The 137,824-nt window shown below is 35.2% G+C and overlaps 15 protein-coding genes, 3 long non-coding RNA genes and 1 other non-coding gene across 23 annotated transcripts; 6 read left to right on the top strand and 13 right to left on the bottom strand.

Annotated features, from left to right (window-relative positions):
* Positions 1-2,373: 2,373 nt before the first annotated feature.
* LOC108195640 (telomere repeat-binding factor 2) lies at positions 2,374-3,894 on the bottom strand. The gene is made up of 3 exons (XM_064082116.1): positions 3,814-3,894; positions 3,367-3,628; positions 2,374-2,408 (listed from the first exon to the last, which is right to left on the bottom strand). The coding sequence occupies exons 1-3, from the start codon at positions 3,892-3,894 to the stop codon at positions 2,374-2,376; spliced, it is 378 nt and encodes a 125-aa protein (XP_063938186.1).
* A 21,079-nt stretch (positions 3,895-24,973) lies between these two features.
* LOC108193749 (NADH dehydrogenase [ubiquinone] iron-sulfur protein 4, mitochondrial) lies at positions 24,974-28,350 on the top strand. Its single transcript, XM_017360559.2, has 5 exons — positions 24,974-25,225; positions 26,156-26,244; positions 27,216-27,345; positions 27,894-27,923; positions 28,048-28,350. Exons 1-5 carry the CDS (start codon positions 25,058-25,060, stop codon positions 28,099-28,101), a joined length of 471 nt encoding a protein of 156 aa, XP_017216048.1. The 5' UTR covers positions 24,974-25,057; the 3' UTR covers positions 28,102-28,350.
* A 775-nt stretch (positions 28,351-29,125) lies between these two features.
* On the bottom strand, positions 29,126-33,966 carry LOC108196800 (probable amino-acid acetyltransferase NAGS1, chloroplastic). Its single transcript, XM_017364236.2, has 10 exons — positions 33,446-33,966; positions 33,113-33,200; positions 32,810-33,015; positions 32,548-32,699; positions 31,342-31,738; positions 30,724-30,821; positions 30,486-30,597; positions 30,247-30,406; positions 29,831-29,903; positions 29,126-29,532 (listed from the first exon to the last, which is right to left on the bottom strand). The coding sequence occupies exons 1-10, from the start codon at positions 33,797-33,799 to the stop codon at positions 29,382-29,384; spliced, it is 1,791 nt and encodes a 596-aa protein (XP_017219725.1). The 5' UTR covers positions 33,800-33,966; the 3' UTR covers positions 29,126-29,381.
* A 389-nt stretch (positions 33,967-34,355) lies between these two features.
* Positions 34,356-40,231, bottom strand: LOC108193315 (uncharacterized). 2 transcript variants are annotated; one of them, XM_017359919.2, is made up of 10 exons: positions 40,009-40,231; positions 39,410-39,626; positions 38,793-38,950; positions 38,558-38,703; positions 38,251-38,313; positions 38,070-38,162; positions 35,704-35,865; positions 35,243-35,478; positions 35,048-35,124; positions 34,356-34,854 (listed from the first exon to the last, which is right to left on the bottom strand). In XM_017359919.2, the coding sequence occupies exons 1-10, from the start codon at positions 40,094-40,096 to the stop codon at positions 34,604-34,606; spliced, it is 1,491 nt and encodes a 496-aa protein (XP_017215408.1). In that variant the 5' UTR covers positions 40,097-40,231; the 3' UTR covers positions 34,356-34,603. The 2 variants fall into 2 exon arrangements, 1 of the variants encoding a protein (XP_017215408.1); XR_010285769.1 differs by having other exon boundaries at positions 34,713-34,854; positions 35,048-35,158.
* Positions 40,232-43,578: 3,347 nt separating this feature from the next.
* LOC108195581 (uncharacterized) lies at positions 43,579-46,010 on the bottom strand. The gene is made up of 3 exons (XM_017362558.2): positions 45,421-46,010; positions 44,964-45,088; positions 43,579-43,964 (listed from the first exon to the last, which is right to left on the bottom strand). The coding sequence occupies exons 1-3, from the start codon at positions 45,668-45,670 to the stop codon at positions 43,827-43,829; spliced, it is 513 nt and encodes a 170-aa protein (XP_017218047.1). The 5' UTR covers positions 45,671-46,010; the 3' UTR covers positions 43,579-43,826.
* An 888-nt stretch (positions 46,011-46,898) lies between these two features.
* Positions 46,899-50,640, bottom strand: LOC108193182 (uncharacterized). Its single transcript, XM_017359733.2, has 2 exons — positions 49,796-50,640; positions 46,899-47,684 (listed from the first exon to the last, which is right to left on the bottom strand). The coding sequence occupies exons 1-2, from the start codon at positions 50,542-50,544 to the stop codon at positions 47,030-47,032; spliced, it is 1,404 nt and encodes a 467-aa protein (XP_017215222.1). The 5' UTR covers positions 50,545-50,640; the 3' UTR covers positions 46,899-47,029.
* A 12,638-nt stretch (positions 50,641-63,278) lies between these two features.
* LOC135148172 (small nucleolar RNA R71) lies at positions 63,279-63,385 on the top strand. Its single transcript, XR_010286064.1, has one exon. It is a non-coding gene; the product is annotated as a small nucleolar RNA R71 (small nucleolar RNA).
* Positions 63,386-67,881: 4,496 nt separating this feature from the next.
* Positions 67,882-69,680, bottom strand: LOC108195580 (uncharacterized). The gene has a single exon (XM_017362557.2). The coding sequence runs from the start codon at positions 69,430-69,432 to the stop codon at positions 68,227-68,229; it is 1,206 nt and encodes a 401-aa protein (XP_017218046.1). The 5' UTR covers positions 69,433-69,680; the 3' UTR covers positions 67,882-68,226.
* Positions 69,681-71,121: 1,441 nt separating this feature from the next.
* LOC108194116 (uncharacterized) lies at positions 71,122-74,851 on the bottom strand. Of its 3 annotated transcripts, none has more exons than XM_017361014.2 (3): positions 74,403-74,851; positions 73,846-74,080; positions 71,122-71,761 (listed from the first exon to the last, which is right to left on the bottom strand). In XM_017361014.2, the coding sequence occupies exons 1-2, from the start codon at positions 74,782-74,784 to the stop codon at positions 73,971-73,973; spliced, it is 492 nt and encodes a 163-aa protein (XP_017216503.1). In that variant the 5' UTR covers positions 74,785-74,851; the 3' UTR covers positions 71,122-71,761; positions 73,846-73,970. The 3 variants fall into 3 exon arrangements, with proteins under 3 accessions (XP_017216503.1, XP_063938429.1, XP_017216504.1); XM_064082359.1 differs by having other exon boundaries at positions 71,122-72,383; XM_017361015.2 differs by having other exon boundaries at positions 73,611-74,080.
* Positions 74,852-78,031: 3,180 nt separating this feature from the next.
* Positions 78,032-80,737, top strand: LOC108193130 (U-box domain-containing protein 30). The gene is made up of 2 exons (XM_017359647.2): positions 78,032-78,254; positions 78,653-80,737. The coding sequence occupies exon 2, from the start codon at positions 78,740-78,742 to the stop codon at positions 80,087-80,089; it is 1,350 nt and encodes a 449-aa protein (XP_017215136.1). The 5' UTR covers positions 78,032-78,254; positions 78,653-78,739; the 3' UTR covers positions 80,090-80,737.
* Positions 80,738-82,112: 1,375 nt separating this feature from the next.
* Positions 82,113-87,505, bottom strand: LOC108196478 (GTP-binding protein At2g22870). Its single transcript, XM_017363776.2, has 5 exons — positions 87,023-87,505; positions 86,861-86,930; positions 85,622-85,784; positions 85,272-85,511; positions 82,113-82,517 (listed from the first exon to the last, which is right to left on the bottom strand). The coding sequence occupies exons 1-4, from the start codon at positions 87,450-87,452 to the stop codon at positions 85,302-85,304; spliced, it is 873 nt and encodes a 290-aa protein (XP_017219265.1). The 5' UTR covers positions 87,453-87,505; the 3' UTR covers positions 82,113-82,517; positions 85,272-85,301.
* Positions 87,506-88,245: 740 nt separating this feature from the next.
* Positions 88,246-92,219, top strand: LOC108196477 (uncharacterized). The gene is made up of 3 exons (XM_017363775.2): positions 88,246-88,938; positions 90,620-90,807; positions 91,387-92,219. The coding sequence occupies exons 1-3, from the start codon at positions 88,395-88,397 to the stop codon at positions 91,888-91,890; spliced, it is 1,236 nt and encodes a 411-aa protein (XP_017219264.1). The 5' UTR covers positions 88,246-88,394; the 3' UTR covers positions 91,891-92,219.
* Positions 92,220-92,741: 522 nt separating this feature from the next.
* Positions 92,742-94,667, bottom strand: LOC108194989 (ACT domain-containing protein ACR1). Its single transcript, XM_017361923.2, has 5 exons — positions 94,566-94,667; positions 94,341-94,408; positions 93,598-94,242; positions 93,400-93,504; positions 92,742-93,313 (listed from the first exon to the last, which is right to left on the bottom strand). Exons 1-5 carry the CDS (start codon positions 94,642-94,644, stop codon positions 92,921-92,923), a joined length of 1,290 nt encoding a protein of 429 aa, XP_017217412.1. The 5' UTR covers positions 94,645-94,667; the 3' UTR covers positions 92,742-92,920.
* A 177-nt stretch (positions 94,668-94,844) lies between these two features.
* Positions 94,845-95,682, bottom strand: LOC135147767 (uncharacterized). Its single transcript, XR_010285568.1, has 3 exons — positions 95,283-95,682; positions 94,998-95,122; positions 94,845-94,893 (listed from the first exon to the last, which is right to left on the bottom strand). It is a non-coding gene; the product is annotated as an uncharacterized LOC135147767 (long non-coding RNA).
* A 1,152-nt stretch (positions 95,683-96,834) lies between these two features.
* On the bottom strand, positions 96,835-98,110 carry LOC135147673 (uncharacterized). Its single transcript, XR_010285396.1, has 3 exons — positions 97,865-98,110; positions 97,683-97,766; positions 96,835-97,187 (listed from the first exon to the last, which is right to left on the bottom strand). It is a non-coding gene; the product is annotated as an uncharacterized LOC135147673 (long non-coding RNA).
* Positions 98,111-106,134: 8,024 nt separating this feature from the next.
* Positions 106,135-107,577, top strand: LOC135147627 (uncharacterized). Its single transcript, XR_010285284.1, has 2 exons — positions 106,135-106,795; positions 107,054-107,577. It is a non-coding gene; the product is annotated as an uncharacterized LOC135147627 (long non-coding RNA).
* Positions 107,578-113,947: 6,370 nt separating this feature from the next.
* On the bottom strand, positions 113,948-116,532 carry LOC108195245 (large ribosomal subunit protein uL23). The gene is made up of 2 exons (XM_017362201.2): positions 116,214-116,532; positions 113,948-114,757 (listed from the first exon to the last, which is right to left on the bottom strand). The coding sequence occupies exons 1-2, from the start codon at positions 116,418-116,420 to the stop codon at positions 114,212-114,214; spliced, it is 753 nt and encodes a 250-aa protein (XP_017217690.1). The 5' UTR covers positions 116,421-116,532; the 3' UTR covers positions 113,948-114,211.
* A 3,076-nt stretch (positions 116,533-119,608) lies between these two features.
* On the bottom strand, positions 119,609-123,260 carry LOC108193664 (growth-regulating factor 2). The gene is made up of 4 exons (XM_017360418.2): positions 122,812-123,260; positions 122,023-122,247; positions 121,170-121,521; positions 119,609-120,687 (listed from the first exon to the last, which is right to left on the bottom strand). Exons 1-4 carry the CDS (start codon positions 122,996-122,998, stop codon positions 119,913-119,915), a joined length of 1,539 nt encoding a protein of 512 aa, XP_017215907.1. The 5' UTR covers positions 122,999-123,260; the 3' UTR covers positions 119,609-119,912.
* A 9,044-nt stretch (positions 123,261-132,304) lies between these two features.
* On the top strand, positions 132,305-135,427 carry LOC108196924 (receptor-like protein 44). Of its 2 annotated transcripts, none has more exons than XM_017364416.2 (2): positions 132,305-133,359; positions 134,722-135,427. In XM_017364416.2, the coding sequence occupies exon 1, from the start codon at positions 132,520-132,522 to the stop codon at positions 133,339-133,341; it is 822 nt and encodes a 273-aa protein (XP_017219905.1). In that variant the 5' UTR covers positions 132,305-132,519; the 3' UTR covers positions 133,342-133,359; positions 134,722-135,427. The 2 variants fall into 2 exon arrangements, with proteins under 2 accessions (XP_017219905.1, XP_017219906.1); XM_017364417.2 differs by having other exon boundaries at positions 134,753-135,427.
* Positions 135,428-137,824: the final 2,397 nt, after the last annotated feature.

A 137,824-nucleotide genomic window follows, 5' to 3' on the forward strand; every position in this document is an offset into this window, starting at 1 on the left:
TTCTTATCTGTAAGAAATTTCTGAGTTGTTCTACCAATGTGTGTCCAAGTTCCGATCTTTTCCTTGTACTTTTTATTTTTTGTTCTAAATATGTAGGATTTATTTCAAGTTGTATATTTCTATGATTAGTCTATCACATTCCTTTCGTAATTCATGCACAAACATTAACTTGGCTTCTAGATTATCATGCATTTATCTTAGCTAAACATTCTTTCTTCCTTAATCTTGGAATTTTAAAAAGTAAGATTCTTAAAGTTCATGTGCATGTCTTCGGTATCGGAGTCATAAAACATCATATGACAAAAAAAAAGTCATAAAACATCGATGTACACTCATCAAAAGATGGAGAAGTTTCAGTGCTAAAATTTGCCATTAAAGCGCATATTTGACATCCACATCAGAGTTAGAGGAGCTCATCTAATCCTTGCTTTCTGTGTCGAGTGCTTTGTCTTCACGGCTTAAATTCTGCCTCCTTACTTGCACTCGGTACCAAAATGTTCCATGCCATTAAAATCGTATTACTTAATCTCTTGGTCTCGTCAATTTTTCTTGCTTTTGCATCCTTCTCATCCTTTATTTAATTTGTACTTGTCATTTCGTGTCAAATTATGCTTTCGTAAAAGAGATACCAGTCTTCTTGAATCTTTTATACTTATTAGAGACTGGCGGGTTCATATCAAAGTTTGAATCATAGTTTGCATTAGCCTCTATATTAGAGTTGACTCGTAAGAGTTTATCTTGCAATTTTGTCTTTCCTTGAAGATCTGGAGTAGCTCTTCACTTGACTAATGTTCTTCAATTGAATATTTAAATCAAAAGACTTCATCTTAAAATAGGTCTTCCATTTTTCTTAATTTCTTTATTCTTTTGACATTGTATACTTCCAAGGCATCTTAAATCCCTTTTACAATATTGCAAGCAATAATCCCGTTAGACATGAAATCATTCGAACTGTTGTGGAGATTTTTCCTACCTTTCCATCCTTGAGAACACATTAGCCTGCCTTCTCTTCTGTGGTCCAATCAGCCTTGCCATTGAAGACATATAGGGCACAAGCGCATTCTTTTCATCAAAATTGTTTCTGATGAACAAAAAGACGGTCATGAAATTTTTCCAAAAATAGTCGTCATGAGTGGCTATCAAAAACATCAATATCTTTACCTTTCAAGTTGGACACATTTGTTCTTGGAGAATTGGAATGTTAATGCTTTTGTATATGTTTCGAGACATCTTTTGGTTTCTCTGAGTCGACAGTTTAATCGGATAGCCATATGTCAATTGTTTTCCAATGTTTTCCAATAAATAAACAGTTGTACGTAGAAGGGGTTAAAAAAATTACATATCTCTCTCACTTTCAAAATTACAAAATATAGATATGAAAGAATAACCACAAGTTTTATTAATTAATAACAAAACATGTTACAAACTTTTTTTCCAAATAAATACTTGCTCTTGAGATTGCTAGATATCGAACCATTCAAAATGAAATCAAAGTGTCTCGATTAAAATCATTTCCAGATTTTCTGAGTTCATTACAAGGGATCATGTTTCCTTGCACTACAACAAAATCGAATTTTCTATTATGATGGATTTCTTTTCTTACAACTAGAACTGTGCGCGAAACCATCATTTTTTCGGGCCATTTTTTACGACGGAATAACTTTTCTCTCGTATCTACTTTTTTTTTTGCCACAGTATCTACTATTTTTTAGTACTAGAATTATTGCGCAAACAAATAAACAAAATAAAAAAATCACGAAACAAACTATCATATATTATTCCGTAGGACGTGTGCATAATTCAATTTAATTTCTGTCAAAACAAAAAAATATCCATAATAAATTGCTTGAGAACTCTTCCGTCGTAAGTTCAAAATTATTGATATTGAAATTGGACGAAAACCAAAAATATTTCCTTTTGTTACGAAAGTCAAAAAAATATATGATATGCATGTCTGAAAGTAAAAATTCTTATGTGTTTCAAATTGAAGATGTTGAATTTCTCCATATTTATATAGAACCCGGCATAACGAAACATTGTAAAATATATGTACGGCACACAGTGGCAAAGAAAATTATTTCCTTCTTCTGAAACTCGAATAAGCTTAGTTAGTCAGTTCCTTATATTATGATAACTTGACCTTTAAAATTCAAACATTAGCTAGTCAGTTGCTTAAAATTAATTATGAACCTGAATGTTTAAAAAACCCTATTAACCCTACTGATCATAGGTTATAAAGAGTTTTACAAAACCCACTGATTTCAATCAAGAGTACACAAAAACATATTTAAAATTTAAGTAATTATTAGAGGTCATACAAAACAAACTAAACTGGTGACAACGAATCAGACAAAAACAAAGACAACAGACCATTTATATATTATCAGCTGGGGCTTGGTTAAAATCATCTGAAACAGGCAAGATCAAAGAGACCATTTACAGTAACAGCTTTTCCTCAAATACCAAGTTGACAGCAAAAGACAGCAGCAACCTGCAACCTGATGACTGATGGACGCTTCACTGCTTCAGCACTTACTGCTGGCGGCCATGTTTTTTGTGTTTTGCTGCTGCATGTATTTAGCAAATAATAAGTTTCTATGCATAGTTCAACATCCAAATTTAGTAATATAAAGTTGATATTTCTTCTGCAGTCTTATGCAGTAACTAGTTAGAAATTAAAGATAGAACACAATGTTAGCTATACAGGCCAATTACAGCAGTTAAGCTCTATACCCCTTTGAAGATTATGTTTACTTGACACTTTGGTCAAAAACATGAAAACGTACTTTAACAAGGAGATAAACTCGGCAAAGAACATAATAATATTTAAAAGAATACCTGATTTACATGTTCTTCACTCAACATATTCTAGAAAAACATATTTACTAACATGGAAATAACATTTACCATTTCCTCATCTACACAGCATATATAGCTAACTGCCACTCTACCATATCAATCACTTTCAATCGAATCAGCAGGCAATTTCTTAGATTGTCGTAAATCGTCTAGTTTCAATGATATAATAGCTCAAACCTCTAGAGACAACTACTATTTTTTAAGAGAGTCCAAAAATACCATAAAAGCATTGTGTAAGCAAAGCCTTGCCGTTTGCTCTTGCTAAAAAAGCAAGGGAAACCCCCTTTATGATGGATACAGAGTTTGTATACTCTATATTAGTTCTGGTTCTTATAGAACTGTGTTTAGAGAAAATCATAATTAACACATGAAAAGAAGAAAAAGAGATAAATATAAATGAAGGTGGATTGAGAAAGCAAATCTAATCATGTGTTCTTAATAGCTGAGAATGACTTATATATTTGGAAAAAAAACTTATTAGAAAGCAACAAATTGAATGAGATTTACCAGCTCTAGCCTTCTTTTCCATTAATTTTCTTTCTAATTCATCAGCAATAGATTGTTTTTCTTCTGCAAGACGTTCAGCCTCTACCGCCTCTTTTTCTGCTTCTTCAGCCTCTGCCATAGCAGCTTCAGCCATTTTAACCGCTTCAGCTGCAGCTGCAACAGCATCCTCAGGACTCATATGCCTAATCCTCCACACTTCCTCATCAACTGTGGCCTTAACTCTATCTGAGGCTGCTGAAACATACTCCCTTTCTTGCTGCACCTGCGAGTTTTACATATTATTCAGGGATGAGGAAGAGTCTCTTTCTCAAGAGTAAAAAGCCTCAATATCAGTTCTTTATTAATGATTACCTGTTTCCAGTACACGTTTGTATATATGAGTCAATTAGGCCTAAAAGATAACCCATAAACTCTCTACTCCATTATGCTATTGTGTCTGAATCAAACTGAAATTGAATTCATAGACTGTGGATCATGTAATTTACGATTTGCTGGATCTGGACCTATTTGGTCACGGTATGTTTCCATTTGACAATCAAAATTGACATATATAAATGGAACTGCTATACAAATGCTTCGGTCATTTTTACTGCTTCAGATTCTATAAAATTTATCACTTGTTTATGTAATGACTCCCACATATATAGGCTTGTTACTGGAAACCTAATGCTGGAATGATTGTAAATGATAACACAAAATAGTAGTGGTAAGTCCTTAGAATTAAGAACACACGTTGTATAAACAAAAGAAGCTCAAATCAGATCAAATAATTTTTGTAATTATATATCATATTCACAATTCACAATTAAATTAATAAGTATTCACAACGGCTAGTTGACTGTTGTCACAATGAAACGTTACACAACATTGCGTTAAAAACCATTGTCTTAATTAACTATATTCACAACGGCTAGTTGACCATTTTGTGAACAATGTCACACAATACCCCTAAGAATAAAGGTTGTATGTCATGTTTTGAAGATTACCACATACACAATATATAGTTTACAATCCTATAACACATGTCTGTTCCGCTCTCAGACAACAACGGTATATTAAGGAAAAATATTTTGTCGTTGTATGTTGATTTGGAACAACGGATTTTTTCAAAACCGCTGTGTAATGGGCGTTATCAGAGGCTTGTTGCAGTGTACATATACATAGATGGAGAGAAAGTGTACTGTTTAGTATTTTCCAGGGCCCGGGTATACGTATGAAAAAGAAATTTTCTAATTTGCGTTAAATTGGGAAGAAGCATGAAAAACTCTCATATATAGCAGTTATAACAACAGTATCATGATATGAAAACCTGTTCGAGCATATTACTGGATTCCAGCTTCACATCAGCTAAATCGTCCAGTTTGCGAAACCTGCATCAATTAAAAAAAATGTAAATATAATGACCAAATTAAGTATTATGCATAAAGATGTTAAGGCTGGTAAATTAGCTACCCAAGATAGTTATTGTTTCCTCTTCACCCAAACATATTCTTTTCTGGATTATTGGAGTTTTTTTTTTCGGTTACCAGTTACAACACTAGTGTTGTAAACATTTTAGCATTGATGAGTATCATGCATTTTTTTTTCAGCACCAATTTTTAGCAATAATGATACCACAACTAGTTCAGTAACAATTGGTGTGAAACAAATAACTTGAACAAATACTAGAATATACTGTATTGTAATCAAGATTTTTTAGTAATGGTAAAAAAGTTACGAACGATCTAGAGCATGTTAAGTGTTAAAGTATGAGAGCTGAGGATTATAAATTCTTAGTTGGTGTAACCTTGATGTTAGTTTCTCATTTTCATCTTCTGATGATTCATAAGCTATGGCCAGTGTGCTAGGTTGAGCAATTCCATCTTTACCACTGCCCTCCTCAATAAAAGCCACAGATTCATTATAGTGTCCGATATTGGCGTTTGGAGAATCAATCCTTGCTAGATTCAGAGTTCTCCACTTGTCCTGAGAGTGAGGAAAGAAAACATAATATATAGCACCAAGATAAGAATGCGACTACCAGTACTGTTCAAATTCAAACTGAGATATTTTTGTATAGAATGAAAGCGTGCACAAGGTTCTTTCTACCTTGATGCTCACATTGGTTCGGTGAACCAACGCGGCGCTGAACGCAGGATCACTGAGAATTTTGCGCCATTTCCCAGTACCATGTTTACTTACACCTTTTCTTAGGGCAGCTTCCTCTTCGGATGTCCACTTATTACCCATAACCTGTACAAAAGGAGAACACTTACATGAAATCAGGCATAGCTGCCTATTATTGAATATAAGTAAAAGGTTTGGGGAAACAAATTTAACACAAGCCACTTCTTTTAAAATGCAATTTTTGCATTTCAATTCGGAACGCCCAAAGCCATGCTATTATTCATTAGACAATTACTGTATCATAATCTCACGAGATTCCAAACATTATATTTAAAAGAGCAGGTTAACTTTTGATATTTAGAAGAAGAAATTTCATAAAAACTAATAAACATAATAAAATCTTGTTTTAAGAAAAATTTATACTAAATCAACAATAATAAAAATGATATTTACGAAAAAAACATGAAAATATCAATCAGACACTCTACAAATTAATCAATAAATTATTGTAAAAAGACTATAATCGATCAATGTGTATTTATATATAATTCATATATACTTACTATTTAACACATAAATCCGCCTCGTATAAAATGTTAAATGACTTTCACAAATGACCCAAATCAATCCCTCCTACTAAATGATCAACTAAAAATACTATCTAATTAGAATCACACAAACACAAAAGAGTGTATAAAACTCAAGATCATAAAACAAGATAAAACAATCCAAGTTATCTAGATATAATCAAAACTTAAAAAGAATCATATATAATCTAGATATGATCTCATAGTTTTTCTAGAAGAAACTTGATAGTAACAGAACATACAAAATTCAGAAGCTTGGATCATGGACACAGAACTACTTTTTTCAAGATTTATATGGATTTGCAGCTCTGTAATTCACCTTAGCATGGTAAATGTTACATAAGCAATCGGAATTGAAATCACTAGAATGAATTACTCTTATCGAATCAATAATTGGAAAGCAAAACACACACAGACACATATACAAGATTTCAAGATCATAAAACAATAAAACAAAGTACATATACGATTCTAGATGCATATGATCAACAACTTACACAATTAAGAACAAGTAAGAGGTGATATTTTCGGTTTTCTTGTCAAAGAGACTTTCAACATCAATCGGTTCGGACCTCCACTTAGTTTCACCCAAGTTTCATCCTGGTCATGATCTAAACAAAAGATACAAAATTCTTAGATAACCCCTGAATTTTTAAGAAGTCAAGGATAGACGGAATATGAGCTCAGACGACTCCAAAAAGCACTTAAAATTTGGTACACGTGTCCTCAATATTTGTAAGTATATAAGAGGGTAGTTGGCGTTATTTGGAATCTTATGTTCAAATTTAGAATTTTATGTTCAGAAAAAAAAAACTATCATTTTCTGCCAGGCCTTTAAAAAAATTCAATTTTTTTTAATTATATTGGAAAGCAAACCACACACAGACACATATACAATATTTCAAGATCATAAAACAATAAAACAAAGTACATATACGATTCTAGTTGCATATGATCAACAACTTACACAATTAAGAACAGGTAAGAGGTGATATTTTCGGTTTTCTTGTCAAATAGACTTTCAACATCAGTCGGTTCGGACCTCCACTTAGTTTCACCCAAGTTTCATCCTGGTCATGATCTAAACAAAAGATACAAAATTCTTAGATAACCCCTGAATTTTTAAGAAGTCAAGGATAGACGGAATATGAGCTCAGACGGCTCCAAAAAGCACTTAAAATTTGGTACAGGTGTCCTCAATATTTGTAAGTATATAAGAGGGTAGTTGACGTTATTTGGAATCTTATGTTCAAATTCAGAATTTTATGTTCATAAAAAAAAACTATCATTTTCTTCCAGGCCTTTAAAAAAATTTAATTTTTTTTAACTATATTGGAAAGCGAAACACACACAGACACATATACAATATTTCAAGATCATAAAACAATAAAACAAAGTACATATACGATTCTAGATGCATATGATCAACAACTTACACAATTAAGAACAAGTAAGAGGTGATATTTTCGGTTTTCTTGTCAAAGAGACTTTCAACATCAGTCGATTCGGACCTCCACTTAGTTTCACCCAAGTTTCATCCTGGTCAGGATCTAAACAAAAGATACAAAATTCTTAGATAACCCCTGAATTTTTAAGAAGTCAAGGATAGACGGAATATGAGCTCAGACCGCTCCAAAAAGCACTTAAAATTTGGTACAGGTGTCCTCAATATTTGTAAGTATATAAGAGGGTAGTTGACGTTATTTGGAATCTTATGTTCAAATTTAGAATTTTATGTTCAGAAAAAAAAAAATCATTTTCTGCCAGGCCTTTAAAAAAATTCAATTTTTTTAAACTATATGCTTTTCTGTATAACGGTATGTCACCTATGTGTGTTCAATAGTAATTTTTCCTTGTAGTTTAATAGAGATTAAGATATAATTATATTTTTGTTCATTTTTTTTATAATATGAGCTATAATAAAATAACTTAAAATTTCCCCATTTTCTTATCCTTTATCATTTGTTATTAAATAAATTCTAATTGTTCTTCATCTTGGTCTCTTTTTTATGTATTGCTTTTTTTTTTACTTTCTCCACTTTATTATTTATTTATTCATCCATTTGTTCATTTATTATTACGAATTTTTTTACACATATCTTAATATACTAAACTATAAGGTGTTGTAATTTTAAAACATGCTGGCCTAAAGCCCACACAAAGAATATTGGGTTTATCTAAAACATTTTAATATGTTTTAGATTATTATATTTATAAACTTATTAATAATACAAAGTATAATATTATATAATTGTTACTCCCTCCGTCCCATTTTAACTGCTTTTGACTTTTTTACATGTATTTTAAAACGTTAAAAAAAATCACATCTAAACATGATCATTCTTTATAAAATTTATATCAAATAAAAGTTTAGAATTTAAACTTTTATTTGATATAAGAATTGAATTTTTTTATTGAGTGTTAATATTGTTTTTTTACACCTCAATATACGTGTTAAAAAATCAAACATCACTTAAAATGGGACAAAAGGAGTATAATTTTACATATATTTATATAAATCAATATTGAAAAAGAAAAAAATATGTTGTTAGTAGAAATCAATTTTAAACATTGGCATAAGATGAATTTCTTTTAGTATTATATTTAAATATTAACGGTTCACATCAATCTTAATTGCAATTATAAGCACCAGTTAAATTACAAATAAAAATAGTACTACCTAACCCAAACTATGTTCCCAATTTTTTTGATTGATGTGCATATATCCCATGTTCTGCAAATAAATTATAGTCCAATACATTTTACGAGTAGAACATTATAATATGTATTATTTTAAAATATATATTTAGTTTGCAAAACATACATATTCATGTTGTATAACATACATATAATACTTGTAAATGATACTCTCAGTGTTTTGATGATCACACTGCCAGCAAGCTAATAGCATAAAACTAGTGCTTGTTAGCGAGCTATCAATGATATATATGCATATGCTAACAGCTTGATAAGTTTCAGTGTTATGTTCAACTGTCAGCAAGCTTACATGTTATTATTCAGGCTTATCAGCAAGCTCACAGCGTTAACAGAAAAGCAAATTGATAAGGATCAAAGTCGAAAAGCAAGGAGATTTATTAGGAATCGATTTGTAAGGACTTTAATATTTTTATATGACTTATATAAATATTAGAGCTCAGTTTTAAATCAGAATTTCAAACAAAAACGATTTCCTAACTTATAGGAGTTTTTATCTCTTATTCGATCTTATCTCTAACTACTCCTATCCTATTTCAAATTATGGTTTTATACATAAACGTTTTACTGAGATATTTACAACGTCTCTACACATTTTACTCAGTAAAATATACATTGTTCAAACGTTCATTATTCAAGCAAATTAAACGTGAGGTTGTTAAGCCAAGAACGTTGGAAAATTTGTTGGATTATGACCGTTGGAATGGTTGTATAAATACTTGAGTGTGGTTTCCGTTTTCAAGAACAAGAACACACTTCAAACTTCTGAAATACAACACACTTACATTGCAAAATCTTTACTTGAGCTCTAGTGCTTATATTTGATTATATATCTATATTGAGTTCATAGTTTCGGTTGTATTACACTCATACATTGTATTGTTCAAAGTGTAAAGGTTTGTTGCTGTGTATCCAGCTTGTGAAACAAGGGAACAAGGGGACTAGTTAGCTAGAAGAGTATACTTGGGAAGTATATGTTAGGTCCAATCAGACGTAGAAGGGGGGGGTTGAATACGTCGTACCAATTTCTTCGATTTAATTTAATTGCGGATAATCTTTGTTTCAGTCCATGTTAAATCAATCGTAAATAAATAACTCCAGCAAGTCGGGGAATATTCTTGTATTAGAAATAATCCTCGGGTGCTACAAATTCCAACACAAGTGTCGGCTGCAGAGACTACAATCACTCTATTACAAACTCTCGATAAAAACGATCTTCTAATTTAACTCTCGAGAATGTGTATAGTGTGTGCACTTACAAAGTGTGTAGTTGTTTTCAAATGAAAACACAAAGCCCTATTTATAGACTTTCCAACAACTAACCATGGTTAACGAGTTCGTCCAGGACGACTTTGATTCAACAAAATAATTCTAACTCCAATGTGAATGAAGTGGCGCCAGTTATGTATACACATATATATATATCACAAAGTTGCGCCTTGAATATATATACATGTGTATATAGAAAGTCAAACCTTGCGCCTCTTTGTTCCACTGAGATGACTTAGATGAATTTTACTGGAATTGCGCCTTTGGACATGGTTGGAGAGTTGTGGCGCAAACTTTGACCTTGAGTCAAAGGTTGCGCCTCAACTGAGCACACTGTATCACTGTGGTTGCCTTAGACAAATCTAGGAGTGATTGACTCAAGTCAAAGTTGGCGCTTTGACTTGAGGTCAATCCTTGCGCCTCTTTCACAGTATGTACACCTGAGTCACTTAGAAATATTTCTAAGTGTTTTAAGGAAGGATGAGGCGCAAACTTTGACTTAGTCAAAGTTTGCGCTTCATCAGTGATGAAGCTTCCCTGTATTGAAACACTTAGTCAAATTCATAAGCCTTCCAGTTTTGCATAATAATTAAATATACATACATATATTTATAATTAATTGTGTTTAATTAATTACTTGAATTTAATTAAATTCAAATAATTCACAATTAATATATATATATATATATGTATATCTAATTAATAAGATCTTTTATCAATGTATTCTGGAGCAGCTTTATTGACTTGATCAATTAATTCGTTGATCGAATCCATTGAATACTTTCGTATGTCCTGACGTCCTGTGCACTGGTCTGGTTCACGAACGACTCGAACTGAAATAATTCTTTGAATCCTTTGCTTGATAATATACTTGATCAGTCATTCCGGGTTAGATGTTGCTTCGATAAATTTGATTGTAAATAATCAAATTAAATATACTGGAATCTTCTGGTCTTTGATACTTGATCTTCAGGCAATCTTGATAGCAGAAACATATTGAACTTTATTCTTCACTGAGGCTTGAACATGTTAATGAACTTCTTCCAGTGGACGGATGCTCGTCTCAGATATCTTGATTGTCTTTGTCTGTTCGTATCGAATCTCCAACCTGTAGATTCCTGTATAATACTTACGTATTGTTTCCTGTCTTTTGTTGTGTTGAGTTATCGTAATTACAGTTACGTTACATTATGCTTTACAATCTCCCCCTATTTGATTGTTAGAGTTCGACAAGCAAATCCTTTAAGAGGATAACTCAACTGACACAATGAAAAAGCATACTATTTTAAACAGGAAATAATACTAAGTACAGTCTGGATTATATCTTACATTTTCCAGAAATCAAAAGTAAATACAAGCAGCCATTGTTCCTCTAGCCTGAACTAATCTTTCCTTGGTTTCTTGGCTCTTGCATTAATCAGCTTCTGCTCAGCTTTCCTCTTTGCAGCTTCCTCTACTCTCTTCTGAGTAAGCTTGTTTTCAATCTCTTCAATCCTTGCTGTAATGGTACTCAGTGCCACTTGCTCCAGTGTATTCTCAGGTGGAGGTTGCTCTAGATTTTTCTTCATCTTCTCTAAAGTCTGCAGGTGAACCATCTTCTTCAACTTCTTAAAAGTGACATTCATCTCCATTCCTTCAATTTTCATAATGATCCTTGATGGATGAGCACGAACTCTAGAAGTGTTGTGGACAGTCTCTACAGCTTTTCTTATCTCCAGAAGATCAACCAAATCTTTGAGCACACTCTTGTCTTCTTTTACCACTGACCACTTAACAGCTGCAACTGCACGAGTGATTCTTTTGGAATTGAGTTTTCCAATCTCTGTGAGTGGTATAGCAGTGACTTCAGAGTCTTTCTTCTTCTTGAATAGTACAGATGTAGGATTGTAAGTAACAACAGGTGCATTTGGATTTTCAGGAATTTCAGGGTTGAGTGGAGGCAGTGGATATGGTGGTTGACGATTGATGGCTGATAAGTCTAAGTCTCTCAGAGCAGCAAAGTTCAGACGATAGGCATATAGCAGTTCAGCAGTTAGTCTTCCCTTGCTAGTCCTTGAGCACTTCTCCCTGACTTGAGCTTCCAGATATTTCAGTATACGAGGATTGTATGTTGATAATGCTTCATCAGTGAGTCCAATACTCTGAATCATACCATCCTTGAAATACTTGATAACTGAAGGCTTGTCATGAATTTCAACTCCAATATCAGATATCCAACCTTCCACCATATCTCTGAATATTTCATTATGCTTTCTGCCGGTTGAGATGATCTTGTTTCTTACCACAAACAGCTCAGTTAAAGAAAGATCTCTGAGAAACTGAATTGACACATGCTTGAGTCCATGGCCTTCTCTCTGTAGCTCAAATGATATGTTCACCATCCATCCTCTCCTGGGAAGAACAGCAACAGACACAGTAGAAATGATATCATTTAACACCTCGTGATAATCATGTAAATCCTTGTAGTTGTTCCTGAAGGAGTCAAAGATATCTTTTACTTCGTCATCATCATTATCTTGAGTGACCTCTGGAAAATCAAACACAGATCTAGCAGCATCCCATTCAGCTCCTTCTTTATGTAAGTTGGCAAGTCTCCTTTCCCTTCGAATCCGTCTTTGGTTTTCTAACTTCTCCCTTGCTCTCCTTTGCTCAGCATAATCCCTAGCAACATTAGCAATGTCTTGTGGATTTGCAATTTCAAACTCTTCAGCAGGAAAGATGTCATTGTGATATGCAAGTTCATCAGCAAAGACTTCAGCGTCTGGGATTTCTCCTTCTTCAAGATCTTCATTCTCAGCACCAACCATCCTAATCACCCTGTCATCCACAAACTCAGGGATGTATTCATCATGACTGTAACTGAATTGATGCCTAAGAGCAGAATCAATCAGTTCTTCAGACACCCCTGTTATCACCCTCTTTCCCTTTGCTTTTTCTGCTGCTCTCTCCCCCTCAGTTGAGTAATCCTCTCTGGAAGGTTGAGATGCCAGCAACTTAGCCTCCAGGGCAGCTAACCTTTGTTCCATTGTTGATTTGATTTCTACTAACTCCTCCCGTAGAACAAGATTTTCAGCTTCTAGATGTTGAACTTTGAACTTTAGAGCTTCAAATTCTGTCACAGATACAGTTGGAATAGCAGATTCAATTGTAGGTTGGGATGTGGGGTTCTCACTTGTTCGTTCTGTAGGTGTTTCTCTCGTTTCACTCAAAGCCAGAACACTCAGTGGGTCAGAGGGTTTCTGTATATCAAGTTCTGTTGGTGTTTCCCTCTCACTCAAAGACATTCCAGCATCCTTAGATGTACCTGTAGAAGAAATCTTCTTAGCCTCTTCTAGAGAGGTCACAGAAGGTGCAATGAAGGTTCGTAAGCCTTCGTCCTCGGTTTCCTCGTCAGATGAATCTGAGTCATAAGAAACAAGTTGCCGACCACTTGAAAGTGGTGAGTCCTTTGAAGGATCCTGAGTTGGAATCTCAGGGTGGGTAGACACAGGGCTCGAAGGATGTGATCCTTGAATTGGCGAAGCACCCTGGTTTCCCACAACTGCCTTTGACGGCGAAAGACTTTGTGACAAGTCCTCTATAACTGGCACACTTCCTGATACGAAGGGCTCAGAAACAGATTGTCGTTCACCTTCGAGAGGTGAAGAGTCCTTTGAAGGATCTGGGAATGTTCCTCCCAGGGGGGTAGACAAGGATGTAGAAAGTGGCATTTCATCCAAGTTTCCCCCAGAAGCCTGTGAAGGCACTTGACCCTGAAAAGGATCAGAAACAACAGTGTCTATCCCTGACATGGACGACAAAGTGTTCGCAACCGTCAATTCTTCAACTGTGTGTGCAACCTCAGTGTGCATTGGAATAGTATTTGGCTGAGGTGGTGAAGAAATAGACATATCTGCAGTTGTCTCAGGTTCTATTCTCCTTTCATGACTAGGAGACAGAGCTGCAGTTTCAGAAACAATCTCCTTATGTGGTGCACTTAAGGCACTTTCTCCCTCTCTCTCAGAAATAATAAGTGGTTGGCTGAGGGGTAGAGTAGTTTCTGCTTCAGGTGTTTGTGAAGTGGTGCCTTGGTTATGAATTTGGGGGATTTCAAATTCATTGGCACTTGTGAGAGGTGGTGAAAGCTGATTGGAATCCAAAAGATTCTGAACCCAATCAGGTGCATCAAAGGACAAGTTGTCAGAGTCAGAAGGAATACCTGACTGTAGCAGTGGATTGTAAGTGTTAGAGAAAAGTTCATCAACATCCACCATTACATCAGCTGCAGTGGTTTGAACAGGAGTATCCACTTCATCTTCAGAATCAGTGGAGTTGTCTTGCAGTGAATCCTCTCCTTCAGATTGAGCATTGTCATCTGAGGATGTCTGTGCATCTTCCACTATCACCTCTTCTTCCATTAGTGAAGTTTGAGTCTCAGGGACATCAGCTTGATGAGATGACTCAGGAACTTCAGTACTTTGAGTTGCAGGGGCCTCCTCTTCCTGAACCACAGGATCAGCAACATTTTGAATGTGTGGTGGAGGCAAGTTCTGGTTGTTTAAGAATTCTTGCATTGCCTCCGGAAGAACCACATCCTCATTGTTAGTGTAGTTCTGGTGACTCTCCAGCATAGATATCACCCTTGTGGTCATGAAGGAGCATATGACATTGTCTATATTTGGATAGACAGCTCTCTCAGCAGGAGTCAGCATTTGATTCAGAACAATCTGAAAGAACCGAGGGTAGAGAAGTACATTCCTGTTCTTTCTTAGAGAATCCTGAAAAGCTCCCATGATTAAGTGTCCCAGATTTATCCTTGTGTTCTGTGCTATTGCAATTCCTATTTCCTGGTTGAAGATAGTAATTCCATGGAACCCTCCAGTCTTTGGTGCAAATACATGAGAAATGGAATTAAAGAAGAAATTCCATTCTCTGGGTAAATGCTTGACGTACATCTTTCCTGGAAGATCACCATTCTCCCTCTGGCAGTGAATAGCAAAGAAAAAGTTTGTTCTTTCAGCCCTATCTGGAACAGCTTCAAAGTCCTCTGTTGGAAGTTGCAGAGCAGTGTTCAGGGTATTTTCAGTAATTGATAGTGTTCGTCCCTGAATTTGACAAGTAATACCAAGTACCTGTCCTGCATTCACAACAGAAATGGAAGACAAGAAATCTCGTAGGAGAGATTTGTTAAGATATACTGATTCTGTCATAGCAAATCTAGCAAATGAATATTCTGACATATATCTTACCCAACGTCGATAATTTGCTTGCGTAATTAAATTATTATTCTCAACAATTGTGAAATTTGTTTTCGGAATCTCAAAATTTGCAGCCATTTTTAATTAAAATTAAAAATGATTATAAATTTTGTTTCACGAAAAAAAATACGAACAAATAATCACTTTGTCACGAAAATAATTAATTAATAACGCTCCGAAAAACCCTAATTCCAAGAATTTTAGAATTCGATGAAATTCAAGTATGTTGTACTTCTTGAAATTCTAAGAATAATGGTATCGGTTTCGCAAATTATTGATGCTAAAATCACGTTAAAATCTGTCCTAGAAGTTGAAAAGCTTCGAAACACCCTTTCGAAAAACCGTAACGGATCGTGAAAAGGCACGGTTCAAATGAAAGCTCTCGTAAAGGGGGTTCTAAAACTGGTCTCGTAAAGAAAAATGGACAAGATTTGTGGTGATGGAGTTCGATCAAAGAACTCGACTTCGAGTAATTTGAAACAGTGGGGAGAGGGTTTATGCGTGTATGTATATGTCTGTGTATAGTGAAGATGAAAAAGAAAAAGAAAATCACCAAGTGTAGCATATATATGTGTACAGGAGTGGGGAGGCGCAACATGTGAAAAGACATAACTGCCCCCTATTCTAGACACAGACAACAGAAGGAGGCGCAACATTTGGATTTACCAAATTGCCCTCTATACACAGCACAGTGTATAGAGGCGCAACTTCCTGACTTGGAAGAAAAAGGCTAAGTCACAACTCAGTAGATACAGAGAGATGACCCTAGCGCAACATTTGACTTAGTCAAATGTTGCGCCAGGCACAGTGGCGCCCAGATGATTAGAGAGGTGTTAGAGTAATTTGCATGTGTATATATATATGTTACTCAGGGGCGCAACATTTGACTTGGTCAAATGTTGCGCCTAAAAGGAGTTAATATCAGTGTATATATATACATACTTAGGCAAATATCAAACGAACTCTCAAAATCATATCAATTGATTAAACGTATTTGATTAAAATCAAATGTTCTAATAAATTGATATCACAACTAAATTAAACAATATGTAACTAAATTAAAATTTAGTTAACAAATACTTAATAAGTTATGCTGCAAGTATTTTAATTAAAATCTAATTAATGGATAACTTAATATAATTTGAATTGCTCCAAATCCATTAATCAAATATAATTAAAATATGAATTAAATAAACACTAATATTCATTAATTGAATATAAGCACTTAAATACTTCAAGAAAATTAATTCTAAATATCTACCATTTAGCAATTAATCACATAATCACATAAAATCATGCAAATCATATAAATCATGGCAAATAATTAAAACTAATTATCAGATAAATGTATAAAATACTGGATGCTCTTTGTAAATGCACAAGTCCTGAAAATATGTACATTTTAAAACTTGTGAACTTACGAACAAATTGCAGTTATTTCTTGTCTAATTAATTAGACATATTTAACATCCCAAGTTCACCAACCAGTCTAGAGAAAGTGGATTCGTCTAGTGGTTTAGTGAAGATGTCTGCAATTTGTTGATCAGTAGGTACGAAGTGTAACTCTACTGTTCCATTCATGACATGCTCGCGAAGGAAATGATACCTGATATCAATATGCTTTGTCCTGGAGTGTTGAACAGGATTGTTGGCAATGGCAATGGCACTCGTGTTATCACACAGAATCGGAATTTTATCCAACATGAGTCCATAATCTTGTAGTTGATTCCTCATCCACAAGATTTGAGCACAGCAACTTCCAGCAGCTATGTATTCAGCTTCCGCTGTAGACGTGGACACGGAGTGTTGCTTCTTGCTATACCATGACACCAACCTTCGTCCAAGAAACTGACAGCTTCCTGAAGTACTTTTCCTATCAATCTTACATCCTGCAAAGTCAGAATCTGTATAGCCAATCAGATTAAAACCTGTATCTTTAGGGTACCAAATCCCTAGATTGGGGGTTCCCTTAAGATACCTAAAAATACGCTTAACAGCTATAAGATGTGACTCTTTAGGATCAGCCTGGAATCTAGCACATAAACAAGTTGCGAACATGATATCTGGTCTACTAGCAGTTAAGTATAAGAGAGAGCCAATCATACCTCGATACTTCGTGATGTCAACTGACTTACCAGATTTGTCCTGATCAAGTTTGACAGCAGTTGGCATAGGGGTTTTGGCAGGAGATGCTTCTTCCATTCCATATTTCTTCAGAAGATCCTTGATGTATTTAGATTGGCAGATAAAAATACCGTCAGGCTTCTGAATAACTTGAAGTCCTAGGAAGAAGGACAATTCTCCCATCATGCTCATCTCATACTTACTCTGCATTAACTTAGCAAATCTCTCGCACAAAAGATCATTAGTAGAACCAAATATAATGTCATCGACATATACTTGTACAAGAATTATATCATCCTTATGCTTTTTATGGAAAAGAGTTTTATCGATGATACCTCTGGTGAAACCATTTTCAAGTAAGAACTTGGAAAGAGTGTCATACCAGGTTCGAGGGGCTTGCTTCAGGCCATAGAGTGCTTTGAAGAGAAAGTATACGAAGTCTTCAAATTCTTTGTCTTCAAACCCAGGGGGTTGTTCAACAAAGACTTCCTCTTCCAGATCACCATTCAGGAATGCACTTTTCACATCCATCTGATATACTTTGAAGTTGGAGTGTGCAGCAAATGCTAAGAACATCCTGATTGCTTCAAGCCTAGCAACTGGAGCATAGGTTTCATCATAATCAATTCCTTCTTCTTGTGAATAACCCTTTGCAACCAGTCTTGCCTTATTCCTCGTAACAATACCATCTTCATCCAGTTTGTTTCTAAAAACCCATCTAGTGCCAACTATAGATTTTCCTTTAGGTCTTGGCACCAGCTTCCAAACTTTCTGCCTTTCGAATTGATTGAGTTCTTCCTGCATTGCAGATACCCAATCTGGATCATTTAGAGCCTCTTCAACTTTCTTTGGTTCTGTCTGAGACAAGAATCCAGCAAAGTTGCATTCATTCTGAGTTGCTCTTCTAGTCTGCACTCCTGTGTCTGGATCACCAATGATTTGTTCAACAGGATGGTCTCTACTCCATACTCTTTGTCTTGGCAGATTCAATCTTGATGATTCACCAAAATCATAGTTGTGTTGAGTGTGATGACTAGTAGATCCACTTTGACTTACTCCCCCTGAGCTGATGTAGATTCTATTTGTTGATCCTCCACTTTGACCACTGTGATCATGATGATCATTTGTATTGTTACCAATACTTCCTCCAGATGGTTCAGGATCAGCATTTCCTTCATTTGTATTAGGTTCCCTTATATCAGCTTCAGGTTGATCTTCTCCTAAATAAATGTCTTCTAAATTCTCAAACTCCAGAGAATCAGATTCATTTTCTTTTTGGATACTTGGGAGTTTGGTATCATCAAATCTTACATTGATGCTTTCAATCAGTTTGTCGTCATTGATCAGATAAACCCTGTAGGCCTTAGACTCCAAAGAATAACCCAGAAATATGCCTTCTTCAGCTTTGGCATCAAACTTTCCCAAATGCTCTTCTTTTAACACAAAGCATTTTGCACCAAACACATGAAAGTAACTCAGTGATGGTTTTCTGTTGGCCATTACTTCATAAGGAGTCTTATCCAAATCCTTGTTAATCAGGGTACGATTTTGAGTGTAGCAAGCAGTGCTTACAGCTTCAGCCCAGAAATAGATTGGAAGTCTTGATTGACTAATCATAGTCCTTGCTGCTTCAATCAAGGTTCTGTTCTTCCTTTCTACGACACCATTTTGTTGTGGAGTCCTTGGAGCTGAATACTGACGAGAGATGCCCTTATCAGTACAGAAGTCATTAAGAACAGCATTACGAAATTCTGTTCCATTATCTGATCTGATTGCCCTTACTGGCAGATCTGCTTCCTTTTCAATCTTCTTGATATGATCAATGATGACGAGTGCTGCTTCATCCTTTGAATGTAAGAATAATACCCATGTGTATTTTGAGTAGTCATCGACGATCACAAGAGCATATCTTTTCCTTGATATAGAAGGAATGTTGACTGGTCCAAACAGATCCATATGAATCAGTTGAAGGGGTGAACCAATGTCAGTCATGCCTTTGCTCCTGTGTGATGCTTTCTTTGACTTCCCTTTTTCACATGCATCACAGAGTCCTTCTTGACAGAATTCTTTCTGTGGTAATCCTCTCACAAGTTCCCTTTTGACTAAAGAGTTCATAGTCTTAAAGTTCAAGTGTGAGAGCTTCCGATGCCATAACCAACTATCATCAGCAGAGGCCTTGGTGTAGAAACACTTGACCTCCCCCTTACTTGCTGAGTCTATGTCGGCTATAAACAAACTTGATTTTCTTACACCACGGAGTGTAAGATCCTTGTTCTTCCGGTTCTGGATTAAGCAAACTTCCTTCTGAAAGATTACATCGTATCCTTTGTCACAGAACTGACTGATACTCAGTAAGTTGTGCTTGAGTCCTTCCACCAGAGAGATATCTTCAATGATGACATTTCCAACTTTCAGCTTACCATATCCCGTTGTAAATCCTTTGCTGTCATCTCCAAAGATTACAATTGGGCCGGTTCTCATCACCACATCTGTGAGCAGGGACTTTTCTCCAGTCATGTGTCTTGAACAACCACTATCAAGAACCCACACAACTTTACTTTTCCTTCCTGTGCCCTGCATTCACAAATGGATTAAACTTTCTTTGGTACCCAGACGTTCTTGGGTCCAGGTGATTTAGTAGAAACAGGATTATCAACAGAAACTGGTTTAACATGTGCTTGTTCAGGGGTGACTGGACTCTTCTCCTTTTTAGTCTTAGCAGAAGTGCTTTTAGACTTGGAGTTGGGAGTTTCCTTCTTCTTAGAAGGACTAGCAGTCTTTGCCACAGGGGCAACAGAAGGTGCAGGCATATTCATATTCATGGTAGATGGTGCAGAAAAAGATGCATTCAACATGGTAAAACATGCAGACATCATATTCATAGCACATAGCATGCAACCTACTCTACCACATGGCAAATGAACAGCATTCATGTTAACAGTATTAGGCACGCTAGAAACAGAATTATCTACTTTAATCACTTTACATGCATGAGTAAGATGATTAGTAGAATTGCAATTATTACAAACCTTTCTAGCATTAGAATTCCTAGAATTGGTGTTCTTAGAATCTAACTTGCCATTCCTGTTGTTCTTCTTTTTGTTGGAACTAGTACTTCCTAATCCAGTTTTATCTGAGTCATCTCTGACATGGGAATTAGAAGGTACATCTTGTGATTCCTGTTTTACTTGAGGCTTAACAACTTCCTCATTTTTCAACTCTTCCTTGATGACAAGGTCTTCTTCTATCAGAGGTTCTGTTTGTGCCATTCTAAAGATAGGGGTCTTGGTGTTCTTCAGAATTTTAGGTATATTTGTTCCTTCAGGAGCATTCTCAGTTCCTGCTGAAACAAATATGCCTTCATTCTCTTTTCTCTTCTTTCTTTTAGCTCTTTCCAAAGAACTATAGTCAAGGCCAATAGCAACCTTCTTATCAACCCTTTGACTATCCAAGATCTCTTTCTGTAGAAAAGCAGAATTCTGATAGGCCCTAAGCTTAGTTTCTAGGTCAGCAATCTGAGACCTAAGGGACTCCTCAATTTCTGCACTACACTTCTCCTTATTCTCTAGATATTCAATTCTATCTTTAAGGTTAGTGTTTATGAGTTTCTCTAAAGCTAATTCATCTACTCTTTCTTCAAGTTTAGCTATCTTTAGAGAAAGACTACTGTTATCTGATTCTGAAGCTAATAAACTAGTGTGCAAGTTATACATCTCTTGACTTAGTTCATTTATAGTCTTTTTATAATCAGCAGTAGTCATGTCATCAACAGAAATTTCAGGAGATACCTGAGATGGAGATTCCTCGACAGTGTCAGCCATTAATGCAAAAGCATAATTGCTCTGGACAGGTTCATCATCAGAATCTGTGTCATCCCAGCTTTTTCCCTCAGCAATATAAGCCCTTCCTTTGTGCTTGGCCACCATTGCTTCCAACTTAGCTTTTAGCTTCTCATTTTCTTTCTTCAGATCCTCATAAGAATTCTTCTTATCATATGAGTTGCTTCTGACAGGAGCTGCTTTGGGTTTCCTGCACTCTGTAGCAAAGTGCCCCAAGTCATTGCAGTTGTAGCATCTGACCTTGCTCTTGTCATACATGTTTGGTTTGAAACTGCCAGTACTCTTTGACCCTGAGCCTGAGTATCCTCCTTTACCCTGAAACTTGTTCCCTGAAGCTTTCTTGTACCGGGGGTTCTTTCTGAACTTGATATGCTTAAACCTTGCAGCCATATAAGCCATTGACTTATCTTCCAGCTGCTCCAGCTCTTCTTGAGTGTAGAACTCATCCTCCGGTTCTTCAGAAACTTCATCAACTTCAGCTTCTACAATCTCAGTAATGGTAGAAGGATAGTCAGCTTTGATGGATGAACAATCACTCTGAGCAACAGTGTGATCATTGATACCATATTCAACTAATTGTTGATAACCAAAGTATGGTTGATCAGCAATCAGTGCAGTGGTCTTCTGTAAGGCCATACTCTTGGATTCTGTTGATCCACCACCATATATGATCTTTCTCTGTTCAAGTTCCATCTCAAACGTCTTCAGTTTTCCAAACAGCTTTTCCAAAGTCATAGTCCTGAAGTCGCTTCTTTCCCGGATGGTCTCTGTCTTAACAACTAGATGGGGTGGCATCACAAATGAGAACTTTCTGTTTATCTCTTTCTGTGGATAGGTCTTTCCATGCAGGGTGAGTTCATTCAGTAACAACATGAACCTCTCGTAGATTTGAGAAATGTTCTCTCCAGGTATTGCCTGAAATGCTTCATATCTGGCAATTAGCATATCGTATCTGTTTTCCCTGACTTCTTCAGATCCCTCCATCAATGCCTCAATAGTGTCCCACATCTGCTTTGAAGTTTTCAGACTTAGTATCAGATGTGTCATTGTCTTGGTCATTGATTCAACAATTATGAGTTGCAGATTATGATCCTGTGCAACATATTCCTTATCAGTGTCAGTGTATTCACTTTTCTCTTTGGGAACAGACTTCTGTGGAATACGAACACCATTTTCAACAGATTCAGGAATAATCTTCATAGGCACAAATGGACCATTTTCCAGAATCCCAATGAACATGGGATTAGCAACTCTGATGTACAGCAACATCTTCATCTTCCAGTTGTTGTAGTCATCCTTGTCAAATGGAGGTACTTTGATTCCTAACTTATGTGTCGACATTGTTATCAGATAAAATTACGATTGTACGGACAGCTAGCTTTTCAGATTGGTTACGGATCTCAGATCTGTATATCGATCAGCTAAGCTCTGATACCAATTGTTAGGTCCAATCAGACGTAGAAGGGGGGGGTTGAATACGTCGTACCAATTTCTTCGATTTAATTTAATTGCGGATAATCTTTGTTTCAGTCCATGTTAAATCAATCGTAAATAAATAACTCCAGCAAGTCGGGGAATATTCTTGTATTAGAAATAATCCTCGGGTGCTACAAATTCCAACACAAGTGTCGGCTGCAGAGACTACAATCACTCTATTACAAACTCTCGATAAATACGATCTTCTAATTTAACTCTCGAGAATGTGTATAGTGTGTGCACTTACAAAGTGTGTAGTTGTTTTCAAATGAAAACACAAAGCCCTATTTATAGACTTTCCAACAACTAACCATGGTTAACGAGTTCGTCCAGGACGACTTTGATTCAACAAAATAATTCTAACTCCAATGTGAATGAAGTGGCGCCAGTTATGTATACACATATATATATATCACAAAGTTGCGCCTTGAATATATATACATGTGTATATAGAAAGTCAAACCTTGCGCCTCTTTGTTCCACTGAGATGACTTAGATGAATTTTACTGGAATTGCGCCTTTGGACATGGTTGGAGAGTTGTGGCGCAAACTTTGACCTTGAGTCAAAGGTTGCGCCTCAACTGAGCACACTGTATCACTGTGGTTGCCTTAGACAAATCTAGGAGTGATTGACTCAAGTCAAAGTTGGCGCTTTGACTTGAGGTCAATCCTTGCGCCTCTTTCACAGTATGTACACCTGAGTCACTTAGAAATATTTCTAAGTGTTTTAAGGAAGGATGAGGCGCAAACTTTGACTTAGTCAAAGTTTGCGCTTCATCAGTGATGAAGCTTCCCTGTATTGAAACACTTAGTCAAATTCATAAGCCTTCCAGTTTTGCATAATAATTAAATATACATACATATATTTATAATTAATTGTGTTTAATTAATTACTTGAATTTAATTAAATTCAAATAATTCACAATTAATATATATATATATATATGTATATCTAATTAATAAGATCTTTTATCAATGTATTCTGGAGCAGCTTTATTGACTTGATCAATTAATTCGTTGATCGAATCCATTGAATACTTTCGTATGTCCTGACGTCCTGTGCACTGGTCTGGTTCACGAACGACTCGAACTGAAATAATTCTTTGAATCCTTTGCTTGATAATATACTTGATCAGTCATTCCGGGTTAGATGTTGCTTCGATAAATTTGATTGTAAATAATCAAATTAAATATACTGGAATCTTCTGGTCTTTGATACTTGATCTTCAGGCAATCTTGATAGCAGAAACATATTGAACTTTATTCTTCACTGAGGCTTGAACATGTTAATGAACTTCTTCCAGTGGACGGATGCTCGTCTCAGATATCTTGATTGTCTTTGTCTGTTCGTATCGAATCTCCAACCTGTAGATTCCTGTATAATACTTACGTATTGTTTCCTGTCTTTTGTTGTGTTGAGTTATCGTAATTACAGTTACGTTACATTATGCTTTACAGTATAGGTCTTGGAGAGCTTTTGGTTCGTGGTTCAGGGGTTTCAGCAAGCTGATAACAGGAACAAGGGATAAAGGGAGTTATATTATTGAATCATTGTAATTGTTAACATTATTGATTAATAATATAATCTCTTACCAGTTGGTAGGGGACCAGGACGTAGACCATTAGGGTTAGGGGTCGAACCTGGCTAAAATTCTCTGTGTTGCTAGCTTACTGATTATATCTGTTTTGCATTGCATCTGCATTGTTAGCTAGCTGACTGTTTACTCTGAAATTAACAGCAAGCTGTCTGTGACAGTTTAACTATTCGGTAACAATTAAAAATCGGTCATATTAGCCATAACACCTATTCACCCCCCTCTAGGTGTGTAATTTCAGTAAATTTATGAACTTGCAAGATAACACATTTTACAAGATTTGTTAAGCTATGTTTTGCAAGATAACACATTTTACAAGATTTGTTAAGCTATGTTTTGCAAGATAACACATTTTACAAGATATATTAAGCTATATTTTAGTTGCAGAACGTGTGTGGACTTCGAGACTCCAATGAAATGAATCGGGACATCATATATGTTAACATCCTCCCACAAACTGACATTAAATGATCAAAATGATGTGTGCTAATTTTTAATTGTTGAATTATTAACTTGATTTTAAAATGATTATAATTATTTTAGCAAAAAATATTATAAAATTAAATTCTTATAACTACTTTAATTTTTAAATATAATAAAATCATATCTAAAATTTTAAATATATATTATTTGTACATTTAATGACCTTCTTAGAATTGCGGTTGGACAAATAAGAATAAGGAAAGAAGCAAGGGGCCAGATATAAAACAGAGGAAAAGATTTGAGCGTTGTTGTTGATAATAATGGCGAGCTCTATACATCGGATTGTGAGCCACACTCGCCGTGCCCATCAGACCAGTGTGTTGCAGCAGTTATCGAGACACTACTCTACATCTGAATCTTTAGTCGAGTACAAGGCTGGTGAGATTGGTACTGTTTCTGGCATCCCAGATGAGCATCTTGTGAGAAAGGTATCATCTTTTTGCCCATTTCTCTCTAATTTTGCATCAGATTGTTTCTTTAGGGTGCTCTGTTTAGTGGGTATGTTATGGATTTTGGTGTATTGTCAGGGAGTTGACTGATTTTGTTAGTCACTGATTTGTTAGATTTTAGGGTTTTTTGTATGAGCAATTATGCCCAAATTTTGTATTGTTGATATTATTATGATGGGATTGTTGGTTGGGGGAGGGGCAAGATGATTTCTTTGTTGAGTGAAATGTGGATTGCATAAGAGCTGTGTTGGTTACGGGTTGTTTTGTAGTGGCATTATAACTCTTTGGGTTCTTTTTGGTTTATTATGTTTGATACTTGGAACATTAGGTTTACCATACCATGTCTTCTGATGGAGTATCCTAGGTAACTATGGTTGTATGAATATTATTGAACTTGAAAGCATTGGTTCTGCTTCTGCAGTTGAACAATTATTGCAGCAACTATGCTTACACGTAACATAATTGACTTGTAAATCATTAAAGTTATGCCCATACCCATAAATAATTACCCGTGGAACAGGCTTCTTTCCGCAGGATTCTTTTTAAGTTGTTTGTACCCTGATTGAACTTTTATATGTAAAAGTGGATGTTTACCAATGTATTTTGGTGTAATGCACTCTGATGGAATTCCCAAGTAGTTTTCACTAAAAAATTTAGATATAAAGTTTCAAATATAGTGACTCTTAATGTGGAATGAAGTGTATCGTGTGTAGAGACTATTCTACTTGGGGGCCCAGCAATCTTTTTGGTGTGATTAAAAATTTGCAAGACCAATTAATGTTGGGAAATTTGTTTTAACTCAATTTATTTCTTGTGTCAAATTTTTTGTTCTCTTTGATAATTGTGGTGCGCAGGTACATGTTACATATGAATGAAAATCTCTGATATTGTTATTTTATATGCTTCAAGGTTGTAATATATTCACCTGCTAGAACTGCTTCTCAACAAGGATCAGGAAAAACTGGAAAGTGGAAGATCAATTTTGTCTCAACCCAAAAGTATGCTTATTTCCTACTATTGTTATTTTCATTCAAGACAGAAAATTTGAATTTGCTAAGTCCACCTTTGAATGTTACAACTCCATTTAGATTTTAGAACTTAGGGGTCTGTTTGATCTGGAAAATTAAAATATGTATCTAGCAATGTGATGCATTTTCCTTTGTTTATAATTGTGCTTAAACTCCTTGATTGACTTTGAATAACTTGCAATGGCAAAATTTGATAGGGTTCAATACTGTGTTCTTCTAGCTAGCAAGTGTAATTGTGTTGTAAAGCTCCAAATATAGTAGAACTCGGTCTAGTAATCCTCTGAGGAATTTGAATTATTACTTGCACAAAACAGGCAGACTTCTCCTGCTGGAAATTAGACGATCAATGTGATATAAATCAAAGTAAATGAGATTTATATGGACTCCAGAACCTGCCTTGGAGCTTTTATGGGCAAAGGGTCCTAAAACTTGTCTATGTGTTATGCTTATCGCATACTTGTACAGGCAGGAATATATGTATTGTGAATAACCAAACAAGGTAAAAGGATCAGCATGTTATGTAAGTTTCGTCCTGCTTGGGTCTGCTCCCATATATAATTTACCATGGTCACTGTTAGCCTATCGTCTTATACTAGCGCCAATTGTCACTGAAGAATTAAATTGTTCACCAGAGTTTATTTAGCACACAGTAAAGTAACCTCATGTTGCATTTGTTTGTGTATAAGCAAGTCCTTAAAATTTTGGAGGCATGCATCCTTTCTCTTTGTTTATGCAGTTGCAAATGGATCATGTAGAAGTTGCAAATGCATTTCTTTGTTGATAAATGGATGTATATATATCATCATAAACTGCCATTACCTGCTTTTTGATTGGATAAAAACACTAATATGAAGTCCTTTAATACCTTTTCAACCTTGAAAAAGTGTTTACTAAAGGCTGAAAAATGTCGAGTCACTGACACTTGTTTGTTGTATCCGCAGGTGGGAAAATCCTTTGATGGGCTGGACCTCTAGTGGGGACCCATACTCCCATGTAGGTGAGTCTGCCCTAAATTTTGACAGTGAAGATGCTGCCAAGTCATTTGCGGAAAGGCATGGCTGGGAATATCAGGCAAGCTCATTAGCATTCTATTTTATGGACATAGGTGCCGCATATATTGTCCAGTTTGCTTTCTCTTTGTTATTAACCATATTACTCCGAGTTGTTGTACCGATGTCGGACACTTGGACACCTTGACACGACACTTATTTCATGTTTGGAATGTTGATACTTTGACCAACTTAAAAGACTACATGCAAGTCAAAGTAACGATTCAAAATAAATATATGAGAAGAAAGAAGCAAAAATGAGAAAAAAGTAGACAAGACACCTAATTTGCGAAGTGCTTTACAAAATAAGGTTTAATGTATCGTGTTCCTCATAATCGTGTCTGGAAATTGGATAGTGTCCCCGTGTCTCCAAATTATAGATTCTTTCGAGACCATCGTGTCTGACACTCTATACCCCAGTCAGAATAATATAGGTCGTATATGCACTTCTGTTTTATCTCTTTTGATAGATTATATAAGTATGTGACAATCATAAACTCATACTAAATTGATACACATTATATTAGTCCGGTCATTAGCTCTTATATTCCATCTTTATTTTTTTTGCAGGTTAAGAAGCGTCAAACACCTCTATTGAAGGTTCGGAATCTCTTACTACCAACTCCTACATATTTGGTTAATATCTTGGAAATACTAGAAAGCTTTCATTGTTTTTATTAAAATTAAAGCGTTTTTTGGATTATTCTTTTCTTTATGGTTGCAGATTAAGACGTATGCAGAAAACTTTAAATGGAAGGGCCTTCCTGAAGCACAATAAGCATAAGTATCACCATTGTTTTGTTGTGTTTTGTTTTTTTTTTTCCTATAAAGAAAACAAGCAGTGTGTAAAGACTGGGATGTTTTCCATGCCTGCATACTTCTCTTGTACTGGTAATCTGTATGAGAATAGCTTGTCGTTAAGCTCTCTCCAACTTGTAATAATTCAAACTCATGCCTAGGGTGGATGGGAATCCTTATTATTTGGTATTGGATATTCTCTTTGTATGATGCAAATTTTTCTTTTTTCTTTTTTCTCTTTTTTTGACTTCAAATAGTTTAAACAATGCATTAGTGGTTTTGTGGTGCAAACAATTGTACATTATAACCAATTTCTAAGAGCTTGCTTATGTCGAAAAGCCAAAGTTACTGTGTCTTAATATTTAAGTCAATATAGCTTATTTCTTAAAATAAAAATTGAATTTTTGTTTAACTTTTTACAAATCAAGTACAGCAAAATCTTATCCTTCTGAATTGCTTCTGAGACATACTTCTGAGTCCTGACAATTAAGTTGAAGTACAACAAATCTACTCCCATTGTCCTTGTTTTTTTTTACAGTTTTTTTTCATTGTTTAGCATGTATTTCAAGGTGTACATAAAAATATAATTTCAAAATTTTCTTTTTTAACATTAAATTTTTATTCAAAAGAAAAAAAATTATGAAAGTGCACTGAGCTCAAGGCTTGGAATGCATATATATACAACCATATATAACCCGGTATGCAAAAATGCTTGCAACATACTGACATACACGGTTTGGGAGGGGGTTTAATCCAGCAACAAAGAGTGGTGGCACTTCTGGATTATAGGTGAGGTTCATGTCCATAAACATGTCAATTTTGAATCAAGCTAAAATTACTTATGACGGCATGAAATTGAATACTAAATTCAAGATAATGAAAAACTAATTTCATGTCATTTTGGGTGTCATTTTGGATTCCACATCGGGTTTCGGTATATTGTCACCGCAGTAAGGGTGAAATGTATATGATCCTAGTAGGCAAAAGTCACTTGCAACATACACTTGGCTTAAAACATTGTCAATGTAAAATATATTTCTAACTACAAAAGTTTGACAGGCTTTCCCGGCCCTAGAGATGTCCATACTGATACAGCTACCACATACATAGAATTCATGTGTGCTGGACTGACTTCACATTTCACCCCATTCGGCATAAACCAAGCATGGCTCAATGTGTAAACATTCATGTCAGAGCAACATATGAACTTTAAGCTGACTGACTCAATTTTGAAGCTTTTCGATTTATATTTCTATAACTCTAATAAAACATGCTATCAAAACGAATGCCACTGGTGTCTGGCAGCAACTGCTTCATATAATACTTAGATCTGCGTGACAAGTTGATTTTTTTCCTCCTATTCTCTGGTATATGATCAATTGTACATTCAGAGAAGCCTCGTCTCACAAACCTGCAATGTTTAATGGCTAGCTATTAATCAATCATTTGACACATGATGATAAATGTATTAACTTACACTCATGTGCAGACAATGCAAGGGGCTCTATAGTTGAATGTCTCTAGAAAACAGATGTAGTAAATGCTAGAAAAGTGCATGTAAAGTGCCACAAAGAACAAACTTGACTGAATTTTCTACTACTAATTTTTTTGAAAACAAATCTCATCTTATTTTTGCAACCTTGTGAGTACTTGGAAACTAAAGCATAATTATATCATGAACTAATAATGAACAGAGGACGGGGGAGTACCAGTCAGCTGTGCGGGTTGTAAGCAGAAACAGCATCTGAAGCCCAAGAGAAGATGCTTTCTTCTCAATGTAATCTGTAAAAACATAGATTATGAGCAGTGAGTCAATGCCAGGAAATCTTTAAACAAAACCGAGGTTTGTTTTGGCTCCTAAAAAGCAGCAATACAAGTCATATACGAAGACAAACTTGACTATTTTAGTCCTTACATGTGGGTTGGGTGTATAGATAATATACAAGGCTTAGTATTATTGCAAGTGTGCAAGTATACAGAACTTGTAACAGTTTGGATGACAGTCATGTCAGATTGTTGCATTACACATATATGGCCATATAGGATTTTGACTACAAATCTATAATGCAATTGGGTCCACACTGGGCCTATTGCAAAAAAAAAAAAATTAAGAACTATGACATACCAAGTAATTTGTCACCCTGCCCTTGTCCACGGCAATCAGGAGAAACAGCAATTGCAGCAACTTCGCCACACTTTTCTTTAAAGAAAGGAAACAGAGCCGCACAAGCAATGATATGACCCTCTCTCTCCACAACAATAAAGTAATCCAAGGCCTTGAGTAGCTGTGAACATTCAAGATGAAATGTAGGTACTAATTGAACAAGAACTTGATATTGTGGGAGAAAAGTATTAACTGCAAACCTCTTCATCAGTGCGTTTGACTAATGTGCCGGAATCTTCTAATGGTTGTATTATTTGTCTTATTGCTGAAAAATCTCCTACCTTAGCCATCCTTGTTCCTTCATATAGATCACTGTAAACACACATCACATTCAACACCTTATACATATAATAGATACATGTATATATACCACTCCATAATAATTAATTGTGTCAGAAAAAGGTTCTCTTAATCAAATGTAGACAACAGGTTACATACCTAGCAACCATAGTCCCAACTCCGTCTCGTTGAAACAACTCCTTCAGTAGAACACCTCCAATATTCCCGTCTAATAAATGAACTCTTTGAACACCACCCTGGCAGAAAAGTAGATTATACAAATGTGAACGGAGTTTCTTGCTTAGAAGTAACTACTTAAGAAACTTCTAAGACTGAACTAGCAGACCACAGCACCAAGACACAAAAAGTTTATGGTTCTGACATTCTAAATTATTTAAATTAGTAAATAGATCAACACATATTCATTCTGGTGGTGCAGGTAACACCTATCATGCTCAAAAGTTGAGAGCAAGTAAAACTAGTCCAATAGATATTACCAACATAGTAGTCTTTTAATACAAGCAGGGGCTCTGTTAGGAAAAAAGGATAAATGAAGAGATCAGAGGGACATGCGTAGTGTCCATGCTGAAAAGGGTAGTAGTTAGAATCTCAAGTTTGGACATTATATTCGGGGTTTATAATTTAGGATCATCAGAGAACATAAGATGAATATATTATCCAAAAACAGTATTGCATAATTGGTGTCTGGTGATTTGATCAATATTCTGGTCTTCATCACTTAATAACATGGGCTGGTGAATTTTTTTGTAAACTTACTCTGCACACAAAAGCTGCAGCAGCCAATTCTGACAAGTAACCATTTAATCGACTCAGTCTCTCTTGACCACCAATAGCAAATCCCTGTTCACCAGGCCATAGTCCATTTCCATGATCGAAACCAACACCATTCTGAAAAGTAGCATTATAGTGACCACTAAACCCATTGCCATTGCTGTTCATGCTTAGAGAATTTATGTCTTCCTGACCAACAGCTTTTACATAATTCGCAGCTATTTCACTTTGTTTGGCACGTTTCCTGATCAATGTGTCTGCATCTTGAAGTGTTAAAAAACGAATAAGACGTCCACCCTCATCCAAAATAGGACCATCTATAACACAAACAAGCTTCTCTGCTCCAAGAGCCAATGCACAGGCAGTAGCAACTTCATAGGTGCTGCAACATACAACAATGTATTAACCAGAAGATCAATCCACCCATATGATTCTTTAATATCCAGGCTATTATTGAATTTCATTTGGTTATTGTCTTAGAAAAAAGTAAAACATTCTGGACTTGTTAAAAAATTGCACAATACACCTTGAGAAACTAAAGAACCCTTGACAATGAAAAATTCAAGAAAACAGAGATTGCATCATGCTAGAAAGATGTTGGGTCAGGTATTAGTCCATCCAAACATTTATATGTTACATAAACACATTGATGAGGATATCTTAATATGTACCTAATGCTTATTCAAAAATAAAATGCATGAGTTTTGCAAAGGAACTAGTGCACAATTTTTTAAACGTTTTTTGTCAAACGGCAAAGATGTTTGCCACATGAAAAGGATGCGAGAAACATATAGACATATTCTATGTAGAGTAGCAAGTCATATAATAGTAAACTCAATGTGCCAAGATCTGCACTCAGAGAGCCACTTATTTGAAAGATCAAGGTTAGTCATGAGCAATATTTGCTAACAGATGGCAATATTTGCTAAAAGGAAAAGAGGTGAAGGCTCGTTTGGTTTTGCAAACATGAATAGAATCTTTCTAACAGTTTTCTTATTTTATATTTAACTGCATAACCTCAAAAAAAGGATATTACTTTGACTTTGATGAAAATTAATATATTTTTCTAGCTAGAATAAGAATTAATTGGTAGTTCCTATCTAATAATCTACCCTGCCAGATGTCAGATGATCTGCCAATATCATACAAGCCATAACAAAGGTACCTATTTAAAAAGGCGATATAGCATACTTGCAATTTAATGCTTCACCAGAGCTGGAATAGCCGATGTTACTTAAAATAACTATTGAATCTTGATCCAGCCTCTCGCGTATGCGTGCCACGTCAACTTTCTTAACTTCACCTGTTGCGCCATAATCAATTCCTTCGACGACTCCCTTTCGCTGTTGTATAAGATTAAAAATAATAAAGAACGCCAGCCAGCAGTAAATTAATACTTCAAAGGAAATTGGGAAGCATTACAAAAATGTAATTCAACATTATACTCACTCACCTTTGCCGCAAGAAAATTGCCACTTACAACACTGACACCATCATGCCAGCGTCTATTCTCTCCATGTCGGCGAATACTGCACAAGGAGGGCCCAGCAGACAGCTTTGCCTCAATCAGGATACGTATTCTCCCGGCTGCATCCATTGCAGCCTCAAGAGATTTGGGGTCAGTAATCCTGTACCGTCCAACATACTTTGGTTCACTTTCTACAAACAACATAACATCAATGTCACAGCCTTCTCGAGAGAATTCTAGTCCAACAAATCAGATTCATATTCCCCCTATACGACCTACGATACTCACCTCTCTCGTGCAATAGCTTGTCAATCTGCACATGAGTCCCCGGCACAAGAACAAACTTAATCCCCAGTCCACGGAGCAACGCTATATCCTGCATAAAACCATGTCATAACTAAAGCCCCCACCACCAAAACCATCTCTTCTTCTCTTGAACAACAAAACAGCATTTTGCAACCAAATTTCCCAAAAAAACAACCTAGCTCAAAAGGGTAGCCATAACTCAATCATGTAACCTTATATAAACTCTAATTCCCAACCAACAAGTATGTAATTAACACCCCACAAGAAAAGCTTACAATTTTAAAAATGAAATCGTAAAGAGTAAAAATGCAATACCATGAGAATAGAATCAAGAAGTGAAGAATGGTCAACAAGTTCAGCAGAAATAAGAACAACAAAAGTGCTGCCACGATGTGCGAGAAAATAAGGCCAAGATTCCCGAAAGAATTGGACAAAAAGCTCGTCTTTCAAAGCAGCTGCGGCGCTGGTACTAGATTCATCCCCACTTTCTGATTCCGACCAAACACTACACCCAACTGACACCTCGTGTTTTCGGACACAACATTTCAGTTCGGTTGGTAGCGCCAGACCAATTGTACGAGGAGGAGGGAGTTTGATAAGCAATTTGTCGGAGGAAGATGTTTTCAAGCGGCTACAGAGGGAAGAAAGGCTGGTAGCTAAAGCAGCCATTGAAGAAGAGAAGGAGAAGACGATTATTATGAATATGAAATGAAAATTAATTTATTAAAATCGAAAATTTTGTGAAGGGGTTGGTGGCTCATGGCTGCTGTGAAGGAAGTGCTCTGGTGAGAAACTTTTCGGCCCAAGAAGAGTTGTCCATATCGTTTTCGATGTTTGTATGTGTTCAAATAAGCATCATTTAATTATTTTATGTAATAATTTCTAATATAGTAACATAACCAATAAAACTAAAAACATATATTTAATATTTAAAATATACTATATTTATTGTCCTTTTTAATATTTTGTCACGCCTTTAATATGTAAAATTTTTATTATTATTTAGGTTGAAGGACTATATTTTATAAATAAATTCTAATTGTTTACTCAATTTTGTTTTTTATAAATAAATTTATATGTCTTATAGATTAGTATATGTGATATATAACAAATAATATGTACAAAACACAGACATTGTTTAAAGAAATTAAGAAGTGGAAATTTAATTAAAGTTATAATAACTTATAAGTTCTTAGAAGTAAAAGGTAAAATATAAGTTTTGGAATGAGTACATGTTAAAGGCGCATCTGAATTTGGAGTCCCATAATTTAGCATTGTACAAACAAGTTCCAGCTATGGAAGGACAAGAGTTTTTACAAGCTAATATATACTATTAACAAACTCCTGCAACACTGCTCTTATATGTAGAGTGTACTAACAAAATAAATATTAGGTTAATTCTGTAGGTCAGCCCTTCACGTCAAGGTTAGAATACCATAACTAGAAGTGTACATGCCGGAAATAATTACACACTTAAAACCAAGGAAGCCGTCTTCTTGGTTGTTTAGCAGAATCCTTGGTAGGGGTCAAAGTGATTCTGTCGGCGTGAGCAACAGCCCATCTGCTAAAATCTGGAGAAGAAACCAGCCCTTCCAAGGCAGTTTTTGTTGTTTCTCTCGTGAACTTCTCCCATTCCTCCTTCGAAAATTTTCTTCTTTCAGGTGTAGTATGGAAAGTAGAGTAAAATGGATCAGAATCTGAAATTGATTGTTCCACGGTAGGTCCTGAGGATTTGGCAGCACAAGTGAAAAAGGCAGGTCATGAATATAGCTTATACCTACTAAACATATCTAAAAGAACATCAAAACGACAAATTTTCAAACATAATAAAGCAGCAAGCAAACAAGTTAAAGTGAAAGGATTTGCATTGAGGGAAAAGGTGCTCTATTAATTTAGGCCTCTGATTACTGTACTCACGGTAAGCGTCTCTAAATGATATTGCTTCTGGATTCCGAGATCTTCTGTGTCTGCTCCCGCCTTTTCTAAAAAAGTTTCTGCACACGGTTTCCATATGTACATTGTAACTTCCTTCATCCAAACAATGGGTATAATAACTGAAGATGAGAATGCTATTTATGACTTCAAAAGCCACGACAGAATAAACTTCCTTACCTGAAGTAAATAGGTATATCTAGGGCAAACTCGTAGAAGCGGAGCAGTAATTCTAGAGCAGACTCGTACAAGTAAAACAGTGATTCCGAAACAGAAGCGTACAATTGGAGCATTACTTCTAGAGCAGACTCATACAAGTGGAGCAGTATCATATATAGGTTGGTATTCCTCAGGACGATCGAAACCAATATTCCAGAAACTAAATTCACAGCTGACAGTAGAGGATCCACAGAACTCTAAACAAAGAAAAACATATCAAATTCACAGACAGTTATTTGTATATGACATGCAAAATCTAATGAAAAGAAACCATCATGCACTTAATATAAGTTTAAAGGTGCAAAAAATTTAACGAACTCCTGAAAAAATAACAAAAACAAACTAGAAAGCACAAGGCAACAATATGAGCATTAAGAACTGCCTAAGAATTTTGAACTGGGAAAATGAGAAGAAAAATAAACCTGCAAAACCATGACAGCACCAAGAATCCAGATGGACCAGGCAACAAAATTTGCTACACCCTTGTCAATTGACCCATCATCTGCAAGAACAAGTTTGCGAACCGCCCAAAAGCCCAGCCAAGCTCCAAACAGTATAAGGAAAAGCAGTATAAATATAATTAACTGCATCACACAGAGCTCGTCAGTAAGCCAAAGCAGCAATTAAATTTCCTAGAAATAAACATGATACAAAAATACTTTTCCATTAAGACAAAGCAACGGACAATACTTGAGATTAAACTTCAATAAAAGACGTACTAACTATTAGGGTCTTGCAAAAACAATGTTGTATAAGGTAAAATATGAAATGGTGAATTATCTTTTAGGCATGTTGGTTTTTTTTTGGTTTATAGTAAGTAAAAAGAGGGGTATAGCACAACAAGACATAAGCAAGAAGATGTGATATATTTGATAGATATTTGATGGAGTTTGATACTTCTTTTTCTTTGAGGATCACAGCAGTTATATAGCCTTACAAAATAAAAACTGACATAGAGAGATAAACGCAAACATAATTGTCCAAACATATTTAGCAAAATAACAATTGCTAACATTTATTCTAGTACCGATTCTTGCCACCAAACCAGCCTCCATAAATATTGAAGCATAATTAAACACTCCTCCTTGTTTCAATATTTCTTTATTGTCATATTCAGACATCAAGATTATAATCTTCAAGCTATAACGCATAGCGGGTTTTTTGTTTCCATTGAAAATTCTTTTTACAAGCACTGACCACAAATTAAATTTGTTCCGATGTCCTCGAGGAGCAAATCTTGAATAATATATGGAATCAATTTCATGACTTAAAATGTAAACAAGGATTATGGTTATGGGATATGGTTATGGTTATGGCTTATGACTGTGGTTATGGTTATGGCATATGTTTGTGGTTATGGTTTATGGATCATGATATATTCTTCAAAAGAGTAGGTCCCTTATGAAGAGAGCTCTAATACCATTAGTTGGGTTTCTTTTGTTTATAGATAAGTAAAAAGAGAGGTATAGCACAACAAGACATAAACAAGAAGATGTGATATATTTGATAGATGTTTAATGGAGTTTAATACTTCTTATTATTTAACGATCCCGACCTTTATATAGCCTTACAAAATAAAAAGTGAAATAGAGAGATAAATACAAACATAATTGTCCTAACATAATTAGCAAAATAACAATTACTAACATTTATTCTTGTGCCGATTCTTGCCACAAATTAGTCTCCATAAATATTGAACAACTCAACAAGGCAGTCTCATCTCATGCGAGCTTAGCAAAATGTCATAACACGGGTAACAAAAAGCAAATTTACTGAAGTTTTACAACATTATGAAATCCGGTGTACAATACAATTAGTAGATGCGGGTAAAAGATATCTGTGGTTTGTAAGTTACAAAAATGCAACTAATTTTAAAAAGGAAAAGATACACTTACATACAAAGGGTCCGGGTCAATAACAAGTGATTGTTGCAGCAAACTATCCGCTTTTTTTATAGCGGAAAGACATTAACACTAGGGTTTTTATGTGCATGTAGTCGGCCCATGAGCCCAACCGTTGTTTAAACACCCACCGCAGGGTTTTTTCCTTTCCGCGGTAAAATATACCGTATGGACTGTTGCCAACAATCACTTGTCAGGACCATTACCCACATACAGAAATACGAAAACCCCAGGAGCATTTCTTTCTGCTATACATTAGGGCTATGTTTGTTTTGGTGGATTTTAATCCCTTGAATCGGGATAATTATCTTAATTTCTCAAAATTTATAGGATTACTATCCCATAAAATCAGATTTAGATCATTTTTTTGATTCATTTCTACGGGATTATCATACAATACCTTCTCTCACATGTGGCATGACATTATAATCCCATATAAATGAACTAAAACAATGATGAACTTATGAATTTATGGGATTATAATCCCTTATATTTGAGATAAATAAGGTTAGCACGGGGATTATTCTCCCTTAAAATGCATGAATCTTTGAATAGGGAAAACAGAGAAAAAGATATCCACCTTGCTGGAAAGGAAGCGTATTGTTAGTTCAATTTAGTGGTAACGTGCATGCTTGGAAACATATTGTAGTGGTGAATAGACTAGCAACAGAAAATTTATCATAACTGTTACATTTATGGCCTCGGCTCATGCATCACAGCCTAAATAATGGGTACATTATACTGAATACAAATAAGTGATTGTGATCAGTAAGACAATTATTAGAAACATGCCACTATTGCTTCTCGAAACAAACAAGACCTGCACTAAAACACAAAATTTTCAATTTAGCACAGATCTCTCACCAAAATATAGGGAACTTACATACAGGATTGTACTCTTCACCGATTCCCGCCTCCCCAAATAATGAATGTAACAATAGTCTTGGCACATCACGGAATATTATAGCTCCAAACCCTAACTGAAAAAGATTTAGGATGTTTTAGTTTTACACCATAAAGTGATTGCAACAGATAGAGCTGGTTTATATAATAAATAAACAGACCCACCATAGACGCGTAGATAAACATTGCAAGAGAATTCTTCCGTCCAGTTGGTAGTAATTTCATTCCCTGTCAATATCATTATATATGTTAAAATATGATAAAACAATTAGCAATTAGGAAACCACATTCCAAACTTGTTCAATAAAGTCCATAAACAATATAAAAAATTTCAAATTAAGCTTGTTCATTATAAATGTGTTAAAGAAACAAAACATGTAGAGCTTAATTTATAATATCTTATTATGCAACTAATTTGCATCCAAAGATACAGATGTTTATGAAGCAAAAATCAAGGAATACATCAAAATACCTGAAAGAGGATCATCAGTATCACAAGGAGAACTCCTACTGCCATTGCGCTACTGTAGTAAAAAATTAGCGACTTACTCACGAACCAAGCTATTGTCATTAATGCACTCCCACATATCAAAAACATGATGCGAGAATAGCTAAAATCTGCAAAGCCATGCACAGTAAAGAATGATAAGTCTAATAATACAAGTCATATATTATTTTTTTTGGCTTATTGGTTGCTTCACACAGACCTTCATCAATTGACACCTTCAGATCTACTGAGGAAGATCCTGGAATACATATATCTAGAAGCTTGTGGTCGAAGGGTGACATGGTTCTAGACCATGAATCCTTGGAAAATTTTCCCCACGGACCCTGAGGGCACATCCCTACTCCTAGAGATGCATTCCTGGAAAGAAACATATATAAGGTACTCTAGCTATATAAATAAATACACACATAGATGAAAAGGAGATTAACATTCACAAGTTTCTTGTGTGTTTTTTGACAAACATTAACAAGTTTGGTACATAAAAATACAAGTATAGCTTCAGGCTTCAGCTTTTATTCGAAAAACTAACAGGAGCGTATAATTGCAATAGATATCTGTACTGTATCTTTGCAATTATGTAGTGCATTGGTACACACTGAAAAGCCTCTATTACAGAAAGAAGGAAAAAGACGATTTAACCGCACTATCCAGTCGAAGATAATCAATTCATACATTTGTAAACATATCATTACATATAAGGTATCCTATAACTCTTTTGTTGAGTGCTAATAGCAGATCCATGTATAAAATGCCATTAACGTCTTGGTGATTTTGATTAACAAATCCAGACTGTCAACACTACATAATCAAACTCACCTGTGAAAGCAGATGTGAACAATTGGCAGACGACTGCTTGGTAATACATATGACACATTCACCTTCACCGAATTGGCAAACTTTCTAATATTTTTTAGCCTCGACAAGCCGGTAATATCCACTCTTTCACAAGCTAGTTTGGTGCCGGGTTTAAAAGCAGGAGATTTGTCCACCAGCAAACTTGGACTCAGATTCAATGATGGAATTTGATCAACAACTACAAAGACAAAATACAGTGTGTCATAATTCATAATTAAAGCAACGCACATTAATCATCATCATACTCTACAGTACTAAAACAAATTAAGAACTTTCAATTAAGCGAAACTTCAAGGCTAATTAATTATATCAAAGAGTGCAATCTATGGTTGCTTATAAAGAAGTAAATGTGTTTGTAATTAGTTAAGACTTAAGAGACAAAAACTTTTAGGCACACTATGGAAGAAAATTAAGCTAGGGCACACATAATAAACATAATTCACAATAAGGAGAGAGGGAGAGGGAGAGGGAGAGAGAGAATGAGAGAGAGAGAGGGAGGGAGGGAGAGGGAGAGGGGGAGAGAGAGAGAGAGAGAGAGAGAGAGAGAGAGAGAGAGAGACCTAATGAATAGTTACTGTTAGAAGCAGTGGCAACAGGGGAGCAGACGAAGAAGGTGAGGAGGATAGTGAGAAGCAGTGGAGAAGCCATGGCCCTGTCTTTTCTCCAAACACTTTGAACAAGAAGAAAATTGAAAACGAAAAACAGGGGTGTGATTGTGCTGCTATTTTTTTCCTTCCAATTGGCCGCGCCGTTTCTCTTTTACTGTCAAAAAAACCCAGAGCCAGCGCGTAGCTAAATGCACCGGGTTATGTGTCTATAATTTAAATTGTGTTTTCTCTTAAAACAAAGGTTAAAATATTATTACTAATAAATATGTCTATATATGATCCCAGTGTGTTTGCCGTTTTTATGTCTTATCTCTGTAACTGTAAGTCATTTTTAAATTTGAGCTGAAAAAAAATTATTTATTTAATGAATTAAAAAACGGTCTGGAGTTAAAAAAAAAAAGTTAGATTTATTCAGTTCTTGCCCCTTCTTCTCTGCTCAATTTGCTCGGCAAGGTAGCAAATCTTACGGGGTATATTCGATTGGGATTTTAAAGGATTGTTTTTAGTGTATGGATTTTAATGGATTGTATGGGATTTTGATTTTGTGCGGATACTTGATAAAATGTGGCAGAGTTGATAGGATTTAGGTACAATGCTTCAAAATCCCATTGATTTTGGTAGGATTTCAAAAAACTTAAAATACACTGAAAAATACCACAAAATCCATCATTTTATGAAATAAATAAAAATCCATCCGCATTTGAATACCATCAGATTTTAAACAATCCCAATTGAATACCATCGGATTTTAAAGCATAATTTAAAATCCCAATTGAATACCACCAGATTTTGTAGCATAATTTGAAATCCCAATTGAATACCTCAATATTTTAATGGATTTCAAACAATCTCAATCGAATACCCTCGGATTTCATGAATACAAAAAAATGCTTGAAAATCCCAATCCAATACACCCCTCTTAATTATTCTTCTTCTTCTTTCTAAATAAAATATATTAAAGAGAAAAAGAGATTACGAGGGGTGTATTGGATTGGGATTTTAAAGCATTTTTTTGCATTCATGAAATCCGAGGGTATTCGATTGGGATTGTTTGAAATCCATTAAAATCTTGAGGTATTCAATTGGGATTTCAAATTATGCTACAAAATCTGGTGGTATTCAATTGGGATTTTAAATTATGCTTTAAAATCCGATGGTATTCAATTGGGATTGTTTAAAATCCATTAAAATCTGATGGTATTCAAATGCTGATGGATTTTTTTTCATTTCATAAAATGGTGGATTTTGTGGCATTCTTCAGTGTATTTTAAGTTTTTTGAAATCCCACCAAAATCAATGGGATTTTGAAGCATTGTGCTTAAATCCTATAAACTCTGCGACATTTGATCAAGAATCCGCACAAAATCAAAATCACATACAATCCATTAAAATCCATAGACTAAAAACAATCCATTAAAATCCCAATCGAATACACCCCCGTACATCTCTAAAGACATACCCCGCTGAGGGAAGGAAACACCTACTCTAAACTAGGCCTGTCAATGGAGCGAAAATCCGATCCAACCCGATCCGATCCGGGATCATTTTAGCGGATATGGATTTGATAAAAAAATATCCGATCCGAAATTCGATCCGATTAAAAAAATCCGATTATAAATGGACCGGATATGGATTTAGGGTGATCCGATCCGTTTATAACCCGATCCGGTTAATATATATATATATATATATATATTATATAATATTATAATTATTTATTTCCGATAAATATTTACAAATTACAACATATACAGTACAGGGCCAATCTCATACGACTAAACCCAGTCCATAACAATTATTTGGTTTTATGTTAAGTTACCTACTGCTTGTATCATGATGTAAATAATAAATTCATTTTTATTTGAATTAACAGGTATAACAAGGATATGGTACTTGTGTGGTTTCTCTTTGTGCTAAACATTGTGCTCTGCAATGTAGTCCTGGAGTGGAAGCTTGCTAATCTTTTAAAATTTTATTTATAACTAATTTAGTTTGTAATTTGTTTCGAGACTTGGGATGTAATTTTTGACTTTGTAATTTAACTTTTAACATTGTTATTTACTTGTTTTATTTGCATTTTAAATAATGTTAAAGCCATTTAAAAAATATATATTAGTAAGTAAATGGATTGGATATCCGATCCGATATCCGTGATCCGAACGGATATGGATATGGATCGGCCTAAAAAAAATCCGGTCCCGATCCGATCCGAATCCGAATCCGATAAAATAAATGGATATGGATATGGATTGAGGTCGATCCAATCCAAACCCGATCCATTGACAGGCCTACTCTAAACAACATAATCCTCTAAAGATCACAAATCAAGGATTACACGTCAACATCAAAACAGATCTAGTAGACTAGTAAATAAAGCTTAGGAGTGACTGATCCATCTTGAGCTTGGCCTGGAAAGCAGTGCATGAAAAAAGCCTTCTACGGACATTTTCTTTAATTAAATGAAGAATGGAGGCTGTTGAGTTAAATTCTCCAGGGTTGTGCATTTGAAAATTCCTTTCAACCCAAATGTGAAAGAAAGCAGCTGAGATAAACAAGGAGGCCACCTTAAATCTTGTGGAATCAACTTGAGTTAAAAAAACAGCGACCGTTGTAAAAATCCTCCCAATTAGAACTAACAGGAATGGAGCAAGAATCCAGAATTGGCCTTGAGAAAGGGCAGTAGTAGAATTAACAGGGGCGGTGCCACACTAGGACCTAGGGGGACACGTGCCCCCACAGGTTTCCTTTTGTAGCCCCTCATATTAATAATACTCGTATGTTTTGTCATTTGTGTCTCGGATAAATTACTAAATCTCTCCATGAAATCATCTCAGCTTCAGTCATACTCGTATGTTTTGTCATTTGTGTCTCGGATAAATTACTAAATCTCTCCATGAAATCATCTCAGCTTCAGTCTATTTCAGTTCTAGCAGTAGTTTCAGCATGGCCATGCTCCTCTAGGATTTGTATGTCTAAATCAGTTGTGGTAGCAGGTTGGTTTTTAAATAAGATTTGAAGGGTAGGATGTTTAACCAGGTCTGTTTGTTCCAGTTTATAGTAGTTGCTGTTCGAATTTGTAAAACTAATTAAATAACATAATTTGAGAATAATCGAAAAATTAAAAATGCCCCCTTTGAATATTTTGTCCGGCTCCGCCACTGGCAGAATAGGTGAGCGTGGCTTTCATCGTGGTTTTGACAGAGCAAGCATCGAGCATTCTTCTTGCCTTGTTTGTTTTGTTTGGCATAGTATTATAGCTAGTTCTTTCGGAAATCACGTGTTTTTTAAATTTATTATTATTGATTGATATTTCATCCGATATCAAGTATATATGTTTCAATTTTTTTGACACATATATTAAACTGTTGTGATTATATAATTCAAAATTTTCTTTTTTTAAAAAGATATTTGCATCAATATTACTTATTCACAAAAAGTTTTATCTAAAAATAACATTTTTGATAATGTGGTCAAAACATTAAAATGTGTTAAAAAGTTAAAAAGCAGATATTAAAAAACCAATGGAATAATAAAAACGCATATCAATTCATACGGGCAAGCAAATCAACTATTGATGTCGGAGATGCTCTTTTTCTCATACATTCATGCAGTAAAGAAGTTATTTTCCGGCAGTAGATTCCAAGATCCATGTTCACACATTTAGGGTCCCAAGGAAGAGTGCATAGGAAGTAGTGAACACGAGTGTTTACATTGAGTCAGTTATGTAAGAACTTAAAAGTGTGAGATAATAATAATGATAGGACATGGTTTCAAGCGCTTGAAACTCCAAGCTCTGCAATGCTCTGTAAGGCTGGCTTCCACTGTCCTGTGCCATTACCCTGATGATTCCTTCCATTTATCACTCTCCTCTTGCTTCCTGTTCCCCCACCTTGCTTCTCTTCAGCTTTCTGAACAAAATCCACAATGGCTATTAAAAATGCTTGTTCGTGTCATTTTATAACACAATACATGTTTTTAAGTTCTTTAGATGGGATCTATTGTTGATCTTCTAGATTTGTTGAGCAGGCTTGCATTGTATGTTGATTTCAGGAGACTTAACTTATCGGCATGTCGCCATGTCCTGTTTATCTATTTGTTAGTAAAATGAACAGATAAGTCGATTTTTGTGGCGACACAAGGAAAGTTTGGTTAATGGTTAATGAGTCCGGTAATGGGAATTGGAACCTCAAACTTATGTGTTGGTATTTAGATTAATTGGTATGGAATGAGAATTTCCCACTGAACGGGTAAATCAATCCTTCCACACCTCTTGGGATACTCATTCTCATTTCCGATTCTCATTCACATCTATCATCCAAACAAGACTCATTCTCTCTCTAGTCTTGGATGTCAAAAAAGAAAATAAAATTGTGCTTTGTATGTTTTGTGAGGAGGTTAAACTAATTCCTCTCCTATCTAAACAAACTAATCAAAGTACCGAAGGTTTGTTTTAACAGAATATCCTGTGAATGCCAACATGAGAAGCACTATTCAGCCCCACTGATCCTGTGTTCCTGTACACAACCAGGCTGAGGCATTGATTTTATAACACATCTCGATGTTAATCTAGATCAGTAATCCAAAAGGCTAATTAAAAACTAAGGAGAACCATGATTAAGCTCCCGAAGTAGAAACATATGCCGTGGAAAAGCACTCTTATCTTAGCTCTAAACTCAGATTTGGTATCGAAAAGATGCTTAGCAATTAAAAACTGACAGATATTAAAGCGAATATTTAACTGGTATCCCTCTGGCATGCTCAGACTCCAAGTTGATTTATGATGAATCAGGCATTGAATCAGCACAGTGTCAAGCAGCTTAAGATGATTAATTAACACATGGCTAGCTAATTTTATGAATTAAGTAATTAACACATGAGTGGCAATAGATTAAGTATTACTGCAGTACCTTAAGTGAAGTGTCATTACTGGTAGTGGGAGGCAGCAAGCCTTTTCTCAAGAGCTCCATTCCTCTTTCCTTCAAGAGCTTCTCCAGCTTAACACACTTTTTCGATGCCAGCTCTTTAAATACATCTGAACAACACATAGTTGAATAAATTATTTATTATCACAGATTAAATTTGAAGGCCAGCTGAGAATGTAACCTACGTTATACCAAATCCTGGTTTTTCTAGTGTGTGCTGATGGACACGTACTAACAACTAGTACTTTTTACTTAGGTGGAAGATTTGATTGATGATGATTTTTGTGCATGCAAGAAGTCATTATTATTAATGAAATTGGAACCAATAAAAATAAGTCATCTATCAAAAAGAGCCAATAAATATATGTCATCTATCAAAAAGTGATTGTTAGTGTGTACACATGGACACATATTAGAAAATCCGAATAATTATAGTATATACCTTGGAAGCTTACGAGGCGATAAACTTTTCCGATTAGCAATGTATCGTGTGGACGGAGAATCTTGAGCTGCTTTACAGGCGTGCCATTCTCCGTGAACACGGTGGATGAACTCATAACCAAGGCGACATAATGGCCAGGATTCGAAGACATGACCTGATGAGCAGAAACAGAGGAGTAAATCCTCTGCACCTTGTTGTTCGGGTGCTGAATCACCACCGCAGCCGCTTCTGCCGCCTGACAGTTCCCCATTGTTCTCTTCACCACACACTAAGAAATGAGAGAGATATAAACTAGTAGTAACCAAGATAAAGAAGAAGAAATGAGGGTGAGAAAGAGGGTGATCAAATGAATCTATCAAGATTCAAGAATGCAGGGGAATTAGTGATGGTGCAGTTGAATAAATGGTAGGTTTTGGCTTGCAAGTAGGAGTAGTCTGAGTGATGGTTATACAAGATTATAACCAAGATCGAGGTGAGTTGTTCAGAGGAGTTGAGTTAAGGCATTTAAGAAAGAATAGTACAAGTACAATAATAAAGGGAGGGGGGAAATGATTTAAAAAGATGGGATTGAGTGAGCTTTCGTGTGTGACAAGGACAACTGTAGTACTACATAAATAGATTTTCTGAAAAAAGAGTGGAATGGAGTGAAGTGTAGGGTTTGATAAGTGTGTGTTGGCAAAAGGGACTGCCATGTATGGGCTTGCATTGATAAATGATTTCAGATGGTCCACTGGTTAAGGACTTGTGTCTTTTGGATGATTGAGAGGGTCCAGTGGCTCAGGACCTTCAGGTGCTAATCTTAATATTCGATCTCATTCATTTTTATACAATTTATTTTAAGATGTCTGAAAAAATTTATAATATAAAATTTAACTACATCCATTATTTTATAATATAATATAATATAAAGTGAAATGTAAACTTATACGGCCTAAAGAGCCCTTCATCATCAGTAGAATCACGATGATGTGCATGGTGCGGTTCATTAACTGTTACCGAACCGTTGAATGCAGTCCGGTTCAGTTAATTATCATTAACCGTAACCACACCAATTAATATATATATATATATATATATATATATATATATATATATATATATATATATATATATATATCGGTTCGGTTAATTTTGGTGCGGTTTTAGCATAAAACCAAAAATAAAACCGCACCATTAATTTCGATTTTTTATTTCGGTTATTTTCGGTTTTATTTTTTACGGTGTGGTTTTTCGGGTTTTTTAGGGTTTTTTCTCGATTTCGGTTTTTCCTACTCACCCCTAGAATCACCAGTTCAGTTTGAATATATACCTTCTCAAATATAAAAAAAAAAAATAAATAAATAAAAAAAATTGAACACTCACAAGACCATGTTGGTTTTAACAAGTTTCGGACCCTGGACAAGCAGAAGAAACATACCAAGAAATCTCTGGTTCATTTTCAAAATTTCCAGTGCAATGAAATAACTGAGGAGATCGCAAGCTAAAATCTAAATTCTGCATACCAAATTAGAGAAATCAATCTTTAATTATCCAAGCTTTTACAGATAAAGGCACAGTAAAATATTTAACCTAAACAAAGTAGGATAATTAAGCAATGAACAACATATATTCAAGAACTCATAGCAATGGCTTCGTCATCATCGGCTGCGCTTGTTTGCAATTCGCTGAACATGTATTCACTCTGATACTCCATCAGGTACTGAGTTGATCTCTTGACATCCATAAATAGATTGTAAACTCTACTAACATCCTCCATTTCGACAATCTTCCCCTTTCGCTTCTGGCAAGCCAATGCAGCAGAAGTGATGAGGTGGATGGCATATCGCAGGGAGGCGCTGACACCAATTTTCGTCAACAAAGTCTTTGCTTCTTCAGACATTTCCACCTCTTCCTCTTGGATTCTTATATCCAATATTTTGCGTATGTCTTCTTCTGTATATGGCTGTGTAGAGATTATGAGCAAGCGATCAAGGAAATCAATTGGAATACCATGAGGGGACTTGTAGCTTGTGCCTCGGATCGTAGTGATCCCTCTATTAGTAGCAACAATCAATATAGGTGCCATGTCATTCTCTAAAGCACGATTCAAGAATGAAAAGCACTCTATATCAAGCATGTGCACCTCGTCAATGAAAAGAACACCTGGTACTATCTCTGCTTTTCCTTCTTCTCTCCACTCTGCAACCTTTGTGTCAATTTGTTCCCTGACTTCAGCCCGGATCTCACCAGTATCACCAGTGAAAAGAGCAAGAAATCCCTGTGTTCTGAAATTGAAAGATGTTTACAGTTTAAACCACTCAAACCTTTCCAATAAAGACTTGCTTGTAAAAAAAATTGAGATTAATTGCATCGACAATCTACTTTATTTATTTCATTTGATATAGTAAATCTACAAAATTCCAAATTTTCGATTTCGAGACATTCGCAAGCACGATTAATCATGAACAAAAAAAATTCTGTGTAGTATTCACCCCCAAGTAAATAACTATATATATTCATGTAACTGTGAAGCACATTGATGTAACACAGTAAACAAACATCACTTGCAACTAGCTCTGGGATTGGTAAAGCAAACATACGGCTCATAAACATATGATATAAACCACATCTGACAACTCCTAACATTATAGACTGAAAAATAACTCTACATTACATAGTGCTATAACCATATAAAAAAAAATTGCTGCAACTGGTTTTGCATAACAAATCCTTCGTATAACAATATTTGCTAATGTAGACCTGAAGACATGACATTAACAATATAACATTATAACTGATTAAAACATGCACTCAACCCTCATAAGATGCAATTTAAGTGCACAATATGATATCGAACCATGCAACATCCTCAAAATTTTAACCATAACCCATGGAAGTTGGGTAATAATAATAAAATTAAGAAGTAAAGTCCTCCAGCTGAGCCGGATTTGTTTTATAATAAACCAAACAAACAATTCAACCTGTACAGCAATATCTGATGTGGTGAACTCAAATACAGAGAGACAGTGACAACTAAGTACTAGGGGAACACAAGTAGAGAAACTAAATTAGGAAAGACGAAAGGTACACGACATAAAACATGAAAATTATACAGCTTCATAATTAATAAATTCTTCAAAGAAGAACAGATACCGTGCAATAAGTTTAGTTATGATATTCCTCCATTTGTGTCATCCTTATTGTTTTATACAAAGATTTTTTAACAGACATCACATAATGTCAAATCCTCAAAAGTTAACACCAATGGTTCCCCCATCCATCTGTACATAATCTGATAATGAATACTATTCTCGGAAAAGAAGAGCTATATGCCACGCAGAAGTGCAATACTCGGCTTTGTCTAGTTTCATAGTCTTGCCAACAAATTTTCTTATTAAAGGCAATCTTATACTTCATTTAAAAAGATTTCTATAAGATGCAAAACCGACCCTGGATCATATTCCGACTCCTCTGTTGTTTAACCTTACTGATTCCCACATTAAAGCGTGCCAGTGGCGTACATCTTCCAAGAAATTAAAGTTCGAGAGTGAAACTTTTTAGCAGGTAGAACTCAAATCCACAAGGAACAGCTACATTATTGACCTAAAAAACACTCCAACAAACAGGTAAGACTTGCTCGATGAGAGATCTTATCCAAAAAGTTTACAAGCTGTACAACAACATTTTCATCAAATATTCTATGTTTTTTATGGAAGTTTTTTTTGATCAAGTATATCGACTGCTTGATAACATTGATAATATTACTCTGCAGGTGTTTCTCAATTGCTCGATTATGTGATTTTTAGGTCACTGTAGTTTTCTTGATGTAGATGTTGATTTAATTTGCCAAAAACCAGCAAAAATTATTCCTTTGGCAAGTTACAATGATCGTATTTGATAAGGTGCAAATTGAAAAACTTGACTAACAAAGGCTTGGCCAGGATTCTATCAGCATAGGGTTCCTTTCAACCTAAAATATAGTGAGCAAGACTATAAATAAGTCATTGCACCCTTCCAACAGAGATTGCCAATTCTTTCCAGAAATGTATGTATATAAGAATGAGAAGCTAAATAGTTAGATATAGTTATTATTATATGATCAAATAATAAGGATGGAAACAAGGATGACAGGCACAATAAAGGGAAACGAAAAAAAGGCCTCAATATAGCATATTGTTCTCCAAAGAAGCAGAACCTATTACTTCTTTCACAAATTTGTTATTGATGAGCTTCTATCTTGAAGTTAAGCAAGTCATGTTTTATTTAGATAATTTTTCTCGTCTGCCTTTCAGTTTGTCTCATCTAATGTAGACTCTTCAACTTTGAATCAAGACACTAAAAATACAGCATAATAACTCACTAACCAAAAACACAATTAATAAGCAAAGGAAACTACCTGCTGTTGATAACATCAATCTCGTGAAGCGTGACACAATGCACAACCTCCTTCCGCTTCTGCAACTCTCCATCAGGACATTGAACAAACTTGGTTTGTGGTCCCATGGCATCATAATCCCTCGACCTCGAGAACGACCTCCCTAGCTTTGTAATCTTCCCCGACGCCTTATCAATAGCAATAACATCCCCACTCTGCACCTTCTCCTTGGACAAGGCCTCAATCATCTTAGCCCCCAAGTCATAAACCGTCTCCATCTCCGTAGTCTTGAGCGTCATTTTCCCCGTCTTCGCCGCGACTCCAGCAACCGCAGGCCTATCAATCTGAATCTCCACAACCTCCCCTTCAATAACCTCCGAATCCTCCTTAATTCTCACCCCAATCGCCTTCCGAAAGGCTTGCATAAGCGCTTCAGTCTTCGACATCTCGAGAGAGAAAAGCTCGCTACCCGCTAACATCGCGAAAGGGGTTTCGAGGCCAATTGACTTGGCCATTCCCATAGCAATGGCGGTTTTTCCAGTACCAGGTTGGCCGGCGAGGAGGACAGCCCTGCCGGCGATCTTGCCGTCTTTGACCATCTGAACGATAACGCCGGCGGCTTTACGGGCGGAGGTCTGGCCCACCATGCCTTCGGAGACAACGCGGGGCTCGAGGGCGGAGTCGAGGCCGAGGCCGCGGATGTGAGAGTGGGCCCCAATGCGTTCTATTCGGGTCAAGTCACGTGACTCTGAAAGCTTTAGCTCCGCCATTGGTGAGTATAGTGTGAAATTCGACAAAGAAGAAGAGGGGTTAGGGTTTAAGAAGGGTCTAGGGTTTCACTAATTTGGGGTTTTCGTCTTTTGATGTGTACACTACCCCTTTTATACGTGCTGCCCCATTTTTTCATTACTTTTTCAAGAAAAATAGGTTCATTTATTTATTTATTTATGAAAATTTATAATTATTGCAATATAAATTGACTTGCCATGTAAAAATATTTTTTTAACTATTCTGATCAACTTTTTTTATAATTACTTCTGTTTCTTTGCTATAAATTGGTACAAGAATGAGAAAAGTAAATAATTAATAATAATTTTACATGATAATATTATGTATTCAACATCAATAATTTTAATTTGAGGTCGGGCAGTTTCGCCCCGCAAGCACTCAACCTCCCATTCCTGGTTCGGCTCCGATAACGTAATTCCGAGAGCAGTCGGTAGTTGGGTGCTGGATCCCTTCGGATTTGTGAGTGATTTATAAGTATCCTATTATTATTAATGTAAGTAGATTATTATTATTAATGTGGTGAACCGATCAAATATTATCAATTAGAATTTGGAAAAAAAATTAGAAAATAATTTTTGGATATTTAACTTTCCTATTTTATATATTTGTTCTAGGGGCAAGGGATTTAAGGCAAACATTACGATAGCAGAAGGCAGTTAAATATGGAATTTAAACTTTGGCATTTCTCTTATATTCTCACAATTTTAACACCCGAATGCTTGAATAATTTTTCTGAGAACAAAACGAGCTAGCATTAGTTAAGAGAAAGAGCATCCATAAGGAGAGATTTCAGGATGGTCTGTTCAAAACCAAATTAAACTGTTTTAACAGAATAAATTCTTATCTTTTGCCAAAGACCATGTAGACTGTCGGTTGATTTCACCAGCTGAATGAAATCGCAAGCATACATTTAACATTCCGCTCACAGAAGTGTTCCATGATCAAATCATGATTCCAGCCTATTTCGACTTGCCCTGATCCCCTGCAAATAGATGTGAGATTGCTGGCCTATTTCGACTTGCCCTGATCCCCTGCAATTTCTTTTCCTGCACTTTTTTATTTAGCATACAAGAAAAGCATCTGCTATTACAATGAATAAATATAAATAGGGTGACAAAGGTATCAAGATTGTACAATTGAGCGAGATAGTCTATAGAACACAGCACAGCAACCAGTAAACTAAGCACAAAAGATCAACTCCATTAACGAACCTCCATGTTTTACATACTGAGCTTAATGTGAGAGAAAGAGTTTAGAGAGAGAAGTAGTGTATGATGGAATAACAGAATTGAACAGTTTGTTACATCACTTGAGTATTTATATACTCAGCTAGAATGTTTGACTAAAACAGTAAAACAGTAATATCCACAATAGCCCTCCCTCAGATTGACATGGGAGAAATCACATTCAATCTGCTTAAAATCCTCCAGTGACTATTCCTGCACAAGCCTTTTGTTAGAATGTCTGCCAATTGCTGAGAAGTTGGAACATAAGTGGGATGAATCAGCTGCCGTTGAACTTGTTCCCTAACAAAATGGCAGTCAAGAGCAAAATGTTTAGTTTTAGGATGAAAAACAAGATCAGCTGCAATATCTATAGCAGCTTGACTGTCACTGTAGATCACTGTAGGTAATGACTGGGGAACATGTAATTCAGATAACAGGAGATGCATCCAAGACAAATCACAAGAAGTATCAGCAATAGCACGTAATTCTGCTTCTGCAGTAGACTTAGAGACAACTTGCTGTTTCTTAGATTGCCAGCTAACAAGAGATGAACCAAGAAGCAGACAAAAACCACTAATACTTCTACCAGTGTCAAAACAAGAACCCCAATCACTGTCACAATAAGCATGCAACTGCAATGATGAAGACACAGGGAAAAACAATCCTTGATAAGGAGTGCCCTTTAAGTATCTTAAGACTCTTTGCACTGCAATGAGATGAGGAGCCTTAGGAGCCTGAATGAATTGACTAAGATGATTGACTATATAGGCAATATCAGGCCTGGATACTGTCAAATACAGTAGCTTCCCAACAAACTTCCTGTATAAGGAAGGGTCATCTAGAAGAGAACCCTCATGCAAGGAGAGTTTAACAGTGTTATCCACAGGCAAAGAAAGGGGTTTGCTGTCTTGTAAGCCTGCCTCAACTAACATATCATGTATGAACTTGTGCTGATGCATATAAATGCCTTCAACTGTTCTGGAAATTTCTAGACCAAGATAGTACTTAACATGTCCTAAGTCCTTAATTGTGAAAGCTTTGTCAAGAACAATCTTAACATGAGAAATGAACTGAGAATCTGTTCCAGTTATCAAAATATCATCAACATAGACCAACACCACAACAAAGGATGAAGAAGTATGCAGAACAAACATTGAATAATCTGCTTTGGCCTGAGTGAAACCAAGGTCAATTAAAGTAATACCAAGTTTGTCAAACCACTCTCTGGCAGCCTGCTTAAGACCATATATACTCTTTTTGAGTTTGCAAACAGCAAGACCATGAAGAGGGTGACCTGGAGGCAATTCCATGTAGACTTCCTCATGTAAGTCCCCATGTAAAAAGGCATTATTGATGTCTAGCTGGTGGACATCCCAAGATTTTGAGGCAGCAAGGGATAAAACAACTCTAACAGTGGACATTTTTGCTACTGGAGCAAAAGTGTTGTGGTAATCCTCCCCAATAGTTTGAGTGTACCCCTTTGCTACAAGCCTAGCTTTGAATTTATCTAAAGAACCATCAGAATTATACTTGACTTTAAAAACCCACCTGCACCCAACAACTTTCTTTCCTGGAGGTAAAGGCATAACAGTCCAAGTATTATTAGATTCTAAAGCTTTCATTTCTTTTGACATGGCTTCCACCCACCTAGGATCTTTAATTGCTTGAGCATAAGAAGTAGGCTCCTTAACTACTTGAGAAGAATTTACAGCACAAGCATAGAACACAGGAGAAGGTGGAGAATAATGATGAAAATTGTATTTATTAACATCAATAGGACAGTGTAAAAGGACAGAATTGGCTTGAACACAAGGAGGACTTCCAAAGGCAGTAGAGACTTGATAATCTTTCATCCAAGAAGGTTGGATTTTATGTCTTAGAGAAACTCTAGTTGTGGGAACAGGATCCAAATTAACATGTTCATCATCAGAAGAGGAATCATGTTGATTATCAGAAGAAGAATCATGTTGATTATCAGAAGGTGGAACTTCTGTATGATGCTCAGTAACAGGAGAATTAGGAGGAGCATCAACTGTAGGTGATGTGTGAGTGAAACTAAAAATCTCATCATCATCAGAATCATTTGGCAAGACAGATGAAGGAACAGTACTATCCCTCAAAATACTGTTGTTGTGAAAAGGAAACACTGTTTCATCAAAAGTGACATGTCTGGAGACATGAAAAGACTTCTGAATAGGGTCATACAGTTTATAACCTTTCTGGTAAGGACAATAACCAAGAAAAACTGTCTTAACAGCTCTTGGAGCCAGTTTATCTGGAAGGTGTTGTGTGACATATGCTAAACAACCAAAAACTCTGAAATGTTCATAAGAAGGGGGTTTGTTGAATAGTTTTTCATAAGGACTGACATAGCCTAACACAGTACTAGGCAGTCTGTTTATGAGATAGGTTGAGGTTAACAAACAATCTCCCCAAAAAGTAACATGAAGACCACTCTGCAATTTTAGTGCCCTTGTCATCTCAAGAAGGTTTCTGTGTTTTCTCTCTGCTCTCCCATTTTGTTGGGGAGTAGCTGGACAAGAAGTTTGGTGAATTATTCCAAATTCAGAGAAAAAAGAAGACAAATCATTGTTGACAAATTCCCCCCCATTGTCAGACCTTACACATTTAATTTTGCAATTAAATTGTGTGAGAACATAAGAATAAAAATCTTTCAGAGATTGAATAGCATGTTGTTTGGTGGGAATGAGGATAGTCCAGATGGCTCTAGTGAAATCATCAACAAGAGTCAGGAAATATTTACATCCAGTGTATGTTGGGGTTTTATAAGGACCCCACAAGTCACAGTGCACAAGATCAAAACAGGAAGAAGCAGTAGAAGAACTCAAATTAAAAGGTAATCTACACTGCTTTGCCATTGGACACACATCACAATGCAAATTATCTTCAAGCACAAAAGTAGGATGTGTAATAGATGGAATTTTAGACAAGATTTTGGTAGGAACATGTCCTAACCTCTTGTGCCAAAGTGAATGTGTATGTGTTTTTATGGAAGAGAAAACACTTACAGAGGAATGAACAAGGTGATAAAGGCCACCAACAAGTCTACCAAGAGTCTGAGGAGAAGTCTGGGAGGGGGCCTGCATAATACACTCATGTGCAGTGAAATAGATGCAAGAATGTGTCTGTGAAGCCAATTGACTAATAGACAACAAACTGAAATTAAAGGAGGGAACCAGCAGCACATCAGTAATAGTAATAGAGAAAGACTGCAGGTGTACTGAACCAGACTGAGTGACCATGGAGGTCTCCCCATTTGGAAACTTGATGGTAATAGGATCAGAAAGATTATGAAGATCATGCATATCAGCAATGTTGCAACACATGTGATTTGTAGCACCAGTATCCAAAATCCAAACAGAAGTATGTGACAAGGCTGTCGTATACCTATCAAATAATAATCCTAACAAATCCTCCTAACAATGTAGCAGGGCAAGTCAGAGTCGATCCCACAGAGACAAATGTGTCAAACACTAGTTATTTCTGATCAAATTCAACTAAGCAAAGAACACAATAATATTTTAGAGATTGATTAAACTAATTATACTAAGGCAAATAAGGATTTTATCAATTAATTAAAAACATCCAGAATTAAGTATCCCCACTAGCATGAATCAATGCAATTACGATTCCCTACCCCAATCAATCAAATATATTACTCAAGAGGAAAGATGCGCCCTATAAAATACCATTAACCTCTTCCGAGTATTAATGGCTTCTCTAAAAATACAATCAAGCCTATTTCCATGGTATCATGCAATTTAGAGACATTAAACACAGCATCCTGGCTTCCTAACAATCCATTCTACCTATTTCCATGGAGAATTTCATGTCCTTATTGGATAAATCACAACCATCTAAATCCAACTTCCGATGGTAAATAGATATCGGTTCAAACAAATCACATAATCATGCCTGACATGTAATTGTATATCAACACAACTCAATAAGCGAGAGCAATTAAACAATCAATTTGGGGTTGGGGGAATCATGCATCTATCATAGCTAGGGTTCAACTTAACCCCGGATTATAAATCTACTCACTCATAATTAAACTAACAAAACACAAGACGTAATAAAAACGCATAATTAAACTATTATTGGGAATAGAGAAACAACCTTCAATCTTCAAATCTTGAACAAGAAGAAAGGTAAAAGTCTCTTCTCTTCTCTCTCTATCTCTATGTATGTATCTCTGATAAAAACTAATTGATCTCCCCGAATAAAAGTATTTTTAATGTTTTTATCAAATTACAAGGTAATCCCCGAAACCGAATAGGAGTCTGTTATTAAAATTCGCAGGTCTGCTTTCTCCACAGTTTCTGGGCTTTTCCAGTTGGATTTTTTGGATATTGGACCATCTCTGAATTAAAGAAAATTCTCTAAGCTTCGCGTGGGCTGTAAGATCGTCAAAATCTGATGTACGGAACTCCCGATATGGCCCAAACAGCGAAATAATACGTGTAGCCCAATAAATCTGAATTTCCATCCAAATTTGAGTCCAATTAAGCTTTATTTCTTCAAATCCTTCCAACTTTAGGAATTCCTTGCACTCTACAATAAAACATTAAAATCTATTAAATAAATATCCAAATCAATGCAAAATACAATTAAATATGAGAATAAAATCATCTAGAATATATATAAAATATACTCCATCAAAATATCCCCACACTAAGCATTTGCACGTCCTCGGGCAAATAAGCGAAATAAAATATCTATAACTAACTACTATCACTTTCGTAGATAACACGATTGCATTGAGCGCATGCAACAAGCCGTTAAACCCCTAGGCAGCCCTAGTAGGACGAGTTCTGTCTCGTGAGGGTTTGTAGAAGATATACCCACAAAATCAAATATTTTCTACCAAGTCTCAAGAATGCAAATAATATGAATGCAAACTAAATGAATATGCATATACAATCATGAAAGCATTAACCTCGTCAACATATAATCTTCAGAATAAGCCACATTCAAGGCATTCATCTATGTCACATATTAGTCAAGCAACTCTTTCACTGCAAGTACGGAGTGCATCGTGTGTGCTCATCAACATGCTCTCTAATGAAACAAAACAGAGACCAACAAACTTCAACAGAGTCTCAACCATGAGCCGTTAATCAGAATAATGCTTAAACACTTCGTTACAATAGAGTCAACTATAGCTTAGGGTCACAATGGAACTTCTATGCCTCTCTTATATTTTTTCTACATATTTTTTTTTTCATGCTTAGTCTAAGGTCGGGACGCTTCTCAGGGTAAGTGAGTTACGACCACCATAAGACTTCGCTAGCTCTTTATTTTCTCTTTTTTTTTTTTTTTTTTGAGGTCAAGTAATTCTCCAGTAACCAAGGGTTGTGAAAAATCACCAAGAAAATTTTTATTTCTAATACCATTGCGCTTAATACCAGCACAGGTACATGGATCGTCCCCTTCACATGACATTAAATTGTCACCCACTTGATCTCAAAGGAGTACTTGATACTTTATTTATAATATATTTTTTTTCTTTTTTTTTTAGAAAGGCATATGCATCACACAGCTCCCCCAAACCTAAGATTTACATACTCTAAGCTCAAAAGAGAATAGTCAAAATTCTACGCTCGACTCATAGTAAAGACTCAAGAATTAAGCTAGCCTAAGTCTCGTCTCTAGAGCATTTACAGTGTAATTAGAATTTCCGCACAAACAATTTCTAAGCATGCAAGACATCACATATGATTAGGATTACTAGCCAAGAAATTATGCAAATAAACTCATCACAAGAAATTAACTTGGTATTATATACTTTCATGAATTATGCAAATGCAAACTAAAAGGAAAAAAAAAAAACTACTAAAAAAAACTAAAAATTAAATAACTACATGCTCTAATTTAATGCAACTAACATGAATTTTCTAAACTTAAGACATGGCAATATACAATGTTTTTCTAATTTTTCTATTTTTTTTTTTAATTTTTAATCATATATAATTTTTTTAGATTTTTTTTTTCATTCATTAAGGATTCATCCCCACACTTAAATGGTTCATTGTCCTCAATGAATAAAAGATTAGATAGTATAATATATAATATATAATATAAATATATAATATAATGATATATGAATAAAAGATATTAGAAAACTCCCCTGAATTTGAGTTGCCTAGCCAAGAATAAGATGAACTGAGGCATCCATTTTCTGCGTAAACTGATTTGGCCAAGTGGTCGTGAGCTAGATCATGGAAGTGACAGGCGTGGGGTTCAAACCCTTGCAGCAACATTTCTTTTTACTTGCCAGATTACCACATATTGGGCCACACGGCGTAACAGAATAAGCATGCATGGCCCAGTAGCTCTTTTCGTTCTGCCGAGGCCAGCTCCGAGGAGGGAACAGAGAGCTGCGAGGAGGGAACAGAGAGCTGTAGCTCTAAAACTTCTGCCCAAGCGAGCTACGGGGAGTGTTAGGAGCCGTTCCAAATTTCTGCTGAGCTCTTTTTTTTCTATTTCAAAATTGTTAAAAATATTTCTTTAATCCTGAAACACTTCACACAATTTATCAAGGCACCTTATGGGAGTAAAAAGAAACTATATATATATATATATAAATCTAATCAGTAAAATAAAATAAAATATTATAAATATGATAATATAATAATACTAATAAGTGGAATAATAATTATACAAACTTACAAGAACCATGGGTTGCCTCCCAAGAAGCGCTTTTTTAAGGTCTTTAGCTCGACCTCCTCGAGAGTTATTCTGGCGAAGGGGTAGAAAGTGGAATCTCCACCTTCTCAACGATTGGCTCACCAGCTTTGTAATGCTTCACTCTTTGACCGTTCACCTTAAAAGTTCCACCACTCGTATTCCATAATTCAATGGAGCCATAAGGGTAGACTTTTCGAATTTTGAATGGACCCGACCATCTTGAACGAAGCTTACCAGGAAAGAGTTTCAATCTGGAATTAAATAAAAGGACTAAATCGCCTTCATTAAATTCCCTTCGCAGTAGACCCTTGTCATGCCATCTTTTTGTCTTCTCCTTGTAAAGCTTAGAACTTTCATAAGCCTCAAAACGAAGCTCATCTAGCTCATTAAGTTGAAGAAGTCTCTTCTCACCAGCTGCCAATGGATCAAAATTTAAATTTTTGATGGCCCAAAATGCACGATGTTCCAATTCAACTGGAAGATGACAGGCTTTCCCGTAAACCAGTCTGTATGGGGTTGTCCCAATAGGAGTTTTAAATGCAGTCCTATACGCCCAAAGTGCATCATCAAGTTTCATAGACCAATCTTTCCTTGATTTTGCAACCGTCTTCTCCAAGATGGTCTTAATCTCACGGTTAGAGATCTCAACTTGACCACTAGTTTGAGGATGATAGGAAAGGCCCACCTTATGGTGTACTCCATATTTCTTCAACATAGCTTCAAAGCGATTTTCAAGAAAATGCTTTCCTCCATCACTAATTAGAATTCTTGGCACTCCAAATCTAGGGAAAATTGTCTTTTTAAAGAATTTGCTCACAACACGGGCATCATTAGTGGGGGTTGCAATGGCTTCAACCCACTTGGAAACATAGTCAACAGCAAGTAAGATATATTTGTTCCCAAAAGATGACGGAAATGGTCCCATGAAGTCAACTCCCCAGACATCAAAAGGTTCCACTTCGAGTATGTTGTTTAAAGGCATCTCATTTCTCCTTGAGATATTTCCGGTTCTTTGACAACGATCACAAGAGTGAACATAGATATGAACATCTTTAAAGAGAGTTGGCCAGTAAAAACCGCATTGAAGAATCTTTGCAGCAGTTTTGGTAGTGCTTGCATGGCCTCCACATGGTGAATCGTGACAATGTGAGATTATAGAGGCAATCTCACTTTCTGGAACACATCTTCTAATGACACCATCTGCACAAGATTTATAAAGAAAGGGATCATCCCAAAAGTGCCTCCTCACATCATAGAAAAATTTCTTCTTCTGCTGAGATGAATACCCATGAGGAACAGTACCACTAGCTAAATAATTAGCTATATCAGCAAACCAAGGAACATCTATCCTTGCAAGAGAAAATAGATGATCATCAGGAAATGAATCATCAATTGGGAGGTCTTTAGTACAATCACCATCAAGAACAAGACGCGAAAGATGATCAGCAACCACATTCTCAGCCCCTTTCTTGTCCTTAATTTCCAAATCAAATTCTTGAAGAAGTAGAATCCAACGAATCAAGCGAGGCTTTGCATCTTTCTTATTCATCAAGTATTTCAGTGCTGCATGATCAGTGTGAACAATAACTTTCGAGCCAACAAGATATGATCGAAATTTTTCCATTGCATAGACCACTGCTAGCAGTTCCTTCTCCGTTGTTGCATAATTAATCTGAGCTCCATCCAAGGTCTTACTTATATAATAGATGGCATGAAGCTTTCCATCCTTCCTTTGCCCCAAGACTGCCCCAATAGCTTGATCACTGGCATCACACATGATTTCGAATGGCAAACTCCAATCTGGTGGTTGTATGATTGGAGCAGAGATAAGAGCTTTCTTTAACCTGTCAAAAGCCTCAACACAAGCATCATTAAAAACAAAAGGGACATCTTTGCCTAAGAGCTCAGTTAGAGGGCGAGCAATTTTTGAAAAATCTTTTATAAAGCGGCGATAAAATCCCGCATGACCAAGAAAACTTCTTATACCCTTCACCGAGGTTGGGGGTGGTAAGCGCTCGACAACCTCTACCTTAGCTCTATCGACCTCGATGCCTCTATTTGAGACAACATGACCCAAAACAACTCCCTCTTGTACCATAAAATGGCATTTTTCCCAGTTTAAAACTAGACTAACTTCCTTACATCTACGGAGCACCTTTTCTAAATTATGCAAACAGATGTCAAAAGATGTTCCGTAAACAGAGAAGTCATCCATAAAAACTTCCATTATATTTTCAATAAAATCTGAGAAAATTGCCATCATACAACGTTGAAAGGTTGGAGGAGCACCACATAATCCAAATGGTAGTCTGCGATATGCAAACGTACCATAAGGACATGTAAAGGTCGTCTTTTCCTGATCATCCGGATGGAGGGGAATTTGAAAGAAGCCCGAATATCCATCCAAATAACAGAAAAAGGAATGTTTTGCCAACCTTTCAAGCATTTGGTCAATAAAAGGGAGAGGAAAATGATCTTTCCTGGTGGCTTTATTCAATTTGCGATAATCAATACACATACGCCAACCAGTTACAGTTCTAGTAGAAATTAACTCACCCTTATCATTTTTGACAACGGTCATTCCTCCTTTCTTTGGAACTACTTGTACAGGGCTAACCCACTTACTATCAGAGATAGGGTAAATTATACCTGCATCAAGAAGTTTTAGAACCTCCTTTTTGACTACCTCCATCATATTAGGATTAAGTCTCCTTTGAGGTTCTCTAGAGGAGGCATGCTCGTCCTCAAGAATGATTTTATGCATGCACAAAGATGGGTTGATGCCCTTAATATCATCAATGGTGTACCCGATGACACTTTTATATGTTTTTAAAATCATGAGCAAACGCTCAATTTGATTGTCATCAAGCTCAGCATTGACAATAATAGGATATGTACTATTAGGACCCATAAACACATATTTCAAAGATGCAGGAAGTGGTTTTAGTTCTACCTGAGGAGGCGTAGTACTCTCCTTCACATCTTCACGGCTTAGTACACTGAGATGAGGTTGCATGACTGTCGGTGTTGTATCAAGAAATTTCGTATAGTCCGCACACTCTCTATTTTCAGCATCAATTTCTCCCACAAGAACCTCTTGAAGTGGATCATCACATGTTAGAGTGTTGATCTTGACGTTGATTGCTTCTTCTAGTGCATCCACCCTGTTTATAGTTTCATCCATAGAGGGATGACCCATTGAATTCTGAAGCTGAAATTCCATCTTCTCCTCTCCCACTTGAAAAGAAATCCTTCCACTTTTCATGTCAATAATAGCCCCAGCTGTAGCTAAGAATGGTCTCCCAAGAATGATAGGAATATTTGCATCTTCCTCCATCTCCATGATAACAAAATCACATGGGATATAAAATTTTCCTACCTTGAGAGGAACATCTTCAAGTATACCAAGAGGGAATTTCACAGTCCTGTCTGCCAATTGTAGAGATATACGTGTGGGTTTCAGCTCACCCATCTGAAGTTTTTTGCAGATTGACAATGGCATAAGACTCACACTTGCCCCAAGATCACATAGAGCTCTTTTGATCTCAACATCACCAAGTTTCACAGGAATAGAGTAACTACCCGGATCAGCTAGCTTCTTCGGAAAAGTATTTTGCAAGATAGCACTACACTCTGCCGTCAATGAAATAGTAGAAGTTTCTTCAATCTTTCGCTTTCTTGACAAAATATCTTTGAGGAACTTTGCATAAGAAGGCATCTCAACTATGGCATCCATGAATGGAATGTTAATATGCAACTTCTGTAAAATGTCAAGAAACTTACCATACTTCTTCTCAAGCTTAGCTTTTGCCAACCTTTGAGGGAAAGGAACAGGTGGCACATATGGTGTAATAGGAACAACGACTGGTTCTTTCTTTTCTTCTTCCACTGCATCATTCTCTATCACTTTTTCAGATGTAATTTTCTCCCCATCTTCTTCAAGATTCACAACCCTTTTTCTCACCTTTGACTCTGGCTCTTGCAATTCTTTGCCGCTCCTCAAAGTTACCGCGTTGATATGACCTCTTGGCGGTTGCTCAGTTTGGCCAGGAAGTTGACCCGAAGACTTGCCAAGTTGATTCACTTGTTGAGCTAATTGAGAGATTGCATTTTCCATCATCTTGTTGTGAGCTTTCATCTCATTGATACTTGCACCGATGCCATTGATACTTGCATCAATTCCATCATTTTTCTTTACCTGTGTTGAAATAAATCCTTCCAAGAGATTCTCCAAGTGGGATTTTTGTGGTTGAACTGGTGCATTGAAAGGTGCTCTTGGTTGAAAACCAGGTGGTTGAGATTGAGCTTGATTATTCTTGTATGAGAAATTTGGATGATCTTTCCAACCAGGATTGTACGTGTTGGAGTAAGGATTGTATTGTTGCCTCTGATTCTGATTGTAAAGGGCATTTGCTTGCTCCATAGCCATATCAGATGAATTATATTGACAAGCATATTGAGTGTGCCCCTGTGTACCACATATTTCACATAAAGCAACTGTAGATGAAGACCCAGACTTTAGCTCCTTGATCTCATTAGCCAATTCTTTCATAGAACTCGTCAACATGGTCAAAGCATCAACATCGTACTTACCACCCTTCTTGGGTTGATTTCGATCACTGTAAGGATAATTGTCATTAGACGCCATCTCGTCTAATAGAGTTCTTGCATCTTCGGTACTCTTTGCCATAACTGATCCGCCAGATGCGGCATCGATAAAGATTCGAAACTCTTGTGTCAACCCATTATAGAATGTTTGGATCAGCAACCAATCAGGAATTCCATGGTGAGGACATTGCCTTTGAAGGCGTTTGAATCTTTTCCAAGCATCATGTAGTGATTCATCATCTTCTTGACGAAAATTAGATATGTCATTCCTTAGCTTGGCAGTCTTCTTTTGGCTAAAGAATTTAAGTAGAAAGGCCTTTGCTAAAACATCCCAAGTAGTAAATTTGTTTGGCCCTTCATCTTTCAACCAATCCTTAGCTGCATCCCGAAGAGAAAATGGAAACAAACGCAGCTTGATAGCATCATCAGGGACATTGGTCAGCTTTATCATATCACACTTTTCAAGAAAACTCTCGAGATGATCAACTGGATTTTCAGAAGCCAAGCCCGCAAAAGAATCATTAGAGATGAATTGAATGAACTGAGGCTTGAGCTCGAAGTGAGTAGCTGTGACAGCTGGTCTGAGAATAGAGGACATGACGCCTGTGGTGTCTGGCATACCATACTCCCTCAAAGATTTCGCTGGTACTTCTTCGCCCATAGTTTCCTTGTTTTTGTTTCTCCTTTGCTCACCGGATTGCTTTCTTGCTGTAGCTTCAATTTCAGGATCAAGTGGAATCAAATTTTCTGTACCTGAACTTCGAGTGTGCATATATCAAGAAAACTAGAACAAAGGATCAGAAAACAAGAGATAATAGCCGAAGCAACACAACTAAAGACTTAGCTAAAAATATCAAAAATAGACTAATCTAACACCACTTTGTCCCCGGCAGCGGCGCCAAAAATTTGACAAGGCTGTCGTATACCTATCAAATAATAATCCTAACAAATCCTCCTAACAATGTAGCAGGGCAAGTCAGAGTCGATCCCACAGAGACAAATGTGTCAAACACTAGTTATTTCTGATCAAATTCAACTAAGCAAAGAACACAATAATATTTTAGAGATTGATTAAACTAATTATACTAAGGCAAATAAGGATTTTATCAATTAATTAAAAACATCCAGAATTAAGTATCCCCACTAGCATGAATCAATGCAATTACGATTCCCTACCCCAATCAATCAAATATATTACTCAAGAGGAAAGATGCGCCCTATAAAATACCATTAACCTCTTCCGAGTATTAATGGCTTCTCTAAAAATACAATCAAGCCTATTTCCATGGTATCATGCAATTTAGAGACATTAAACACAGCATCATGGCTTCCTAACAATCCATTCTACCTATTTCCATGGAGAATTTCATGTCCTTATTGGATAAATCACAACCATCTAAATCCAACTTCCGATGGTAAATAGATATCGGTTCAAACAAATCACATAATCATGCCTGACATGTAATTGTATATCAACACAACTCAATAAGCGAGAGCAATTAAACAATCAATTTGGGGTTGGGGGAATCATGCATCTATCATAGCTAGGGTTCAACTTAACCCCGGATTATAAATCTACTCACTCATAATTAAACTAACAAAACACAAGACGTAATAAAAACGCATAATTAAACTATTATTGGGAATAGAGAAACAACCTTCAATCTTCAAATCTTGAACAAGAAGAAAGGTAAAAGTCTCTTCTCTTCTCTCTCTATCTCTATGTATGTATCTCTGATAAAAACTAATTGATCTCCCCGAATAAAAGTATTTTTAATGTTTTTATCAAATTACAAGGTAATCCCCGAAACCGAATAGGAGTCTGTTATTAAAATTCGCAGGTCTGCTTTCTCCACAGTTTCTGGGCTTTTCCAGTTGGATTTTTTGGATATTGGACCATCTCTGAATTAAAGAAAATTCTCTAAGCTTCGCGTGGGCTGTAAGATCGTCAAAATCTGATGTACGGAACTCCCGATATGGCCCAAACAGCGAAATAATACGTGTAGCCCAATAAATCTGAATTTCCATCCAAATTTGAGTCCAATTAAGCTTTATTTCTTTAAATCCTTCCAACTTTAGGAATTCCTTGCACTCTACAATAAAACATTAAAATCTATTAAATAAATATCCAAATCAATGCAAAATACAATTAAATATGAGAATAAAATCATCTAGAATATATATAAAATATACTCCATCAGTATGAATGTTGGAAATAGAAGACAGTGAATAAGTACCTGCTACATTGCCATTCTGCAGAAAAGTTGGTGCAGAAATAACAGCAGCTGCAGTTGGTAGAGAAGAGGATTTGTTGACACTCTGCAAGAGATTATTCATTTGATTCTGAAGAGACTCCATTTGAGAATTCCAAGAATGAACATCAAGCTGAGTTCCAGGAATCTGAGTTCCAGGAATCTGAGTTCCAGGATGACAATCAGAGATATGAACTGGCATGGCATGATGACCAGTTTGTGAGCCCTGTCCAGAATTATAGGAACCAGAATTAGGTCTGTTTTGAAACCGTTTCTTGCCTCTGTTGTTTGGATGCATTGGATGTTCAGCAGGATATCCAATTAGTTTATAGCACTTGTCTCTATTGTGGTTCTTGCCATGGCAATAGGAACATTCAAGTTTGTCTGCAGGCTGTTTAGAATAACCAGGAGTTGAATTGGACTTAGAAGGCAGGTTCACCATCATAGCAACAGGAGTGGCTGAACCATGAGACTGTCTTTGTCGTTCTTCCTGTTTAAGAAGCAGAAAAGCCTGACTGACTGTAGGCCAAGGGTTCATCATCAACAATTGACCTCTAGCTGCAGTAAAACTAGAATGAAGCCCCATGAGAAACTGAACAAGTCGAGTTTTCTCCAGTTTAACTGCCAAATCTTTCTTAGCATCACATGAACACTTAATAGTTGTCTCTAATGTTGTGAGCTCTTCCCATAGGCCTTTAAGTTTTTGAAAATAGAATTCCACAGAATCAATGCCTTGTGTCAATGTGAATATATCCCTCTGTATTTCATAAATCTTGTGTCCACTCACAACAGCAAAACGCTCATCCAATTCATGCCAAACATCAAAAGCACTATCGAGATATTGCATACTATTACTAATATCATCAGATACAGTGTTAAGAGTCCAGGTAATAATCATGTCATTAACACGCTTCCATTGAGAAAATAGTGGAGATTGTGCATCAGGTGCAACGTATTCACCAGTACAAATAACAAGCTTATTCTTAGCAGAAAGAGCAGTCTGAATAGATCGTTTCCAACTAGCATAATTTTCAGAACCTAGAAGTTTCTTAGAAATCAAGATCATTCCAGGTTGATCGTTGTTATGCAGATAGAGAGGATGAGAATTATTGCTAAAAGGATTATCAACAACATCATTTAAAGAAGAATTAGCATTAGAACTATTAGAACCGCCAGGAGGAATCATGTTACCAGGATTCGCCGTGCGATTATTAGAAACAGTACTTGCAAAAGTCGGAAATTCGGTGAAATAAGACATTCACCAGAGAAAGCATCAAACTCGAGCGAGAATTGAAACCCTAAAAATCGCTGAATCGTACGGAAAATGAGAAAATAAATGCGGAATGCTCTGATACCATATCAAGATTGTACAATTGAGCGAGATAGTCTATAGAACACAGCACAGCAACCAGTAAACTAAGCACAAAAGATCAACTCCATTAACGAACCTCCATGTTTTACATACTGAGCTTAATGTGAGAGAAAGAGTTTAGAGAGAGAAGTAGTGTATGATGGAATAACAGAATTGAACAGTTTGTTACATCACTTGAGTATTTATATACTCAGCTAGAATGTTTGACTAAAACAGTAAAACAGTAAAAGTAAAACAGTAATATCCACAATAAAAGGGGTCTCCCTGTCGAAGCCTCCTGGAGGGAGTCACTGAACCACATACTCCTCCTTTGATGATAAAAAAATATATGACACAGACGAGAAACATTAATTCACTTGTCTTCTATCGAACCCCTTGATCAACAGTAACATTTTTAGAAAATCCCATTCTACTTGATCATCTCAAATCTATTTCTTATATGTCTATAAATTTACCGTTTTAAGTTATCCAACCGTGCTAACTGTTTGTTTTCTATGGTTTAATCACGGTGATATGATCATGTGTACAACCTTATTACAAATCTAGTTCTGACAAAAACAAAAGAAGTGGAGGTGGCCTTTACTTGCTCAATATGAGAGTGGCCAAAACAAACATTTCACATCTAATTTTTCACATAAACCACCCTACAAGATGCAATCGCCAATTCAGAAGCAGTAGCGTAAATTAGCCACCCTAGTTAAACTTACTCTAATTTATTGTGTGAGATGCTCTTTCGCAGTAGCATTGCCCAAGTTTGGATAAAAAGTGTGGAATATAGGCTCTCGAGATTTGAATCCCTTACTACAGAGAACTTAATAGTATCTGCAATGGACCTTTGCTCCACAAACTCTGAGCCTTCTTGATGATCCAACTCGATATACAGTTAAAAGGTTTAAACCTGCACTGCACAGGAGAGGCATCACCAATTAAAGCATAAATCTTTAACTCAAATTTTGTTTGCTGATCTGTAATATGATGGAGCCTATTGGCCTATTTCCATATTGTACTATATGGTAGTCAAAAAGTTTTTACATAGTTACTTGTTTGTTTGTTTGCTTGATAAGCTTGGTGCAATCATAAGTGAAATTCATGGAGCAGGATATTAGTGGTAGCAAACACCAACTGTAATAATCAAACATATTTCAAAACTGAAATGAATATATACGAAAGATTTCATTAGCTTCAAAATTAACAACCCAATTTCACAGCAACAGATTCGGAATCAAACTCAGAAAGTGCAATAAAAACAGAGTTAACCTAAATTAATAACCATTAACCAACTATCACAGCTGATATTCAATACCACCCTCTAGTTTGTCAGGACTCGAAACTGCTGCATCATATCTGAACTCGACAGGATGCCGACCATGTTCCTCTTTCCCTATTCCAGAATCAATCTACTCTAGTCTCTAGCACCTACTGTTTAATGCACAATTCTTTTCTAATCTGACTTGTACAAGGAACGTCAATTTCACGATCTTGTTCATGGCCATTTTAAACTTTAACCAGTGCCAAGTTCAGTGCTCCATCAACTCGAAAAGACCATAGTTGCATTTCCATGTTAACTTTTAGCGCGTTCCTATCCCTAATATCATTCCAGGGACTGCTCAGAACATATGAGGAATTCACGGCCCATTTTCGGAAATTAATTTGTGTCTTTTCAAGATTTGGCTCAATCAATGGCACCACCATTGGCATGACATGATTGTTTTTAATGCGCTGATCCAAGATATTTTCTTCTTCATCCGTAAGAAAATCTTCTCTGATTTGTTTCATTGGGATCGAAAATCTATTCTGATTATCATCCATATCAGTAGAGAAAAGATACTTTTGAATCATCAACTTGATATCAGTACCCCTTATTTCTTGAATTTTATTCTTGAACTCTACTGGCAGTGGTGATGTTACGCTCACAACTTTCTGCCTTGCATTGCAAATACTCCTCACCCTCGGCTTCTTCTTCTGCTCAAAACAATAATCATAATCCTGATCGTCTTCAAACGAATCAAAGAACTTTCTTGACCTTTTCCCCTTCCTCACACAACTAAACACTTCTCCTTGAACAAGATCAGACTTCTTGTTCAGAAAATCCCCATTGTAATCATTCCACTTTCCCACTTTCTTGCCCTCCACATAATCATGATTATCCCCTCGTATCTTTATCTTCAACTTGCAGAACCTAGCCGACGAAGACTCTCCTCTCTCCATCTTTGATCCCTTAAACATCTCTACACATGAGTTGCCATGAGTCAAACCATCCAAGATTTCATCCTTACAAAACATAGCAGCATCTTCTTGAATTGGCTTCTTCCCCCAAGATTTATCATAAACCTGCCCCCCGTGATCCAAAACCGAACAACAAACAGAACCAATGTTGTTTCGCTTCGTCTTTGATCGCTTAAGCATCTCTTCTCGGGAGGTGCAAGAAGTAGAATCAACCAAGATTTCAGTCTCAGAGAAAAGAACACCGTCTTCTTGAACATGCTTTCTCCCCCAAGATTTATCATAAACCTGCCCAACTTGATTAAAAACAGAACAACCGATGGAATTAATATCTTTTTTGATTAGAGCTGAATTTTCTTGATAGTACAAATCTCTAGCAACTCTACACACTTCCACTAATTTCTCAAATTCACTTAACTTTTTAGGGCTGTCTTTCATATCTTTCTGTGTCAAAAGCCTCGAACCATGCTTCTTCATCTTGTTTTTGCTTCTATAAACAACAGAAAAACTCTAATATGAGAGTAAGGGGAAGAGAGAGAGAGAGAGATTGTTAATCAACTGTAGAGATTTTGCTAATGAGTACTGGCAGTAGATATTTAGAGTGGTATCCCATAATAAGTAGGAGTAGGAAATGGAATGTGAATTGAATAACATTCGAACGTTCAGAGGCAAATATGGGAAAGAATACATTGGTTATGACTGAACTAGGGTTAAAGATTGATATAAACACGTTAACTAAACAACATATATGGAAACACATAGCTGAGACTTCAAATTTTACAAAGCGCGTCAAAACTCAGTACTCGTATTCAGTGGTGGAACCAGAGGGGGCTAAGGGATGCTAGAGGCCCCTAACCTCGAAAAAACAATGTATATTTTTTTTTCAGCCCCCGCTGAATTAGTGTGATGTTAGTATAATTTTTTTAGCCTCCGCTGAATTATAAATTTCATAGAGAGACTTATTGGAAAAAAAGAAAAAGAAAAGACACCTAGTCTAAAAAGAGTCTAATTACAAATACATTCAAACTGAGAGCCACTCCAACAAACTCCTTAATTTTTCTCTAAAAATAATATAAACAATCAACTCTTAAATATTTAAGAAGTAAATTACACAATATCTCCAACAAAATATATCCTACATGTCTGCTAGGAGCTTTTTGGAGTTCATAGGCTAAAGAGCCCATATGAAGAATCTTTTGGACATACTCTCACAAGTCATACGCACACATTGACACTACCCTAACTCAGTGAAGTTCTTGTGATGAAAATTTTCTTCGCAATTGCTAATGATTTGTCATAAGCTTCACAACAAAGAACTCGAAATATTATAGATACTATGACAATGGTTTGAAGTATGAAAATTAAATTGCAGGTATTAAGAGAGAAAGAATGGGAGACATTTTTAGAAGATGTTCAGTGTTATAAAACTTGTTTACTAACCTTTTTATTTAACAGTTTATTGATCTTATTCCCCAGATATGGATAACCGTTTTACAGAAGGAAACATAGAGTTACTACTTTATATTTGTTCTTTGGATCCTAGGAATTAATTTTAAGCCTTGCACATTTTTATCCAAAGGATATTTCTTTACTAGACCTAGAGTTGTTATCAAATAAGTTAGACAAGTTTATCTATGATGTGAGAGCGGATAAAGATTAATCTGGACTTCAAAGTATGGGAAATCTTTCTGTCATGACACACTGCTTATCTTTTAGTTTATCTTCTGGTTGAGTTGACTCTAGTTTTACCCGTTGTCATTGCTATTGTTAAGAGAGTTTTTCTGCTATAAAAACAATCAAGACTTATCAGCGTGATAGAATGAGAGATGCATGACTGAATGATAGTATGATGATACATATTGAGAAAACTATTTATGCAAGTAGAGATGAAAAAATATTTCAACCCCCCCTAACTGCTCATTCGGTAATAATATTGCAGAACAGGGAGGTTTTGAGGTTTGAGCATATCTTCGGATGTATCCTTATAAAACTAAACTACCCCTCCGTACTATTTTAACTGCTTTTGACTTTATTAATGTTAAAAAAAATCACATCTAAGTATTACTATTATTCAGTATGTAGACCCTGATAAATTTTTCTTTCATAGACAAATTTTAACGTCAAAGTTTTTGTTCAAGAAAGAAAACTTGAAAATAACTTATAAAAGTAGTATCAACTAGTATATACAGAGATTTATTATAAGAATATATTTAACAAATAGTATGAATATATATATTACAAGATCATGATAGAGCGGCATTTCAGACAGCTGTAAGATCATGAAAGAGAGAGCCGTTTTAGACAGTCATGATTAATCTGAGGAGCTTGTAGGTTCTCTGGCAAGTACCATGTCGCAACTGAAGGAGATCTTTTTCTCTTTTTATATATATCAGACTCATTGCATCTCTTTGATGAATGCTGTAGAAGAGGATTTCATCTTCCCGTTGTTGATCGTCGGATGACTCGGATCTATCAAAATTGGCAACCTATAAAGTCTCCCAGCAGGGTTTCCCAAGGTTGGACGGAAAGTGTGGAGTATAGGCTCTTGAGGTTTGAATCTCTTCATACATAGTATCTACAACGGCGGAACTTTGCTCCATCAATTGTGAGCCTTCTTGATGGTCACCTGTCAAATTCCAGATCGATTTTTGACACCTTTAAGGGCAAACTCTTTTGGTGTACTAGGTGCTTGCTTATCAAAAATATGCATCTCAGTCCCCTTGTGCTGCGGCCCAGTGCTTTTCAGCTTAGAATTATTCACTTCTCTTGTTAGATCCAATTCGAATCACTGATAAAATGTTTAAGCCTGCACAGGAGAGGCATCACCAATCAAGGCTAAATTAAGCATTAGATTTCCTATGAAGACACATTATACACACCAGAATCTGTCTACTAAGCGAAAGTGAAGTTTTTTTTGAACAAAAGGCAATAGTAAATAATGCTGAATAATTTGTCTATGAAAGAAAAGTCACTGCTGTCAAAAGAATATCAAAATGCTGACCAGCCCTAGCCAAATCAATAAATTATTTATATAGATGCCTAACAAGAGCTAAATACATTATAAAAAAAAAAAAAAAAGATTTCCACCCCAAAATACATGAATACTTCTAAGAAAGAAGATAAAATACAGATACAGATACTAACCCCACGTGGAAGAGAAAAGCTCAAATGGGATATGGTAAAACAGAAGATTTTACATAATGGTGAATTATGTGCATAGCGATTTCAATAATATATTTATAGCTGAAATTTGAGCAAAGTGGGAGGGTTTAACAGCTCAGATGGTACAAGGGTAAGAGAACATTATGACATCTTTTTGTCAACATTTTAGCATTGGCATGCAATAAAGACATGGTAGAAGCAGGCATTTGCTCCTTATAATTCACTATTCAGCAGGCATTTGCTCCTTATAATTCACCATTCCCTCCCTGTACAACAATATAATACTAAGAAAGCCAAAAAAATTCCAGACTCGCATAAGACTTATTATGTAGAGTGCACTTTGTAATTTAAACTTTAAAGTTCAGAATCAGATGGAAAAATAGCATGGAAGAGGGTGGGGGCGGGGCATTCCTGTTGTACATACTACTAACCCGCTCAAATAACTCTTTACTTTCATTTCAAGTTCTACTTTCCCATGATCAACCAACAATCTTAATACTGTAATGAGGAACACAACAAACTGATATCTGAACCTAGAAAGAATGTGAATCTTATAAATTTATCTAATTACCAGAGAATTCAGAAGCAAGTGTAAAACGTCGTGGCTTTGTTATCAAGTGTCCAAAGGAAAGAGAAATTGCTAAATCAGAATTCAAGCGAGAGAGACAACATATATGTGTGTGCTTTAAACACAGCTGACATCACAACTGAGAGAGTGGTGAAAAGTGAACACTTGCCCCTTAGAATTGATATGTTTTTGTTTGGTGGTGGGACTTTGGGTACAATTGGTCCTCTTAGAAAAAGAAAGTTAATAGGTTTTCGTCCTCTTTATTTTTCTTTTCCCTCCTAAAAAATTCTGGAGCACAACATTATTGATCTTGATCATTGTGGTGACTTGTGTCTAAGAAGAACTTTTAATAATATGTTAATAAAATGCAATCAGTGTGAGGATTGAGTAATATCCTAGTCATAAATGTGTAATTCTTCTCATCTCTATATTATGGGTTCTAATCCTCCAGTACATATATAATGTATTTTTTTAAATAAAAGAAAGTGCAATGATTTGCTAGAGAATACTATCATATTGTCCAACTCACCACAATTGTCATTTCCGCAAACAGTTTTCTTGGCAGCACCACGTTAAACAGATTAAGATCCATTTACAACAGGGTCATGTTTGGCATTGCTGGTTAATACATTGTTAGGGCAAGCTAAAAGAGGTCCTATGACTGGGGTGCGAAGAGAAAAGGCTCGTCGTAGCTTCTTTTGTGAAGCCTCATTCTCTAAGCCCTAGCCAGTTTTGCTGCCAGCAGTATTTACCATCACTTAATGAAGAAAATATACTCTCTCATCAACTAAATTATTGACTACATCAATAACATGAAAGACATGTAGTTGACACCGTTCTCCTATAACACAGTAAATGATATATATTGATTCAAGAAACAAATCAGCAAGTTGAAAACTTGGAGATTTAATAAAGTGGTGCTTACCCAACAACAAAAATTGGAAAAATTCTGCCCACATCAGTACTACTTGTGCAACCTAAACTCTACCTCCAAATAACATACTGGGTTTGCTTGGTTTATTCTTACTACCTTCGTTATTAGTTCTTATAGCATACAGAAATAATATGGCATATCCGGTATCCCAGCTAACTTCATCAAGGAAGAAGAGAGAAGAAAGAGAAAATGCTATTGCACTACTGCTCGGAGTGTAAGATTATACCAAAGCACCAACTGTTGATCAATTCAGCTGCAATGGCGGTGGCACACATGATCCCCTAACAAAATGAAATCAAGCTCGCACGTTAACCACATGAATCCAATCTGTAGAAAAACTGGACATCAATCTTACAGTCCCCTGTGACTAGAGTCCTTCTGCTCCTTTATGTCCCTTGTGAGTTTCTTAGCAATCCTTCTTTGTTTCAATTTGTTCTGATTGCTGCTCGGACCTTGCTCTTCTAAACAATGACAAAATTTCAATCAAAAACCAAGGGTTGAAACTGGAAAGTAACCATGAACATTCAAAATTTAGTAGTAAGAAATCAATTCCGTGTTCAACTGTGTCTCATTTCTCTAAAAAAAACTTGCAAACAAATTCATACACTAATAAATAATCTAGGTACATTGTGAATTCAAACTCAAAATACGCCAAATGCAGCTGCTTTTGTAATCCGCAAAACCACCACATGTCATAAAAAATATTCTTGGTGCACCTATTAATCAATCTTAAACTTACACCACATTCTAAATGAAATACGATGTTGTCTGAGTGTAACTCACCAGCGCTGTGAATTCCGCTAACAACGGACCCCTCAGCAGCATTTTGTCGAACAGGTTGAGTTTCATCTAAAACAAGGCCCTCATCAGCTTCACTGCTAGTAGTAGGCAACAGGGGACCGATGATAGGGCGGCGTTGAGAGGCGGCTTGACGCAGCTTCTTCTTGCGCAATCTCTTTCGCTGAGCCCTCGTTAGCTTTTGTTGCCCACCGACATCACCGTCGCCGTCGCTTGATGAAGATGATAAGTTGGTGACGTCATCATCAAAATCATGTGTAGAGGTAGAATGATGAGGTGATTGGTGAGGTTCCCGAGGTGGAGAAGGAGGATAGAGCATTTTAAGGAGAGAGTCGTGGAACTTTCTTTTCTTCTCTTCCTTGTTCATTTTTCTTCCCAGCTGCTTCAAACTTTACTTCTGCATTTTCCAAGTGTACAGCTACATAATAAACATTTCAGATTATGAACATGAGCTAAGCCTATGAAAAGTACAAGACCAACCCAATTTAGCATTTGGGACTGAGGCCCATGAAAAGGACAAGATCAGCCCGATTCAGGGTTTGGGACAGATTTTATCAACGGCCCACTTCGATTAACCTTGTGTGATGTGTCAAAAATCTCCTCCGATCATCAATTTTGTTTCTTTAAATGTATTTTTAAAATATGTATTTATTTTAAAATTTTAAATTATGTTACATCGTTTATGTAAGAAAAATAAAATCAGATTTAAATCTAAATACATATTTTAAAAATTATTTTAATTTTTTTATCATTGTGTGTTTTCAGAAATAATTTTAAAATACAATACATGAACTTTGAGGGTCACGGATTCACGGTAGTAAATTGGCTGTTAGAAACTAATATACACATTGTTACCTTTCAAACAAACAGTTAAAATTAACCGCAGCTTTAACGGTTAAGTTTACAAATCCAAAATTAAATGAAATTTAGGGGCACAAACTATCACGTTTCAAAGTGTGGGGTCTAATTTGCAAATGAGTCTAAGTGAGCATTACAAAGTGCAATATACTCTGTAATGTATTTAAAGCAGGGTTGGCACATGCTAAGCGCAGAATTTCATATGTTTGAGAGATTTTGATTGGGGTGATATTTATATATGTAGAGAGTCCACCATTATTAAGACATGAGAGCCAATAAAAACGAATCAAATTTATAAAATTTCACGTTTAGCATTTCACTAAGTCATGGACACACTAAAAAACAATTTAAAGTATTACAAAGGCCTGTTTTTAGATTTGGTCAAAAGTATCAACATGCAGTCAACCTAGTCTATTCCATTGAATCAAACCTGCCCATCTTAGTTACAGATCACGGTCTCTTCGAGGATGGTTTGAGTTAAATGCAGCCTGATTTTAAGTTTAAGAAACAATATAAGAACTTTTATTAGTGGAAGATAATTAAAGACTAATTCTCTCTTATATCAAAAATTCAGGTATCAATAGATACTGACTAAAAAGGAAATTAATAATAACCATGTTTATCGAATGATACACACAAAAATTATATATATAACAAATATTTTTAGTGATGTTTTGAATTAAGTTTTATTTTAATATATTATAATTATTTATCATATATGTGTGTTATGAAAAAATAATTCTGAAGATCATGATAGAATTTTTTTTTATATTATTTAATATATAAATTTTATTCAAGTCGAACATTGTTAAATGAATTTGAGGCCGACTTCAAATCTGTTCTAAATTGAATGAATTGATTAGGGTGGTGTCTGAGCAGTGAGCACAATAAGCCGACTTTTGGGTTTATAAGTTATAGGCACTTATTTGTACCGTTTGTGTAAAAAATCAAGAAGTACTTTGAAGAAGTTAGGATTACTATCTTTTGTTTCAAGACTTCTGTTTATTTCCCCAACAGTTTAATCACTTATAAGTCTTAACTTACTTTTAACTTCTACTTCGCTTTTATATTTTAAGCAAAAAACACTTATTTTAAGCTCAGCCAAACAGACCCTAACTTTATCCGAGCATATGAGAATTGACTTGTGCTTACTGCTTATTTGCTCATTAAACACATCTTATAATTAATTTCATGCTCACTTAATCATTCCAACATATTAAATAAATCTAAACAAACCGACGCAAATTTTATTATTAATATATTATCATCTTTACCCATATAAAATTAAAACGAAGTTTTAAGCTCAGATCGTAGAAGCAGCAAGGATAGGTGGGAGTTGGGAGATCCATCTTCAAAATTTAAAAAGAGAGATGGGGTGGTCAAAGCTAAAGAGCAGATTAGGGATAGAGCACCAAGTACAGTCAAAGCTAAACTGTCATGCTCATGTGCCTTGCTAGCTATCTTTATTTTCTATTTTAAGAAATTAATAATAAAATATTGCATGGTGGACCCTCCGTGACGCACCCAGTAATTTATTTATATTTATCTACCAAAATAAAAAAAACTTTGAAATTCGATATATTGGCTATCTCGAGATAAATTGTCTCGATGCAACCTCCACGGCCCGTGCCCAGTTTCCATTTTATATTACTCACGTGCGGGGGACTTTCTATAATTCTATGCCTTTACTCTCATACGGATATTCGTTTCTCCTTGCACTGTCCTTTATTATTTACTACTCTCTTTCTTATTTTCTCTTGGTAAAAAAGATTTACTATCAAGTAAATTTTAACGTTCAAAATAATACTAATTCAGATTTTTAACAATACTTGCAGCTTTCGTTAACAAATTTTTTGCGCTGAACATACTTCTCTTCTCATGAATATGCTAGCACCATGACCTTAAAGCTTGTTAAAGATTTACTCTTTATAAGAAATAAGAGTGAATTGTAACAAAGAATTAGAACTGTGGTAATTTGGTGCTCGTATATACATAAAATATATTATTGTAAATGTTAATATTTGATTTATCATTTTGTTGTTTGGTCTAGTAAAAAAATATCAAATACAGACAAATATGTAAAATTATTAGTTTGTTGAATACGTGAAAATTCTTTGATATCTTATATTTTGTTGTTTTTATCTTGTATTAGGTTTTGAGTTTTTCTCTTGTTCTTATTCTGATGGATACGTTTCATCAAAATCATCGACTACGTTTTGATTGGTTTATAGAATGAAACGTTTGTGATACGTCGTATTTCCGTCAGCAATTATTATATATGAAGTAATCTAACTTAAAATTTGGTATCTTATTTTTTCTTTTTTTTTGTCATTTTCATATTGCTCGTAATACAAATCACGTTAAAATTTAAAAAATATGAAATAAAAAGCTTCTCAGCTTCTTTTTAACATACTACGAAAACTTATTACCAAGACATGCAGATCACAAGCACCTGCAACGCCATGATCACTCACATCACATGAACTACAATAAAAATGTCAATTAGTGAACAAATCTAGAATTAGACGGATTAGCAATTTAGCAGGGTAAATATAAAGGTAAAAGAAGATAAAAAAAAGAAGCGAGGGGGGACAGGAAATATAAGTGCACGTGTGGTTAGCTGGTCGAGGGTGTTCAAAACTGGCTACAACTCCTTTGTTTCCGGTAACCCAAACCTGTGGTCAAATGTTAAATTCTATCTCCATCTTAGTACTATAATAACACTAACATAAACACCACTTTACTGTAATAAAATCCATTACAGTAGAGTACTGTAGTATTCTTTTGCTTTTCAAGAAAATAAAAAATGAGTCTTGGCAAATCTTGTTGAACAAAGACTGTGAAGGAGATACCCCTCTCCCCACACCTCTAAAATAAAAAAGAAAATAAAAGGTGCTTGGATCAGAAGAGGGAGCCTTTGCAGGAGATGGCCCTTTCTCTCTCTCCTCTCTCACTCTCTCTCTAGCTTTTTTCCCTCTGGTATGAATTGATATCTCTCTTTTGATTTATTTTTTTTGTGTGTTTTTGCCATCTGGGTCATTGTTGTTTTGATTGTTTTTTGTTTATTTGGGTATAATTGTTATTGGGTTTTTTTTGGGTGGGATTATTGCTCATTGGACTAATGATTCAAGCCTTTTTAAGCTTTAGGAGGAAGTGAACTTTGTTTTCAGGGAAGTGTAGTTGATTACATGCTTGTTTTTGTTAGTAATGAGTGTTTTGACCAGGGGAAAAAGTAGTGCTAGTGAACAATATAAAGTGAAAAAGGTGTTGTAAGAGAAAGAGGGTCTTGTTGCTTGTGATTGCTATTGAAAGATAGATGCTTTGTGTAGTTTTCAAGTCTTTTTCTCTCTCTCATTACTCCAATTATTGATTTATAGTTGGAAGAAAGTTTGTGCATTTGGGGACAATTAGAGGGTTTGGTTGGTTGGTTTAGTTTGGGATAATTTGCTTTTGAGATTTCCAAAATGCCTATGTATAAACAAATGAAGAGGGATGGGATTCTTGGGTGTGATGGGGGTGCTGATAGTCTGGTACTGGATCTGGACACTGCTGTCAAAGATGGTGTTCTCGGCGGTGTTGCTAATGCGGGTTTCTGCGGTGTGGTTGGGAAGAAATTGGATCTGTTTAAGATGGTTGAAGAGCTTAATTTGGCTGACGTTCCGGATGTTTTTATTTGCCCCATTTCTCTTGAACCAATGCAAGACCCGGTAACTCTTTGTACTGGACAGACATATGAGAGGGCCAACATAATGAAATGGTTTAATTTAGGGCACTACACTTGCCCTACTACAATGCAAGAGCTTTGGGATGATACTATTACCTCTAATACAACTCTTTACCAGTTGATTTATACCTGGTTTTCGCAGAGGTATTTGCAAATGAAGAAAAAATCGGAAGATGTTCAAGAAAGGGCATCGGAGTATTTGACAACCTTGAAGAAGGTGAAGGGTCAGGCTAGGGTTCAAGTTCTCAAGGAGCTAAAACAAGTTGTAGCAGCACATGCAAATGCTGGAAACAGGGTGGTTGATGAAGGCGGGGTGGCTCTTATATCATCATTGCTTGGTCCTTTCACATCACATGCTGTTGGTTCTGAAGTTGTTGCGATTCTTGTGAATTTGCATCTTGACTCGGAATCAAAAGTAAAGTTGATAGAGCCTGCAAAGATTTCGTTAATGGTGGATATGTTGAATGAAGGATCAATAGGCACCAAAATCAATTGCACACAATTGCTGATAACATTAATGGATGTGAAAGATTTTCAAGCAGAAGTTATTTCGAGCCACAGATTATTGGTTGCTCTGCTGAGGCTGGTGCGAGATAGGAAAAACCCAACTGGAATTTTTCCTGGCCTAAGTTTGCTGAAAATGATATGCCTGCATGCAGAGGTCCGGAACCTGATTGTAGCCGTTGGTGCTGTACCACAATTGGTAGAAATGCTGCCTAATTTAAGTTCCGATTGCTTGGAAATATCGCTTATTATATTGGACACTCTGTCCTCTTCTCCAGAAGGTTGCATTGCCTTGAAAGATTGTTCGAGAACTATACCCAATTTGGTGAGACTTCTAATGAAGGTTTCTGAAAGCTCCATGCAGTACGCGTTGTCAATATTGTCAGCTGTATGCAAACTATCCCCTGAGGAATGCTCATCACTTGCTGTGGATGCTGGTCTTGCGGCAAAGCTCCTCCTTGTGATTCAAAGTGGCTGCAATCCTGTATTGAAACAGAAATCAGCAGAACTCTTGAAGCTATGCAGTTTAAACTGTTCAGACACTATCTTCATTTCCAAGTGCAAGCTTACCAGAACAACTCAATGACGCATGATTTGTCCCGGTGCTACACATAATGCTGCAAAACGAACGCACTGATGCAATTTCAGAATCTTCAAAATTGGAAATTCTATTTCAGAACTTGGATCAATAGATATGACCATAAGGGATTTATGTTACGAGGTAAAAGCATGGTCTTCTCGTGTATATATTCAGATTACTTCTAGTTCAACTCGATTCACAGTTTTGCCTGATTAGACCACAAAACATTTGCTTCTAGTTGATAAAATCCAGCTCCCTTTAAGCCGGTAACCCAAAGTCAAAAAATAAGCCCCGGGGTTGCCAGCTATGAAGTGGGGTTGTAATTTACTTTCGTAAAGGTTTTGATGATAATAGGACTGCCCGAAAACAAGTCACGTTGCTTCAATTCATGTCCAGTTCTTTGAATGGCTGATATTTCAACCAGAATTTCACCGCAATTATAAATATTTGAAGCCTGCATCGAACCATAAGCAAGCGGTAAATGGGCTCGCAGAGACCTTCAATTTCTTTACAACCTTTGTGGCCATGTAGGCAGTTTTGTTCTGTGCATCAGAGTTTAGTTTCCAGACATCAACATGGTCTATGCATTCCATATTCGTACATGTAAACCAATGGTTCATTTTCAATGTTATTTCTTATCCATCTTGAATGTTATTTTTGTGTGCACAATTCAGTGCTGTTTTATCAGAATGCTCCAGATAATTTGCCATTAGCCACCATCTGTAACGTGTAGAAACAGCAATCTGTTCTTTGTAGACCGACCCTTGACACTGAATACACGAGGGGTACGAATATTTGGTCCTTGTTTAGGTTGAGATAACAACAGGGAGTCTCTGTTAACTCTCCCTCAAGTCACTGGTGATGTGAAATGAAAGAGAAGAAAGTTGCTGTTACTCAACAGTGGGGAAAACAGAGGCAGTCATTGGACTGTCATCTCATAACTCAACATCTCAACCCTACCCGTGACTATGCAACAATAATCTTTCTTTTTGTACGAAAACATGGTAAAATAACAATTTGACGTGGATCTAACAAGTTCTGTAGCAGTCTTCAGATTTTTTAAGTCTGTCCAACACCCTCAGGTTGTGTTCACTTCATCGCAAATAAAACAGTTTTGGCACGAACGGATGCTTCAAATGGAACGAAAAATTAGGTTGTTTGCCATATCGCTTTATCTGAATTATTGAACTTTGTTACATCTAAATAGTCGGGAACGAGCGTGATTGGATAATCAAATAGCGGGTTTAGCATGTATTGTTTCGGAACTTTCGCTCTCGCTCACCCCGAAAAGTATCAGAACATATACTCATTTCCAAGGCACTTTACTTCGGTCTTGGGCACTTTATTTAGAGTTGAAAGCTAAAAGAGGACGAAAGGAGTCGTAAAGATTAGCATTCAGACCGGCACAGTAATGCCCATGAACTCGAGTCAAAATGTAGAATGGTACTGGGCATTCTGGCTTGTTCCTTTTCATTGTGCATGTGAACAATTTAAATGCAAAAGCATTTGGAGCTGGCTAACTTTATGGTCCAAGCCCTCGCTTTGGCCTTTGGCCCTGTGTACTTTGGTTGTATCAAAATGTCACAAGGGTGTTGCATTACTTATGTGTTGTATCAGTAGATAAATGAGTAAATCGTCCTTTGCATGTCTCACCTTTTTGTTATTTGAATTTCAGTAAATTATTTTTACCATCAATCTACTCATTCCCCAACTTTAGATATCAATAACAGAGATGTTTTTCTTCTAAAAACAATAAATCAAACATTGAGGTTCTGATAAATATCGATACCCCGGTATCCAACATTACAAAAAGCTCCATTCCGTTGAGCAAAAGCCAACATGATAATCTTAGGCAGACTAGAGTGTCCAGTAATACGTCTTTTGTTTTTTTTTGCTAAATAATAATACGTCTTTTCACCGAAGCCAACATGACAATTAAATATGACACCCAGTCTCAAAACGGTGAATTGTAGCATAAATACCATTTCGACAATTTAGTGACTCCTTCAAAAGGTATAAACATGGTTCATACTTGCAGGGAATTTTAATTCAACTACTACTGCTAGATGAACTTCTAGCATATATTCATAGTATATATACATTTTTTCTTCATCTGTAAAAAAAGTTAAAGAAGCTTCCACAAAATGATAATAAGCATTCTTCATCTTCTTATATTGATCACAGCAGTGAAAATATTTCAACAATATGAACGAATATATGCTTTAAATGGACTAGTTCATATTATGCCCAAGAACTCCCAGCTTTTACTTCTCATATATACGGGCACTTTTCACTGTTAATATTGGAGCCTTTGGGGGCGTAACTATATCTGAGGGGGAAGTTCAGGGCAAAGCAAGCAGCTGGAGGCCTGGATCTGCTGCACAAAGATATATGATGGTGCAAAGTGTCTACATCCAGCCACTGTTTAAAGGAACTGCAATTGAAAGAAAAACAAAAAATATTAAGATCGTTAACTTCCCAGAGTCATGTTAGTCCTCAGACCATGTGGTTCCAAACTCATTTAGTCACAAACCTTCCATGCACAAATCACAAACCTATACAAACATATCTGCATTGTTTACCCATTGGAAAAAAAATAAATTACCAACTTGAATAAAATAGTAATTATTCCATTAGCATATAGAATCCCAAATCTAATGTGATTGAAAAATCCCAACACTAGTAAAATAAATGAAACCGCATACCTAACACATCTTGGGCAAAAAGATGGATGAATATGATAATTGAAGATGTACAAAGAGATGAGTGGTTAATTAGCATGTTCCAGCAGGAGGCCATGACTAGGATAATGTATATAAGCATAAATGTATATGATATATGTAGATGTGTGTTGAGGACGGATGAGAAGACCGACATGGATGAACCGGAGCCAGCTGACAAGCGGGAGTATACAAAAACATTTTATAACTTTATAATGCAGGACAGACTGTAAATAATGAATCGTTGGATAAAAAAGGTACAAAAGACAAACTTGGGTGCATTAACTTGAAAAGTTTTCACTACACCGAAGGTTTCCAGCCACAAAGGGAGAACCGTTATGGATTGCACCCAAGAAGAGACTCAATTCAATATTTAAAGATATTTTTAATATCAAGTCTTCTTAATTTGTGCGGAATTACATCACTTATATGAGAATAGAACTCTTATCGTATAACCTAATGAAATAAACCCGTGACACAATAAGGCTTATTATAATTAAACTACTTATTTAATATTCTACTAGCCCCACCTATATAATAAATAGACAAATGTGTTGATAAAATATATAATAATACTCGGTCAATAAATCGATATTTATGCCGTTGATAATGAATGTTAGTGACAGTTTTGACAAAATGAAAGCATAGCCATGATTCAGAGGCTCCCTTGCATTTCTAGCAGAGGAGTGAATTCAGCTTAGAAAAACTAGCATGTCCAATAGCCTACAATGATGAAAATAACGAAGCTGTGATTTGTAATTTGTGACAGGCAAACCTTCTAGATATAAGTGAATACACGGGTAAATGCAATTCTTAATTGTGAGTTTTATTTCTGATTCTAAAAGGCATCTGGACCAGAAACACATATTTGGACCTCATACTAGGTAATGTAAGAAACTATTGCAAGCCAGAGAGATAACATTCACACAAGCTATATGAATGCCACCAGGTTAACGTTATTGTCTCTGAACTCAGCATACAGATTACAAAGTATAACAATATAAGGATGAATGGATAACACGGAAATATATCAGACCCGTATTAATTATTTCAGTTTTTAAAAACACATACATATTCAATATTTAGTCCTTATTTATTTTCAGATGCACAAGCACATTACTAATGGTCATTTTATCAAACTATATACAACAAAATCAGGAAAAGTTTGGATTTTCATTTGTTGCTCGACTGTTTAGAGCATCTTTAATTGGGTTGGTTAAATAAATAAATATATATATATATATAGAGAGAGAGAGGTGTTACCACTTTTTATCGAAGACCTCGGACACCATGTATGTTCAGCAATTAAAGCATTGCAAAACATATAATTTTGCAAATAATATTCTATTAAAATCATTATATAATTAAAAATCTTGAAAAATAAAACATGTTTTGCAAGCAAGACATTGCAAAACATGTCTAGCTTGCAAAACATACATTTTTTTTCAGATATTCAATGAAATAGCACTATTCATATAATATGCTTTGTAAAATAATAAATTTTGCAATGCTTTTGTTGCACAACATACATAGTCTCCGAGGTCTCCGGTAAAAATGGGTTTGCATAGAACTTTAGTCTCACAAACACAAACACACACACACACACACACACAGTAATAGGGTTAGTTATATTGATTGGCTAAAATGATATGAAACAGTTATTGGCCAAAATACACCAACCAAAAAGGTGTTCTTCTCCGTTGGGTTTAGCTATAATTATTATCATTTTTTCACTAACATATTTCTAGAGGTAAATATCCATAAGAAAGGGTTTGTTGCCACCTAGGATATTGCCAAGGGGTTGCATCCCATTGGAGATGCATGCTCTTACTTGCATTTCGAAGCGTTTAAATAATATAGCTAGATCTAACATCCATCTACATTTTTTACCGGTTAAAATATTAAATCTATGTCACATGAAAAAAAATTCTTATGAAAAAATCTAATTTCATGTTCTAAGCACTTCAAGTTGCCCCTAAAGAGGCAGGAAAACTATCTATAAATAGAGACACGAGGAAATAAACTATACTCTATAAGTTAATATAATAATATTTTATTCTGTTATCTTTTAATTGAAATTTTTATTAACAATTTTTATTTTGTAATTTGAAATATAAATAGGACCTAAAAATTTGGAGGCCAATGCAATGGGGCTCCATTCACGCCCTTTTCATGAGGCCTGTGGAAAATTAAAGTTTCTTAATGTTTTAGAATGTGATGCAAATGTTAAATTAGTATAAGATTTTTCTCGTTTGTTATCCCAGAAACATCGTGTCAAATCTGCGTCAGGATTTCATCCAAAAAACAATGTGAAATTACGTTTATTATAAAGGCAGTAATGTATTAAGGAATTCAAATTTATAAACTTGAGTATGTCTGACATGCTGAATTGTTACAGGGACTTTTTAGACATACCCCTGGCAACCCTCTAAATGACATTAGATTGACATTCTAGCTTATGGACTAACCTGAATTTGCAAGAGACAATGGTAAGGTTTTTAGTTATCCCAGTAGTTTCTGAGCTGAGACATATGCAGAAGAAGATCATCCCTACCCAAACCAGTGGAACTACTGGTCATGATCCAAGGAGGATGTATCTTGTAATTCCGACTGATCAGCTCCTGAAAACTCTTGATGTTCTCATCAGGTCTTTTTCCTTTTCCACCCTTCATTTTGTCACATTTCGTAAAGACCAATGTCATTGCTATCTGAAAAGTTGGACAGAAATGCAACAAACCATGAAAAGTCGGAACCCAAGCCTTTAAAATCCTAATAATGAACATCTGCTGTTATATGAAAGAATTGGCAAGTAGCATACATTGTTTCGTCCAAGCCAATTAGCACAGTCAAGGTCAATCTTCTGTGGCGGTACACTAGCATCTACTAGTAGTAGAACTGCAACCAAAGTTTCTCTATTCAAAAAGTAACCTTTGGTGAATGAAGACCAGTCCATTCTAGCAGACTCTGGTGCATTTGCAAAACTGCAAATATAGTGAATTTTTTAAATTTAGTGCTCAAAGAGTCAAAGATGCATAACCACTGAAAGTTCTAAGATTGAGTTGGAAACAGAAAATTTATTAAATGGACTACAAATGACATGAATTAAGTTATCATTTTAAATTCACAAAAATGAGTTTATTTTTGAATGTCACGGAATTGAAGTATTGAATTTGAACCAAATTCAAATTGAAATTATACTGAAAACCCAAGCATATCATTTGAATTGAAGTAATAAAACATCACATGTGTCGGGCCAAAAAAAAATTGTAGTCGCAGAATATAGTGGCAACTTGATATTTCTTGCATCATCTAGGTTCCTGGAAAAAAGCTGTTATCAATCAAATTACCAGTTTGATTACTGGTACAGACAATGACTTGCGGTAGATGTAGTATATAGCTTTAATCAAAAGAGATTCCATTAAACTCCCAACAGAAAGCTATCTCACTGTAAAAGATCTTCTATTGGCATTCACAGACACACTAACAAAGGTCACAAAGGTCATCACTCGTCAGACAGTATACCTTACTTGTAAGTTGTGCTACATAAAAATCTTATGTAAAATATTACTTGCTACTTAGGATTCCTGACTGACTTCATAGAAAACAAGGTCTAAGGACAAGAAAACCCAGGCGGAACAAGATAAAAAAGAAACGGACAAACGGTACAAAGTCCTAAATGGTGTAGATCTGGAGTCCCTATGAACTTAAGAAATAGCCACGGACACAAAAAAATAGAGTCCATGGACACATTATTGCTAATTGAACATCGGTCAGAAAATGTGTTCAAAGTGTAGAACAGATGCTAACTCGAGAATTAGGAGGTCAACCTATATGTATGCCTGCATTTACTTTGGATGTACACACAGCTACAGGATGAATACTTGTAAAAGCTTTAAGTAGCATACTAAGCAAACATATAATGGTAATTATTGATTACAGGGTTCCCTAGAGAAAATTATAACAATGTGATCAGAAAGTAAAAGGTCTTTGCACATTACCCTTAAGAGTTAAATCACAGAATCGAAATTCCATAACATAGAACAAAGCTCTCACTCACCCGTAACCAGGCAAATCCACAAGATACCAACTCTTATTCACCAAGAAATGATTAATTAGCTGAGTCTTCCCTGAAAAATCACAAAAATTTCCCATTAAAGATCAAATCTTTATCATCACAAAATCAAAATATTAAAGACAAAAAAAAGTAAAAAACACAAACCTGGTTTCTTAGAAGTGAGAGCTACTTCTTTCTTTCTTACAAGAGTATTAATGAGAGAAGACTTGCCAACATTAGAGCGACCAAGCATAGCAAATTCAGGACGCTCATCTTTGGGACAGTCCTTAGGCCTGACACTACTCCCCACAAACTCAACTTGTTTAATCTTGGAGTCACCAGCATAGGGGCCCACCACAATGTTAGAACCAGGGAGTATCATTTGGTCAGTGACCTCATCTGGGTCAAGCCCAGGTGGAATGAAAAGAGTGGGTTGGCTGGGCTTGGGGAGAGTGGGCTTTGGAGTGGCGGAGATGTGGTGGGGTAAGCGGGTTTGAGGGGTGGTGGAGAAGGGGAAAGATAGGGAGGGCTTTGGAGGAGACGGTGGTGTGGGGAGGTGGAGACATGAGAGGCGAATACGAACTGCTGCGAGCATTTTCGTGTTTTGCTTTACCCAGATGAAAATAATTTAAGTTTTGCACCGCTCAGCTGTCTATAGAAAATATTTCTGTTAAAATAATTTATTACGATAATATTTTAAATAATCAGCCAATTTTTAGAATACCCGTTTTTAGAATACCCGTTTCTAAATTCGATCGGAATTCATTCGATTATCAATTAATTGATTATTTATTTTTGCGAAGGTCAAGTCCAACTCATTTGGACCTCTCAAGGTTCTAACCAAGAGGCATGTAAATCCCAAAAACGTATAGTTTCTCCTCCAAAAATATTTTTTCCAGTGGGAAAACGCATCAAATATTTACCGAAACCGGTAGATCTTTAAGCAGAGTCCACGTTAGCTCCAGCCGTTGGTCTCTAACTAGAAAAATAAATGCTTGAGCTTGAGAAGTTTCTGGTCGAGTGGGTCCGTAAAACTCGCTAAGATGGGTAATATTATTGAACTAGAGTTTTATTAGGATGGACGATATTATTGAACCAAACAATACAACAAGCAATGAAACTAAAAACGGAGAAAGCCGCTAAACTATAAAAAAAATAGTTTCTCCAGACCATGCACACCTAAATTTGATTTTAATTATCAATTAATTGATTAATCAGTTGATTTTCAGAACACCGACTCATCTATGTGAATTTTATTTATGTAAGATTAAAAATTTGTTATTTAATCATACTCACTAATTTAATTTAAAATACTCACTAATTTAATTTAAAATTTTAAAAAGTAATAATTTAAAACCATCTCATAAATTTCTTAGAAGAACTATCATGTTTAGTTATAGTTACTGTTAAAATCGAATTATATCAACAAAAATCGAACTAAACTTCCGTCGGCTGATTAAATCCCGGCCACCTAAAGTCGTCGTCGCTGCCGGCGATCTGACATTATAAACTCTCTTTTAAAAACCCACAAATAAAAATGGCGTCTTGGTTCGCTCGAACTATCGCCAGCACTCTAGATCTCGACGAACCCGAGCAACCAAAACAACCCCAAAACGACGACGTTAACCAACCGGAAGATCTCTCCGATGAATCGCCGCCGCTCTCACCCAATCGCAGCGTTAAAGAAGATCTCTCCGAGCTTACGAAGACCGTAACCCGACAATTCTGGGGCGTCGCCTCGTTTCTTGCCCCACCCGCCACCTCCAATTCGGATCCTCCGACTGATGACCTGGAAGGATCCGAAATTATACCCGGAATCCGCAGTGACTTTGCTGAGATTGGGGGGAGGTTCAGAAGTGGGATTTCGAAGTTAACTGATAATGTGGCTTCTGTTTCAGAGATTACGTCGAAAATGGCTTCGAATTTTCTTCAATTGGGGGATGATGAAGAGGAGGAGAGGCAGCAAGGGGATGATGGTGCTGTTGGTGTTACGGATGTTGTTGTTGATTTTGTTAAGGACATTACGGTGCATCCGGATACGTGGTTGGATTTTCCTTTACCTGATCACGAAGACGATCAAGGTTGTTTTTGGCTGATAGTATCTGTTAATTTTTTTAATATTTGAAAGATACAATTTTTATCGGAAATGTGTTGGTACTTAATTTCGTAATGCCTTTTCGTTTCAATGTGTTATTGGATGCTAGTGACGCCAGAATAGATATGTGGCCTAGAGAGTTAGAGTAGTATGTTTTAGGAAAATCCAGTTACTCAAGTCATTCAATAATATTAAGTTGGTACTGATCTCCACAAGGTCTCACTTGACTCACCAGAATGAATTGATGATTTTGGTCATTGCAGTTAAATTCATTTAAAATTTTGATGTCAGACACGCAGCATGACCGTGATTAGCCTGCAAGTAACGTTTGGTTGGCTATTAACATCTCTTTTGCAACCAGCAGATATAACTTTGCATATGTTCTTGTATATACACATGATCTTTGATTTAGGGTTTTTTCTCCCCCATTCTCTTTTCCAATCGCACAACTCCGCCCCTTGTTTTTTCTCAGCAGATAGCACGACAAAATACCTTGTATTTTTCAACAATTTTTTTTCTTCTTATTTTATGTATATATATATGCGGTATCCAACTGTATTGCCATGTCATGCCTTGTAAGCACAATGTTATCACTGTTACGGTTTCTATATAGGGATTTAATGGTAATGATTAAAATGATATCATTAATTCATTCTAATGAGTCGAGTGAGACGCGTGGAGATTACTGACCAACTTGATATCATTGAGTGACTGGTTTGATAATTAATGCAATGTTTTAGTTCTTATAACTAGAACCACAGAGTTTATGATAAAGGTGTGCCAAATTGATGTACGTTTAATATAGAATTCTAGTTAAATACTTCCAATATAGGGTCTTTTGCTTAATTTTCGCTGAAATTTTAACCAGGGCATCTGTTTCGTATTTGATTAGAAGGTAGAAAATGTGAGGAACAATATTTTTGCATTTCCATTTTCGTTTCCCTTGATGTTTGTTTGTACGGTGGAGATGAAGGCAATAAAAAGCCCATATAAAGAAATGATTGCATATTAATTAAAACATAAGACGGACACTCCCAATCAATATCTTTATATGAAATTTTGGTCACCTCAACTCTTTGACACTTTTTTCCTTCCACTCAAGGCACTTTCTATTCACTGGAAGCCATGCTAATTACTTGATAGGGGTTTCCGAAGTAAATAAATTGCTCTTTTTCTAAGCTAGAAGCCTTTGCTCTTGCTTCTCCTGAATTATTGGTGGTTTCCGCCTCCATTTTGTCTTGCCACTATTTGTTGTGTCACTTGCAGACATTTTTCTTTTTCCACTTTTACCTTTTTAAGCCTATATCTCTCCTTTCCCTTCACCAAGATCTCTCCGTCGGTTTTAGTTATTCTGGTTCAGCAATATACAAGAATCACGATTAGTGAAATTTTCTTCATATGAAACCATAGACCATCTGAGGGAGTAGTGAAACATAGTTTTCTGCTTCACAATATATTACTATCTACTATAATGCTGCTTAAGATGATAAAATAAGTAAGAAAACGTTCCCTTATATGTTGCCCTTCACATATTCATGATACTAATTATATGCTTTACCATGACAGATTTGCAATTGTAAGGTTGCTATTTATCTTCCATTGTTATAATTATACATAAAACAAGCAATCTAACTTGCAACATTAATGTTTCTTTTCACCGACTCCAGATTTTGACATGTCTGATGCTCAGCAAGAGCATGCATTGGCAGTTGAACAGCTTGTGCCAAGATTGGCTGTTCTTAGGATGGAACTTTGCCCTGGTTACATGAGTGAGGCTTGGTTCTGGAAGATATATTTTATTCTTCTGCATCCTAGGCTTGACCCACATGATGCTGAAGTTTTATCAACACCCCAGGTATATTGGATTACAACATATTTAAATTTTTAATAATATATTTTCTGGAGCTATTTCCATATCTTCTCTGGCAGTATAGTTTTGGATTTTAGAAGTTGATGGATGCATGAGATTATTCTTCTGCAATTATGATACTAAACCTTTTTGAATCTAATACCTGTTAAGAGTTGGTACATCGAATAAGTGATGAATGTGATCTAGTTGACTAGTTCACATCATAAAACTGCATAGATGAACTTTGGAAAAGTATACCCAACTGTGGTATAGCTGTGGATTCTCCTGTCCTGTATAACGCTTCTAGAAGTATCATAAGTAATTGATATACCAACATCCATCAGGGACATAGAAAAACCTTACCCTAGTGTCTTTGTTCTTTTCAAACATTGTCTGTAAGAAACACATGGCTTTGAGGAAAATATAATTAATTTGTAAGATGGGAAGTTACTTTTGGAGATATTTTTGTTTTGAATATCTCTTTCCCTATCTATGATTTTTTGACATAATTTTATAAAGATCTCGTAGATAACATTATACCAAGTTACACTTTAAGTACTTCCTCTGTAAAATGCTTGTATACAGATTCTGGAAGCCAGAGCCTTGTTGGCACACAATATTAAGAAGCCAACAAATGCAAATCCAGAGCAAGACTGGTCTAGCAGGGGGGCTTCTTACGTGAAAGATTCCACCAACTTACAGGATGAGGAACATCTTTCTGCGTCATCCACTGTTGCATTAGAATCTGTGCCCATTGAGACATCTGCTGTTGCGGTGGAATTTCCTGTAGCAACTGTTCCTGAGTCTGAGACTGAGAAACACCCTATTACAAGCACTGAAATTGAAATTGTTGACAAGTCTGTCATTGAAGAAGAGAATGTTAAGCAGAATAAAGATCAAAACTTGCGTTCAACTTCTGCTTCTGATATTGTAGAAAATAATGATGAAGATGATGCTGATGAATGGTTGAAAGAAGAAAGCTCAGGAACAGGCGGTTCAAAGGGAACCACAATCCCCCTTGATAATGATGATGATGATGATGTATCATTTAGTGATCTCGAAGAGGACGAGGGAGATGCGGCAAGTTAGTGACTTGTAGCTCTGATTCTTCAGCAAAATACTCAAGATTGGGGAACTATACTACAAAATCAACTGATTCACCTAAGATATCAGTCTGGTCGGTATCGGGCATGCTGCATCCGAGCAGGTGGTTGCTCATAACCCAGAGAATAAAGAATCACAAGTGGCTTGACATTGATAAAGTTGATGTGGCAAAAATATGGAGGCAAAAGCTTTGTTATATCTGTTTTATGTTCTTTGTTGTGCTCCTAATACGAATACGCTGGTTATAGTTTCATGAATCTGCCAGAAGGCTTTAGAAATTGAATTTACATAACATAATGTGGATCATTTACTAATCTTCTCAGACTCACATTTCATACCAATTTGGTACTTGTGGTCGGGGATCTAGGAAGGGGTCCCCTGTTAAAAATTTATTAGTGCATGGGTTACGTACTAAATAGTTATATTGTCTTGCCGTGTGTGCATTGTGGATAAGAAAGAAGTGAAAGTTCCTAGAAAAATAAAAGCATAAAGGACTCCCAGCAGTGTGGTCCCTCGCCCTTCTCTGCTCAGGTGTTTGATGTGGAAATGAGAATCAGGATTTAGAATGACGGGTATAGGAACGAGTATTCTAAGGGTGTGTAATGAATAATTTATACACTAAACCACCAAGTGGGATTGACTGATTGAGGTTTCTATTCTGTATAACAAAATTGTTAATCAAAACACTAACACATGAGTTTGAGATTCAACTGGATATTTTTTATTTTTTTTTGTCAGGAGATTCAACCGGATATTAATCATGAACCAAACGCATTCAACATATTAAAAAGATAAGAGGATTAAAAAAAAGGTAACAGGATGAAAACCAGCATCCAACCTATTTCCCAGGAAGGGTTTAGTCAACATGAGGCTAGATGTAAACGGAGTTGCTTCTACAAACTATTACAAACATAGCAGGAAGTTTTAAGTTTCAACAAACTGTACAGGAAACATGACAACTACTAGAAGCTGGTAAATGCATTAAGTAGAGAGAGCGAGAGAGAGAGACAAGGATTTACGACATGATAGCTCTTAAATTGCTTGAGAATCGCTCAAACTGTGACTGCAATAAGTGAAGTAGCGAGAATCTTGAGCCTTCTTCATCAGCTGCGCTGCTCCCACTGCTGCTAGTTCGGCTGCTTGTACTCGCCGAAGTTCGAGGAGCACTTGCAAAAGAGTCAGTAACAACTTTGATAACATCAGTCCCAATTTCATTTCTAATAGCCTCCACTCTGTCTGATTCAACATCATCCCCGGAGGTATCTGCAACGTAGAAGGTCCCAGCTGCTCTTCGGCCTTGTGTTCCAATCTCAGCCCTTAGTAAAGAAAGTGCATTTTCCCTAAAAACCCTGGTCACTTCAGATAGCAGTCCCACCCTGTTCCTGGCGGTGATCTCTAGTCTCAGTCCCTGTAAAAAAATAAGGGAACAAACATTACTAAGTTGTACAAACTTTATTTTGTATAACTTTAGTTAGACCATGTAAAGATACTAACATGTGAAGCTCTCCTTTCAACTGCTGCAATCAAATGTTTGGTTACTACATTCCTTTCGGCATCCAAGTTTAGGGGGGAGCCATCCTTGTGCCGAATGTAGTACTCCTATGAATTTCATGTCACCAGATAATAATCAGCAAGTTATTAAACTAAAGCCGTGTTAAAAGCTTGATTGCCAGAATTTGCCTAAAAAATTACCTGAATAGCTGTGGAGCCATGAGAGCTTATGGCGGCGTGAAACACAACACAATGCATATCTGTGAGGGCACACACGGTATCAAACAGTAGTTTTGGCCGGTCTCTGCTACTTACTGTTACTGTAGAGTAATCCTTTTCATTACATATCGTTACTTGGGTGCCCCCCTGATTATCCCTGTTGCTTCCAGAACCATTTTTCGTGCCATTACTATATGGAAAGAGCATATAATAGTCTATATCAGCTGCCATTAGTTGATGAAGCCTCCTCTCTGTGTGGGTCAGGCCAGGTTTATGGAAAGCCAAGATCACACTTTGTCGCTCTCCTTCACAGTGGTGGGCTCTGACCACGCATTCTAGATGAGAGCGTATGAAAACCATTCTACTGAAGTCCACAATGGGCATGCAGGTTGGTCCATCTTCAACATAGAGGATGCATGCTACTCGGGAGTTATGTGTCCATGCCACTGCAGCAGACATATTGCATTCCATATCAACGAGAGCAGCGGCTATTTCAGACATCAGACCTGGTCTGTCCATAGCCGTTATCTCAATGGCTGTCTGATCAGTTGAGATGACATGCCATGGTCTCACATCCCTGCCAATAGTCGTTTGGACTTCTATTTCTTCCCTTCTTGCGCACATTGCCTGTTAAGTTACACAGACAAACATATATCATCAGAACCTAAAGTCATATGATCATATACATCAACAGAAAGATGGTAGTCTGTTTGATAGTTACTGACCTTCTGTATGTAAGCTATAAGGCCTTCATCAGTAATTTTGTTCCCAAGCTGGTCGGTCACATGAAACACTGGTCCAAATAAATAGATTAGTGTGTTCAGAGAGTAATATTTTAAGCTCAAAACATCAGACTTATTGTAGTTATGAAATTCAGTTGAAATCAATCCAAACTCTACAGAATTCATGTCGGGGCAAGAAATAATGGTGTTAAGTGAAAAAGAACTAACCATCCATAAACCAGCCACCATCAGAAGAGATGTAACCTTTCAAGATAACAAGGTCAAGATCTGTAAGAACCTGAACCATCTCCAGTAGTATCCCGTTCTTGTTTATGCTGTCAACCTATCAGCCAAAGAAATAAAACGCGTAAGTGCATTTCATACAATGAACTATACCCTATCCATAATCCACTAATTAGCACTATACAAACAACACACATAATCCACTAATTAGCACTTTAAATGTCTAAAATGATGATATTAATTAGTATGATGGAGTAAGCTGATAACCTTTACGAGAGTGCAGTCTTGGCAGGTATCATTGTCAATACAGACCCTGAAGAACAAGAACACACTATATCATTAAGGATCATAACAAGTACAAAAGGCACAACATCACTATTCCCAAAATTTAATTTCGACAGAGCAAGAAAAATAAACCTTGGAGGGTGTAGCCTTTCGTATAGTTGTTCAAAATCAGGATAGTAAAAAGGATTCCGAACAAGGATTTCCATCAGATAAAGCACAAAATATGATCAGCTGAAGAGTTTGAGCTTATTGAGAGTCTGCAATGAGAAGTGCAATTAATTCATATAAATTTTAGACACAGAGAAGCATAATGAGTTCCTTAAACTACTTGAAATGCATACTTGTACATGGAAATAAAGCAAATGTTTGTGTGTGTGTGTGTGTTGATGGAAGTAAGAAAGCAACAAAGGCACATACAGAGTTATTGATGAAGAAGAACACATGCAGACGTTGGTTCCTTAGCTAGCCTCCATCGAAAACTCTCGGTATTTATACTAAGCTGACGACAATAACAAAGAAATGCATTAGAAGACACATGTATAACTCCAAATTTATAGAGACGAGGAAAAACGATCACAAATTACAGAAATAAAATGGGAGAACACTTCTGCATGTGTAGTTTTACCTGCACTGCACCAGAGAGAGAGAGAGAGAGGGAGAGGGAGAGGGAGAGGGAGAGAGATGAGTTGGTGGGGAGAGAGAGCAGAGAGCTGATAAGGACAGTGAGTCAGCAAGGCTGCAGAGTACTTGATGTGGCGGAAGACACTAGAGATTCATAGATATATGTATTTTATATGGAATCAAAACCAGTCAAAAATGACGTTATGTATATGCAATAGCTCTCATTCACATGTACATCGCTTTACAACTAGGCGCGCGCATGTATTTTATGATACCAGGAGTTCCTTTGTTTTTGTGAATCACAATTACAATCTGCAATCAATTTTAAATTTTATAACACTTTTTAATCATATTTTTGAGCATTATATTTTGTTATTATATAGAAAAATTGAGAGATAGAGGTATAAGTTTAAAATATGATTTTTTTCATGTATTTAAAATCTGATAACACGACGGAGCTATTAATAGCAAAAAAAGTGTTTTATTGAAATCTGTGCACCAAAAACGTGATCTTTGTCGTTTCGTAGAGTGTCGTTTTATAAGAAGAACTTTCTCCGAAGGTAGTGACATGTGAATGTATATATATAATTGCGATCATTGCGGGCGCTCATGGTTTGATGAAATCCGTAAACCAAAAACGTGATATCCAGCTGTTTTCTGATATAATTTTTCCAAAAAAAGTAGCCATATATATAAATGTGGCTTCTACATGTATATACAAAATTGTGGCGACGGTTCATAATATCGAAGGATACTAAAAATCCTCATTTTAAAATTTATCGTCTCAAATGATGTATAAAATAGAGAAATAAACGAATATTTTTTACTTATCTATTTTCTAGAACCAAATAAAAGAAAATGATATTACCAGTGATGAGGTGAACTAGTGAAACGGTTGCACGAAATATGTGCGCCACAAGCGTAACACCATATTATTCATAAAGAAATTATCGATGATACCTGTCTAATTATTAATTTTTATGAATGATATTATCACACAATTTTGACTTATGAGTAGTATATTTCATTTGTTATTAAAATACTAATTCATCACTAAAACGTTAACCAGACTATAAGTATGAATAATATCCCTCAGAGTATTGATTTTTATAAATGTTGTCGCCACACGATGTTATCAAATATCAACACATATATCATATTTTTAGATTGTGTTCACGTAGATGAAATGCAATGAGTGGAGAATGAAATGAAAAATTATATTAAAAAAATTATGAAAAAAGGATAATGTATAAAAAAAATAATGACTAAGCCTAATTTTTTGATGATGAAGATTTTTAGTTCAAATAGTTTGGAATGTAATAATTGAAAGAATTAAAAATTATTCACATTTTCTTTAACCAACCCAAATCTCTGAGTACAAATTTATTTAATCGCACCATTCCATCATATCCAAGTGACAGCAAATCATCTTTCATAAAATACAATAACTTGATCAAAAATAATTCGAGAAACTTAATTACCATATAGTGAAGTTTGGCTTGTAGTATTGATCAATCTATTCGATTAATCTGGAATATGGGAAAATTTTCGGACATCTCAACCGATATCACATCAGATCGTCTCAGACCTCAACACAACACTTTATTCTCGAATATGAGAAAAATTTCTCACGGCTCCAAAATCGAAACTCCGATATTTTGATAATCAATGTTCTCTTTAGCTCAACTAGGTGCCAGTAAACTGCAAATCACAAAAGATTTGCAAGACTATTATAATTAAATATATGGGAGTGTGCAATGTTTTATTCAATTACTAGTAGTTGTAGTTACCAGAAGTACTTATATCATATGTTTTGTAATGCATTACGATGATTATGAATGTAAAAGCTATTTTCGTCCAACTATTTTTCTTGTTTTCAATCTGGAACCTATTTTTGCTTGAAAGGAGAATTTAACACTGATGATTTAATTGAGAGATCGTGCCAGCTACACATTGATAATTAATACTCTAAAATCCTTAACAGTCACAAACTAGTTCCAAATAAGAGCTGCTAGTCATGATCTTCAATTAACGGAACGATATATGATAGTATTTTAGTGGTTTAAATGAGTCGCCGTGGAGATCGGGTAGCTACTTGATATATTTTGCTAAGTTCAATGGACAATTTGATATAAAACCCAAAAAGATTTACTTATTTTATATAACTTCACTTCACGTAATAACAATACAACATACCACCCCGAGATAGTGTGCTATTTGAACATCCCAATCGTTTGCATACTAAGTTGAAAAGATGTAGTCAGTGCACCCATTGTCTACCTGAAAGTGAAATATGGTGACAAATGTTGTGACATTCAATCAGGGCCAAAACTATAAACATTGGAAGTATAGAACAAATCAGACAACTCAGTGCATACCGTATCCAGATCTTTAACACTGAAAGAGGGGAAGGGATAGGATTAATTAAAATGATAAGGAAAACACTGCAATCGCGTATCATCTCCCATCGTCACAACTTGTTTTCCATTCTAGTGGACCATCTGGTGACGGAATCAATATTATACAATACAGATACTAAATACTGGAGTAACTGGTAAATAAACAATAAGATAGAATCGTGCTAGAGGACATGACCAGAGACATGGACTGCACCAAGGATAAGATATGTAACAAAACCTGATGTATCAAATACTGGAGCATCAAAGCTTTTCCTCACATCTACAGAAGTTGGAAGTCCGCCAGTTGTCAGCCCCTGAATTAGGTATTAAGAACCTTTTAAATGCATTTGCATACCCTTAATCTTATGCAAAACATAGAAAATTATGAAAAGAGATTATGAACCTTCATTTGTTGCAGGCTGGTAGGTGGTGGATATGCAATAGCTTTAAATATCGTTGCAGAAGATCCTCAATGGGAAGTGTTTATGCAGGACTTGTAACTTATCCATCCATGGTTTTTTATCTGCAAGTATGTGTAAACAACATAATAAAAATGAATGTAAGTTTAGTTTCTAACAAAACTGATCTTATGCGCAAAAGAGGAATAGTAAAATTCTTAACTGTTTCATTGAACTTGAACATCTGTGTATATTAAAGACTTCTCTTGTGAAACTGAAACTATTTAAAAATAGAATTCTTCTTTGTACAAACAGGGGTGTATCATAAATTTGATACATGTTGTGTGAACTCAAACATTCGAATGAGTCAAGCATGTGCAGTTGATTGCCGGTACACCGCAGAATCTTGAGTTTCATATATTCAGTGAATGGTCTATATATATCATTTAGGATGGCTCGGTTAATCTTAGAAAACCATCTCATCAAGAAACGCTGTTGCGGGAAACTAAAGAAAATGCCACTTTTATTAGTGAATATCAGTTAATAAATGTTATGCGTTTTAATAACTATGCAAATTACGGAGGCTTATTGAGAGTAAGAAGATATATAAGCATAGAATTTTAATTCATAAGATGGAGTAACTAGTATATGCTAAAAAAGTAAAAAACTATATGCCAAAGCAAGCAACAGTTCGACTAGAGTCGAAAGACTTGCTGTTTTCCAAGTCATTATGGTAAGAATTTTTCAAGAAGTGAACTTACATTACTGACTTCACTTTACGGGGGTGTATTCGATTGGGATTTTAATGGATTGTTTTTAGTGTATGGATTTTAATGGATTGTATGAGATTTTGATTTTGTGCGGATTCTCTTATCAAATTTTATAACATACAAGGTATAAGAGTAAAAAGGAACACAACATGGTTATCAATAAAACGGCAAGTCAGAGAATTTGCATTGGACCATGCAATGCAACTTACAGTACTGACTTCACTTATGTTTGATATTCTCTTATCAAATTCAATACAGGGTTTATATTAGGAACATGAGATATACGAAAGCAAGTAAACTCTTCTAAACCAAGGGAGTATCATTTAGCACACTTGTAAATATCATAGGTTTATATATAGCATGATTTTTCACTACAGAGCAGCTGCTCACCACCGGATCACCCATGTCACTGGTTGGCAACCAGCTGACTAGCTTACACAATGTGTTCATTGTAAATATTTTATTTGATACTTATTGCATTTTTTGTATCCTATGCTTTCTATATATGCTCTTTCCCGCTTTTAAACAACTTGAGAACCGACATGAACTTTGGACAAACAGTTAGCAACTTAGCATGCACATACATCTGTAAAATTCATTTCAATGACAAAACAACTCCTCTGCAAGTAGGACATCTAATTTGGTCTCATATTGTAAGGTACTTCTGGTATTGTTTTCAACTTTGATAGGAACTTGTAATTTAACAAATTCTTGTCTGCAATTCAAATGTTTAATCTTAACTGAATACAAAAACCAAATATTCTAGAAATCAAAAGGTACCTCATCTAATTAACAGGTAACTACACAATCACCCAAGGCAGCGTCAAAAATTCGCTGTACTACAACTTAATAAGAAAACAATTTCTTAACATTGTTCACACAATTGCGATTAATTTCCCTATTCGCACGCACAACACATATCGTCAACTCATTCATATCTCCCTACACTAAACACGCAAATGATTAGATAACAAAACACGCAAGCATATTGATAAAAACCAAATCAGACACTTAATTACCTCCGAAAAAGGTACTCAGAGCAGCAAATCAAACCTGCGGAAATCAAACAACCTCTATAAACACAAAAAACACACAATTCAGTTACACAACGAAATTACGCGACAGAAACAATGCCTGAGAGCATCGAGAACAACAACTAACAACGCGATCAACCACAGGCTTACTCCAGCGTTTCTCCAATCCACTCTCCCTGTTTTATAAACACGGAGACTCGAAAACAACACTGACTGAACTGCTAGATATTTCCCAGATAATCATGTTCTGCAAGCGCAAAAAGGGAGTGACCCCAGTTTCATTTGGACAGGGATTTGGGAAGCCAAAGAAAGTTTGTACAAAGGATTTCGGTGGGTTCTTGGTGATGGGAAGGAAATCAGAATTTTTAAAGATCCCTGGTTAAGGGGTAAGAGTGATTTTTGTGTGGAGGATTCGCATATAAATAGTATCAGAAATGAAAGAATTTGTCAGTTCCTCCGTCCTAATAGCAAAGACTGGGACGTGCATAAGGTTCAACAAAACTTTCATGATGGTGATATTCAGCTTATCTTGCAGACAAGAATTCCGCAAAGCAATATCAGGGATAGAATAGCCTGGATGGGATCGTGTAATGGGGAGTATACAGTAAAGTCAGGTTATCGATATTGGGCTTCTCAGTCCGATTCTACTGCATCTGCGAATGTGTCAAAGGGCTGGAATAAGATCTGGCAAGTTCAACTTCCGCACAAGGTTAGAACTTTTTTATGGAGATTCTGCAAGAACACTATACCTGTTAGGTATCTGCTTCGAAGTAAGGGGGTGGTAATGCCGATTAGTTGTCCTATGTGTGATGTTGATATCGAACATATGCGGCACCTGTTTTGTGAATGCAAGTTTGCCAAGGAGTGCTGGCAGCAATCAGGGTTAGATATTGACTTCGGCGATGTAGAAATGGCCCCGAATTGGCTGTTGGACAAATTCAGTAATGGTGATTTAGAGTTGGTAGAGAAGATTGGAACAGTGCTATGGGGCATATGGTTCTCCAGGAATAAAAGAGTTTGGGAGGGAAAAAATATTTCTCCTGGAGTGGCAATGAACATCAGTACCAATATGATGGTCGATTGGCGTGAAGCAAACAAACAAAAGATGTTGTCACGTCCGGAAACAGCTCAAGCTCCTCCAAGCTCATATACTCAGTGGTCTTTGCCAGAGGTAGGGTGGTATAAAGTAAATGTGGACGCTTCAGTTTATACTAATGACACTACATTTGCTTTGGGGATGATTTTGCGAAATGACCATGGTCAATTCATGCTGGGGAAAAATATGAGGATTAACGGCAAGGTTTCGGTGTTGGAAGCAGAAGCTACAGGGGTTCTGGAAGCACTTAAATGGATCGAACATCAAGGGGTGCAGAATGTGGTACTAGAGTGTGACTCTGAGCTTGTGGTTCACTCGCTGCAAGGGAAGACAACGTACCTGGTAGAAGTTGGGCATGTAATTGAGGAGTGCAGGGAGAAGTTTAGGCAGAGAACGGATATCCTTGTCTGTCATGTTAAAAAGCAAGCAAACAGGGCGGCACATTTGTTGGCAAGAGTCCCATGTTTGCTAGGTAGCTACAATCATTTCATGTCTCCTCCAAATATTTTGTTGGAGATGTTACCATCTGAATTTTCTAGCTAATGAAATTTCATCCTTCAAAAAAAAAAAAAAGTTAGAAACATTTATTTCGTATTGTTTGTGTAATAAATCAAGAAATACTTATAAAAAATTGAGAATGCTAGCTTTTGTTTCATGACTTCTGCTTATTTTCCAAACACTTTAATCACTTATAAGTCTTAACTTGTTTCTTATTTCTACTTTAAGCAAGAATCACTTATTTTAAACTTAACCAAACTACCAAATCATGTATGGACATTCTGAAAAGTGAGGACGTAGCAGAGAGCCTTGAATAATTAAACAAACCAATCCATGTTTATTTGTGCCTTAACAATCTACATCAAAATGTGTAACAATTTACGAGAATTATCGAGACAAGTTGAGATGTCCCTCTGATTTCTATACACTTTCCTTTTTGAGATGTCCCATTTAATTCTATACATTTTAAAATTTTCTTAAAATAGTAAACTTTTATAATATAAAAATCCCAATCACCCACTAATTTCATCTACTTTTCCAAATCTATCACTTAAATATTAATGTGTCCCACCACTTTACCTACTTTTCTTTCTCTTTCTTATTACTTTACATTATTTTATACGCTTTTCTTAGTCTCCGTACCCAATACAAATGTATACAATCTCAGTGAGACGGAGGGAGTATTCATTTGTAAATAAAATAGAAAATGTGTGTGATTGTCCTCTGTCCTGCTCAAGTGAAGTTGATTATATCACGGACAGGTTTTTTCTGATAATTTTCTTAAAAAACAGCTGACAAAGTAGGAAAAACAAAAACAGCTGCAAAGCTAGAAGGCCAAGAGATTACTGATCTTTCATATTTATATAACAGAACTCCTGGTTTTGATATATAGTTTTTTAGTTCAGAAAATATAATATCTAAAATATAATCCAATAGCGGGAAATTTATCTTAAACATATTTTAACTCCAAAAATGATTATATCTGCATAGATTTTTCAAATGACTATAATTTCGTGTGAAGTCTTCCTATCTATAGATGTATCTTGATGTTTCTAAGTTCTCCCATGGGCCATCACATTTTTTATACAAAAAGTCCACACCACTTAAACTACTGTGTATCATGCATTGCATGGTGCAGTGATACATATTCCTTCATGCAAAAGAAACATTAGGGCTTGGCTTGGACCTCGATCCTGATTCTTGACTAATTAATCATTGCAATAGTGCACTAAGTGTGGAAAATCTTTCTTTTCCTTTAATGTACCTAACCAACAACCATAGTAAATCATTGTACAAATGTAGCTTCTCTCAACACTTGTCCCGTTTCTTTATTTCAATGACGAGACGCTAACATACTTTTCTTAAAGCTTCTCTCCATCGTATGATTCTTGCCGCACAATGGGGCTGTTTGGGAACTGAAAGCAATTTCTGTTTCTGCCTTCTGTTTTTCTTGATCCGTTTGTGTAAAGAAGTAGAAGCACTTTTAAGTGATCCGTTTGTGTAAAGAAGTAGAAGCACTTTTAAGAAGCTGAGAATGCTAGCTTCTCTCACAGCTTTTGGTTCTTTTCCAAACACTCAGAGCCGGGCCTGAGGGTGTGCAGAGTGTTCGACGGAACAGGGCCCTAAAATATTAGGGGCACATTTTTTTTTATGTAGGTTTATATATATGTATAGTCAAAATGAAAAAAATAGCTAAAAAAGTAAATTTTATTTTTAAGATTATAAAATTGTAAATGAAAAAAAAATTAAAAAATGTTATACACTTCAATAATTTTTAAATGTTATCTTAAATAAGTTATATAAATTCTAAAAAATAATAATATCATAATCATGTTAATAGAAATAAATACTTGCATTGAAAATAATGACATTGAAAATTGTAAGAGTTACCCTGCTCTCGAGGTAAAATTCTAATTTAACTGCTAACTTCAATGACTTCATTAAAATTCTACTTATACTATTTGTTTTCTTTCTTGATGACCATATGCAATATTATATCATTAAAATAATGATTCAATCTTTAGTAACTAATTTATTTTAAATTATATTTATTTTTAATTTATACATGCATATATATATATATATATATATATATATATATATATATTAAATATGAAACAAGTAATTTAAATATAAAATGCATTGAATAATGGGTTTATATAATTTTAAAACAAGTATACCTCTAATATAAATTAAAATTGTTAAAGTTGCTGAAATCATACTTGAGGTCAACAATGTCGCAGGAGAGATTGAATGGATTAGCACTGTTATCCATAGAAAATAGTTTGCTAGAGAATGTAGATTATAAAAATATTATTAGTGATTTTGCTTCAAAAAATGCTAGAAGAACAATTTTCAGATAATTTTATATTATCTATGTACTTGTTTTATTTCTCAACAATTTTCAGTTAATTTTTGTAATATGAAAAAAATATTTTATGCACTTTAATTGTGAAATGATTTTTACAGTTTTGTGTCAATTTTTATTATTTCATGTACTTATATTTTTAGACTATTAGGGCAGTATTAGGGCACACTTTTTACATTTTGCGGGCACAATAAATCTCAGGCACGGCCCTGCAAACACTTTATTAACTTATTTACTTCTCACTTCTACTCCACTTCTTTATTTTAAGCACGAAATCACTTTTTTTAAACTAACCAAACGGCCCCAATATAATCCAGCCCTCTTCCGAGCAACCGGCAGATTTCGCTTTTCTACACACAACAAAAAATGAGTGGCTACGTTCATATATACTAGAACCATATGGAATACATTTGTCTATCGTTTAAGAATCATCAAGTTTAATAGATACTAACACAAGTACTTAGGAAAATGATTACTAGATTATTAATCATATTATAAAGATTAAGTGAGCTCCACAAGCAGCTAATTAAGTAGTAGGTCAATATAGGATTGTGGAGGTTAAAAAATAGTTAAGCATACTTTAAGAATAACGCAAGCAACCATATTGTTATTAGATCTGTGGTTAATCTAAAAGTGGTCATTTAGATGGAGTACAATATGTTCCCACCCAAATTATTTATGTATTAGTATCTCCGAATATACTTAGAGAATCAAACTATCTCCGCTCCTTTGTCTTAATCCTCTCCTTTTTGCTAATTACACCATAATCCACATCTGTCAAAACGAGTTTCAAGCTTTAATTTTTCTCCCTTGGTATAAATCCCATGCTCCCGTCACTTTTCAAGGTCTAATCAATAATTAATATTTTAATTATCATTCCGTGAGACTATGCAACTCTTGTAAAATATTCACAAATCACGATCACGTACTTGGTAAGATATGATTAATAATTATTCCATTAAAAAATTAGGAGAAAACAAAAGTGAGTTTGAAGAGGTAAAGTATAAATAGAATTGTTTTTTTTTGTTTTTCTATTTTTATGAATTTAGTTACGGTTTGTACATCGGGTAAATTTTTATGAGCGCGCCAAGAAAGTAGGAGCAACGTGGTTTACACGTAAGTGGAGCTTTTTACTACCATTGGTGATTGGCGTGAGAGAACAATAACATTGCGACACGTGGCAAGAGCACTCCCTCATGTTCTTCCTTTCTTCATTATTAAGCTTACAACTTGCAAAATCTTGACTGGGCTCCACGGTTAGCTCACCCACACGTTCCTTTTAAAAAAGCCAAACCCTACCCCACTAGTTTAGTGACACATGACTCAAAAGCTAGAGAGCTCAATGCCTCCAAACATGTTTTGTGACGAAATTACCCTCGTGTGGGTCCCGCACCTTGTCGAAAATTTGGCTTTAAATATCGAACTCTTCCCACTCCTACACTCCCTTTTCCCCAAATCTTCACCTCTTATACTTACTTACCATTTTTCCGGCGATGTTGTCCGCTATTCCGGCGAGTTCCGAAATTTTCGGGTCCCAATTCCCGGCTTTTTTCGAAGGCGGTTTTCCACCTTGGGATTGCCAAGAATTGCCGCCCTTTTTACATCAACCCAATGAACAAGTCCAACTTTTTACTCCCATCCCCGCTAAAGAACCGGTTTTCTCAAACTCCGGTTCGGTCCGGGCCGAGTTAAACGCAACCCAAAAGAACATAAACCAATGCGCGACGAACCGGAAGCGGAAAAGCCCCGAATCCTCCGGTTCGGACGACCCCGAGGAGCGGAAGCAAAGACGCATGATATCTAACAGAGAATCTGCGAGGCGGTCCCGCATGAGAAAACAGAAACACTTGGAGAATCTAAGGAATCAAGTGAAGCGGTTCAAAATAGGGAACCGGGACATGATGAACCGGTTACATACAATGATTATACATAGCCGGATCGTACGGATGGAAAACGAAAGACTCCAAGTTGAATCCGTGATGCTACAACAGAAACTGTGGGACATGCGTCAAATTTTGCATGCACGACAACTACAACAACAATTATCTTCCTCTGCATGGCCTTGTAATAACGCACCGTTCCATCAATAAAAAGGAAAAAAAAATCGAACCAGATCATTAAATCACTTAATATTAGAGCTATATATATATATATATAACCTATAGTAATATATATGATTGAAACCAGAGTTTAATTATCCGTATAGATCTATCTACTCGCAGTGTGTGTAAATTATAAATAATGGTGTAGTTTTGCTGATTTTCGGCAACCGGTGGTTTGAGCAAAGACGGAGTTATTATTTATATGTGAATAATAATTAATTATTTAAGGAATTGTTGCTTCTCTACTTCTATTCGACTATTGAATTTATCTTTTGTTACATTTCACATATCACAATTGCATTTACGTATCATATATTCTTCGGGTTTTATATCAAAGTGCCCACCGAACTCGTTAAAATGTATCAAGTACCTACCTAATTTCCACGACGACTCAATTACAATACTAAAATCATTATATATATCATGCTGTTAATTTTTTTTAATCCCTTAACAGAAAACGTTAAGTCTAACGCTTCTTTTTGCTGTGTTGGCAGACACATGGAATAAAATGGGTCAACAAAAATAAAAACAAAAATACATGCAATATACACACACCTGATCAAATTCCACTTATTCGCTCTCTCTTGGGATAAAACCTCTGGTGGTTTGAAGGTGCTCTGAAGCTACATCGGTGATCTTTGAAGGTAATTATTCATCTTTGAAGCTTTGTTTAGTCCATTAATTCGATTACTCAAGGTATGCTTTAGGGGTTTATTAGGTTCAGTGAGTTCATTTGTTGTGGCACTTTACTATATTTTGTGCTCTATTTTTCTCCTATCACTATGGATTTTGTGTACTTTTAGTGTGTTGTTTCTTTGCTATATAGGTCATGTTAGTGGATTGAATGAAGTCATGTGTTTGATATCAAATTAATTGATTAAAATTTTTATTTGTTCAAACAGTATGTGTATTGTGATACATATAGAGGTTAATCATCATGGTGTATTTGCTTCCCAACCTGAATGCTATTATATTGGTGGAAAGTCCACAGTGCCAGAATCCAAAATTTTATCTAAAGTAACACCTCTGTTATGCATAATAAGCCAATGAAGAAATGAGTATCGAGGAATTGCAAGACCATGCGATACACCTTTGTACCAAGAAACAGTAGTGCTAGCATTGCGCAGGTCCACAAATTTGAAACTTTTATCGCCCCAAATCGAATGCCATCCCAAGAGATTTCATCATTTTTTTTGTTTTTATTTTTATTTACCCATCTTATTTCAGGTGTCTGCCAACTCAGCAAAAACAATGATAACAAGAGTTAACACTTAACGGTTTCTGTTAACAGATTAAAAAAAGTTAACAGCATGATATATATAATGATTTTAGTATTGTAATTGAGTCGTCGTGGAGATTAGGTAGGTACTTGATACATTTTAACGAGTTCGGTGGGCACTTTGATATAAAACCCTATATTCTTCTACACTTGCGGTATGTATTACGAATTTCGATTCCATAGGAAGACAGCTGTGCAGAGAAATGATTAAATATTATTATTCTGAGGTTGTCAATTTAAAAAATTTATGATAAATAAACGAAAAATGAATGAATCATCACAACTAGAGCTCAAGTATCGTGACATCGTTTAAACCGGACAAAGAAGTGATATTACTTTACATAAAAATATGCTAAAATAATCGGCTGACAACCTTTTTTAATTGTAAATTGCTTTAAGTTGACTTGACTGTATCATTTTTCAAGCAGAGTCCCAATTATTGAGTTTGTGAATTTAGACGTAAGTGCACTGGCTTATAGGAAAAATTGAAAAACCGAAAAAAAGAATCCAGTGTAAATAAAATACTCAGAGTTGTCAAAGCAAACTGCGTTATCAAGATAATCAAATCACCTTTTGTTTTTGGTGAGCTTGATTGGTTTTTGGAGGTAAGCGCAGAGAAGAGTCGAGGTTTAATTAATTATATAATCTAGAATAATCAGAGGGAAAATTACTTTTAGTCGGGTTTTTTCTGTGGTCCAAGCATCCATTGTATCATGACATATTTACAGTCGGCACCAACCACCAAACTTGCGGTGATTCTGTAATTAGGCTAAAATATTAGTAGTATTATTTAATTTCTTGAGAATCGATTGTGATACAAAAATATTGTGTTGCATAAGTTATTTAATTATTTAATGTGATTTTAAGATTAGACTCAATAGTTAGATGTGATACTTTTATATTTTCTTCTTTAGATTAATAGTCTAATGTCTAAATTTAATAAAATGTTATTAATTTTGAGTAAATAATTAAAAATAGTAATATATAAACAAATTAAACATATTATATAGACAGAGGAATATAGTGATTTGAGTGAAAAATAGTGTGAAATTAAATTGTATTATAATGCGAAATTGAAGCTAGTGAAATGAATCCTCTTCCTAAATCCTACGTTTTATTCAATTTTAATGTTATTTTGTTTCGTTTTAAGACGAATCACAACATAATCATAATCTTTGTATATATATAATAATGACATTGACTAAAATTGAAAATGATAATTTGTTTCATTAAAATGATAAATTTTATTTTTAATATATCATCTAAATTTTTGTCATTTTTTTCAGCTCCGAAGATGTTTTAAAAACTATTCTAACATACCGTAAATAAAAGGAATAGATAATTTGTAAGAGAATCACTCAAATTGCATATTCCTTGATACAATTACAAACAACCCTGTCACATTGATTATATATGTTAAATTTCTAAAATGAATATTAAAATTTCAAATCATTTGTTGTAATTTTGAGAGAATACACACATTGATAAAAATAATTATATAACATTATTAAAACATAACCAGCATCATAATCCAATTTATAAAAGAACAACACTTGTTTATAAAAGTTGTGTTATTATTAATTCAATCAATTACTTTAACGAACCCTATAGATATCCTCAGACAATCATTGCCTATTTCTGGTTTTTGATATTTTTAAACAGTACATACTAATCCAATCAAGCCTTTAATTAGCACTAGAAGCGGGAGATTCATCCTCCCATCCCTACCTAACTGTAATCAAACCACTAATCACTTTGATAATATTTATAGTGCGCACATAAAGCATGCTACCTGAAGTTGATATTTGCGGACATCAATTCCTTCGATTACTGAAAGCACACCAGATTGAAAAAAAAAATAAAAAAAATTTGGTAAGTATATTCAACATTATATCTTACAAGGTCAGTGAAGTTGACTTAAAAACAATAATAATTAAAAAAAAAAACTTGTGTTATAAAGTACATTCTGCTTAAAATATATTTAAAATATATTAGAGTAATCTATACTATACTATTAAAGCCGAAACATTAAAAGTTTGGTCGGTCGGTACTTGGGCTAAGTACGGGCCTATCTATCTAACCAATTATTCTGGACCTATCTATATAACCAATTACATTAAAAGTTTGGTCGGTCGGTACTTGGGCTAAGTACGGGCCTATCTATCTAACCAATTATTCTGGACCTATCTATATAACCAATTATTCTTTTTAATTTGGGCCAAAATACAAGCCTATCTATATAACCAATTATTCCTTTTAAAACCGAAACATTAAAAATTTGGTAGGTCGGTACTTGGGCCAAAATATGGGCCTATCAATATAACCAATTATTCTGGGTCTATCTATATAACCAATTATTCATTTTAATTTGGGCTAAAGATGTGTGCCAAAAGTCTAAGCGTCAAACAATAAAAAATAGAGGGAATATTATTATATTGGTCGGACGGTCGGTAGTTGGACCTGAAGTATGGGATACGGGCCTATCCATCTAACTAATTATTCTGGTCCTATCTATATAACCAATTATTCTTTTTAATTTAGGCCAAAGGACAAGCCTATCTATATAAGCAATTAATCCTTTTAAAACCGAAACATTAAAAATTTGGTAGGTCGGTACTTGGGCCAAAATATGGGTCTATCAATATAACTAATTATTCTGGGCTTATCTATATAACAAATTATTCATTTTAATTTAGGCTAAAGTACGGGTCTACCTATATAACCAATTAATCCTTTTAATTGAAATATATTACCTTTTTTATAATCTGATTAAAAAACTCAATCTTCTAAAATAACATTGAGAAACATGGTAATTACTTTTTTTATCTAAAATATATTATCTTTTTATAAATACGGACATATTTATACGTAAAGATGTGTGCCAAAAGTCTAAGCGTCAAATAATAAAAAATATAGGGAGTATTATTATATTGGTCGGGCGGTAGGTACTTGAGCCCGAAGTATGGGCCTATCTATATAACCAATTATTCTTTTTAACCAAAATAAATTATCTTTTATATATATTTTAGCTGAAAAAATTCAATTTTCTAAAATAATATCGAGCAACATAGTAATTACCTTTTAAATCAAACGCATTATCTTTTTAGATTTTCTAACTAAAAAAACTGAGATTTTACAATTAACACGGGCGACATAAATATAAAAATATAATATCATTAAATATAGTTATTAATAAATAACATGTGATATTATTCAACCAAAATACATTCATAACATTATTTTTAAATATTCTAATGATCTCACATTAAAAGAAATATTACAAATCTATTATACACTATATATTATTACACTATTAAAGCCGAAAATATAAAGTTCGGCTGGTTGGTTGGTCAGTTAGTTAAGTTTGGTGAATCGGTTGGTATTCGACCCACGGAGCTCTTATAGTATATTTTTTATTATCTATTAAATCAAAACTTTAAATTTAGGTTAGTATGATGAGTCGGTATTTGGTTTCATGCATCTCTTGAAATTATAATATTTTTTATATCATGTTATTAATTATTAATAACGAAATATTAAAAGGTTGATTGGATAGTTTATATATGAGTTTATAGGTCTCTTTAAATTATAACATGTAAAAAAAAATATTTTAACATTCTCATTAAAATATACATGTTCGACCTAATTTTTAATTAGCCATTTGACGGACTTAACTATAAAGAATTTATTCAACTGTTGAATAAAATATTTATTTAACCACATTATTCTATCATAATTTTATTTTTATAATAAAATTAGGAAAATTTAAAATATATACAATAAAATAACAAATATGTTAACCGCCCGTGCATTGCACGGGTTATAAGCTAGTAATATTTAAGTAAAGAAGGACGAGTTGTCGCGGAGTTTTGCTTCTTCATTCCATTCTAGTTTCTTTCAGATTATTGTATATATATTTACGACTAATCCACCAACTCCGCTTAAGGTTAGTCATGGCTTAGTTTTTGAGGTATCAAAATTAAATTCAAAACTTTCTATAAATTTTCTGTCAAAAAAATAAATAAATAATCTTTCTATAAATTTAGTTGAATTTTAAAATTCAAAATTGAAATTCAAATCTAATTAATCAGATTTTGGATCGGATTCGAGTTGATTGTTGGGCTTTAAAAGAAGACATTGGTTAGATTTCTCTTAATGTATAGTGCTTCTACTTTTTAACTTGAATTTCACAAGTAGTATACGACTTTGAGAGTTGCAAAACGAATTTTTTCGCAAATTTTAGAGATTTAAAAATCCAACATACCTAGATTTTACATGGAATCTAAGTCTAGAATTCTAGTTTTACACCAAGGGAGTTCTAAAAAAATTATTATTTCAGTCATGGAAGAACCTCCTAATAAATCTTTAAGATTTAAGCACAATATTACAAAATCTCATGGATTATGATGAGATTTCAAAAGACATAAAATAAACTGAAAAATATCACAAATGATAAAATCCATCATTTTATGAAAAAAGAATATCAGCATTCGAACAACATCATATTTTAATGAATTTTTTTAATAATCTCAATTAAATATCATCAAATTATTAAACATTATTTAACATCATAATTAAATATCATCAGAATTTTTATCATAATTTAAAATTTTAATTGAATATCTCAATATTTTGACAATTTTTTTAAAATCCAAGTTAAATACACATGAATCGTTGAATGGAAAAAAAATTATTTAAGATCTCGGTTGAATACAAAATTCAATCGGGACCAACAAATTAGATATCCGTCAAATTGATAAAAAAAAATCATCTTCAATCCTTTTCATTTTCCAGCAATTGTACAGTTATATACCACCATTTACCAGCATTGTGCCACAAAAACACAGTTAAGAGAGGGAGAGTCTTGTCATCCTTTTGTTGTTCTACAAAAGATGGATACATTGGGAAGACATATAAATGTATACTTGTATAGTATACTCTTCTAACGCCAGCTCTTCCTTTCTTCACCCGTAAGTTTTAGTGACCCGGTGCTTGGAATTTTCTTATCAAGTTATGGAAATTAAAGGGCACCTGGTCAAATTGAAAAGCATGTTCCAAATAAAGGACGAGCAAAAAGAAAATAAAGAAATAGAAGCCATTATCTATGTCGACTCTTCCGGATAATTTAATTTTGACTAACCAAGTGTCATTTGCTAAGATGATCTTTTTCCATTAAATAACAAAAAGTATAGCTAAAACAAACATGTGCTTGATTTTAATGAGAAAATAAAATGAGAGCAAATATCCTTTTTAAAGTTCTACATAATATGTTGTGCAGTTTAAAATAGAACAAGGGTAGAGATTAGAGAAAGAGAAAAAGTAGCGTTCTGTTACCTTTTAATCACATGAACCTAGCATGAAACACAATACATAATTTTGATCCAGTGTCCTGAGCCTCTTGATATGCTTATCGACATGATCTTTAAATTATTCTTTATTATATCATATGCTTTGGTAAAAGAAAGAAATAAAGAAGTAATGCATGTTACAGAATATCAGGGACATCCGATCCGACAGTTATCTACCTTAGAAGATTGCAGCTGATCACTCGCCTAACATAAGTTATTGAGGTGGCTGAAATATGTTGAGAATCCTAGGTTTGTACAGTTAAAGTGGCAGAAAATATTTTATTATCCATTGATGCATTGTATATAAACTATTAGCGATTAAAAGAATCAAATAGAGTATTATGGAAGAAAAAAAGTTAGATGCAGCTACCCTAATGGGAGTAGGAGATACGGGGGAATATGGAGAAATACAAGATTTCTGTAACGAGATTTGCGAAGGGGAAAAAAGAGAGCAAAGCAGAGATTTGATCGGTCATTCTCAAATAGATGGGTTTAATCTGTATTTCAAAAAGTAAAAATGTAATGAATATTATTAGTTATATTAATAAAATTTTCATCGCTTTTACTATTATTTCAGTGATCCAGCCAAACAGAAGGTCTCATTTGGATCATAGGATTTTAATCTGGTTATTGGGAATTTATTGTTTCCTTTGACAGATTCGGTTAACATCTCATAATCCAAACAATTGCAGGATTCTGACAAACAGTTTTAGATAATTTACGCTAATGAACACAAAAAAAACACAATTTGTACCAAACAAAATCAATCATCTCCAATATATCTGGCAAGTGGCACATAAGCAATCTCCTGATAACCCCCAATTCAATATACAGAAGCTTAATTCAGCTTCTCTCCTGATAACCCCCAATTCAATATACAGAAGATTAATTCAGCTTTCCATACAAGCTGGTCTACTGTTGCAAAGTACTTAAGTAGTGAAAGAACAATCTTTTATGGCTAGCTACATAAATAATGGCAAATCCTAGGGGCTTATATAGACTAAATAGTGCCAAACAAGCCTTAAGCAGCATCCATCATCTCTTATGATCACTACTATTTTCTACAGAAATTTTTTTAAACATGTATTTCAGCTGGCAAATCCAGTTAAGTATATACAGCACCTATGTGCTGCATTCCTCTGCCTGGTATAGTGACACACTGATATGCATTCGCTAATGCACAGAGAGTACATTGTATATTATTTCCATTTTCTGTCTAAAACTAGACCTCATCTGATTAACAATTACAATGATAAGTCTGAATAAGGACAACATTGTCTTCTTGCACAGATACATATGCTGTATTTCCTACAGAAGGACCACTTTGTCGACTGCTGAGGAATTACAATACCAGCAGTATCCAAGACAATAGTAAAAGGACACGTAAGGACAAACAACATACCTGACTCCCCTGAGTACCATTTTCTCTCGAATTAGATAAACTTAAACTTCTTTGCCACATCAATTGCGTTATACTCAGGCCCTAATTTAATGAATGCCTTCTTGGTACCAGCAAAGGTGGTTAATGTATTAACTTTTCTGGTCCTAATTTTGCAAATCATCTCAAAAGCATCCTTTATATTTGCTTTGTTCGAACGTACATCCACCAGAAACACCAATGTATTGTTTTCTATCATGTTCTTCATCGCAGATTCAGTAACAAGTGGATACATGAGTACCTGATACTGATCAAGCGAGTTCTTCAGAGGAGCAACAATAAAAGGAATTGCTGAGTTTCTTTGATTTGCTGTCTTTCGCTTGGGATTCATGGCTGATACTCCAGTCTCCTCTGCATCCTTTTTCAGGGTGGCTGCACCGCATTTCACTGATCTAGCAGGCATCAAGGACTCTGTCATTCGTTCTATGGCACTTATGGAAGTTTCTTCTATATCAATGCAGGCTAAGAGGGTTGAATCCCTCTTAATATATTGAGTTCTTGCTGGAGTGGAGATGTTATGTCTTTTCTGAGGTTTATGATCCTTAATACACCAAAAAGACAAAATCATTATTATCAAAGAAAATTCAAATTTTAATTTAGGAATCAATCTATGATTAGAAGAACATAATATATACATATTGCAATCGGTTTGTATTGGTCACTAGTCTTTTATCAGCCTTGCTTTCTTATCTCCAAGTTTTTCCTTATTCCCACCAAATTAGGCAACCAAAATGAATGATATTGTGGCCAAGCAAGAAAAATGCAACACTCATATACTTATGTTGTTATATATAACTACTTGCTCATGGAATGGCAGTGAATGAATCTTTTAAACGAGAAGGATGTAGTCTAAGAGAGTGTGTATCAAGATGGTAAGCACAGCACTGTTGCATATAGAGATGGTATACATAATAATGCAGTTGCTTGTCACATAAGCAATCTTATTATGCAAGGTCTATGCAACAAAGATGGTTAATAGTATGCAAAAGCAACCACACTACCACAGTATCGGGGATCAAACTTGAACATGTGTAGCACTACATCCTATTCTAACATATTTGCTCAAAATAACACCAAAGTTCTCCTAAAACCTCGAGGAATTAGGAGGAAATCTTATATTTATACATAGGGTAATATCCCAGCAACCTTATTGTATTGCTATTTCACTACATGGAAATGTTAAATCTTCATTAAAATTTAAAAGATTGGTGTTCCTCTTGTGCTCTATTTGCTCAAAGATAAATGGCATAGGAAAGGAATGGAAAAAGAAGTTGTGAACAGATTTTGATGGGGGAGAAAAGGATAGGAGGGTAGAGTGAACTAAAATGAGGGAGTGCAAATATATTGAGATGAATTTTGTTAATAAAACGAGCAAGAAGAGATAGGTTGAGCTCTGAGTTATATTGCTTGGAATAAAATGGAGATAAAAAAAATGGAAATTACAAACACTCACTAACAATTTCATTCTATTTCCTCCCAATTTCATTCACCCTAGCCAAACACAAAACTAATTTATCGATAACACCAATTTCTTCATTGTTATAAGTATTATTAAATCACTTTTTTAGAGGCAATGTAAGACCTGGTCATGGGAAGGGATGAACCATTGCCACTGATATCTTCATTTCGTTCTATGTATTATCAATTTACCTTAGCTAGGTCATAAGTACGCATTATAACATCATAACAAATAACGAAAATAAATTTCGAAACAAAATGATCTTCATCTGGTCAAGCAGGATAGAAGGTCAACTCATTCAACCCAAATAATCTTGCAATTCTCATGTCCACTATCACTTCCTGTTATCTCATTTTCCCACTAAAAAAAATGTACAATTTTTTTCAATAATAACAACATTTGTTCCCTCATTCCACATGTTACCATAACAATTTATTTATTTCAAAGTTACATATGAAAGGAAAAAAACTGATTTATTGATAAAATCGAAAACATTTTAATATATATATTTACATACAGGCAAGGAAATCAATCTCACCGAAAGAGTGTGGTATGGCTGAACGGAGAAACAGGAATTAAGGTTGACGGAAATTAAAGCCGCCGTAGATATAGAAGAGGTTATTGGAGTTGTGATCGGTAATGAAATATGAGACTTGCCCGTGTAAAGATAGCTGCTCATGTTCCGACAATCAACTAAATTGAAGCTGTTAAACAACCCATAATCTTGTTTAACTGAAATCATCATCTGCTTATTATGATTTCGGTGATTACAAGTGGTGTAAGAACAATTGTTTAGGGTTTATGTGGATTAACACAAGGGCCTACACAAATTTTGAAATACAACTGATATTTGTGTATTGCAAATGGAAGACGGGCCTAAATTATCAAAAAGAAATAATATATGGGCCTGGGTATGTAATGAAAAAATCAATTCTGCATAAACAAAAAGCCCAGTTGGCCCAAGAATTGGGTCACTAGAGCTGAACTGAGGCATCAAACCCTTTTATTACAGTGCCTTTATTATATTTGAAATAACTCTTACATTTAGGTTAAATATGTAAATGAGTTAAAAATCGATTAAAAATAAAATTTGACTTTTACGGTAAAATAGTATAAACATTACATATTTGGTGTGGCTGGAGACGTTTATAATAACATTCAGAAGTTTATACATAGCATAGATTTAGAAATCAGAACTAATAAATTATTCATGATTTATTAAAATATATTAAAAAAATTGATATATCAAATTTTTTTTAACTAAATCAAAAAAAATAATTGATAAAATATTTTTTATAAGTTAATGCGAATTTTTAATGAACACGAATTTTTAAGACAGGGCTACCTCTGTAATTCTCGGGGTGAGCCAGAGTCGAACCCGGATGCCCCGGGTCAACAGAGGATAAACCCACCACTGGGCTATCCAATCGTTCTCTTGTCATTTATCATTTGGTTCCGGTAATAATGCAACAAGAAAAACGTTGCTTCTATGATAATGTGACAAGCTGCCCCCGAGGAATTATTATTCCAGCATTATGTTACTCATTCTGACGACTTTAGTTCTGTTAGGCAGCTAATGCTTTGTCCACTTCCTCCAAACTGAATCGCCTCAGGATCCTCATCCTTCTATGATAAATTGATAATGTGGATCAGCTCAACCTCCAAAGATAATATAGGCATAAATAGCTTCCCAGAATATACAGTTGATCATCTAATATCACACTGATAATTATATTTTTGGTTTCTGAAAGGATGATACTTGTTTCATGTGGTATTCCATGTCATTTTATTTTAGCACAAAGGCCAATCATTCACGTAGTAAGAGCATGTTTAATAGCGTTGCTATATTATGTTCTATCTCTATGTTATAGAATAATATATTCTGTTAAAATTAAATAATAATTTGTTTTTTATAAAACCGGAATAATATAATGCAAATGGACAAATGGTATTGAAAAATGGTTTTTGATGGAATGATATGGAATTCGAGATTTTTTTATTTGAGCAATAAAACTGCTAATCTAAACACTAACACAGAGTGATCGAGTGATACGTTTTCAATACCAAAAATCTCAACGGCGAGAACAGAGATGCCGTTATCTATTCAAATTACACAGTATGTACAGAGTTTCTTCTGCATTTGATATGTGACAAACACATTACACAATTGCTCGCAGTTGAAGAAGAAAGCAGGCTTCTGCACTCTCCACCAGCATTATTGGCCATTTCATTTGGCCCAGTTATAGGTACAACAGCAAGATGGTTAGCTGATTTAATGCCGTATCACATGTCGCTTTCTGCGATGAAGTCTCTTGACAAATAGTAATTATTAAGGTCAGGTCCATTTTCATGTGTACAAAAGTCGCACCTTCACTCCAAACTCACTGTTCACTTTCTTTTACGCAAGCTCATTTCTTTTACCCGATGGTTTTTGTTATAGAATCATCATATTTGTTCTTCAATATTGTCCACAGATACATGAATAAAGTTACTCAACCGATATAAATAGCAAAGAGTAATACTAAAGATCCAAAAAGAATCTTGATACCAAAGTGAATTGATTTAATTCGCGATATTTCTCTCTAGTATATTCAACAAGACCAAGGTGGTGAAACCTAACTTCTAAATTTATAAATTAGAAGCACTTGTTGGCACCGTTTGTGTAAAAAATCAAGAATTACTCATAAAAAGCAGAGAATCCTAACTTGTGTTTCATAACTTCTACTTCTTTCTCAAACACTTTAATCACTTATAAGTCTTAATTTGCTTTAACCTTTTATTCAACTTTTTTAATTTAAGGAAAAAACACTTATTTTAAGTTTAGCCAGACGGTGCCCAGAATTATTTGTGTTTTGTTGGAAAATATTCAAGCTTACTTTAATTTTCACAATTCCTAAATAAATACTTCATTCGCATCTCTCATTTTTCTACAATTTTTTGTTTGACACACATTTTAAGATGTATAAAGTATGATTTCATGATTTACTTTTAAAATCTTCTTTTTTATACAAATATCTAAACATTAAGTTTCTATTAAAAAATTTTAAAATAACTCATGAAACTACATTTTATCAAAATTTAAAATGTGTAACAACATATGCAGACAGCCGGAATATATGTGGTAGACATGGTGAAAACCCCAAGGAGGATGCAAGATATTTTCAATATTCACAACCACCGAACAGGGAATCAGGCCTGTACTCGGGGGTCGTTGCTCATTGGTCCACCGGGTAGTAGAAAATATGCAGACAAATAATATTGCTTGTCGTCTTCAATCATATTCACACCAATCTTGTGATGATATTTACTCCCAACAGCTGGTTCCAAACATTCTGATTCCACTCATTATTGTACTTTCTACACTAGTGCTTTTTCAATCACACCCAGACACGCTCCCTCTAAAGTTCCATCCAGACCCCTCCTTTCTATTCCAACATAGTTTTAAACATCAATTGTCGTTCCAGATTTCATGATTGAGAGTTATCTCATCAGAGTTCCCTATGTTGCCTTTGCAAACTAAGGGATGTGATGTTGAGTTTGTGATTAAATCATCAACACAGTCAACTAGACCTCACTCGGTCATTACATGTTAGTGTTTGGATTAGCTGTTTTATTACTCAAATAAACAATCTCAACACAGTCAAGTAGACATCCATCGATCATTACTTGTTAGTGTTTGAATGTTTGGATTAGCAATTTTATTACTCAAATAAAGAATCTCAACACAGTCAACTAGACCTCACTCGGTCATTACATGTTAGCGTTTGGATTAGTAGTTTTATTGCTAAAATAAAGAATCTCGAATTCCATATCATTCTCATTTGCATGCCCTCTATTCGACTCACAATCCCAAGGCCACCCTGACCATCTCATCAAACACAGACTTGCTTGACTCTATTTGTAAAGGTTGTTGGATTACACTTGCCATGGAATAAAATTAAACAGAGAACTGAATTCAACTCAAAGAAACTCAAATACATTTCAAAATAAAAATTCACTCAAGCAAGCAATGTACAATATTAAATTACACTTGGAAGTAGTTTTTAAAAGATACTACTACATTACTCAGCAAACCCAGTTTAGCTGAGGGAAGAAATGGAAAGGAACAAGCAAATAAAAGAAAGGCCAATATTCATCAGGCCAATACCAAGCAATGTTATTAAGAAAAAGCATATCAGTGACATGAAAGTGGATTTTTTTTCTGCCCTTGAAAAAATTGATGGGCTAAAGCAAGCATTTACGAAGATGGAATAGAACAAGGAACGTCGTCTGGAAGGCTACTGCCGCCAGCCTTATTGCCGGCTCTTGGGCTGCTTCCAGCACTGCTATTTGAGACAGAGACAAAGGTTGTCTTTTGCAAGACCCCTGTTGGGGATGATCCCAACTGAGAGTGGCCATCCCACACTTCACTATTCCTGAGATTAAGCATCAGCGAGCTCCTGCTGGCTTCCACTGAGTTGGAGGTGCTATTAAGCGCCTCTCCTAGAGGACCTCCCATTGAATTTTCCCAAGTAACCGGATTCCAGCTTGTTTGCTTCTCAGATGGGTCATTTCTCAAAGCTAAACTCATATTGACATTGTCAAGTTCACAAGGTAAGCTTAGAGGCGCAAGGGAGAATTTCTCACGTGGAGAATTTGAGCACGACGAGAAGGTAGAGGAATTCTTAGGAATCGACATTGAGAGCTGAGTCCAGTCTGACTTAAATTCATCAGGCCAAACGACATTGAGATGATCAGACGGATTCTTAGGCCAGTCATCGATGAAACGATGAAGAGGTTGTTGGTTTTGTGTTTCTTGTTCACTGAAACTCAGGATTGCATCACGATTTCTAGGATCATTGTAGGAATCCTTATCTGAAGAATAGAGAAGAGAGGTTGACGAGACAAGGCCAAACTCTTGCAGAGAAGACTCTTCTGTCCGGACATGATGTTGTCGGATGGATGGTACAGTATCCTTCAACTTCAAATCCACGGTGGGAGATATTATGGACTGACCTTGCGTATCTTGAACTCTGTCACGTGATATAATCTACTTTTAGATTTATAAGCACGACATATATATGCATGTATATAGACATATATCCAAAATGAGAGCATTTACTTGACGTGGGAAAAGGAGGAAAAGGCAAATGGAGAGTGTAGGGACCCGAAAGATATATGTGAAAATAATGGAAAATACTCATGTTTCCTACAGTAAGGCCAAAAAAATTGTAACAGAACCAATAATGAAAGCCTCATAGAGAAGGAATCTCAAAGTTTAATACTCAAGACTGGTCACTTTCACCAAAAAAAGAAAGATGATATAAGGGGTCTACTCCACCATCCAAGATTTAAAATTGGGGTCTACTTGTAGTAAAAAGAAGAATGCAGATAATTTACACACTGTCATCTTAATGCTAGAATTTTCATATAAAAAGATATTGACAATTGATGAGTAGAAAACAAGCAGGGTACCTATATACAAGTAAAATGAACCAATCAATTTGATAATCACCTGTTAAGGGCATTAGCATAAGCATTTGCAGCAGTGGACTGCAAAATTTTGGATTGTTGTTGCGGCAAACTCAGGCTTTTAGATGTGCCAGGGCCTGACATTACGGTTTCTGATGGGGTTGAATCGACCGCCACTTCTGTTATATGAGTGGTTCCAGGAACAACTTGGCCTTTTCGGCTTTCCACAGGCTTTCTTGAACGATGACGGCCTCTATTTATATGCCGCTCACAGTACTTCTGATCTGGAACAGCTTCTCTTGCACACCGCCATTTCTTTCCATCTGTTCGACGACATCTACCAGGCTCAGGATCATTGCTGCCAGATAAACCTAGATGGAAAGTTCCCCATCCGACTGCATGTCCAAAATTTGTAAAGACGGGACAGAGATATATTAGGGATTAACATTACTACCGTATCAAAGAAGTTCAGGGAATAAATGAATAAATCAGTATCAAGCTTAATACTGATTTCCAATTCATTAATATATTAAGTTGATTTCCATATGTCGTGAACACTAGGCACTTAAGAGAATCTATCATATGCTTGCAAGCTCATAACTCTTGGAGATAAGTTAACCAGATTATAGAAAGGTCGAGGCGTGGTAAGTGAACTATATTTATATAACAAATGCTAGAGAAGTCCTGTAAGTGCACAGTAGAGATACCATCACCAAATTAAGAACACGTAAATGCTCCGCTGTCTAAACACTAAATGACATATTAACACATATAAAAAAAAAAAAAAGCACAGTCATTTATTAGCTGCCGAAGTGCCTATATACAAGGAAGTAAGGAGTTTTTTCTTTAATAGAAGAGATGTTCAACTAAAAAATATTCTTGGTATCTGTGCTTACATGATTTAGGAGCATATGATCCCGTAAAAGAACCAGCATAGAGAAATGGGTTGAGAGATTTCCGAATTTGAAATAGCAAATGTGACGGAACAGGCACGTTTGCTACGATGTATTTGTATATTAAAGCCTGGAGTTCAAGATCTAGCCACTGAGATGGGGTAAATGGCTCTCTGCACCTAGTAAAAGGACTATCCATTCCACCAGTGGACCCTCCACAACCATACCCTGGAAGAAATTAGTAGACAAGTTCAAGATCACATTCGAAAAGATAAGAAAGAAACTCTAAGCAAGGCATATGATACTCCTCATATAACATCCCCTCTCTGTCCTTGTATGGAAACATGACTCTGGCTTATTTCAATTTCGTGATTGACACAAATTTCCAATCTGGACCAAAGATTTGAACCATAAACACGAATAAGGTCCCAAAACTCACAAGAACAAGAAGTGTTTAAGGAGCAGCAACCGAGAGCTATTAAGCCTATGATGTACTAATAAAATCAACTTTGTGACATAAAGATCAGAAATAAAACAGAAGACAAAAACAATAGTACCAGATTAAAACAGCAATATATCACAAATCAATAGTCCCCTCCCCTTCCTAGTCCTAGTCAAATTTACAATATCAAGCCTTTCATTCATAATCCATCATTATAGTCACTTGGGTCAAATCAAGAACCAAAAAGATCCACTCTTTGCAAACAACAAGACACAAACACATGAACATAGCAACCAATACAAGAAAATAAACCCACACACACACACACACACACACACACATGTGTGTACCTTGTCTTGAAAAATCTTGATAAGCAGCAGCATTTGAAGCTGGGACTGGGCTAGTGAAAGAGATGCTAAATGAAGCTGGGGAGGAGTCATTAGCAAGCAAAGAATGAGTAGATCTCTGCAACACAGATCGAGAAGATGAGGCATTATCATCTCCAAAGCCATTGAAGCTCATAAGCCCAAGATCCATTAGTTATATCTACACACCAAGTGGTTTTTACACAGCATTAGCTCATACACAACATTCTTACAAGAGTGATCTGTATTTTTTTGTTGTCTGAAATAAAAGTGTGTGTGTTTTTGTTTGAAGTGAAAGGAACTAAAGAGGGGTGTTGAAGTTTGGGAGAAGTTGAAGATGGTTTATAAAGCATCGAGGTTTGTGTAAGAAAATGTAAAAAATGTGGACATGTTTTAATATAATTGTAGAGAGAGAAGAAGAGGTGTGCGTGTGACGGTGTGAGAGATGGAGACCGGATGCGAGGGGCATACATAAATCTAAACTTAAGAAGGTCATCGGTTATAATTGTTGGTTAAATTAAACCTGCAAAATATTATGTAAAATTTGTTGAATTTTTAAGATATTTTGCTTCAATGGTATTGGTTATTTTAATTGATTATAATTTAAAAATAATACTCCTTCCGTTTCAAATTAGATGTCCAATTTTAAAAAATCACACAGTTTAAGAAAAGTGAATATCTACAAATTAATTGCATTAAATGAGAATAATATGTGAAGTAAAATTGATATAGAAAATATAAATGAGAGATATGTGGAGTAGAATTGACTTTGGAAATATAATTTTGCATTGAAAGTTGATATGGACAAGTAATTTGAAACAAATTTTTTTTGTAAAAGTGGACATGTAAATTGAAACGGAGGGAGTATGTTATTAATATTTAAATTGTTATAAATAGAATATATTAGTTTAATATGATAATAAATAATTTGTAATCAGAGAGAAGTAGGAAAATAAATTGTTGGAGATTACATGAAATTCACTACATATCTGTAGTGTTTCGACAAATATAGTCATCCATAAAAGATGGTTATAATCATAGACAATAGATGACTGTGGTTGAAGTGATATTTTTTCACGCGATTGACTATATTTTTTAATTTTAATATGCGAACTAGACTTTTAGTTAAAAATTTCTTATGATTGGAAATGTTCTTAACCCGACCAATTTGGAATTATAAAAGGGTGGGTGCTCTTTTTACATTTGTAAAGAAAAGATCAAATTAACATTGTATCTCAATAAAATATTTTTTCTAATTTATAAACAATAAGTACTTTAACTAAGACAGACAGACCTCCGACAAAAAAAGACCTAAGACAAACCACTTATAAAAACAATATTTCTTATAATCAAATTACTAAGCAATAAATTGTCTAATCTTGAGGATTTTATAATTCCTGTCTTTATTCACCGTTTGCCTTTTTTTTTTTTCTTCTGTACAGACTAATAATGTATTTATTTCAAGATGTTCTTCTATTTAGCATCACTCGTAGAATCAAACTATTTTTGTTAAGGAGCACGGTTGGATAGCTCAGTGGTAAAGAGTTTATCCTCTGTCGTCCCAGGTCCTGGGTTCGACCCTGGCTCACCCCGAGAGTTTCGTAGAACAGATACTCATTTGTAAGGCTATAAGCCAAATTTGTCCAAAAAAAAAAAAAAAACTATTTTTCTTAAGCAACTTACACGTCCTGTAACTCTGTAAGACAGTGGCGGAACTAGGACGAAAAGTTAGGGGGCTGAAATATTTCGGCTTCCATACTTGCATAAATAGCTTTCTCAATACATATCATCATACTATCATTCGGTCATGCATCTTTCATCTTATTACGCATCTTATTACGCTGATAAGTCTTGATTGTTTAATAACAGAAAAAACTCTCTCAACAGTAGCGATTACAACGGGTAAAACCAGAGCTAACTCAACCAGAAGATAAACCAAAGAATAAGCCGTGTGTTTGTGTGTCTTAACCATCATGACAGAAAGATTTCCTATACTTTGAAGTCCAAATTTATCTTTATCCGCTCTCACATCATATATAAAATTGTCTAACTGATTTGACAACAACTCCAAGTCCAGTAAAGAAAAATCTTTTGGATAAAATTGTGCAAAGCAGACCGGATTAATATTTATAATATTCTGAGTTCAATGTTGTAAAGCTTATGATAAATCATTAGTGCCTTCTCTTTTCCTTTTTTGCAATAAGTCCCTCTCTATGATATTTATAATTCAGCGAGGGCTAAAAAAAATTATACTGATATCATTCGAGGTTAGGAGGGGCTCTAGCATCCCCTAGCCCCCCTCTGGTTCCGCCACTGGTGTAAGATATATTTATCTGACCTTAATACATTCAAACACTAGCACATTTTATGATGCACCTGTAACATATCCTATTAAGATATTTTTTTCTTTTTTTGATTCAAAGAATAAGTATTTTCAGATTATCTCGTCGAACGATTTGACAAACGTTTTCATGAATACATGAATTTAAAAATCATGAATGGGAAAGCATCAAGTACACATTACTCTTATAACATTTCTCTTTAGTCTCCAACTTCAAATGGCAGAAGTAGTAATGGTGAACGTCAACCCAAGGTGGACCATGCCCAGGAGGGGTTTTGTAAAGATTAATGTTCATGGTGCTCGTTTGCAAACCCTCTCCCTAATGGCAATGTTACCGGCATTGGAGTGGTTGTTCGCAATGGTAGGGGAAGGATACTTTGCATGCTTTCTGGCTCGCTTGAGATTCAAAATCCCAGAGTTAACGAGTTCCAGGCACTGCTAGAAGGGTGCAAATGTGCTTTTGTTGAGGATTGGAAGTATATTGTTCTCGAGTCTGATCACCAAGATGCTACCTGGGAATGGAATAACTCGACTATTGAAGGTGCGCTCCCAGAACATGCTGAGCTTGTGCAGCAACTGAATCAGAGGAGGGCTGATAGGAATTTTCACATGGAGGTGAGGCTTTGCGAGCAAAATGCTAATGCTCTCGCAGCATACCTGGCTGATTATGGTGCTCGCAATTTCAAAGTCATGGTGATCATGGCGCAGCCTTTTGGAAGGATTTTCGAACTATGGAACCAGGACATGGGATTAGGTTCTGCTGATCAGAGATTTGTGGCAGTGCATGAGGCTGAGTTGGGTCCAGCAGTGGATAACGGAGAAGATGTTCAGGATCCAGAGGTGGAAGATGTCCAGGCCGTGCAAGAGATGAATGTGATGAATGAGGCTGGTGGAATGGTCGAAGTCATTGAGCTGGATGACTGATTATTTCTTCCTGCATGTCCAGTTGCAGAAGCTTTCAGGAGTATAGTATTGGTTCTATATAATATTTGGTCTAGTCATCTTATCTAGTCTTTTGAAGTTCTATGTAGTAGTATCTAAGTTTTAAAATCTTTTGGTTAGGTTTCAATTCAGGTTGGTCTTTAGTAGAGCCTTGTTCCCTAATTTTCCCCATGGAAGTGTAATGGTTATCTATTAATGAATGTTTTGCTTTCAAAAAAAAAAAAGTTATCTTTTAGCAAAAGAGCTTAAGAAGAGGGGTCAATCTGCAAAAAATGCAGGTAAAATCTATTTAATATAAAAGAAAAAAAGTCACCAAATATTTTCCACTAAAAGGGAATAGCATTAGTCATGAAAACACGTGGAACAGTTTGGATGAACACGAAGCTAAAACCTTAATGTTGTGTTTGGTTGGGGAGAATGGAATGGAATGAAATGAAATGAGTAAAAAATACTTGAAACTAATAGAGATAGGAAGAATGTTTTGAAAAAATTTGAAGGAGTGCAAAATTGCTATGATGAGATTTGAGAAGAAATTGAGGATGAGAGAGAATGGAGCATTCCATCTCAAATGGAAAGGGTGATATCTAGCATGTGGTGTAGGGAATGGAATGGAGGAAGTAATGAAATTTCTTAAAAATCATCCACAAGATAGTTCATTTTTCATTCCATTCCTTCCGGAATCATTCACCCCAACCAAACACAACATAAAGGTTTTATACGAGGGGCATAAGAAAGAGCCACGCGGTGAACATGCAAAGGGAGGGAACAAAATAAAGGAAGTTTGTTGAAGCAGCAATAATGAGTTTGAGGTTTTCAGCAACAGATATATTTAGCTTGCTCAAGCTGACATGTCACATGAGTACATGATAAATAGTACTCCCTCCGTCCCACAATACATGTCTTTTTTGAAAAAATTACGCATATTAAGAAAGCATTGATTAGATAAAATATTCTCACCTCTACCCCTAATAAATGCATGAATGTAGACTCTTATTCAACCTACATTAATTGTTATACAACTTTCAAGAAGGGTAATTTTGAAATATTTGCAATATATTTGCATTGGAAACTAAAAGTAGACATGTATTGTGAGACAAATTTTTTTTCCAAAAGAGACATGTATTGTGGGACGGAGGGAGTACTCGATAAGTTTGTTGGATGAAATTAATTTATTTTTGTCTAAGAGATTCATCATTTATATGTTGGTTGCGGTGTCTGAAAATTAATTACACCACATTAATAATTCACTGCTTTTTTTTTTTTTCTGGTAATTTTGTGTTTGACAGTTGATTCCATTTATAAACGATACGAGGCTTGAGGGTATGTTTTAAAGTTATTGCATTTAGTGGCGAAATAAGGACAAAAGTTAAGGAGGCTGCATTCCTAACCGAGTGTATTTTAATTCCGATGGATGTTAATAAATTTTTATTTGTCAGGTCCAAATTTCATATTATTGCAGATTCCCACTTCCTTTACAACAGTTTCTTTGAAACATGATTTATACTATTGTAGAATTTCATAAATAATAAAAGAAGCTTCATATTCTAAATATTTATTTTGTTATAAGGAGCATTTGATCCGAAATCGAACTTGTGGGCAATGCATCAAAACCGTACAGCTCATGTTGATTCCAATTTCCAAAGGCCTTGACCGAAATGTAGCCAAGGGCCTCTCAAGTCAGAACTGATTAGGAGTTGGTGGAGGAGGTATTGGTCTGTTTGGACTGGTCTAGTGGTTCTGGACTGACCATCTTGAGCTGAACTGGGCCTGGTATGCTTAGGTTGTTCAAAGTGGACTCTGACACTTTGTTGATTCTGGAGCTGTCATATTGGTACCTCATTTCGACATTTTCATTTTTTGCTTACAATTTAGTTCTAGAGCATTTTGAAGGTTGACTTTTTAAGTAAAATAATTTACCAAATATATAGAGGATAAAAAGTTATTTTTTATAATGATATAATGATAGTATTTAATTAACAAAGTTAAAGGATGATATAAAGGATAAAAGAGTGGAATATGTGATGTCTTAGTTACGACTATATAAAAGGCGATGGGGGAAATATGTGAAACAATACTTTTGAAAAAGATTTAGTTTGATTATTACCGATTAATAGGATTGAATTAAATAATAAGAGTATAATAAGTTTATATACATATTTGAAAATGGGTACAGAAAGTTGGGAAGTGTCCCCTTTGCGCTGTGGATGCTCTAAAGCCCATAAAAGTGTGTTTGGGCCTCCAATTACAATTCAATACCTAATGTTTGAACAATAACAATAACAATAATCATTTGATCTTTTCAGGTTTCATATTGGGCAATTTTACATGCATTATTTGTGATAAAGGGTTTTTATATATATCATATATTTTGAATTAAGAAAAAGGTTTTTGCGTCCATTCTTAAGACATTATATAATGTCATGTCCATGAACATTCATGTAGGGCTATCTATAACAGTCCTCAGCTTCTAAGATCATACTATTTCATTATACAGGCACCAGTCTTAAATTCCGTGATTAATGGGATTCATAAAAAAGTTTGCTCAAGCCTGAAAAGACAGAAAAAATATGCAGACCTCAATTTAATAAGTGGCTATTGAGTAGTGAGTAAAAGGCAAACAAAACCAGAGAAAAAGATTTACTAGTATCTTAAGAGGGTCCTTAAATGTTTTCTTTGACAAATACCTACCAGCATATTAGTTGTTAACTTGTTATCATCTCCACCTGATCTCCATCCTTTCTGGCAACTTCTGTTGAGCTTTTATCCTGTAGAAAAAGTTGTTAGATGTGTCTCAGCTACAATTGCAAGTCCATGTCCATCTGTAAATGGTCTGTGCATTATTTGGTTCAAATTCAACATGAGTCCTATTCATGTCACCTGTTGACACTAACATGTCTTGTGGATCTGATTTATCAGCCAATGCTGATTGCCATTTTCCACTACACCACTGCTCTCATTTGCTCACACTGTTAGCCCCCAGCATCATTAGCCACCCATTTTAGAAATCTTTTCTCCTTTTTGCCGATTTTTTTATTAATTTATCTTGGAACTCTTTTTTCTCAATAACAAGAGGTCGAGATTTAGGAAGGACAAAAAACAACTATTATATATTTTGACAAGGTAGAGAATAATTGCAATATGTAGCCATGATTTTAAAAACCACTGATTCAGTCGATTAATCCCTTATTAATTTCCTTCAAAATACCTTCCCTGATTCGATTTTTAAAATTCGATTAATCATTATAGATTCTTCTTGAATGATATGTTATATGGTAAATTAGATTAATATATTAAATATTATAATATACCTGATTTTTAATTTAATTAATCCTTAATCATATTTACCGATTCTCGTTTTTTACAATCAGGTACTCAATAAAATTCAACTTGTTAAAACACGTCATAATCAATGTCACACGCACAAATATCAGAATACAGCCAGATGGACATAATAAGAGGGGAGAAAAAACAGAGGGGGGTTGAGAAGGATATGAGAAATTGAACAATGTCGAGCATATACCCACATATGTGATGAAGTGACAAAGTAGTGTAATTGACTAATAAAAGCAAGTAGCCAGATTGGATACTTTTGTTGTCCGTCCAGGGACCAGCCAGCTCTTGAGGTGGTCCATTTTTCATCCACAGCCTCACCATGCACTCATTGCCCCTTCACCACCATCAAACTGGATCTCTATGACCATCCACGCACACACGCAGTAGCACATGTATGTGTTTCTCGGATTTGATTCTACTTCCTAGCTGTTCAAGGGACTTGCATTGCGTGCACCGAACGAATGGTCATTTTGAGGCTCAGATTGTTCCGAAAACACGTCCTGTGTGAAAATTTTTCTTTGCACGGCTAAATTATGAGGTTGAGGACTGATTGAAATTGTAAATGATTTCCGGCATGAATCGATGCCTATTTCAATTTATAAGCACTAAACACTAGAGTTCGACTCTAACTCAATCCGAGACATATACTCATTTGTAAGGCACATAAGCCTAAATTATACTAATGATATCAAATCTCTGGTATGAATCGAATTTCTTTTCTTTCTTTTTTCTCCTATTTTCCCCCTAATTTTTGCATGGGAACATTATATATTGAGTTGAGGTGGCATACTGGCATATAAAATTAAAGTGCTGTTGGAAAAAAAAGGGTGAACGGAATAATGTCAAGTTCAAAATGACTGTATTTGACAAAGCAAAGAGAAAAACGTAAAATGATGAAAGGCCAGCTTTGCAATTCAGCCTCATTATTTGGTCAAACTCCACTCACATTGCGTTCCATAATTGCCAAACTTATCTTCAAAATTTCATGCTTAAAAAATTAAAAAGAATATCAGACTTAAATTGTGCTCCTCTACTTTATTATATATAATGATTAATTTATTTATATATTTTTCCAGAACTTGTGATCGCATTAATAAAAGTAAATAAATATTTAAAAAATTCAACCAATAAATAAAAATATATATAGAAAAATTTAAAAACAACATTTCTAACTATATAATAAATTTCTTAATGTGTGTGGTCAAATGTCACATATTGTTTTTTCTCTCAAAAATTCGACTCATAATTATGTATATCAGTATATGTCGTGTCAAACGTTTAAGTTAATTTTGAAAGTTCATGCTTCATCGATTTTAAAACTACCGTATCTTTCGTTCTTGTATATCGATTTCTGATCAGTTAAATTGATTATTTTTAATTTAAAAATATATTATATAATTGACAAAAATAATGAAAATTTATTATTGAGAAATATATTTAATTTATTTTAATACGCAATTTTAGATTTTAAAAATAATTAATAAATAATTTAAAAAAATTAGTAATAAAATAATCTATTTAAATTCTGAAAATCAAAATGAACATATAGAGATGGATAACAAAAAAATCTCCAACCGACTGAAATCGAGCGAGACCGGGAAAAAGGCGATGCAGCATCCACCGCTCTCGTGCAAGTCTATCTATCTACTCATACCGTTATAATTTATTGATTTTGCGTAGGAAGCTATGCAATATTGCGTCGCAGCCCTAGAATATGCTGCCTGACCCTGACAATGTTTTCGACCTCGAGCCCATCAACAAATTATAGGTGTACTCCACACTCCTCTCTTGTGCGCATATTTGTTGATTCTTTTTTCTTAAATATAATATTATAATTTATTAAAAAAATTCTGAATAAATTTATTAAAAATAAATGAGACAAAGAGAAAATTAATTTTTGAAATAATGCATTTAATCAGTGATTGACCGCATATTCATTGTATATACTACACAATATTGCTTGATGTTGTTAATATCTTCACACCATCGTCAAAGAAGATGCCTCTCTCTGGCCAAAGTCCAAACAAGCTTATTTGGTCTTTCACTCCGTGAACTTTACACTTATATGTGTAATGCAAATTCTAATGCAACGAATCATGTAACTAAATATGATTTCAAAATATTAATATTTTAAAACTGTATTTATGATAGATTTTAGTTGATAATTTGCAAATATGACTACATCAGTTATAAATCGTATTTTTAAAAATATTTTTCAAAATTGATATTTTTGAAAATATTTTCTTCTCTAAAATTCTTTTTGAACTTTTTTGTAACTTGGGTACATCCGGAAAAAATCCTAAAATTTATATATGTATAAATAAAGAGATTGAGAGTGTTCTTAGACAACCGCCCTAGAATAAAAGACCTCCAATAATAGATTTAAAATATTTTTGTAAATGCGCAGGCTGGATCCTATATACGAAATTACCATCAATATTTAACATGATCGCTAAATACAACTCGACCTCAGAGTCTTGGACCCGATTTTCTCATAAATAAAATAAATCTATACATTTAAACGGAAAGAGAAGTGGGAAATACGTGTACTCGCTAGCCACTATCCCGCAGCCGGGTGCGCGCTTCCCCTAGGCTACCACCCCTCTACATTGCTGTATAAATAAATAAATTAATAAATAAATAAATAAAATATTCACTCGTCTAGTGAACATATATGTAGGCAGAAAAGACGATATAATAACTCATACGTCAAATTTTCAACACTGCAAATATTTATTTACGAAAAAATAATCACAGATTCTTTGTCCATATACCAAAAAACAAAATAGTTTTATAAAAATTAAATAATTATGACAAAAAATAATAATTAAATAATAAATATATATATTACAGTTTCAGTTGAAACCCAGCACTGCTTTCATTTTCACACCAAACCCACCCTTTTTATTATTCCCCTTCTTTCCCCGTCCTACTCCATTCTCCTCTTCTTCTTCCCCAAAATATTGAAAACTCACTTTCTACTCAACCCCCTCCTTTTTATTACACGAACTCTTCATCTTCAGACAACCTTTTCAAGAACTCGAAACAGAGGACAAGGGGTGTTTAAGGAAACCATAATGGGCAAATGGAGAGTGGTCTTAATACTCTCCACACTACAACTCCTAACTCTTCTTACACCAACAAAACCAGATCCGAAAGACGAATCATGTCTTACCCACTTAAGCCAATCACTTGAAGACCCAAACAAGAACCTCCAAAACTGGACCAAAGCCACTTTCTCAAACCCATGTACTGGCTTCACCTCGTACCTCCAAGGCGCCACTTGTAATAACGGCCGTATCTACAAACTCTCTCTCTCGAATCTCTCTCTCAAAGGCTCCATCTCTCCTTATATAGCTAACTGCACTAATCTCCAAGCTCTTGACTTATCGTCAAACGCTCTATCCGGTTCAATCCCGACCGATCTTCAGTTCCTCGTGAACCTAGCGGTTCTTAACCTCTCGGCGAACCATCTCTCCGGTTCGATACCTCCGCAGATTGCCATGTGCGCGTACCTAAACGTTATAGATCTTCATGACAACGTGTTAACCGGTCCGGTTCCGCAGCAGCTCGGTCTTTTAGTCCGGCTCTCGGTTCTCGATGTTTCGAATAACAAGCTCTCCGGTCCAATTCCGGGTAATCTCGGGAACCGGACCGGTTTGCCGAGATTCAACGCGTCGTCGTATGAGGGCAATAAAGATCTGTATGGGTACCCTTTGCCACCTATGAAGAATAAAGGGCTTTCGATTCTAGCCATTGTAGGGATTGGGCTTGGAAGTGGGCTTTTGAGTTTGGTCCTTAGCTTCACAGCTGTGTGTATTTGGTTGAGAGTCACTGATCGCAAAACGGCGTCGGCTGAACAAGAAGGCAAAATCACACAGCTCATGCCTGATTATTAAATTCAATTAATCACTCAGGTCTGTTGGTTATTATTTCGATTTTACATATATATAATTAAATATTACAATGTTACAGCACTGAGTAGTGGGCTAGTTTTTTTTATTTTAATGTTGTTAGTGATGATGTTGATGGGGGTTCATGTTTGTTGATCAGTTGTATTGTCTTTTTACTGATCCTGGGTATTTTCTCGTTGTTTAACTACTTTTTTTTTTAACCTTTTAGTTTGTTGTGTTGTAATGTCCATATTTTTTGGAAACAATTAACAATGTGTATATATGAAGAACTTGTGGGTGGTATAGATACATATCTAATCCATTTGTCAGTTCTGAATTTACATTTTTACTGCATTGTACATTGTATAAATTGTGTCGGAGTAGATTTCTGATAGACGATTGTTACAACATACTTACTTCATTAGTCATGCTTTATTACCATAAATAAATTGTAAGTTGCAATGAATTATTTTAATCTGTAAGACTAGAGTAGATGTTTCATTAGTCATACTTTATTACCATAGATAAATTGTAAGTTGCAACGAATTATTTTAATCTATAAGACTAGAGTAGATATCCGACAAATGATTGTTACAACATACTTGCGTCATTGGTCATTATGAGAGATAAATGATAAGTTGCATCAAATTGTTTAATTTGTAAGACTGGATAGGCCCATGACTGGTATCAAATTTATGTGTTATTCCTTTAGGAAGATAAGAGTAGGGGGGCTTGATAAATTATACCGCAACAATTATCCATTCAATACGTAGACATGGTTATGAGTACTAGAATCTTGGTAAATTATACTGCAACAATCATTGAGTGGGTTAAATTATACTGCAACAATCATCCAATACGTTATACTTAGACATGGTCATGGGTACTAGAATCTTGGTAAATTATACTGCAACTATCATGGAGCGGGGTAAATTATACCACAGCAATCCTTATTCCTCGACCCTATACATTTACACTGGTATGGGTTTATAGTAAAATAGTAAATGCATGTTGGGTGGCAGAATGTACTAATCTGCGGTATTTTGTCTGGTGGTAGGCTAAATTACATACAACTCACTGCAAGTCTGGGACAGTGGTCTCGGTTATGAAAGATCCACATGCCTCAATTATATAAACAAGTTCTAGTAAAAAGTCATAAATTACTGGTAGGCTACAGGAGTGGAGGACTTGATGTATATAGTTTAGTTGTAGCAGTAGCCATTAGTGTTGTATGAGGAACTGACCAATTCTTTCTTCCAAGTTCCAACTACTCTATCTTATCCTAAATGCAACTGTTAATACATTTATCTGTTCAATGCTTCTCATTAAATAATTTTTCCATTGGATGATATGATGCTACTGCCTCACAATTGTCTGCTCTTTTAGTAATGTGATGCTTGCTCATCTACGATTCCAGAACAGGGACTGGGGACCGGGCAGGGGTGTCTTCTGCTGCTACTCAATTGAACCGGGTAAAATGTATTTATAATAACTACCGTTATTCGAAGTGCTTACAATACCTTACACGGTTGATCAATGCATTTGTATATGGGTACAGAGAACCGCGAGGATCACCTGAAAACTTGGTTTGGTTTTCATAAATCTACGATTCTCGCGGTTTTCATATTCTCCGGTGAGGGGTACCCTACATGTTTAGCTTACATTTGCAAGGATGCAACTATACAATTTTTGAAGATCACGTTTGCCCCTCTTTCTGTTTTTTGAAGATCACTCCCACCGAAAGTTTAAAATTAGTCAAAGTTTGGTTTTGAGTCAAATCATCAACGGCACCATCAAGAATGGCATGTACACACATAAACATACATATGGAGTATCATGCATACCCTACATGTACAGGTAACAATTGATGAATGCAAATCATCACGCAAAGGGAACACTTTGTGCCTCGTATGAGTGCTTTCGTTTACAATTTGTGTGTACAGTCCTTTGTGGTAAATTTTTGGCTTGGGAAAAATAAAGGAGTGGTTGTATGTAATTTAGGACCAGGAGACCATCAGAAATGCCAGGACCATGCTTCCTGGCTCCCTGTTTGCCTTTTACTTTTATCACCCCACCTTGCTTTTTACTCAAATTTACTTACCAGATCTATAAATTTCGGATCATGTTTGAAAGTCCGATAAAATTGTTTTCTAATAAATATTTTTTATTTATAAGTCAATTATGAGAACTGATAATAATAAGCATGGTTGAAATCGGGGATTAGTTCATTGACATGCCGATTTAGGATTTTCCGAAACCGGAGATTTTAATTCGATCGATAAAATATCTTTTAATAATTAATGCGGAAGTTTTCAAGAGATTTTTAGAATTACTGATAGTAAGTTATGAAAATATATGTCAAACAATATGAAAGTTAAAAACAAATCACAAAATTTAAACTGTTTTACTAGCACAGGAGAGCATTGTGTAATCTGCCTTTGAACCAACGTCTCTCTCTAGCCACATGGTAAGCTGCTGAAAGCTGCAGATTGTTTGATATAAAAACCAAAGATCATATAATTGAACCCAGAGGAGAATTATAATTTCTTTGCTCAGTAATGAGTTAGAGTGTAAAGTAAATTATTAAACTCAAATCTCAATTATGACATGCCAATGCCACAAACCTCGGACTGCATTTTGCGTGGCCTCAAATTTAACTCTACCATTTCTTCATCCATCAAGACTAATGCTTTTTCACAGTAATGATTTATAGGTATTTTTTATGGTGAATAATATCTACTTCTACTTATATATATAGTAGCCCAACAGGTTCGTGTCAAGCCTCCCTCCTGAGCAAATAAATTACCTAGCTCCGAACCTGAGCCTAACTCCGAACCTAACATCCCTGAGCCTAACTCCGAACCTAACATCTTCTCATATATATAAAAAAAAAGATGTTATTCATGAGGCTCGAACTTGGGATCTCTCCAATACAAATACATTACTCAAACCACTTGAGCTACACAAACAATTAGTTTATTACTCAAAAGCATTAATCACATACTTTAAAACTTTTGTATTTATATTCGTCTCAATATCTTATTTATTTGAGATGAGTTATTATTTCAGTTAAGTCTCATATATTGTTTACATGATAGATTAATATCTATAAATTAATTATTTACATAAATAAATTTAAAATTAAAAAAAATATGAATAATCGGGTTCGTGCCATGATTCGGATTTCAAAAAATAGATATAATTCGTATTCGAATTCAAATCTAACTTAATAGTTTAAACGAGCACCGATACAATATTATAGAAATTTTAAGTCATGAATGTGAGAAATAAGTACAAAAACTGAGGTTTAAGCGAGCATCTTTGAAAGTAAAAATTGTTGGGCTTTCAACATGGGCTATGTCATATTAATTTCTTTTATTATAAAAGGCAATTTACAAAGAGATTACAATATTTTGGAGAACACGAAATAAGGTGACTGAAAGAATATTCTTATGTAGAATATTTTTTTATTTTAAACTTATGAATTCAGAATTTGATGTGTAACTAAATCTTTTTTTAAAAAAATTATAGATATAAAGATAGTGACAATACATCAAATTTGGTGTCGGAAAATATATCTAAATGATATAATTTTGATGATATATGTATTTGAAATACTATAACTTGTGATATGAAGGTGAATTTAAGGAAATTTTATATTGTTAATCAAAAGTCAACCACATAATAATAAAACGCGTTTACGAGAACTACTAAAAAGATTTGAGTTATAAATTTTACTTTGTTAAATAAAATAACACAGAGAAATAAGTTATATATATTAAAGTCTTAAAACTATAATTTTTAATATGCCATCATCCAATATATAACATACCAGTTAAATAAAATGATTCAAACTACAGTTAAATTAATCATTTACAAATTAAACTAATAAAATATAATTAATTCTGAACCGGATAATCTGATGCGATACGGTGAAACTAATATCAGGTTAAACGGGACTAGAACAAGAATAGTTTTTTCATGATTCAAAATATCGAATATATAACTTGATCTTTAACAATTGAACATGATATGCCACATTGATCACTCCTAATAAATACGAGTATCAAAATATTAAAAATGTGAGTTTGCACAAAGCTAAAAAAGTAACTACACGACTAATTGAACTAAATATTTTATGGTTTTATGAACTTCATGATGCATAACTCATATCTACTCTCTTTTTGCTATTTGAAATTCCATAAAATCATTTGTTTGAGATCTGTTTTATAATGATTACATGAAAAATCATTAAAAGTCTTAATAGACAAGCTCAAAAAACTAATTATAGAAAATTAAAATTTTATAACGAGATAATGTTATAACATACTGTATCAAAGTAATATTCATCAAATATTTTTAAATTAACAATAAAAATATAATACATTGAAGTACTATATAATTGATATGAAAAATAAAAGGATAAGACACATCAAAGGTGTCAGAAATTTTTGGGGTGCAATTATATGGTTAGTAGTTCAATTGATAC

Source organism: Daucus carota, chromosome 7 (genome assembly GCF_001625215.2).
Source record: "Daucus carota subsp. sativus chromosome 7, DH1 v3.0, whole genome shotgun sequence".
Lineage (NCBI taxonomy): Eukaryota > Viridiplantae > Streptophyta > Magnoliopsida > Apiales > Apiaceae > Daucus > Daucus carota.

Coding starts and splice junctions, on each gene's coding strand:
- LOC108193182 (XM_017359733.2), bottom strand. CDS start 50,544: ATGGCGGAGCTAAAGCTTTCAGAGTCACGTGACTTGACCCGAATAGAA. Junction 47,685..49,795: donor ATTGATGTTATCAACAGCAG/GTAGTTTCCTTT, acceptor TTTCAATTTCAG/AACACAGGGATTTCTTGCTC.
- LOC108193130 (XM_017359647.2), top strand. CDS start 78,740: ATGCCTATGTATAAACAAATGAAGAGGGATGGGATTCTTGGGTGTGAT.
- LOC108196477 (XM_017363775.2), top strand. CDS start 88,395: ATGGCGTCTTGGTTCGCTCGAACTATCGCCAGCACTCTAGATCTCGAC. Junction 88,939..90,619: donor TGATCACGAAGACGATCAAG/GTTGTTTTTGGC, acceptor CACCGACTCCAG/ATTTTGACATGTCTGATGCT. Junction 90,808..91,386: donor AAGTTTTATCAACACCCCAG/GTATATTGGATT, acceptor GCTTGTATACAG/ATTCTGGAAGCCAGAGCCTT.
- LOC108194989 (XM_017361923.2), bottom strand. CDS start 94,644: ATGGTTCAGGTTCTTACAGATCTTGACCTTGTTATCTTGAAAGGTTAC. Junction 93,505..93,597: donor ATGGCTCCACAGCTATTCAG/GTAATTTTTTAG, acceptor TGAAATTCATAG/GAGTACTACATTCGGCACAA. Junction 93,314..93,399: donor TTGAAAGGAGAGCTTCACAT/GTTAGTATCTTT, acceptor ATTTTTTTACAG/GGACTGAGACTAGAGATCAC.
- LOC108194116 (XM_017361014.2), bottom strand. CDS start 74,784: ATGAACAAGGAAGAGAAGAAAAGAAAGTTCCACGACTCTCTCCTTAAA. Junction 74,081..74,402: donor TAGCGGAATTCACAGCGCTG/GTGAGTTACACT, acceptor GTCATTGTTTAG/AAGAGCAAGGTCCGAGCAGC.
- LOC108195581 (XM_017362558.2), bottom strand. CDS start 45,670: ATGGGGAACTGTCAGGCGGCAGAAGCGGCTGCGGTGGTGATTCAGCAC. Junction 45,089..45,420: donor TCGCCTCGTAAGCTTCCAAG/GTATATACTATA, acceptor TGTGTTGTTCAG/ATGTATTTAAAGAGCTGGCA. Junction 43,965..44,963: donor GTAATGACACTTCACTTAAG/GTACTGCAGTAA, acceptor GATTTTGTTCAG/AAAGCTGAAGAGAAGCAAGG.
- LOC108195640 (XM_064082116.1), bottom strand. CDS start 3,894: ATGGAAACATACCGTGACCAAATAGGTCCAGATCCAGCAAATCGTAAA. Junction 3,629..3,813: donor AGTCTATGAATTCAATTTCA/GTTTGATTCAGA, acceptor TAAAACTCGCAG/GTGCAGCAAGAAAGGGAGTA. Junction 2,409..3,366: donor GGAAAAGAAGGCTAGAGCTG/GTAAATCTCATT, acceptor TGCCTGTTTCAG/ATGATTTTAACCAAGCCCCA.
- LOC108196800 (XM_017364236.2), bottom strand. CDS start 33,799: ATGGCTGCTTTAGCTACCAGCCTTTCTTCCCTCTGTAGCCGCTTGAAA. Junction 33,016..33,112: donor CAAGCTATTGCACGAGAGAG/GTGAGTATCGTA, acceptor TGTTGTTTGTAG/AAAGTGAACCAAAGTATGTT. Junction 31,739..32,547: donor GGTGAAGCATTAAATTGCAA/GTATGCTATATC, acceptor TGTATGTTGCAG/CACCTATGAAGTTGCTACTG.
- LOC108193315 (XM_017359919.2), bottom strand. CDS start 40,096: ATGGCTTCTCCACTGCTTCTCACTATCCTCCTCACCTTCTTCGTCTGC. Junction 38,951..39,409: donor GTTCACATCTGCTTTCACAG/GTGAGTTTGATT, acceptor GTTTCTTTCCAG/GAATGCATCTCTAGGAGTAG. Junction 35,866..38,069: donor TCGGTGAAGAGTACAATCCT/GTATGTAAGTTC, acceptor TGTGTGATGCAG/TTAATTATATTTATACTGCT.
- LOC108195580 (XM_017362557.2), bottom strand. CDS start 69,432: ATGAAGAAGCATGGTTCGAGGCTTTTGACACAGAAAGATATGAAAGAC.
- LOC108193664 (XM_017360418.2), bottom strand. CDS start 122,998: ATGGATCTTGGGCTTATGAGCTTCAATGGCTTTGGAGATGATAATGCC. Junction 122,248..122,811: donor TCAAGATTTTTCAAGACAAG/GTACACACATGT, acceptor AATTTCTTCCAG/GGTATGGTTGTGGAGGGTCC. Junction 120,688..121,169: donor TATGCTAATGCCCTTAACAG/GTGATTATCAAA, acceptor ATCACGTGACAG/AGTTCAAGATACGCAAGGTC.
- LOC108195245 (XM_017362201.2), bottom strand. CDS start 116,420: ATGATGATTTCAGTTAAACAAGATTATGGGTTGTTTAACAGCTTCAAT. Junction 114,758..116,213: donor AGCCATACCACACTCTTTCG/GTGAGATTGATT, acceptor TGGTGTATTAAG/GATCATAAACCTCAGAAAAG.
- LOC108196924 (XM_017364416.2), top strand. CDS start 132,520: ATGGGCAAATGGAGAGTGGTCTTAATACTCTCCACACTACAACTCCTA.
- LOC108193749 (XM_017360559.2), top strand. CDS start 25,058: ATGGCGAGCTCTATACATCGGATTGTGAGCCACACTCGCCGTGCCCAT. Junction 25,226..26,155: donor ATGAGCATCTTGTGAGAAAG/GTATCATCTTTT, acceptor ATATGCTTCAAG/GTTGTAATATATTCACCTGC. Junction 27,924..28,047: donor GTCAAACACCTCTATTGAAG/GTTCGGAATCTC, acceptor TTATGGTTGCAG/ATTAAGACGTATGCAGAAAA.
- LOC108196478 (XM_017363776.2), bottom strand. CDS start 87,452: ATGCTCGCAGCAGTTCGTATTCGCCTCTCATGTCTCCACCTCCCCACA. Junction 85,785..86,860: donor GTGGATTTGCCTGGTTACGG/GTGAGTGAGAGC, acceptor CTATATTTGCAG/TTTTGCAAATGCACCAGAGT. Junction 85,512..85,621: donor ATTGGCTTGGACGAAACAAT/GTATGCTACTTG, acceptor CCAACTTTTCAG/ATAGCAATGACATTGGTCTT.